At 46.8% G+C, this 143,753-nt stretch overlaps 2 protein-coding genes across 5 annotated transcripts; one reads left to right on the forward strand and one right to left on the reverse strand.

Moving 5' to 3' along the window:
* The first annotated feature begins 5,679 nt into the window (after nucleotides 1–5,679).
* Nucleotides 5,680–63,314, forward strand: RGS19 (regulator of G protein signaling 19). Of its 4 annotated transcripts, none has more exons than XM_053394518.1 (6): nucleotides 5,680–5,983; nucleotides 46,815–46,961; nucleotides 48,510–48,649; nucleotides 54,648–54,722; nucleotides 59,325–59,559; nucleotides 60,427–63,314. In XM_053394518.1, the coding sequence occupies exons 2-6, from the start codon at nucleotides 46,932–46,934 to the stop codon at nucleotides 60,646–60,648; spliced, it is 702 nt and encodes a 233-aa protein (XP_053250493.1). In that variant the 5' UTR covers nucleotides 5,680–5,983; nucleotides 46,815–46,931; the 3' UTR covers nucleotides 60,649–63,314. The 4 variants fall into 4 exon arrangements, with proteins under 4 accessions (XP_053250493.1, XP_053250497.1, XP_053250494.1 ...); XM_053394522.1 differs by having other exon boundaries at nucleotides 5,703–5,983; nucleotides 60,460–63,314; XM_053394519.1 differs by lacking the exon at nucleotides 5,680–5,983 and adding an exon at nucleotides 29,739–30,076.
* An 8,544-nt stretch (nucleotides 63,315–71,858) lies between these two features.
* TCEA2 (transcription elongation factor A2) lies at nucleotides 71,859–93,067 on the reverse strand. Its single transcript, XM_053394517.1, has 10 exons — nucleotides 92,859–93,067; nucleotides 88,063–88,125; nucleotides 86,842–86,947; nucleotides 86,049–86,139; nucleotides 78,035–78,168; nucleotides 77,630–77,686; nucleotides 76,118–76,272; nucleotides 73,896–74,042; nucleotides 73,320–73,391; nucleotides 71,859–72,193 (listed from the first exon to the last, which is right to left on the reverse strand). The coding sequence occupies exons 1-10, from the start codon at nucleotides 92,925–92,927 to the stop codon at nucleotides 72,185–72,187; spliced, it is 903 nt and encodes a 300-aa protein (XP_053250492.1). The 5' UTR covers nucleotides 92,928–93,067; the 3' UTR covers nucleotides 71,859–72,184.
* Between the last annotated feature and the right edge of the window lie 50,686 nt (nucleotides 93,068–143,753).

Here is a 143,753-nt window from a genome sequence, read left to right on the forward strand (position 1 = left end):
GAAGACTGGAAGAAATTTAAACTTTACCTCAAGAACTGTTGTAAAATTACTGAGTGCTAAAATGTCATGTGTAAGGTAAAGCAGATTTGCAGCAATAAATGATTGGGTAAGAGAAAAAGGATTAAAGAAAGTGAATTACAAGTAATTGAGATTAGGGGTTGCTGAAAAAGTTTAAAACAGGGATGCAGAAAAGGGAGGCATGGGGAAGTCGTCGAAATTGGGTTTAAGAAAAAAAGGTTATGAAATTATACATGTTTATATGTTTGTTTGTCTTTGTATTGTAAGTTGTAATGTGTTATATTTTATGTTGGAAAATCAATAAAAAAATTTAAAAAAAAAAATAAAAAAAATAAACTTCCATCGGCTAAAATCATCAAACCCCCCCTTGGAAGCAGGAGGAGAGGGGGGAATTTTTAGATCGTGCAAGCCTGCAGGAGAGAGTGAAGAAAGGCAAATTACCACCGCTCTGAACCTGGAAACGGGCTGCTAGTAGGACTGAAGTTTTGGATATGTTCATTGACTGTGAATAGATCGTTTGTTGACAGTAAGTTAAAGAAGAGAAATACATTGTTTCCATTGTCTCCTTCTGCGTTTAAAAAGGAGTAAATGTAATTGAAAATTGAAACTAACTTTATTGTTTGAACTGTGCTTAAAAGGATTGATACAAATAGAAATTGTTTCCCCCTAGGAAGCCTTTGAGATTGTTACATGAGCTGAGTGGGGAATTTCCAGCTGCAAGACAAGATCGTGAGAATCTGGGATTGACCTTGGACTGTTAATAATGTTGACAGAAGAAGCCTTAGTGGCTGCATTATGTAAGATTAATGACTCACTGGAACAGCTCCATAGGAAAACGGATGTGATGATTATAAAAATTGATAACTTGGAACAAAAAGTGACTAATTTTGGACAAAAAGTGAATATTAATACGGAAACTATTCAGGAATCGATACAGGGATCTACCTTGACATGGCAAATTGAGGAGAAGGCGGGGGAGAAAGTTGTTAGAGCCCCAGCCTCACAGATGCAACTTGATGACTATAAGTGGATGCCTTTTATGACGGAATCTAGAGAAAGCCAGACTTTGAGGATTGGAGCCCCGCTTGGACTGGAGAAGGAAAGTTGGATAGATCCCTTCATGCAGGGATTCGCTGACTTTTGGGACTTGGCCCAGGAGGAGACTGGAGTTGTGGGGACTGCCAGACTTGGAGGAACTTTGAAATACGACTGGAAATACCCTGTGAATTTTAGTCTCAACTATGGAGATCTGGCTGATTTGTCGAGAAGGAATAAAAGCATTGCTAGATGGGAATTTCCTCGAGATCTACTTTTCAACATCAGAGGAAGGGAAATAAGAACAAGACCAGGAGAAGACAAAGTAAAGTGCATGTATAAACATGAAGAAGATTCACAGAAGTGACTTGGAAAAGAGTTAAGAGCCTCGGACAGAAGATCACCAGGTTGATGGACTATATGGAATGGACGGAAATGACTGGCAGAATCCGAGACCAGGGAGAAGAGACGGTGGAAGAATATTGGAAAAAATTTAAAATCTATATATGGAAATAATGTAAAGTTAATGAATGTTAAAAAAATGTTGGAAGGAAATTATATGGCTTTAGTAGAAATGCCTTAAGGAATTAAGCATAAATAAGTATTATAATTTTAATGGAAAATAAGGTTAAAATATGTTAAGATAATCATATGACAAAAATTAGAGAAAGATGGAAAGGATTTGCTGAAACAATTAATAGATATGGAATACAAAACGGGAGGTGAGAGGAGGTTGATGAAACAAGGCAATGAAAGAGAGGATATTGAGATGGTATGATGTGTGTTTTTTGAACTGTTTTTGCTTTTGCTTTGTTTAATGTGTTAATGTGTTGTGTTTTGTTTATATATTGTATTGTATGTTTTTTTCTTCTTTTTTCTTCTTATTTTTTTGTAAGGTTTAAAAATAATAAATATTATTTTTTTAAAAAAAAAATATTTTGCGGGTTTCCTTCCTAAGTGAGGATGCGATGTGCTCCCTCTTTTTATCCTTTCTCCCAGTTTACTGAGACAAGCTTTCGGGATTTAAGGTGCAGGTGATGCATAGGGCTCCTTTGTGGTACCTAAAACCAAGAAAACTAGCGCTAATACGCCCAGGAACCTCACCAAAATGCTGGAGAGGGTGCACCTCCACAGGCACATACCTCCACATGTGGTGGGAGTGCCCCAAAATCCAACTATTCTGGACAAAGCCATATGAGAAATATGTAAAATAACTCAGCAAGTACTGTACTAGACATCACCCCAGAATTGACCTTACTAAACATCTTCCAAGACAACAATGCCCATTTATAACACAAAGCACTCATAACCCACCTACTTTCAGGAGCCAGAAACACCATAACCAGACACTGGAGAGACCTGCCAGGAGTAAGCATGGACCAATGGTACCAAATAGCATGGGAAACAGCCTGACTAGAAAAATTAACCAATAAACTGGAACTGACACGGGGTCAAATAGAAGACGCCGTCTCCCCTTTATCACATACACAGCCCAACAAGACAATGACAAAAATCCACCAACAGCATACAAATCAATATGGCTAACCTGATCCAAAACACACACACACCCCACTCACACACGAAAACAAAGACCACCACAGCCAACCACAAATGAACAGCCACACCCTAGGCCAACCCCAACCTCTCTCACGACCAAAGGAACACAACTGAATAGCAGAGAACCTGACACAAAACCCCACATATATTAAGTAAAATAGAAACATAGCCACTCGACCCCACCCCCACTCACCTTTCCCCCCCTCCGCCTCTTTCCCCCTTTTCTTCCTAATATCTCAACAAATGAAACTGATCTGTAAAAAATGTTACTTGGGGGAGAGAAAAAAGAGAGAGACATTGCACATACTTTTGTAAACCAAGAAAATCTTTAATAATAATAAAAAAGCATAGGGCTCCTTTCAGGGCAAACTGGATTTTCACGTTGGCACTGGAAAAAGCATGCGAGAGATTTTCACATTTTCAACCCCGAAGGCAAGGAAACGGGAAGGTTTTGGGGGAAACGAAAGCATTTGCCGAGATCGTGCAATTTCTACACCAGTTTTTTCTCTCGATGGATTCCTGCTTTTACTTGAAAGGAGCGTTAAAGAAATTCATGGAGGAGAAAGTCAAGGGCTACTAGTTATGATGGGCTATATGTTGTCTCCAGGATCAGAGCTCTGTAGTATTCCTCTGGATATCAGTCGCTTGGGAACAAAGCTATTGCACCCAAATTCTGCTTGTGGGATGGGAAGCGGGTGGCGCTGTGGGATAAACCACAGAGCCTAGGACTTGCCGACCAGAAGGTTGGTGGTTCGAATCCCTGTGACAGGTTTAGCTCCCGTTGCTCGGTCCTGCTCATGCCAACCTACCAGTTCAAAAGCACGTCAAAGTGCAAGTAGATAAATAGGTACCGCTCCGGCGGGGAAGGTAAACGGCATTTCCATGTACTGCTCTGGTTTGCCAGAAGCGGCTTAGTCATGCTGGCCACATGACCTGGAAGCTGTACGCCGGCTCCTTCAGCCAATAAAGCGAGATAAGCACTGCAACCCCAGAGTTGTCCGTGACTGGACCTAATGGTCGGGGTCCCTTTACCTTTACCTGCTTGTGGAATTCCCTTTGAGAAAGCTGACTGGCCACAGTGAGACTAGATAGGCCTTTGTTCCAATCCAGCTGAAAGGACACTTCCAATGTTATTATGTGAATAAATTTCCCCTCTTATTCATAACGAACTCCCACTAATGCTATCCAAGTGGAGGGCAGGCATATGAACGAACTCTAGTGATTTAAAGTTCCTAGCAATCTTTTCGCAAGCAGCCCTCGTTTTCCAGGCCTTTTACTCAGGGGTCGGCAAAGTTTTGTGGCTCGGGCCGGTTCACGGTCCCGCAGACACAGCAGTGGGCCTGAGTGCGCACGCATGCATGTGCAAACGCTATTTCCGGCGCGGAGGAGGCGTTCACAGCTTCGCATTGATTGCAGGAGCTTCCTGCAGCCAATGGAAAGCCGGCCAGCATTGGGGAAGGCGGTCCCCACTCTGGTCTGCGCCAGTTTAGTGGTGCAGTGGGGGTCCATGGGCCGGTTAAACGACCCCCATGGGCCGCTTTAGGCCCAAGGGCCTTAGGTTGCCAACCCCTGCTTTTACTGCAGGATCATGTGACTTCTCTAGAGCAAGTGGCTCCAGTGATGTAAACGGTTTTAAGTCTTCAAACCCTGTTACAGTCCAGGTCTCTTTTAACAAGAGCTGACGTTTTGGAAACTGCAGCTGGCTCAGAACCGGACAGCTTTTTTGTACCTATATTTGAGATCCTATTTTGATTTATGTGGAAAATCTTCAAATTGGCTGTGTATTTTTTTTTTATGTGTTATTCGTTGTATATGACTACTTTTGTTATGTTGCAGCTATGTATTTTTTTTCATGTCCTAAGCCAGGGGCCGGCAACGTGGGGCCCACAGGCAGGATGCGGCCCATGAAGACTGTTTCACCAGCCCACGAGCCGCCCCCAAACTGAGCGGCTTGCTCGGCGAGTCCCCTGCACGCTGTGCTAAACCGGCACAGTGCAGTGACATGCCAAACGGTGCCAAAAACTGCGTTTGCACACGTGCAGATACCGGAAATCGCTTACTATTATTATGACACAAAAGCAATGATTATGAATTCAGAGCAGCAGCAATTATAATCTTGAGTGTGCTTTTAATAGAGAAGTTATGGTAGCCTGTTATTTTATGATTTTGCAGAAATAGCCCTTCGGCCAGTCACTGTTTCTCAGCCTTGCCTACCTTACAGGGCTGTTGTGCGATTAATGTGTTAAAAATCCTGCAAGTCACATTTGCTCCTTGGAGAAAAGGGTGAGCTATCAATGCAATAACGGCGCTCTCCAGCATTTCCTGGAAGAAAGGGAGCAGATGCGCAGTGACTCCCGCATCCGCTCACCTGGGCGGCAGGTGAGAGGCCTGGGAAGCCACCTATTCGAGTTCCCCCTTCGGACCTGACCCACCGGGAGCGTCAGGCTGGCTACCACCCGGCTTTCGCGCTATCCAAACGGCGAAGGAAGGGCGCTCTGCACATGCTCAGAGGCACTCCTGCCACTCCACACCTCCCCATTCCTTTCCGCTGCGCTCTGCCCTGAATCCGAATCCTAGCCCAGATTAAACTCCAGCAAAAATAACGCTAACAATAATCAAAGCGGTTCAAAGAAAAGCGCGTGGCGAAGCCTTCGATCCGGCGAAGGAGCGCGCAAAACGGAGCGCAGCCTGAACTTTTTCACGTGCGAAGCCCTTAAAAACACCCCCACCCACCCCCCAAAATACTACTCCGCTCTGCAACTTGCGCCGTCGGCGGATGCAATGCAGATGGCGAGCAGGTTCGATTTTCTGTCTCCCATTTGCAAGCCTCTCTCTCTCTCTCTCTGCTGCTTGAGCGGTTCCTTTGCACGGTGCAGCAGCAGGCGCTGGGTTTTGCAACGCATGCATGCACCCGGGAAAAGGTGTGCATGTGCGCATGCATGCGTGTGCATGAGCTGGGGGTGGGCTGGCAATCCCTACTGCCCGGTCCCGGGAAGAGGGAGGTGGAGAGCGAGCGAGAGAGAGAACGAGAGAGAGAGGAGCGGGAAGGGGGCTGGTTGGTTCGCTCTTGACGCGAGGAAGTGCAAAACAGCAGTTGCTTTAGGAAGTCAATCGCTGGGGCTGGGGGACGCGTGCGCAGTGGAGACCCTGCCAGCCAGTATTTTTTTTCTTCTTCAAAGCTTGCTTTCCAATTCTCTCTTCGCCTCCTTCCCTCCCCCTCCCTTTCCTCAAAGGGTGTCGATTCCGGAGCTTTAAAATAAGAGGCGAGGAAGAAGCGGCCCGGGGGGGGGGGTTGGAAGGCAAGCAAGGCAGGAAGGCACGGATGTGCTCCAGCCGGCTGGGGGAGGCTGCAGGGGCCTCGGATGCACAGAACGTGAGTAACCCCCACTCTCCTTTTTTTTTGCAAAAAATATATATTCTCTTATCTACGGAAAGACAGACCAGCATCCACTCTCCCTGGTCCTCGGCGCGGGTGCAAAAGGGAAGCGATCGGGCCGGGGGTGGGGGGGCAGAGGAGGGGGGTGTTTCCTTGGAGGAGGGGAGGGAAAGAGCGGGATCGGACCAGACCTTGCAAAAGAGAGAGAGAGAGAGAGAGGAAAAGCCCCTCCGCCCCTCCCCGGTCCTCTTCCTGTCTTTGCATCGCGTTGCAAAAAAAAAGAGAGACGAAAAACGGCTTTCCTGAAACTGCCGCGCGGGGAAACGAGAGAGCCTCTTTCTCCCTCCCGTCTTCATAAATGCATCAAGTGTGCCACGGGGGGGGGGGGCAGAGAGATCCAGTTGCAATGGACTGGGAGGAGATGGGCAGCCAGGGTGGGGGCGGAGGGGAAGAAATAAGCCAACACGCACACAGACACCCCAGCTGCTTCGTGCCTGCAAATTGCTGGACTTGGGAGGGAGGCAGGCAAAGCTTGTGGATTTGGAGTGTGTGTGTGGGGGGGGGGGGGGTGGCCGCGTCCCGTTTTGCCAATTGAGCGAGGGTCTCTCTCTCTCTCTCCTCACACCCCGTCCGCTGGGGTGGGGGGGCACATTACATTTAAAAAAAAATAACACCCGCCTTATGGCCCTTTGCTTTTAAAATGAAAGCCATGTGCGGTGGTTTGAGAGAGCGCGCGAGGGAGCCTTCTCTATGCGTGGCTTTTGCTCGGAAGGGGATCCGGAATAGGAGTTTGCCTCGCTTGCAACGCATTCGGTTGCCAGCTCCGGGTGGGGTGGGGGCTTCCCTTTTGGAAGGAGCAGCCAGGGCAGGAGGCTGGCGCGCGCCCTCCGGCTTCCTCCTCCGTGACCCGGGGATTTGCCGGGCGTGTCGCGTGGCGAGTGATGCCCGTCAGCCCTTGCACGAGTTGCTCGGAGCAATATAAATTAATGCATGCATATATATGTGTGTGTGTGTGCGCGCGCGCGCGCATATATATATATATGCATTTATATATATTTTATTTATATATATATGTGCATTAAAAAAAATCAGGGTTGCGTTGGAAAGCTCCTTCAAGAGGGCGCTCCCAGCAACCCGGCTGGGCTGCAGTCCCTTCCTAGCTTGCATGCATGCCTGTCTGCATTGCAAGAGTGTTCCCCCACCCCGCCCGCTCTGCTGCATCCTCGGGGCCCCCCCGCCGCCCGACGGTGGAGGGAAGGGAGACGCAGGGGTTTTCCCTTTCCAGAGTCTGCGGTGGGGGTTTCCCCTCCTCCACCTCTTCCTCCCTGCAAATATCCTCTCTTTCCCTCTCTCCAATTCCTCTCCCCCCCCTCCCCATTTTTCAGCCCCACCCTGTAGAGCTGGCATCCTCTGCCGGAGCAAGGGGAACCCCTGCTTTTGCACCGAGAGAGACAGCCCGCAGCAGAGATCTCCCCCTTTTCTGGAGCAAGGAAATAGGACGTGGGGGGGGGTATTCGGGTGTGGGATTTCCCTGTCTTTTAATTCCGGGGCTTCCCAGCGGAGAGGAAACCCGGCCTCGCCTAAGGAAGGGAAGTGCGTTTTGCATGGCACCCCCACCGCATTACCTTCGAAAGCCCAGTCTAGTGGTGGCTCTTCTCCGGCATCCATGCTCTCTCTCGCATGCAGAAATCCCAGCTGAACCCGTGGCGGAGGCATCCCGAGAAATGGGGGCAGGAGATCTGTACCTTGGTGAAGGACAGCTGCCAGTTAGAATAGACGGGCCACTGGACAGGAGGAGCCAGAGGGATCTGCTTCAGTTACAAGGGACGTGTTTTGTTTGTTTTTTAACGGCTGCCTGGCTGAAAGTACCGTGGCGATATGCGTAATTTTGGCCGTGCTCGGATTCGATCTCATGACAGCCCTGTGATGGAGGTCATCCCTAGCTCCCGCGTTGCAGATTTTGGAAAGGGGAAAAAAGGAGAAGCAAAGGGTGCGAAAGAGCTCAAAGGCTAGGGAGGGATCTGAAGCCTGGCTTGGATTTTTATATTCATTTTATTGCTTTTTTATCTGACATGGTTCTCCCTTTCCTCATCCAATCCTGTGGGGTAGTTAAGGATCAGAGGCAGTGGCTGACCCATTGAGCTTTGTGAATGGGTCAGGATTTGAACCCAGGTCTTGGTTTGGTTATGCTGTCCTCCTGGTAGAACGCTGAGTTTCCTGCAGAATGTTCAATCTTTGTCGATACTGCCTCCTCTCTGACTTTGAGAGGCAGTGTGGTCTAGTGGTCAGAGTGTCGGACTAGGTCCTTGGGAGGCCAGGGTTTGAATCCCCACTTGGTCTCGAAACTCACTGGGTGACCTTGGGAGCTGGTCACTCCTCGTTAGAAACTCAGATATATAAGCTTAGGCGCCAAATGGCTCCTTAAACCAGGGTTATAGTCGCCCAAACAGAACGCCTTGTTGCCATTTTGGTGCCGGGCAGCTCAAAAGTCGTATGTTTCAACGCAAGTTTTTGGTTCCTGGAATTCGTTCTGATTGTGCAGATAAAATATGATGGGTGGGATTCCATAGGGTGTGTTGTTAGTGTGTGAGAACAGTCACGTTTGGTTCGAGGATGCCCGGGCACGTACCTCCAGATGGTGGAGATTTCAGTCACCGTTCTTAGCACCCAGGCATCTTCACTTGGTCACAGGTGGCCGTAAAGGTAAAGGGACCCCTGACCATTAGGTCCAGTTGTGACCGACTCTGGGGTTGCGGCGCTCATCTCGCTTTATTGGTCAAGGGAGCCGGCGTTTGTCCACAGACAGCTTCTGGGTCATGTGGCCAGCATGACTAAGCCACTTCTGGCGAACCAGAGCAGTGCACGGAAATGCCATTTACCTTCCCGCTATAAAGCGGTACTTATCTACTTGCACTTTGACGTGCTTTCGCACTGCTAGGTTGGCAGGAGCAGGGACCGAACAACGGGAGCTCACCCCGTCGCGGGGATTCGAACCGCCGACCTTCTGATCGGCAAGTCCTAGGCTTTGTGGTTTGATCCACAGCGCCACCCACGTCCCGGGTGCAAAATGCCCCTGGCAAATTTTGAAATGCTGAAGTCGCTGCCTCTCAGTCTAACCGACCTCGCAGGCCTGTTGTAGGGATTAAATGAGTAGGGATAGTAGCATGTTTGCCACCATGAACTGCTTGGCAGGAAAACGTGAGATGCAAATGCAATTAACAACAAATATCTCCAGTTAAAGATGAGGAAACGTCTTTCTGCCAGTCAGAGAGGTCGGGCAGACCAGTGGTCTCTGCCTAAGGCATCTTTCTGTTTTTCTGTAACTTTTTTGTTGTTGAATTCAGGAGGAATTGGTGGAAATGGGTGCAGCATGCACTTCCAAGTGCCTGTGTGAATTGCGATTTGTCTCATCCAGCGCACTTTGGGGATATCTTAAGCCCAGTGGCTGTACCTCTCGATCTGGATGGGGGGGCCGTTCAGATTGCAAAAACAACAACGGCGGTGGCTCCCTCCTTTTGTTTTGCTTTCCTGGCACGGGCGACGCGCAGCTGCGGTTTTGCAAAACGAAGAAACGTCAAAATGGGAAAGATGCGAGAGTCAATTAAAAGATCATTTATAAAACCACAAATTTAGAAAAAGGACTCCCACACTCGCTGCTTGGAGCCTAAGCTGCTCTCAGCTAGTGCCGACGAAGGAGAAGGCGGTGGCACAATTTGCCAGGCAGGTGGTGTCTGCCCCCCAGCAGGGGACCTGTGCGACATGCAGGTGTCTCTGTGCATGCCCAGCACCCAAATGTGGAAGGGAACCCCAGAGGTCATGGCAAGACCCCTTGAGAAACTAATACCCATCCAGCCCACCCTCTCAGATTGGCTCCTGCAGGCCTCTAATTCTCCAGACTATCTTCCTCAACATGGCAGCACCCAGATATTTTGTACTACAGCTCCCAGTAGCATCAGCCAGTTGCACTCCAAAACACCTGGGAGAGGGTGCGGCAAGTTGGCGAAGGCAGCTGCAAACCCTTTTTGCATTTGTATGAATTAAGGCTTTTGGTGTGGCAGAACTTTGGAACTCCCTGCCTGTTGATATAAAGGCAGGTGCATTCACCGTACTTTTCTCGGCAGCTGCTACAAATAATAAGGATGATAATTTATTATTTGTACCCTGCCCATGTGGCTGGGTTTCCCCAGGCACTCTGGGTGGCTTCCACAAAGACCAAAAATACACTAAGATGTCACACATTAAAAACTTCCCTGAACAGGGCTGCCTTAAGATGTCTTCTGAATGTCAGGTAATTGTTTATCTCTTTGACATCTGATGAGAGGGCGTTCCAAAGGAGGGCGCCACTACCGAGAAGGCCCTCTGCCTGGTTCCCTGTAGCTTTGCTTCTTGCAATGAGGGAACCGCCAGAAGGCCCTCGGCACTGGACCTTGGTGCCTGGGCAGAATGATGGGGGTGGAGACGCTCCTTCAGGTATACTGGGCCGAGGCCGTTTAGGGCTTTAAAGGTCAACACAAACGTTTTTGTGTGCGCATTCTTCTTATTGGTGATTTTATTCGTTTTAATCGTTTTTTGCAAACTGCTTTGAGGTTTTGTTTTGTTTTTTGCAATCAAGTAGTCAGTCAATGTTACGAAATAAATTAAAATAAATCGATTATTGGGAGCTGCTTGATGCTGACCCATTTAGCTAACTATGGTCCACACTCCACTGGCTGGCAGTGGCTCTGCAGGATTGCAGCAGGAGTTTTCCCCAGCTAACAAAATGAATTTAAACAGGGACAAATGTCAGGTTCTGCACTTAGGCAGGAAGAACCAGCTGCACAAATATAAGATGGGGGACACCTGGCTTGCTGGTAGTACATGTGAAAAGGATCTAGGGGTCTTGGTGGACCACAAGCTGAACATGAGTCAACAGTATGATGCATTATTTTGGTAAAGGTAAAGGACCCCTGACAGTTAAGTCCAGTCATGAACAACTCTGGGGTTGCGGCGCTCATCTCACTTTACAGGCCGAGGGAGCCGGCGTACAGCTTCCGGGTCATGTGGCCAGCATGACTAAGCTGCTTCTGGCAAACCAGAGCAGCGCACGGAAACACCATTTACCTTCCCGCCGGAGCGGTACCTATTTATCTACTTGCACTTTTGGCGTGCTCTCAAACTGCTAGGTTGGCAGGAGCAGGGACCGAACAACGGGAGCTCACCCCGTCGCAGGGATTCGAACCGCCGACCTTCTGATTGGCAAGCCCAAGAGGCTCAGTGGTTTAGACCACAGCGCCACCCGCGTCCCGCATTATTTTGAGCGATGAGTTAATTTTGTTTTTGAGAGAGAGAGATTATTCCCTTCTTTTCTTTTGATAGAAAAGTTGTTTCTGTGCAAGATTGTTTAAAAGGCAGGTCCCTGCCCCAGAGAGCCTACAATTGAAGACCTGGCTTTGGGGAGCCTAAAGGGAAGGGGATGGAAGAGAGAAGGGTGAATGGGAAAGATATGTATCCTGTTCATTTACACTTACTTAGGCTTCGTTTCTGTAATGCCCTGTACTCATAGCATGCAGCACTGTTTCCATTCTGCTGCGGTTCACCTTCTTCCATAAACATCACTTTTTGTCTCATTTTATCTGCCTTGGCAAAACTGTGTAATTCGGATAAGTTACGTTATCCCACCCCATTCATTTGCAAAAGCAGGTGGGAGGCGAACGTGACTGTTTGCCAACTGAAAGCAACTGGGACAACAGCAAATCCTGATCATATTGTCCAGGTGGATTTCTACTCTGGACATGGGACGGGTATGCCGGCTATGGCAGATTGCACCCCTGTTTCCATTCCTGTTTGAATTCTCCAGCATGCTGTCCCTAGTGAGGACTAAGGGGCTGTGCCAAAAGCTTTATAGGAAGAGTGGCTCTTGGGATGTAAGGATGGAGAGAGAAATGGAGGACGAGGCCTAGGACCCACGTACCTATGGGACCGCGTCTCCTGGTATGCCCCGCGGAGGACCTTAAGGTCCACAAATGACAACATTTTGGAGGTTGCAAGGTGGTTAGATTGGTCTCAACTAGGGCCAGGGCCTTTTCAGCACTGGCCCCGACTTGGTGGAACGCTCTGTCACAAGAGACTAGGGCCCTGCGGGACTTGACATCTTTCCACAGGGCCTGCAAGACAGAGCAAGACCACTTGGCCTTTGGTTTGGACTCAGTCTGGCCCTTATGTTACCCTCCCCTTATGGTTTTGATCTATGGGCTACTTTTAAAATGAGGCTCATTTTAAATTGCATTTTAACCTGTATTCCCCCCCCCCCCATTATGTTTTTACTGTAATTTTAACAGTGTTAGCTGCCCTGAGCCCGGCTCTGGCTGGGGAGGACGGGGTATAAATAAAATTTATTATTATTATTAGAATTAAGGCTAAGGGGACATGAAGCCAGTGTAGGGGTTCAGTGAGATGTAGGGGTGCAGCTTTTCTGTGACTGAGCTACACAAAGGGCTGCAGCACAGTGGTTAATGCAGCTGGTGTTTAGTAGCATTGTCGCTTCCATCGTCATCATCAATATCATCATCATCATCATTCCCTGGGCAGTTCACAACATAAAAGTACAAAAGGAAAATCCAGGATAGCTCAGTCGGTAGAGCAAGAGATCCTTAATCTCAAGGACATGGGTTCGATCCCCGCCCTGGGCAAAACATTCCTGCATTGCAGGGGGTTGGACTAGATGAACTTTTGCGGGGGGGGGGTCCTTTCCAAATCTGCAAGTGTATCTATAAAGCACAAAAGACATTGGCGGTTGAATCTTCATACCACACTTCAGTAAAGTCTTGCCTTAAAAAGCATTTCATTCATTCAGAGAACGTAAACGTAGCTGTTCAGCCCCTGCCAGTGCTCACCCAAATTTCCCTATTTTTTTTTTCTTAGTTGGGAAAATTGAAGGAGAAAGGGGGACCTGCTTTCCCCCTCCCTCCAGTTTCCTGGGCTCACAGACTTCTAGGTGGAAGAGGTGAATTGGCTCCTGCTAGATAAGGACTACCTGAAACCTTGCAGAAATACTGGAAAGCACTTTTCGGTGCATACGGCGATGGGAAGAAGCACATTCCCCGGAACGTGCCACAGTGGCTCCTGTCACGGTCGCTGCAGCCTGTAGATGTTGTATGATTGGGGGTGAAGGTGAGTCTCCTCTAGGGAACCGTGAACCTGTCTGGGAAGGAAACAGTTTTCCTTAAGCAGCTCTGCAGAGCCTTCCAAGAGACCTTGGCAGACATCAGGTTGTTTAAAGAGGCCGCTGGCAGATTCTGATGTTTGGCTACTCTTCATTTCCCCTCCAGACTCAGTACCGTATCCGCACACACCAAAACAGACCAGATCTCCTTGTTTCCCGGACACCTAGGGTTCCTTGAACTCCGCTGGCCAGATGGCGTAGATCTGGAGTTCCCCTTGTGCTTGAAAAATTGTTGCATTTATTTTACAGTGGTACCTTGGTTCTCAAACTTAGTCCGTTCCGAAACCAGAGCGTTCCAAAACCAATACATGCTTTGAAAAAGTAATGCAAAACGGATTAATCTGTTATAGACTTTTAAAAACAACCCCTAAAACGGCAATTTAACATGAATTTTACTATCTAATGATACCATCGATCCATAAAATGAAAGCAGTAATCAATGTACTGTACTATAAAATAAATAAAACAGTATTGTAGAGGATAATTTTTTAAAGAAATCTTACCTGCACTGATGATAGTCATTGTTTGGATGGGGGGGGCTTTTATCCATTTCTGCAGTCAATCAATCAGTCAGTATCTGAACTGGGATCCACACAGTAACAAAAACAGATTAACTGAAAAAGCCTCAAAACAAAAAAACGCAAAATAAATAGCAAAAACAAAAGCACCAAATATAAGCTCCAAATATCACCTCAGAACACTGCAATCGGAAAAGGAAGGCTTGAATTGCAATGGGGCTGGGGGATGGACGCAGATTAGCAGCGCAACAGGAAACACAGGGGGACTCAAAACGGAGCATTTTCGGCTTCCCAAAAAAAGTTCGAAAACCGGAACACCTACTTCCGGTTTTGCAGCGTTCAGGTTCAAAGTTGTTCATGAACTAAGCTGTTCGAAAACCAAGGTACCACTGTATTTGGTTTTTCGGCATCTGTCTATCTCGGGAGAGACAGTGGAAGAGCGTGCCATCGGGGGGGGGGGGAGTCTAGCCGTTGGGGAGTTGCAGCGCCTGCTGTGGCTATAGAGACTGATAGGGGAGAGACATGTTTTGTTGCAGCTGGGGCAGAGGAAGGTGTCTTGCTGGGCTGCTGCAGATGCACCACGGTGTTTCTTTTATATTTATTGCATTTATATTCTACTTTTCCCCCCTCCAAGGAGCATACACGGTTCTCCCTCTCCTCATTTAATTCCCACAAAGATCCTGTGAGGTAGGTTAGGCTGAGAGGCAGCAACTAAACCGAAGTCACATGTTGAGCTTCGTGGCCAAGTGGGGATCTGAACCCAGGTTCCAGTCTGTCACTCTAACCGCTATGCCGCACCGTCTCACTGCCATGATGTTTGTAACAAGGTCCATCCTCTTCCATATACTCCTGTCTGATCACCTGAAGAAGCCTTCCTGGTTGTTCCACAGTTAATTCACTTTCGTATCATTTCTTTGTGACGTGAGGCTTTTAGCACAGTTATTTGAAATCCAGCTCCGAGGGCCTTCTGGCGGTTCCCTCATTGCGAGAAGTGAAATTACAGGGAACCAGGCCTTCTCGGTAGTGGCACCCTTCAGATGTCAAGGAAATAACTATCTGACTTTTAGAAGACATCTGAAGGCAGCCTGTCTAGGGGAGTTTTTAATGTTTGATGTTTTATCATGTTTTTAATATTCTGTTGGGAGCCGCCCAGAGTGGCTGGGGAAACCCAACCAGATGGGTGGGGTATAAATATATTATTATTATTATTATTATTATTATTATTATTATTATTAAGTAGTGTTCCTATTAAAATCAGACAGGCACCTACAATTCTGGTTGTTTGTCGTCTGCTGAAAAATTATTTGTTTTGCCAAGCGTTTTTGGAGAATTAATTTGATAGTTTGTCATTTGTTCTGTATTTTATGATCTTAAAATTTTTCTCAGGTGTGTGTGTATATATATATATATATATATATATATATATATATATATATATATACACATACATACATACATACATACATACGTATATACATACATACACAGTGGTACCTCAGGTTAAGTACTTAATTAGTTCCGGAGGTCCATTCTTAACCTGAAACTGTTGTTAACCTGAAGCACCACTTTAGCTAATGGGGCCTCCTGCTGCTGCTGCGCTGCAGTCGTGCGATTTCTGTTCTCATCCGGAAGCAAAGTTCTTAACCTGAGGCACTATTTCTGGGTTAGCAGAGTCTGTAACCTGAAGCGTATGTAACCTGAAGCGTAGCCCGAGGTACCACTGCGCATATATATATATAATATAGATATAGATATATAGACACACGCACGCACGCACACACATCTATCTTAGAGTGCTTGCAAAGGATATAAGGAAATATTTGTCTCTCTCGGATGGTTTTGTCTGCCTGTGAAAGTGATCCGCCAAATATTAGGAGAGAGCATCCTCTTGTCTGGTCAACTTTTCGGCCTCTGGGCAGTCTCAAAAAATATAATAAAAATAAAAAAGAGGTTGTAACCAGAGACTTGAAAGGGATTTGCTGTCCCACTCTCAACTCTTTCTGCTGCTTTTCCTTACTTGTGTTCTCAAGGCATTTTCAGGTGCATAACTAGGAGATGTCCGAAGGCATGCGTTCGCAAAATGGGAACGGTCAAGACTGCAGTCTTGAAATCTTGTCTCCTCCTTGATAGCCAAAGTGGAAATTCCATGCACAGGGGTTGTGTCTCGCTGAATGGCACAAAATTTGGGGGCAAGGCAGGTTGTGTGCTTTCTCGCCTCCCTTTTTTTCCTCTGGGGCGTTTCGCTGGCAGCTGTTGGGAGCAGAGAGCCCTGGTCAAAACAGAAACGGTCAGCGAGGCAATTTCCACGATTGTGCATGTGGAAAACGTGGGGAGCCAAAGTGCGGCACTGTGTACACAAAGCACCGCAGTTGTGAGAGCGAAAGAGGAAATGTGTGCTGTGCTATTGAATCAGCACCTTAGGAAGGTGTGGAGCGATGGAGAAAGATGAGAAGTTAGGCCGTGTTGAATTTTCCAATTTCCAAGAACGAGGTGTGCTAAAAAGTTGTGATATGACCTTGGAATTCAAAAGATACTTTGGTTAAGTTAACATAATTTAGTTTTGCTTGGTAAGTAACGCATTCACTCAAATGTAACGTGCACCTTTTTTTGGCCAAATTACGTCACAAAAATCCAGGTGCGCCATTAGATTTGATTGTGCATTTACATTCACCAGCAAATGAAAAATTTTGTTTTGAAAGTTGAGGTGCGCCTTAGATTTGCTGGAGCATCAGATTCGCGTAAATACGGTAAAATGTGTGCAAAGTGGCATAGAAATCATTAGAAATGTTTGCCAAGTACTTGCAGTTAAATTATATATTGCTTTTGTTTTTATTTTCTTCGGTTATTAAGCATTGCCTGACATTTTCGGAAGGTAAAATTAAAATTCTTTGTTTTTCCGAAAGCAGTTTCTGTGCTTACAGAAACCTAGAATTGGAAAGGGACCATGAGAGTCATCTAGTCCAACCCATTGCAATGCAGGAATCTTTTGCCCAGCATGGGACTCGAACCCCCAACCAACCCTGAGGTTAAGAGTCTCATGCTCTGCCAACTGATGATTATATTAAAATTATTAGATGCCAAACTTTCGGAGCTGGCATCAAATTCTTCCAGCCTTTCCAAGTCCATTGCTGGTGTAGAATTGGGAACAACTTTAAAGAAAATAAAATCTCCAAGCATGTCGAAGGAGCATTATTTTTAGTGCTTTGCATAATTTATATTGCATGCTGAATTTAGACTTCTTTCTGGCACGTTAGGGCACCTTGGCAGAAAGCGCATGAGCAACCTTCTCCTTGCAACAGATAAATGCCCTTTGGCTCTCACATCCTTTCCTGTCTCTCAGCAAAGCCTTTCCACTGCACTGCTCAGGAATGCTTTTCAAAAGGGGGGTTAGGAAACACATTCCATTTTGTCTAAGGGAAATGCTGATTAAATAGCTATTGACTCTTCTTAAGCTGTCTTTGATGGAGCTTTAAGTAGTGATTAATAGGTGCTTATCTGCCCCTACGTTGTCCGTACCTCTATAAATATGCTTTTTGTGCAACAGTACTTGGCCGATGTAAATCTTAAGGCCCGGAAGGATTATAGAGATATAACACTCAAGGGAGCCCTTGTATTCTTTCGTGGAAAAAACTGGTTTTGGGTGTTGTGGGAAGGGGACGTATTTATGTGCACGCAGCGTAGGAGGTTAGAAACCTCTGTAAGTACAAGAAGAAACCGAAACTGAAAAAAAGCAGTTGTGAATAATACAAACAGAAATAAGACCAAAACCCGGCACAGAGGTTAAAAAAAGCTGAAAACCATTTTTAGCAGAGGAATGGAGACATTTTCTCCCTGTCTTATAATAGTCGAGGGCGTCCAATGAAGCTGAATGCTGGGAGATCCAGGACAGATAAAAGAAAGGGCTTTGGCCATGCCTTGTTAGACTGTGGAACTCCCTGCCACAGTGATGGCGTTAAAGGCAGATTGGACAAATTCATGGAAGGGAAGGCTACTTTCTGCCGCCACTGTTGGAGTCATTATGCCTTTGAATACCAACGGCTGAGAATCACCACTCGGAAGAGTTCTGTGACGTTCAGATCCAGGGTGGATTTGATTTAAATCAAATCTATTTAAATCAGGATTTAAATCACTAGTCAGTAAGACTTGATTTAAATCATTTTTATTTTTTTATTTTTTTTTTGCAGAAAGAATCATTCTTGCTGGTATAATCTTAATATTCACAACCAGCGGAAGGTTTCATTTTTGGAATAATAAATTTTCAGCGTAGTTTTTACAGTTATATCAAAAATCACCGATTTGGTTACGCAATCAGAAATACATAGACCGATAATTATGAAATTATTGTGAGGTTTAATAAGTTAACTGTCTATATTTGGACAACTTTTCTGCTGTACTTTACTGGAAGGAGAAAAAAATAATCATTTCCTTAATCACAATTTATTTAACTAAAGCGATAACATTGTAGCATATGTATCCATGTTTGTTAACTGATGTGGTTAAACTTTTTTAAAAAACAACAACAAAAACATGAAAAACTTAAAACAAATCCTTATTTCCTGATGGATAGCCTTTGGACTATAATGTAACCTAAATAGAAATTATCATTATTCTTCCAACACAGGTATACACACAGACATTTCTCACCCTTGGATTTATGATAAATGTCTCCAAACACCCTCCATTTTTTTGTGTATGTGTGTTTCCCACCCCAGCAGTGTTTTTGCAAGTCTGGGTGCTCTTGCTTTGCTTAAATAGAAAACTATCTTTAGAAAGATTTTTCCTCCAAAAGCATTTTATTTTAAAAATCCGAGTTAAATTTTAAAAAAATTGATTTTTTTTAAAATTTAAAAATCATTGATTTTTATCCACCCAGCTCAGATCACTCCTGTATCTGTTTGGTGTCTTCTGGGATGCAGAGAAGGGAAATTCTGATCCTAAACACCCACTCCCTTGCGGGATATCTTCAGGAGAAGAAAAAACTAAGGAGTAAATCCTGCACAAATCTGGAATGGAGTCCCTAAGATGGTTGGATGGCGTCTTGTCCACCTCCTTCCAGCGACTCCTGCAGCCAAGCTGGTGCCAAACGTCTTGCTCTGCTTTCCTTTGGACCCTGTCAGTGAGGCTGAGAGAGGGGGTCTTTTTGTCTGGGGTCTGGGCAGCCCAAGACCTCCCTGCCCAGGGTTGCACCACAGGGAGGTCTCTTGGGTGCTACTAATGCAGCAGTTGGACTTCACCCCTGGAGGCACACTCCGTTGTCTCTCAAGACAGGCAGATGCCGTGAGAACGGGTCAGCAACCATTTTCAGCCATGGGCCAGTCCACTGTCCCTCAGACCTTGTGGGGGGCCGGACTATACAGTGGTACCTCTGGTTGCGAACAGGATCCATTCCGGAGGCCCGTTCGCAACATGAAAAGAGCGCAACCCGCAGCGGCTCGTCAGCGCATGCGCGGGTTGCGATTCGCTGCTTCTGCGCATGCGTGTGACGTCATTTTGCGCTTATGCGCGAGCGGCGAAACCCAGAAGTAACCCTTTCCGGTACTTCCAGGTCGCCGCGGGACGTAACCTGAAAGAACGTTACATAAAGCGGACATAACATGAGGTATGACTGTACAGTGGTACCTCTGGTTGCGAACTGGATCCGTTCCGGAGGCCCGTTCGCAACATGAAAGCCCGCAACCTGGAGCACCGTAACCTGAAGGTGCGATTTGGTGCGCGTGCATGAGCGGCGAAACCCCGGAAGTAACGCTTTCCGGTATTTCCGGCCTTAGGTTGCCTACCCCTGTGTGAGAACAACGCGAGCGACTTGATGGCTCGATCCAGCAGTACTTTTCTGATGTTCTGAATTTGGACCTAGACATCCTTCCTGGAGACCCTTCTCCCAAGTTTCCCTGTCAGTGATGTGAGGAGCAGTTAATTGCTACGGAGAAGACCTCTTCAGCAGTGGTGGCCTGTTTGTGGAATGCCATCTCCAGGCTGGCGTTTTAGGTACCAGACAAGGGTGTTTTTTTAAAAAAAAGAATTATCCCAGGCATTTTAATGGGTACAGTGGTACCTCGGGTTAAGAACTTAATTCGTTCTGGAGGTCCATTCTTAACCTGAAACTGTTCTTTAGCTAATGGGGCCTCCTGCTGCTGCTGTGCCGCCGCCGCACGATTTCTGTTCTCATCCTGAAGCAAAGTTCTTAACCCGAGGTACTATTTCTGGGTTAGCTGAGTCTGTAACCTGAAGCGTCTGTAACCCGAGGTACCACTGTATAGTTATCTGGTGCTTTTTAGATTCTTTCACCAGATTAACAGTACAGTGGTACCTCGGGATACGAACGGGATCTGTTCCGGACCCCAGTCGCATCCTGAACGCAACGTAAGCCGTGACGGCATGTCTGCGCGTGCACGGGTCGCGTTTTGCCGCTTCCGCACATGCGTGTGACGTCATTTTGAGCATGTGTGCGAGCGGCGAAACCTGGAAGTAACGCGCTCTGTTACTTCCGGGTTGCCGCGGAGCGCAACTCAAACGTGCTCAACTTGAAGCACATGTAACCTGAGGTATGACTGTACAGTCATACCTCAGTAATGCCTCTTGTTATGTCCGCTTCATGTTACGTTTTTTCAGGTTGCGTCCCGCGGCGACCCAGAAGGGGTTACTTCTGGGTTTCACCACTTGCGCATGCAGAGACGCACAAAATGACGTCATGCGCAGAAGCGGCGAATCGCAACTCGCGCGTGCACAAACGTGCCGCTGTGGGTTGCGTTCCTTTCATGTTGTGAACGGGCCTCTGGAACGGATCCCATTCACAACCAGAGATACCACTGTATACAAAGAGCTAGATTGGATTTGCCAAAGGCTTATCAGGTGCAGCATTCTGTTCTCAAAGCAGCCAGCCAGATATTCATAGGGAGCCTTCAAGGAGGACCTGGGGGCAACGGCCTAATTTCCCCGTCTGGGACCCCCAGAAACGGGCATTTATAATAGGCATGGTGCCTCCAACAGCAGCATAGCTATTGGTAGCCACGGGGAAGGATACAAATGCCACAGATAAATGGAGAAACAGCTCTGGCAAAGCACATGTAGAGACTGTGAGGAATGGCGTGGCGTTTTCCGATTCCAAAGAGAATTCGGCTGTCTTGCAGGGTACTTCCTGAGACGCAGAACAAGACTCGTCCGAGACAGATGGACCTGCACTTCAGAGTGGCTGAAGTGGGAGGAAAAGGAATGTGAATTCAATCCCAAGGCTTAACCTTATCTCCCCAGAAATTTAGAAACCCCTTTCCATAATCCTGCAAGCAGAAAGAGAAGGCCATCTTTATGTACATTATTCCATTTCTATCCGCTATTCCTCCAAGATGGCTTACGTGTTTCTCCTCGCCGTCTTATTTCCACAGCAACCCTGCCAGGTAGGCTCGGCTGAGAGTTGATTGTTATAAGAAAAAACTGCTCATTTTCCCTCATGGGGTACCCAAGAGCCCGTATACTAGAGTCCTTATGTAGGTTCTCTGTGGGCAGGAGAAAATAACTGGGGCCGACCAGAGAATATTGAGAAGCAAAGCAGCTAGTAAGCCTGATCTTTATTAAACTGTTGCAACAGGGTGCTCACACACAAACACACACACACCCCGCAGGGAGGGAGGAGAGGAACCCAGAACATTGGTGTGCAAGCTCTTATATAGACTTTTGAAATTGCCTCCCCTGTAGCTCAAGGTAAAGGTAAAGGGACCCCTGACCATAAGGTCCAGTCGTGGCCGACTCTGGGGTTGCGGTGCTCATCTCACTTTATTGGCCGAGGGAGCCGGCGTACAGCTTCCGGGTCATGTGGCCAGCATGACTAAGCCGCTTCTGGTGTACCAGAGCAGCGCACGGAAACGCCGTTTACCTTCCTGCCAGAGCTGTACCTATTTATCTACTTGCACTTTGACGTTCTTTCGAACTGCTAGGTTGGCAGGAGCAGGGACCGAGCAACGCGAGCTCACCCCGTCGCAGGGATTCGAACTGCCGACCTTCTGATTGGCAAGTTCTAGGCTCTGTGGTTTAACCCACAGCGCCACCACCCTCCAAAACATCATACATACATCTCAGAAAGAGGTGGTCCCCAGCAGAAATTTGAGTGTGTTGTTTCTCTCCTGTCTGCCAGGATACCTGATAATGCCTTATCCGATTGCCTTTTCTGGGTAGCCTGGCCATTCCTTGGAGATGGTAAATACTTAGTTCCTGAATCTCTTGCGCATATTGATAGTGTGCTCAGCTTAACAGATACTTGCCAGACGGTATTTACAGGGAGGTGTAAGCCCCTACAGTCCAAAGACAATTTGAAAGCTTTCCCCATTTCCTTCCTCCTTGCAGAGAAAGATTTGAGGTCAATTTGGGAGAGCCAAAATGGCTTCAGGATTGTTCTCCTGTACTATTTCAGACACATGGTTTATATACTTATGTATGTGTTTGCCTTGTACATTATGAACATTAGGTAGGTAGGTAGGTAGGTAGGTAGGTAGGTAGGTAGAGATAGATAGATAGATAGATGATAGATAGATAGATAGATAGATAGATAGATAGATAGATAGATGATAGATATGGATGGATGAGAGAGCTTCATGGCCAAGTTTGCATTTGACCGCCCCGGTTCCCAGAGCCTATCCCAACTTTCTAGCTACTACATCACTCTGTTACGGTGGCTTCTGTTTCTCACATGTCTGCTGGACGGGATATTGTTGTTTGGAAGGAGATAGGAGCCATAAGTAGTCTTTAAAAAGATAAATATTTCTGCTTAAATGCAGTGCATTTCCTCTGTAAATTTTGCATGGCCCACCTTGCTTGTCAATCAGAGGTTTGCCCAGGCTTGTAAACAGCTGCTGGCCCAATGGCAATGTCCTCTAAGCATTCATTAATAAAAAAATATATTAAAAACGTTACAAAAGCGTCGTTCTCTCCCTGCAGCTTTGAAAGTCACAAATGACTATTTGTGGGCAGGCAGCCAGTAGCACATTTTTTTATTTTTATTTTTTGTGGGCTCATCCATACCTTGCAGACTCATTTGCAAAGCTGAGTTTGCTAAACAGGAAGAACTACCGCTTACAAGGAAACACACAGATGGCGTCTTTGTAAATGCAAACGAATCTCGCTGCTAAAAAAAAATTGAGCCACTCCCATTACGATTCAGTAGAAAAATAATCAGCTTCCGTTAGTGAAAAGGTGTCATCTTGATTGGTGACAAAACCAGTGGTGTCACCTAGAGCCAGTGTGGTTTAGTGGTTGGAGCAGGCAGCCCCAACCTTTGGCCCTCCAGATGTTTTGGACTACAATTCCCATCATCCCTGACCTGGTCCTGTTAGCTAGGGATTATGGGAGTTGTAGGCCAAAACATCTGGAGGGCCGCAGGTTGGGGATGCCTGGTAGAGTGTCAGGCTAGGATCTGGGAGACCAGGGTACAAATCCCAACTCAGCCATGACACTCATTGGGTGACTCTACTCCAGGTCCTGCCTCTCAGCCTAATCTACAACACAGGGTTGTCATGTGGATTCCTTGAGGAGGAAGAGAAGAACCATGAATACCATCTTGTATGCCTTGGAGAAATGCAATAAACAATGCAGATTTTAATAAGAATAAGAATAAGAATAAGAATAAGAATAATAAATATTTATATCTCACCCATCTGGCTGGGCTTCCCCAGCCACTCTGGGCAGCTTCCAACAAAATATTAAAATACAGTAATGCATAAGACATTAAAAGCTTCCCTAAACAGGGCTGCCTTCAGATGTCTTCTAAAAGTCTAAACAAAAAATTTTTTTCCTTCCAGTAGCACCTTAAAGACCAACTAAGTTAGTTCTTGGTAGGAGCTTTCGTGTGCATGCACACTTCTTCAGATACACAGTGTGCATGCACACGAAAGCTCATACCAAGAACTAACTTAGTTGGTCTTTAAGGTGCTACTGGAAGGAAAAAAAAAATTTGTTTTGACTATGGCAGACCAACACGGCTACCTTTCTGTTCTAAAAGTCTGTTAGTTGTTCTTTTTGACATCTGGTGGGAGGGCGTTCCACAGGGCAGGTGCCACTACTGGGAAGGCCCTCTGCCTGGTTCCCTGTAACTTAGCTTCTCGGAATGAGGGAACCGCCAGAAGGCCCTCGGCGCTGGACCTCAGTTTTAGGGCAGAACGATGGGGGTGGAGACGCTCCTTCAGGTATACTGGACCGAGGCCGTTTAGGGCTTTAAAGGTCAGCAGCAACACTTTGAATTGTGCTCGGAAACATACTGGGAGCCAATGTAGGTCTTTCAATGTGGTCTTGGCGGCTGCTCCCAGTCACCAGTCTAGCTGCCGCATTCTGGATTAGTTGTAGTTTCCGGGTCACCTTCAAAGGTAGCCCCATGCAGAGCGCATTGCAGTAGTCCAAGCAGGAGATAACCAGAGCATGCACCACTCTGGCAAGACAGTCTGCGGGCAGGGAGGGTCTCAGCCTGCGTACCTGATGGAGCTGGTAGACAGCTACCCTGGACACAGTGGGGTTTAACCTAACTAAGCCCTAATCAGAGAAGTCCCATTGAAATTATTGGAACTGTTATTTTTACTAGTTGCTTTCATTACAGAAATGATGCCAAGCAACTTGCAAGTCCTGTCCATTAATTTCAGTCGGTCTACTCTGAGTATCCCTTGAGGAATGGCCAGTGAATCACTTGCACCCCCTATATATTTTCCTGCGTTATATCTCTTTTTCCTTCTCTTGAGGAACATTCAGGGGAGCCGGCGGGGCAGGGGCAGAAAGGGTCAGGGTTGGGGGGAATCCCCATTTACACGTGTCCTGCAATGGAACGCTGGTCTGAGTGGCTCCCATGAGGAAGCCACAGAAAGATTGTGGTTAAGTCAGGGGTGCTGTGGACTCAAAAAGGTTGAAAACCACTGGCAGAGCCGCCGCACCCCATCCCAGATGCAGGGAATGTGGAGCTATGATCTGGCTCAGGGATGTAGGAAGGATTTTGCCTGATGCCATCTCTGTGACCCGCACCGGTTAACCTGCATTCTGCACCCACTGAACCCAGCACTCTGGAAAGGCAGCCTTGCTTTGGGCTGCATTTTTATTTCCATAATTGCGTCCTTAAAGACAGTTCCAAACTGGGGAAAGAGCGCGGCTTAAAAGGCTTGTTGAAAAAGGAATTTCCTCCTCATGCGCTAAGAAGGCAACCGAGCCGGCCCTTGTCTTAATATTCCAGGGGAGGGTAATGTCCACATTATCTGCGCAAATGTCACTGCTTCTTCCTGTAGTAAACATTCGTCGTAACAGATTTCTGCATGCATTTCGTCTTCGCCCGGCTGGCCTACCCACTGCTTTGAAAGGAAACTGGACCACGATTCTACTGCCTTGTTTCTTTTCCTGAACCTTCCTAACCTAGAGCAGTGGTTCCCAAATTGTTTATGCGCCTTTGGTTTCTTAAACTCCTTCTCAGCGCCCCCTACTCTATAAATAGGTAAAGGATAAAGGGAGCCCTGACCATTAGGTCCAGTCGTGGCTGGCTCTGGGGTTGTGGCGCTCATCTCGCTTTACTGGCCGAGGGAGCCGGCGTACAGCTTCCAGGTCATGTGGCCAGCATGACTAAGCCGCGTCTGGCGAACCAGAGCAGCGCAAAGAAACGCCATTTACCTTCCCACCGGAGCGGTACCTATTTATCTACTTACACTTTGAGGTGCTTTCGAACTGCTAGGTTGGCAGGAGCAGGGACCGAGCAACGGGAGCTCACCCTGTCACAGGGATTTGAACCACCGACCTTCTGATTGGCAAGTTCTAGGCTCTGGTTTAACCCACAGCGCCACCCACGTCCCTTACCCTATAAATAGCTTTATTCAAAATAGTGGTTTGCACTGCCCACTCAGGAATGGCACAGTGAAATTCAAAGCAGGAACAATGAATTGCACATTTATTTCAAATCCAATTAAAGCTATTTAGTTTAATGAATTTGGCAAAACGGATGCTCTTGATGCTGTGATACCAGCTTTTCGAAGGGGCGAAGTGATCTGGAGCTTCTGGGAATTTGTTCAGAAGCTGAATGCTCTTGGGCACTCCTAACAGACAACAATAAGATCCACCTTGGCAGCCACAGGGGTGCTTTCAAAGAGATCTTCAAAATTCTTTTCTCCACAATTGACCCATTTCTGACACCCGCCTTTTTTCCCTGTGGGGCTGGGCTTCTCTCATGTGGCAGTGACTCTCGGATCAGGACGCATGTGAATAAGTGAGCTCTGCTTCAAGGTCTCAACAGTGCGACGGCCAGTGAGTTGGCCACTGGCTCTTCTGCCTCTGTAGAGCAGCTTGATGCATCAACATAACTGGATCGCCTTTCTGTGAACACCTGGGAGAAGACATGAGCTCAATACTGTCTTGTTGGAAGCACATTCCATAGGGCAGGTGCTACCACACCAAAGGCCCAGAGCAGGCATAGACAAACTCCGGCCCTCCAGATGTTTGGGACTACAATTCCCATCATCCACTGGTCCTGTCAGCTACGGATGATGGAAATTGTAGTCCCAAACATCTGGAGGGCCAGAGTTTGCCTATGCCTGCTCCAGTGCATACAGCTCTACTAAGAGCAACTCTCCGGTGGGAATGAAGTGACCAGGCAGGGGTATACATGGTTAGGAATCCCTGGAGATAACCTAGGACACAGGTAAAGATAAAGGACCCCTGACAATTAAGTCCAGTCGCGAACAAATCTAGGGTTGCGGTGCTCATTTCGCTTTTCTGGCCGAGGGAGCCGACGTTTGTCCGCAGACAGTTTTTCCAGGTCATGTGGCCAGCATGACTAAGCCGCTTCTGGCGAAACCAGAGCAGCGCACGGAAACACCGTTTACCTTCCCGCCGGAGCGGTACCTATTTATCTATTTGCACTTTGACATGCTTTCGAACTGCTAGATTGGCAGGAGCTGGGACCGAACAACTGGAGCTCACCCCATTGCGGGGATTCGAACCACGACCTTCCGATCGGCAAGCCCAAGGCTCAGTGGTTTACACCACAGCACCACCCGCGTCCCTAAGGACGCAGCTACACAGCTGCAAAAAAAAGGTTTAAATGTGTTGTAAAGTGCAATATACAAATGTGACACTAGACAGCAACAGTGAGCTATGCAAAATTCAATGTATTTTTCAAAACTTTTTTTTTAAAAAAATGCATTTTCGCAGCGTTTTTAATATGTGTGTAGATTCCACCCTAGTCCCACATTGTCCAGGGTTGTCGTAGCTCCTGCCCAGAGAAATATCATGCATGGAGCTGTCTGCAGAACCCAAGTTGGGATATATACCCCTGCTGATGGCAGTATGCAGTGCATGGAAATGGTATGGATTTAAACTGGATTTCAAAGGGGCTTTGGAGACAGCAAAGAAGCCACATAGAAGTTCTGATTTGGAAAGCAGAGAGAAGCCGGTTCTGAAGCAACTTGCATTTTGAAACCCGACCAAAAAAAAGGGTTTTTTTTTTTTTTATTTAATCATGGCAGTCGTTTGACTCCATTCATTAGTCAAGAGTATATTGGAAGGACATAGCTTATTTGGCAACGAGAGCTGCAGTGGAAATGTATAATTAGTTAGTGGGTTTCACCTGATTTTCATATTTAATCACAGCCAAGACTCTTTATAAATCAATTCTCTCAACCTCTTTGCTCCTTCTCCAGCTCAAGGGATGTCACCCATTCATAATGGCCCAAACCTGTAAGAGCTCGAATCTTTAGCTAGTGGAAAACATATTCTGCACAGCATCGGCCCATATTCTCTGTGTTTTGTTGGAATGTTGTGGGGGCTGTGTAGCCTTGATCCTATGCAGAAGTGAGTGGGCCCGGTGGGGCTTACTTGAAAGAAACTGTTCACAGAATTGACCTGAAACTGTGTGGGATTGAGGTTAAAATCGGCAACACATTTATAGAAAACTATTTGGTGCTACTTGCTTTTGTTTAAGTACCCTTGCTGTGTCACTTGGCTACGTTGAAATTATTCTTAATTTCATTTATGAATCCCTTCCTTTGAAGCATCTCAATTGATGCAATACAATCCAATCCAAACCACATACCGTATTTTTTGCTCTATAAGACTCACTTTTTCCCTCCTAAAAAGTAAGGGGAAATGTGTGTGCGTCTTATGGAGCGAATGCAGGCTGCGCAGCTATCCCAGAAGCCAGAACAGCAAGAGGGATTGCTGCTTTCACTGCGCAATGATCCCTCTTGTTGTTCTGGCTTCTGAGATTCAGAATATTTTTTTTTCTTGTTTTCCTCCTCCAAAAACTAGGTGCATCTTATGGTCTGGTGCGTCTTATAGAGCGAAAAATACGGTACATTGCATATATAGTTTGAGAAATTAACATATATGAAAAGAGTTCATAAAGCAGTTTCAGATACATTCAGATAACAGCTGGGACATACATAGTACTTAGTTCATAGCGTTGGCGATTGTCATTCCCATTCTGAAAAATGAAATCTTGTGCAAGATGGTGAGTAGTATAATACAGGCTTGCATTTAGCTACTAGCCTGGTACCCACAGGTAGGCATGCCATGCAGGTGAATGAAAACCTTCTGGGGGAAAGATAACTAGACACCTGGAAGGAGACTACTCAAACCTTCATTAGAAGAGAGTTCCAGAGTTTGGGGGCTGCCCAGGAGAAGACCCCTTTCCCCACGGAGGCTAAGCCAGACTTTGTTGAATGGAGTCTGTAGGTCAGACATGTCCAAAGTCCGTTTCGGGGGCCTAATCCGGCCTGCTGGTCGGTTTAATCCGGCCCCTGTGGCAGTTTATTTCCTGGGGTAAAATAAAAAAAAACCTCAACAACTTCAATCCTAAAAAGAAGCTCAACAACTCCACTCTAAAAAAAGTTCAACAACTTTATTCCTAAAAAATGCTCAACAACTTCAATCCTAAGAAAAGGTCAGAGGTCAACAACTTTGGTTGACCCTTTTTTCGGCCCCCACGGCCCTTCACTTCATCAAATCTGGCCCTCTTTGAAAAAGGTTTGGACACCGCTGCTGTAGGTGAACCTCCCCAAGAAGGTTTCAAGAGCTGGAAGGGAGGGCATGTTCATAATGGGACTACAAATAATTAGGACCCAAGTAGTTTTAGGATTTAGAGATCAGACATAGCGCAGGGATGCCCAACCTGTAGATCACGATCTACTGGTAGATCACCGGGGTGCTCCAGGTAGATCGCGGGACGATAGGAAGTGATCACTGAGAAACAGCTTTGCCCCCCCAAAAGCTAAACAACCTTTGGCAAATCTCCCCCTCCCCCCATTTAGTTGCCACCTTTGGTAGATCACTGTCAGTTTTCTCATATTGGGAGTAGATCACAGTCTCTTGGGAGTTGGACGGGTCTGGACATAGGCAAGGGATGTTTTGCATGCAGAAGGTGTCTGGATCATTTCCAGGTAGGACTGGAAATGTCCCCTCGTTGAAAAACTGGAGAGATGCTACTAGCCTGTGTCAGCAATGCTGAGCCATCTGGGCCAGTGGTCCGACTCTATAAGCAGATCCCTGTTTTCCTGTGTTCACATCACGTAGCAAGCCGTTTGTCTCATTCTGCACCAGCTACAAGTTCCAGACATTTCGCCCCAAAGGCAGGCTCCTCATAGAATGCCTCTCAGTTGGCCGATCTGGAAGTTGCATGGTCTGAATGAGAACAGCCTGGTCTCTGTCTTCCTGTGGCACTCAAAGCAGGCATGGCAGCCAACGCTGATAAAATGCCATAAGCTGCCACCTGGGATTCCAAGAGCTCAGCCACATTGCTTAGGCCAGCAGATCCAGATCTTTTGCAACATATTTTTTTAACCAGCTTTGCTGATTAGGTTAAAGCACCTCCATAATTGCAAAAAAAATTGCTTATTTTTGCAATATTTTAAAACCAGTTGGCGATTAGATGAATGCACCTCCATATTTGCAAAAAAATAAAATGCTTATTTTTTGCAATATTTTTGCTGAAGAGTTTTGCAGCGTAGCAAGAGAACGTAACACGGAACGCTCTCTTTCTCGTTCCAAACCCCGCCGTTCTGTGCCCCCTCCACACTCTCTCTCGTTTTCTCAACCGCTTCCTCTCTTCATTCTCTGCGCGGCCACCAGCTTTTCCTGTCTCTAGGAAGCCTTCGCAAGAGATGGCCGGGGCTTTCCCAAAAAAGGGCTTTAGCGTTGCATTTAGATTATGCCATTTCCTTTGCCACTCCCTTTCCTGTGAAGTAAGAAGACATTCACTTCCCCTCTCCTCCTTTTTTTTCCTTTTTGTTCTATCACCCCTCGAGTCTATCTGGCTTTTTTTTCCCCCTTCCTTTTTTGCAAAATGTGTTGTGCCGTGCCCTGCAAGTAGACATCAGTCTGCTTGGAGAGACCTCAGGATGGCTAGATGGAATCCTGCCAGCCACAGAACAGGTAAGGGAACCTGTACTAACCTGGAACCTTTTCCCATGCTCTCACGGTTGTCTTCTTCTGACTTTGGGCAAAATAGCCTTTCGCAATGGGGTGGTGTCTCTGCAACTGCCCAGCCAAGGCAGCTTTTGCAAACAGAATCCACTTGTCCAGTGTTTGGGCTTTTTTTGCTTTTAACCATCTGTCCACAACTTCATGTGTCAGTTGTCGGAGGGGGGGAAAGAACCAGTCCCCCCCCCCCCGTTTGCAAAAGCTTCCTTGCAGGGAGGCAGTTCTTACAAACTGTGGGCAAACAAATGTCTACCTGTCTGCCTCATTTAAGGGCCTGCCTGTCAAAGCCATATTCTAAAAACTTCAGTGCTATGCTGTAGTTCAATCCAGAATAATTTCCCTTAATACACATTTGTATTGTCTTCATAACTAGGGGAATTTCTGCTTACTCAGAAGCTTGGCGTTTCGGGAATATTTGTGCTCAGAACTGGAAAAAATATTTCATATCCTATTTCACGCTGGTGTGACCCGTCCTTGTCTCAATGCTTTCTGCTTGTTCTCTTCCATTTTCCTCTTCATATCCTCCCCACCTCTTTTTCCTTCCATGCCTGTGTTCTGCTCACTTTACCAGACTTCTTTTTAGCTGCTTCTGCCACCTCCGTTTCTCTTCTCCCTGCCGGCTGCCAACCTCCTCTTTTGGGGATCATAAATGCATAGATGTTTAAGTGGATTATCATATTGATGCTTCGGTTCAAGCTTATGCGCCGCATCTCGGTCGGCGCATAGAAATAAGCCCTCTTTGAAGCGCCGCGCTCGTGCCGCCGTCGCTCCTCAGAAGACAGAATCGTGTGGGTGCCTCTTCTGCGTGGGAAGCTGTTTGCACGAAGCGGTTCCTGTGCGTGGTGTTGCTGCAAACCTTGCTCTTTTTGCAGGGGGGCTGTGGCCAAAGATGGCGCTCGAGGCATTTGGGTGTCATTTCACCACAACGCATTCCTTGGGTGCAATGGCAACCACCCAGTTTGCCATCTCCTTCCTCTATGTTGGCACGGAGGTCACCCACAGCCGTCTCCCAGCAGCCGTTGTGGGTGAACTGGGAGACACCCAGTTATGGCACGTTCTCCCCAGGAGCTACTGTATTTTTTGCTCTGTAAGACTCAATTTTTCCCTCCTAAACAGTAAGGGGAAATGTGTGTGCGTCTTATGGAGCAAATGCAGGCTGCGCAGCTATCCCAGAAGTCAGAACAGCAAGAGGGATTGCTGCTTTCACTGTACAGCGATCCCTCTTGCTGTTCTGGCTTCTGAGATTCAGAATATTTTTTTTCTTGTTTTCCTCCTCCAAAAACTAGGTGCGTCTTGTGGTCTGGTGCGTCTTATAGAGCGAGAGCGAGTATTTTCTGAACCCCCCACATTGCCCTCTTTCCAGTAACTGGCAACTCTCCCCCCTTCCCATTTCTGTTTTCTAAGCCCATAAACTTCTCCCGGAACATATTAATCCGCTGCTGCTTTTATCTGTTTTATTTAAATATTCATACGACGTTTCACATTTTAGGATTTCTGCTCCAGATTATTTTCATTTCTCTGTTCACGTTAACTCTCTTTCAATATGGGGTAGTGGCAGAACACATCATACTGTCAGGTTACAATTGTATTTTATTTTATTTTATTTTCTGACCAGGATTCGGCTACATAACTTCAGCGTCCGAGTAGTCTGTTTGTTTTATTATTATTACTCTGTATTTTGTGTTTCTGTATTATGATTTTATGTTGTAACTGCCCTGAGACTCGCAGGTATAGGGCGGTATACAAATTAAAAAATAATAATAGTTCGTGAGTTTCCTGAAGCTATTTTATTCTAATTGTCCCTCTAGCTTAATAGTATATTAAAGGCAGTAAGCGAGTTTCCTTTCCACTTGGATTAGTCATCGTTTTGTGTTGTGATGTAGGGGCTTCCTTTTCGTTGCCTGCTTTTATTTTATTTTTATTTTAAAGAACTGAGGTGGTTACAGGATCTGACAGGAGTCGCCTAGCAGAATGATTCCTACTCACATATCAAAATGTTCCCTAAAATCCCACCATGTGCCGCCGCCCCCCGCTCCCAAATCTACTCCAAGTGGGAAGTTTTAAATGGTTGATGTTTTATTGTGTGTTTTAATATTTTTTTGGGAGCCACCCAGAGCGGCTGGGGCAACCCAGTCAGATGGGGGTGGCATATTAAATAATAAAATTATTATTGCTCCCCAAAAAATTGTTTTGGGAGGATCCCCACAGCAGATGGGTGTGTGAGGAGAGCGAGGGCAGTTTCCACAGCACGGCCAGAAGTCATTCGCAACTTTGTGCCATATACTATAAACCAGTGATGGCCAAACTTGGCCCTCCAGCTGTTTTGGGACTACAACTCCCATCATTCCTAGCTAGCAGGACCAGTGGTCAGGGATAATGGGAGTTGTAGTCCCAGAACAGCTGGAGGGCCAAGTTTGGCCATCACTGCTTTAAACACTCCCCCCTCCTCCAAAATCCTGGGAAATATAGTTTGTTCAGGGAAACCCCCTATTCCCCTTCACAGGACTACAGTTCCCAGAGTCGTTTTATAGTCCTCTTCAGAAGGGAATGCAGAAAATGGCGGCCTTCCTGGCCACTCTCAGCACCCTGAACAGACGACATTTCCCAGGATTCTCTGGGGGAAGCCATGATGGTTTAATGTGGCATCATCGTGCTTTGAATATATGGTGTGAATGTGGCCTTTGGGCTGGATTCAAACCCTGTGGTTTTCAGTGTGAGAATTAAGCCTCTGGTTTCCAGGCGGTGAAAATATCCCAAGTACATAGTGGGCAAAGATGCCCAGGAAATTAGATGAGAACTAGGCCTGGTCCTAAGTTAGGCCGGAAGAAGCGGCCTACCTCAGCTGGAAGTTTCTTGTGGGGCCAGGAAAGAATGGCAAAAATTGGCAATTAGTTAACCAACATGTCTTTTTACCACAGGTTTGTGGTAGGAGAGGTGAATGCCGTTAGGATATGCCGTTGCCAAATTCCTTGAGTCGTCTCTGGATGTGAGGCAACTTTCCTGGGAATCTTTTTGCCCATTGTGGGGCTCAAACCCACGACCCTGTGATTAAGAATCTCATGCTCTACTGACTGAGCAATGTGGGCGTTTTTGTATACATATTTTTTTCTTTGCAAATTCATATACTGCTTTAATAGTAAAATGCCGAAGCAGCAAACAATGTCAAATTCTCTTTTTAAAAATAATAATAATTAAAAGACACAATAACCTATCACTAGGTCACACGCCAGGGAAAGCTTGTGGAAATAAATTGTCAACTTTTTTTTTGGCGTGGCTTTTGGCCTTTCCAGTGGAATATACTATAGTCTCCGTTCCCCTTGGAATTCCAGTTTTTGTAAACTTAAGTTGTGTGGCGTAGGACTGGCTCCTGGTGACCCCTTTGAACGTCACACTGCCGAATCACCAAGCCACAATTTGGAAACCGGGCGGCAATGACTCTTGAACTGCGCTGTTAAATCTGTTGCGTACGAGTCCAGGTTCCCCAGAACAAAAAGGGGGAGCCGCCCCCTTTTCAAAGCAAAGAGACGGGTCCTTATTTTGTTGTCTTGGGAAATTTCCGCATTTTCAGATTGTTCCTCTTCGCAATTAACACACTCTCTCTCCTTCCTCTTTTTAAAGGGCGTTTTAGCTACCCAAAATGAACTTCCTCCTTTGCTCTGCTGCTGGGCAGATCCTCTGCAGATTTTCATGTGCCCTGGCTAGGCCAGGTCTGCAGAGCTTGCAATCTGCAAAGCCACATTCAGCCCACTGAAAGTGGATGGTGGCCTTCAGAAGCCTCGTAGGGAACAGAATTCGGGACCGACCATTTTTTTTAATCGTAATTGTAGAATTGGAAGGGACCTTGAGGGTCACTTTGTCCAAACCCCTGCAATGCAGAAATCTCAGCAAGGGCCCTTCTCCTCCCAACTATTGCTGTCTCACACTTTCTCCACTCTAAAATCTGGAGATTCTCTGTGCTCCGAAAACCCAAAAAGAATAGCCATGGTGTGTGACCTTTTTCAGATTGCGGCCAATGGGTTTGAACTAAAGGGACCCATCTGATAACGGAAATAACTTGCTAGCTGGGTATTTCCCCCCATTTGTTTGCTTAAGTTAATCCTGAAGAGACAAGCCGTTACTGCTGAGCTTCAAAAGCAGCTTGTCTTTTCGGCATTAGAAGTTGCTTAAAACCAGTGCCTTGAATTGCAGCCCCAAATACTGGTTGAGCAATGCTGTAAGTTTCAGAGATGGTGTGATTAATCACATCGAAGGGTCTCCCTCGTACTTTTGTTTGTTTGTGGCCACTAATAAATCACTTCTGGGATTACCACTTGGTCAGCAGGACTGGGCGAAACTTTCCCCCGCGATATTCGTAGGCTGCTGTCAGTCAGAATAAACCATCCTTCCTCAACCTCTGGTGTTTTGCACTTGCAGATCCAAACTAGCCAGGTGTTTTAGACTACAAGCACCAGATGTGCTGGCTGGGAGCTGTAATCCAAAATATCTGGAGGGCACAAGGTTGGGGAAGGCTGGAATAAACCATATTGGGGGGCAAGATGGGCTAATTGACCTGGGATAAAGCACCAGCTTCGTCTATTTCCATGTTCATGCAGAGCCTCCTTCCTTTGGGATTTCCACTGAAAGCATCTGTCAGTGCATGTTTATTAGGCGTAAGATATCCCAGCAGCTGGGAAGGAAGATTAGCCACCAAAAGAGATCAGCGGGGAGAAGCCCTCCCCAACAGACAGCTCCCTCCTCCAGCAAAGAGCTGCTGTGCTTGCTGAGTACAAGTCCGGCGCAGCTTCCTCCTCCTGTGAGCACTGGGGAAGTCAAGGGGCAAGGCAGCCCTGAAGCCTTTCCAGCCTTCCTTCTATGCTGGTAGAGGCAGCATGTGGCCAGGAGTCCTGTGTGTTCAACACAAGCGGATCCAAATTCCTTGCACGCTCAAGCACCGTATCTTGCAGCCTTGCAGCCTGGCTCTCGGAGTTTAGCGTGAGTTACGATATTCTTGGTGTATGTGTATGAATGTAGATATTGGGGTTGTATCGAACAAAGCCTTCCCCTTTGCTCCAGGACTTAACATTTGTGCAAGGCAACGTCCCCTCTCCTTCCCATGTTGCCCCCGGATCCTGGGGGTGGGGGCAGAGCAGGAGGGGAAGTTCTTCTGCACAAGCAGAAGTCCTTTTTGCAAACAGGATGACTTTGTTCAATCCATTATTTGTTTCTTATTTGTACAGTGGTACCTCGGGTTAAGAACTTAATTCATTCGGGATGTCCGTTCTTAACCTGAAACTGTTCTTAACCTGAGGTACCACTTTAGCTAATGGGGCCACCACCACCGCGCAATTTCTGTTCTCATCCTGAAGCAAAGTTCTTAACCCGAGATACTATTTCTGGGTTAGCAGCGTCTGTAACCTGAAGCGTCTGTAACCTGAAGCATCTGTAACCCGAGGAACCACTGTACTGAATATTTAGAGTTGAGATTAAATAAATTCCTATGTGTATTTTTTTAAAAAAAACACCCAATTGAAAGCATTGCAGTGAACCTGGCTACCTTCTTTCACCTCTGTTTGCATTCTGGGAAAGGTGATTGTGCAAATGCTCGTGCGAGCCTCATCTCTGACCAACGAAGCCCAGAGTTGCATAGAGAGGCTGCTGAATGACAGGAAGGAGTTGCCCAAATGGTGAAACCAGATGCTCATCAACAAATGTAGAGTTCCCAATCCTGCGTTTGCCTCTAAAGGTGAAGGAAGTGGAATCGTTTTGTGTTGTGTGTGCTTAACCCTTCCCCAGCAGCAACTTTCCCCATTTCCCTGGGAAACATGGTCTTGGAGCTCAGCTAGAGTGAGGACCAGTTTCAGAAGACCAGTAATGACCGAGGAAATAGTTACCGTAATTCCCTGGCCTTCCTGCACACACATATTGATTCTTCCCTGCAAATGACCCTTTTCCCTCTCTTCAAAGGCAAACACAGGATTAGTAACCCTGCTCCCATGTTTTATGATAAATCACTAGTTCTGGCCTCAAGTTAGGGATGGGTGTTTTTTATGCACACTTTAGTATATGCATTTTTTTGTACACATTGCTTGTGTGGAGAACTGCATTGCCATATTCAGAGAAGTGCACATTTCAAAGGGATGCCTGTGTTTTGGTTCACACATTGGACAGTGCAGAATAGGTAGATTCGCCTTTCAGTGCAAACTGAATCAGATTCTCTACTTCAAATGCACTTTAGAAATTTTGAGTGGGCAGGGCCAGTCTTGTTTTGCAGCAGGACACATGCTGCTTTTCCAACCAAAGCAGCAGCAGCAGCATGCATCACTTCTCAGGCAATAACATGGAGGCTCCCTCCTTCCTAGTTTCTACCTTTCCACAGCGCTCTGTATACTCCATCTTCCCCAGTGCCTTCTGCTTCCAGAATGGGTTGGGTAAAGACTTGTGGGGAAGATGGGCGGATGAAGGCTCATGATGGATAGCTCACTCAGTAGAGCACGAGACTCTTATTAATCTCTGAGCCGTGGGTTCAAGCCTCACGTTGGGCAAAAGATTCCTGCATTGCAGGAAGGTAGACTATAAATGACCCTCGTGGTCCCTTCCAACTCTACAATTCTAAGAATTACGGAAGGTTGCATATGTCTGCACTCCTTAACTCTGTAAAGCTTTCTAGGGCCTCCTAGAAAGACGTCCGTCTTTCCAGACATTTATTTTGGGGAAGAGGCTGTCACTCAAGCCACGGTGCGCATGCTTTGCATCCAGAAGGTCCTCTGTTCCATTTCCCCCCTTCCCACCCTGCAATCTTCACTAAATAGAGTCAGAAGTGGCAGATCAGAAAAGAGCACTGAGTGAGCCCCTAGAACACTTGCGGAGGAGGAGATCAGAAAGCGTATTTTATTTCTGCCTCGACTGCTAGCCCAGGCAGCAAGGCAGTGATGGAGAGGCAGACAGGCAGGCAGTATTAGGTCTCCCTCCCTGTCATGGTCCCAGGACGTCCATCTCCTCTCCAAGCCTGCAATAAATTCTCCCCGCCTGTGCCACTGGGTTGCCCATCGATTGGAAAAAGCCAGGGCTGGAGAATGAATGACTCTTAAGGGCCATTCTTGCATTTTACGCTTTAGTTCAGGGGTCAGCAAACTTTTTCAGTAGGGGGGTGGTCCACTGTCCCTCATATTTTGTGGAGGGCCGGACTATATTTTTTTTTTGGGGGGGTGAACGAATTCCTATGCCCCATAAGTAACCCAGAGATGCATTTTAAATAAAAGGACACATTCTACTCATGTAAAAACATGCTGATTCCTGGACCATCCACAGGCCAGATTTAGAAGGCGATTGGGCTGGATCCAGCCCCCAGGCCTTAGTTTTCCTACCCATACTTTAGTTCACCCGGGTTGCACCACTACACTAAAGCATTTTTTGCTGCCATTTTTTTGTTCACTGTGTACTTTTTGTTCCCGTTTTCTCTTTACCCCCTTTATTTTTCTGTGTTCTCTCTTTCTGCCAGCCCATCTGAGTTTCATCCCCCCACCACACTTTTGGGGGGTTGGTGTTTAAATGCTTGGCAGAAAATGGAACTTAAATCCCTGCTGGAGGGACACACTTTGCAATCGCATAGACTCTTGAGTTTAGGACAGTGGTGTTCAAACTTTTTTCAATGAGGGCCGGATTTGATGAAGTGAAGGGCCGTGTCGGCCAACCAAAGTTGTTGAGCTTTTTTCAAGATTTTTACCCCAGGAAATAGACTGCCACAGGGGCCAGATTAGACCCCCAAAACAGACTTTGGACATGAGAATGTGAAAGCCATGTTTATTACAGGAAATGCATGTTGGTTGGGAAAGTTCCCTAAGATGGAGTCGCGTTGAGCTATGCATCTCTTCAGGAGAGACACACAAAGATGTCTCCTCTCCCAAGGTGAGGATGAAAAAGGAGGAGGTAGGAAATGAAGTTAGCAACCCAGGAGTATATCGGTCAGTCTTGCACCTGCGGGAAGGTCAACACAGGTTAGGCCAGGAAGGACAAGGAGGTTCCTCTCCCCCATGCAGACGCATCAGCCTCCAATGCAGTTTCAGCACTTCCTCCATGCAGCAGGTTTCTGCGATGCCATTGCGTAATCCTCCCCATCTCCCCCTTTTTTTCTCCCTCCAGCCTCCTCTCCCTGTCTTTCTCTCTCAACTCCATTTCCTCCCTCTTGTGTCTTATCCTTGCATCTTCCTGCCTCTGACAGCCAAAGGCACAAAGGGCTTTCACTCCCTCAGCAAACTCTCACACAGGAGAGAATCTCAGGTGGCCTCTTTCTGGCTGCAACAGGCTGGGAAAGCTGTTGGCAAGTCGGAAGGTGCAGAGACATCGTTCAGGGCTTTCTCTTCCCCTCTTTGATTTCTCGCAGGGCAACACAAGCGCAGGAAATGAGGTTTCACGTAGAAGCCACAAGCTGCGTCGGCAGAGCCCATACGCAGCATGACACTAGCTACAAGCTAGGAATGGCTGTTCCAGAGCATTGTTCCATTTTCCAGGGCGGGAAAAATCCCAGAAAACCCTGTTGCGTCCTGGCAAGGGTTTCCTTGCAGTTGTAACTGGAACGGGCATCGTCGGAATAGAAATGGCAAGATATTCTCCGTAAAGGCTCCTATCGCTGTCTTGGGTGCATTGAGGTTCTTTATTCCACAGCTGTTCCAGGGAGATGATCCCAGACTTTTACAGCTCTGCTAGTTTCTATTTTATTTTTTTTCAAATCCCAATCCGATTTCTAATTGCCATCATCTGTTTCTTCGGGTGTGGTCTGGCTAATCTCCCCCCCCCCCATTTTCTCCCAGCTCACATCCTTGTGCTTGCTGGATTGGCCTGGTTTCCGGCTTCTCGCTGTGTGGTGTTAATACATTCTGTGAGGCAAACACCTGGGATTCATGGGAGCATGTGTCTGGTTTTGATATTAACGTAGCCGCAGAGGGAATCCACAGTGTTTGTCGTCAGCTTGGCAGATGTTAACAGAATTGCATAACAGGATTCCAAGCTAAGCCTTTTTATCCTAACATTTGGTGGCACGGGTCTTTCTTTCTTTTTTCATTTCTTCTGTGCATTGCAGTTTTCTCATCCAGCTGAGAGTCGTCCCCTGAAACAGCCCTGTTCTCAGAAGCCGATGCCATGAATAGATAAGGTTTACCATAAGGTGCTTGAGTTAGGTGATCTTGACATCCTGTTTGTTTGGGGTCCAAGCGGAAGCGTGTCTTGTTTTTGCCAACAGCCGTTTTGCATTCGTCATTGTAGTTTTATCAAGTACCTTTCAGTGCTTTGGCAATGTTATTATCTCATGCGACAGCCCTGTGAGGCGGGGCCAGTATCATTGACCCATAGTGCAAATTTGGTGAAAGAGACATTTGTCTGATGCCCTGAGCTGCAGGGCCGGGGTGCCTAGAGGAGATGTTTGGTGAGGATACAACAATTTTTTCATGGGGTGGTGGTGGAATTCATAGGTATAAACTGAACACCTTAGCCACCAATGGAGCAATGGAAAAGTTCTTGATGCCACTTTGGTAACAGTTTATGGAATAAGGAGGGCATTAACACAAAAGCATGTGCTGTCTTTTTTTAAAAGAAAACTTCAGTCATTTATATCACTTTTAAGCAATACTTTATATACAATGGAAAAAGACATGCATATTCCTAATACAATGTTGAAAACAGCATTTTTCATAACAATCCAAACACTAAGTTAATACCATGTACATGAATTCAAGAAGGACCACCCTTTTTGTCTGTTGAAGTTTATTTAGCAATATGCTATAGAAGTAAGAAATGAGTTTTGTCCCCCCCCCCATTCTATACAGTGATTGAATCTTCTTGCATTTTTCATATTTATAGTAATTCTAGAACTTGCATCATTTACGCTATAATTGCTTTTCCTCATTTCAAGCTTCACATCGATGAATTAAAGAAAAGAATATGCTTCTTCTGTATTAAAATTAGCATGGCCTAAGAAGTGATCATCCCTATTTTATTTATTTCTTTGTAAATCTAAAACCAGTTTTATCAGCATGTGCTGTCTTTGATGCAGTTTCAGCCCTTGATGCCGCCCTGGGCAGGAAGTTATAACTTTAATAAATCAATAACTTTCAAAAGACAAGGGGAACATCCTGCAGGTGGTGCAAAATGACAAGAGTGGCTCGATTTTAATAAATGTCAACAGGGGGATTTGGAATTTCTTGGCAAAGGTTTGGTGGGGAGGGAGATGGAATCATAGAATTGTAGAGTTGGAAGGGACCCCGGGGTGACCCAATCCAACCCTCTGCAGTGCAGGAACTGCAGCTCAGGAACCCCTGGCAGATGGCCACCAAACCTATACTTGAAAACCTCCAAGGAAGGAGAGTCCGCCACCTTCCGAGGTGCTGGCAAGGCCTGGACAGAACCTTCAAATATGGAGGTGGCGATTGACTTCTGTGCTCTCCCCTCCATGCTGAGGTTGCTGGCAGGATGTTGAGGAAGGAGCAGAACACCAGGCAGGTCCCGTGTTTGACGCCCCCAGCCTGTGCTGCATTGTGTAAGTAAGAGAGTCTAGACTCAGCTTTGGAGTTTCTGTGTCGCGGTGGCTCTGGCTGCTTTAAGATGGTTTGCATGAAAGGGATAGGCAGTGACAAGAAGGCTAGCATTGAAACTGGAGGAAAGCAGTTTGTTTCTCTCTCCCGGTCCCATGTGCAAATGCAGTAGAGCTGGGAAATGCTCCACAGTCAGCTGTTCATACCAGGGCCATAGCTCAGTGGCAGGACAGGTCCCTGTCTCTTAAAATCTCAAATAGAGTGCCTAGTCACATACCTCCACATGTGGTGGGAGTGTCCCAAAATCCAACTATTCTGGACAACAGTCATATGAGAAATATTTAAAATAGCCAAGCAAGTATTAGAAATCACCCCAGAAATTGCCCTGCTAAACATCTTCCAAGACAACAATGCCCACTTACACCACAAAGAACTCATAACCCACCTACTTTCAGCAGCCAGAAACATCATAACCAGACACTGGAGAGACCTGTCAGGAGTAAGCATGGACCAATGCTACCAAATAGTATGGGAAAGAGCCCTACTAGAAAAATTAACCAATAAACTGAAACTGACACGGGGACAAACAGAAGAAGATGCCTTCACCCCAGTATGGCTCCCCTTTATCACATACAAAGCCCAACAACACAATGACAAAAATCCACCGACAGCATACAAATCAATATGGCTAACCTGATCCAAAACACCCACCCACCCCACTCACACACGGAAACAAAGACCACCACAGTCAACCACAAATGAACAGCCACACCCTAGGCCAACCCCAACCTCTCTCACCACCAAAGGAACACAAGTGAACAGCAGAGAACTCGCATAAGCAACACTGACACAAAACCCCACATATATTAAGTAAAATAGAAACATCACCCCCCAACCACACTCATCTTTCCCCCTATTCTTCCTAATGTCTCAACAAATGAAATCAATTTGTAGAAAGAAAGAAAAAAGGTGTTACGTGGGGGGGGGGGATACGAGAGAGACATTGCACATACCTTTGTAAATTAAAAAAATCTTTAATAAAAATACATTGGGGGGGGAATAGAGTGCCTAGTGTATCCAGCTCATAAGGTATTGGCTAGCAGGTGCCCCAAGTGAAATGTGGGGGAGATTTTGGTCAGGGTATCAAAGAATCATAGAGTTGGAAGGGAACCCGAGGGTTATCTAGTCCAGCCCCCTGCAATGCCGGAACCACAGCTGAGGAATCCCTGGCAGATGGCCATCCCACCTCTGCTTAAAAACTTCTGGTGAAGGCGAGTCCACTGCCTTCAGAGGTAGGTCAGACTGAGCTAGAGGGACCAAGACAATGAAAGGTCTAGAAACCAAGCCTTATGAGGAACAGTTGAGGGAGCTGAGAGGAGATAGGATTGTCGTCTTCAGATATCTCAAGGCCTATCCCATGGAGGATGATGGAGCAAGCTGGTTTTCTCCTGCTCCAGAGGCTAGGACTCAAACCAATGGCTTCAAGTTACAAGAAAGGAGATTCCAATTAAACGACAGGAAGAGCTTTCTGACAGTGGAACAATCTCCCTCGGGACGTGGTGGACCTTGGAGGTTTTTTAAACAGAGGTTGGTGGCCGTGTGCCATGGATGCTTTAGCTGAGATTCATGTGTTGCAGGGGGTTGGACTAGATGACCCTCGGGGTCCCTTCCAACTCTTCAATTCTATGATTTTATGACCATTTAGGGCTAGGGCGAGGAATCTGTGACCTTCCAGAGGTTGCTGGATTCCATCTCCTGTCATCCCTACCCATAATGGCCATTCTGGCTGCAGCTGATTAGAGACGGAGTCCAGCCACGTCTTGAGTGCTGCACGGTCCCCATTCCCAGCGCTACATTCAGGTTGGAGAACCTCTGGCCCTTCAGGTTCTGCTGGACTCTAGCTCCCACCATCCCCAGCCAGCATGGCCAATAGTCAGAGTTTATGGGAGTTGTAGCCCAGGTACATCTGGAGGACCACAGATCCCCACCCCCGATTCAGGGCTTTTCTGTACGTAGCTTGACTTGCCAGGGCGTACACACTTCATAGGAAGCTTCATTGCAGGGGTTGGACTAGATGATCTTTGGAGGTCCTTTCCAACTCCACAATTATAGTGGTACCTCAGGTTAAGTACTTAATTGGTTTCGGAGGTCCGTTCTTAACCTGAAACTGTTCTTAACCTGAAGCACCACTTTAGCTAATGGGGCCTCCTGCTGCCACTGCACCGCCGGAGCACGATTTCTGTTTTCATCCTGAAGCAAAGTTCTTAACCTGAAGCACTATTTCTGGGTTAGTGGAGTCTTTAACCTGAAGCGTATGTAACCTGAAGTGTATGTAACCCAAGGTACCACTGTATATGATTCTGCTAAATCGGACAAGTGGTTCACAAACCCATGTTTCCAGACAAACCTGTTTCTTTCCCACATTGCATTTTTGGACCCGTGTTCAAAAACGTTAGGCATATTTATAAAATATATCATGCTTGAAATGCTCAGCAACCGTGGAGCCTCCATCTGTCAGTATCGCAAGAGACAGGGAGGGAGCTAAAGGGACCACCATTGACCCCAGCCTCTTTGGTGGCCAACTGATTCGTCTTGTCTTGTGTGGTGTGCAGCTGCAGCAAGCCACTTGGAATTTTTCGTTCTTTGTCTTTTTTTTAATTGGCCGTCGCGGGGGCTGGCTTGCCCCGCTGCTGACACGGTTCCTAGTCCCACGCAGATTCTGCTCTGGCCTGCACAATCCAGCGATTGCGCCACTCTCTGTGGCGCAAGGTCATGCGGCGAAGTTGCAGCAGAGGGCGTCGGATGTGCAAACGGCCCATGGAGCTGCTCGGGTTGCGCGATCGGTGCTTAGGCCCACAGATTTGTGCTCCTGGGAAGGAGGCAGCTGAAATGGCTAGCGAAACATCCCATCCCAAGTAGTTTTTTGCAATGAATAAAGGTAAAGGTACCCCTGCCTGTACGGGCCAGTCGTGTCCGACTCTAGGGTTGTGCGCCCATCTCACTTAAGAGGCCGGGGGCCAGCGCTGTCCGCAGACACTTCCGGGTCACGTGTCCAGCGTGACAAAGCTGCATCTGGCGAGCCAGCGCAGCACACGGAAACGCCGTTTACCTTCCCGCCAGTAAGCGGTCCCTGTTTATCTACTTGCACCCGGGGGTGCTTTTGAACTGCTAGGTTGGCAGGCGCTGGGACCAAGCAACGGGAGCGCACCCCGCCGCGGGGATTCGAACCGCCGACCTTTCGATCGGCAAGTCGTAGGCACTGAGGCTTTTACCCACAGCGCCACCCTCGTCCTTTGCAATGAATAGTGAGAGCTAAATACTCTCTCTCTCTCTCTCTCTCTCTCTCTCTCTCTCTCTCTCTTCCCTTACCCTTTAATGAGAGGATCTGTATGGAAGACCATCATTGCAAGTGCCCCATTTATGTGTGCATTGCCCCATTAAGACAGGAGTGGGAAACTCTCAGGTTTGTAGGAACCTGATTCTGTTACGTAGGCTTTGTGACTTCTCCAAATACCTTCTTGATTATTATTCCAGTTCTGTGTTGGTCTGAATCAGCAAAGAACATGACAGCACTGCTGCTCTTGCTGGGTGCTTAACACCTCTAGAACTTCATACACCCATTTCTTCATTTTTTAACAAACATATTTACACCACCCTAACCTGCCTTCCATTGTTGGTGTGGCATACCGTAAACTCTATTGGAGTGGCTTCTGTTAAAATGCTTCATATCTGAGGCTTTAAGAAACATCTTTCTGTGATGACTTCCACACCTGTAGGTCATTGATGATGAAGAATGTTTGCAGGGGAAAGAGTCCCCTTCCATTGCTGTAAGGCTGTCACACTTTTCAGGTTGTACCAGTGTTGCGCATGAAGGGCCTGTGAGCATTTACCTATTTCTATTAGTGTATGGAAGTGAGAGCTGGACCATAAAGAAGGCTGATCACCAAAGAATTGATGCTTTTGAATTATGGTGTTAGAGGAGACTCTTGAGAGTCCCATGGCCTGCAAGAAGACTAAACCTCTCCATTCTGAAGGAAATCAGCCCTGAGTGCTCACTGGAAGGACAGATCCTGAAGCTGAGGCTCCAATACTTTGGCCACCTCATGAGAAGAGAAGACTCCCTGGAAAAGACCCTGATGCTGGGAAAGATGGAGGGCACAAGGAGAAGGGGACAACAGAGGACGAGATGGTTGGACAGTGTTCTTGAAGCTACCAGCATAAGTTTGACCAAATTGCAGGAGGCAGTGGAAGACAGGAGTGCCTGGCGTGCTCTGGTCCAGGGGTCACGAAGTGTTGGACACGACTAAACAACTAAACAACAACATTAGTGCAATGTGCTTTATCATGGGTCTGCCATCAGGTTTTGATCTTCCCCACTTATGGAGCAGAGGACTGGGATGTGGCTTTATTTCTTTTTGCGCATAGGCAGGCGTGGGAAACTTGTGTACTGAGTTGGCCAACAGCCTTGGCCAACCGCAGTTGCCTTGCCGGGTTCCTGCCTCCTCCTTTCCGCTGCCACTTGGCCAAGGCTGGGCAGAGGCAAGTCGCAGGTTTGATCTCTCCAGGCAAAGCTAGCAAGGACCCTTGTCTGATACCCTGGAGAGCCTCTTCCACTTGGTTTACATCATGCAGAGCTAGGTGGGCCAATGGTCTGTCTCCGTGTAAGGTAACTTGCTACATTCCTAAGTTCATCTGCAGAGAATCAGCCACTGAAATGTCCCGCCTCCCTTTCTTCCAGGAAAGACATGGAGTGTGCCAAGCCAGTCATGGCGCCCTCCTTCCAACCTAAAATGTGGGGTGGGGGACCACCACACTCACATGTCCACACTTCTGTAGGACTAAGACTTGGAGGCAAGCTCATCAAGTTCGCCAGAGGATAGAAGAACACTGTCCATGGTGAATATGGTCAGCCAGGGATCATGAAGGCACCTGTGGCCTTCCAGATGTGGTTAGATTAGAACTCCTGTCCGCCGCAACCAGCTTGGCCAAAAGTCAGTTTGGTGTTGGAGTCCAACAACATCTGGAGGTGCCACAGGTTCCATGCCTCTGTGACGAAATACAGGTGCCTTCTCTGGTAAAAAGGTAAAGGGACCCCTGACCATTAGGGTCCAGTCGTGACCGACTCTGGGGTTGCGGCGCTCATCTCGCTTTATTGGCCGAGGGAGCCGGTGTACAGCTTCTCGGTCATGTGGCCAGCATGACTAAGCTGCTTCTGGCGAACCAGAGCAGCGCACGGAAATGCTGTTTACCTTCCCGCCAGAGCGGTACCTATTTATCTACTTGCACTTTTGTGCTGTTTACCTTCCCGCCAGAGCGGTACCTATTTATCTACTTGCACTTTTGTGCTTTCAAACTGCTACGTTGGCAGGAGCAGGGACCGAGCAACGGGAGCTCACCCCGTCGCGGGGATTCGAACCGCCGACCTTCTGATTGGCAAGTCCTAGGCTCTGTGGTTTAACCCACAGCGCCACCCACATCCCTATGCCTTCTTTGGTACATCGTACCAATCATAGGTTTAAATTTAAAAGAGAGCTTCTGTGGACAAGTCTGTAGACACCTGAAAGATTAAGCCATGTGTTCCCAGGAGCAGAGGCTGTTTGTTGGGGTGGGGTGTTGAGTGTGGATATAGTCCAATTGATGGACCTTTAGGGAACCAATATTTGTGATACGACACATAAGCAGAATGTAATAATAATACTGTGTTGTGTACATTCTTTCCCACCAGTTCAGCTAAGGAGACCTACATTCATGAGCAGATATAGTAGGCGTGTGTCATTTACGGATTAGGAAGTAGATTGGGAATTGGAAGCATATCCAAGTGAGGATGTAGTTTAGCAGTGTGACTTTGAATAGCATGTTCATTCCAGTGAGCATCCGAATCCATGTTATTGCACACTAGACAACATGTTAGCACCTTTTCTTTTTCTCTCTTCTCTTCTCTTCTTTACATGTGATGAGCAGGATCATCAGTCTCTTTGCTTCAGTGGTTCATTGTGTGTGTGTGTGTGTGTGTGTGTGTGTGTGTGTGTGTTGTGGTTTTAAAATTAAAAAACCCCAGGCATTAGAGATAAGTTGAGATACTAAAAAACGATAATATGCTACTTCCTTTTCTGGTATGCAAGGTTCAACTCAGCAAAGAAACTGCATTGTGATGACACTGATGGGGTGTTGCCTTTCTCTTCCGACAGGTGCCATCCCATAAACCGCAGGGGCCCTAGGAAGGGCAAGTGTCAGCGGGACGTGTGGCCAGCCCTTGGCCAGAAAAAACAGCCACGGTGGGCCAGAACGGCAGAGCAGAACTGCCCATGCCGGCGGTTTATGAAGTGGGGAAGCAGGTGAGTTGCTGGTTTTGTCTTACAGGAAGGTCAGGCTTGGGGTTAATCTGACAACCTTGGAAAGGGCTGCCCTTCTAGAGGTTTGTTTCACCCCATCGAAAGGGGGTGAAAACTAGTCAAGAGTGAGACATCGCTTCCTGAATTGGTCACACGGTCTTGGGTGACATCAGAACACAGGCAAATCTGATTGGCTACGTAGCACCTTGACGTCATAACTTTATTTGAGTGGGAGCGTTCATGCCACTGACTCGGTTTTGGGGGAAATGTTTAGCATGTTGCCACGTGACGTCATTATTCAGCTAGTACTCCAGAATAGTATAACCAGGGGGAGCTTTTTCTTCTGCCATTAAAAAAAATCTGACTTTTGTGAAAGAACAGGAATGGATGCTCAGTATTTTTTATGGCATGTGTACAAGTATTGTCCCACTTCCTGTGTAGAGTGGGGGTTGGGGTTGGTGGATGTGGTTTGGAAGGCATGTGTTTCCTACCACTTTCCCTCTGAGCTGCGAGTTTGTGGCTCAATTCAGAGGAGAGATGCTGTAGATCAAGCTTCGGGTCCTGAGTCAGAGTGCTGCCCGTGACAGCAAACATTAGCAGCAGGCAACATTTCATCACAATAGCCAGGTTCGTCGTAGCTCAGGCAAACACATAGTTCCTCTTCTAATCTCCTGTGCTCCCACAAGATTAGAATTCCGGAATACTCGGCACTGAATAAAATTTTGAAAAGCCGCAGAAGGGCTGTCGCCACGTGCATGTTAAAAACTCTTGGCTTCTGCTGACTGAAGGAACACAAAGGTACCTAAGGGATGTGATGTGACTACAGCCACAGATGTATTTATTTTCTCCAATTTGGGCACAACCCGTCATTACCGTAGAAAGGAAAACCCTTTGCCCTCTAATAGCAGTAACATGTGCTCAAATGTGCAGGCAGTCAGCTACAAATTCACCCTCAAAAACATTGGATCAAACAGCGGTTGTGCCACCACGAATGCTAAGTTTAGAAAGCCCCAGAGGTGGAATATAAGTGCTATCATACGTACCCTTCTGTTCAGCTCTGGTGAAGTTTCGCCAGGAATTTGTTACCACCTAGATTTACAGGAGTCAGACCAATGATTCATCTAGACTCATACTGCCTATGACAATCAGGCCCTAAGAATACATTTAAAGCAGTATTTAAACTTTAAGCCACTTTAAACAGTTGTGGCTTCCCACAAAGCACTTTAAACATTTGGTGTGAATATCACCTAAGTGCAGGACAATTTCTGCTTGCGCAGTTGCACTTCCCCTCCTTATCCTACCCCCATGTTTACCCCACAAATCCCCCCTCCCCAAAACAAAATCAGTTCTGGGGGCTCCCACAACCCTTCCCAGTAGATTAGGGAGTCCGTTCCACCTTTGAATGGCTCTTACTGCCAGAAGGTTCTTCTCGATGTTGAGTCGGAATCTTGTAACTTGAATCTGTCGGTTCAAGCCCTACTCTCAGGAGCAGGAGAAAACAGGCTTGTTCCATGTGACGTCTCACGCTCCTCCTTCTGCTTCCTTCCCTAGTACCCAGAGCCAGAGTACGCGGGGAGACCCCTTCCAATGTCCCAGCATGAGACCTCTCCGACAGTACTGCGACGCGCCAGCAACCACCGACGCAACAACCCCTGCTGCTTCTGCTGGTGCTGCTGCTGCAGCTGCTCGTGGTACGTGGAACGAACTGCGGCGGGTTGGGGGGTTGGACGCTGCCTACCTGTACCTGTGTCATAGGGCCTGGGCTGGTGGAGGCTGGTGCCCACTGCGGTTAAAGGTAAAGGGACCCCTGACCATTAGGTCCAGACGTGGGCGACTCTGGGGTTGCGGCACTCATCTCGCTTTATTGGCCGAGGGAGCCGGCGCACAGCTTCCGGGTCATGTGGCCAGCATGACTAAGCCGCTTCTGGCGAACCAGAGCAGCGCACGGAAACACCGTTTACCTTCCCGCCGGAGAGGTACCTATTTATCTACTTGCACTTTGATGTGTTTTCGAACTGCTAGGTTGGCAGGAGCAGGGACCGAGCAATGGGAGCTCACCCTGTCACAGGGATTCGAACCACCAACCTTCTGATCGGCAAGTCCTAGGCTCTGTTGTTTAACCCACAGCGCCACCCGCGTCCCACCCACTGCAGTTAGCAGGAGTCTAATCATAGGTAGTGACCGAACCAATGATGGGCAGGGTCAGCTAATTTTGGTTTGAAACTATGGAAGAGGAAGCCGATAGGTTATTATGCCATTACGCCTTTTTTCATTAAGGGAAAAGGCGGGTAAGATCGATAACAGTTTATGAAATAATTCATGGCACAGAGAAGGTGGGTAGAGAAGTCCTTTTCTCCCTCATAACACTATTCATTTATTTGACTTATTAGTCACTTGCCACCCAACAGATCTTACACTGAAGAACTTACACATAAATACATTCTAAAACACAACAGGGGAAAAAATAAACATTTAACATCCCATACAGCATATTTTTAAAAGCTTCTTCAAAGACGGCTTTTAACTGAACCCATCCTATTTTGTCAAGTCATGCAGTGACTTTCTGTTCCAGCAATGACGCCCCACTGCTTTTAACAACCAAAACACGCAGCAAAAAAGCAAATAATATTTTTTGCAGCCTTCAGAATGCATTCTTATATTGTTGGAAATTATATTTTTCAAACGTCTTGCCTAGCAAACCTGCTTAGATACTTAGAACCGTGTCAATGCAGTCTAATGCAGAGTACTCTCGAAAAGCAAAATACGAAAGGTTAACTCCTCTAGAATGCTAGAACTCGGGGAGATCCAGTGAAGGTGAACGTTGAAAGGTTCAGGAGAGAGGAAAGAAAGTTCTTCATCACAGTTACACTGTGGAACTCCCTGCCACTGCAGAAGGTGGTGATGGCCACCAAGCTGGATGGCTTTAGAAGAGGATTAGACAAATTCGTAGAGGGGAGGGATATTGATCACTGTGGTGGTGGCTCTGTTCTGCCTCCATGGTCTGACGCAGGAATGCTTTTGATAAGCAGCTGCTAGAAACCACAGGAGGGGTTCAAATCTCGTGTTCAAATCCTACTTAGGGGTTCCTCACAGGCATCTGACTGGCCACTGTGGGAACAGGTTGCTGGTCTAAATGGGCCACTGGTCTCTTCTTACAGGCAAGTTTTGGAGGTTCCCTCTCCTTCTGCTGCCTGATGTTCAGCTGCCGCGTTTCGGAGGAGCCATGTGCTTAAGCTTTGTTTATAGCTGGTGGCTAATTGGAGGAGTATTTAACAAAGCAAGTGTAAACACCATCTTGAGCAGATGGTCTGGTATTTGTGCCTCACAGAGTGCGGAGGCCCTCGGAAGCTTCGGGTGTTCAGTTTTGTTTGGGTTCGGATACGTGTTTGTGTTTCGGATTTAGGATATACTGCACAGCTGAATTTTCCCACAATCTGTTCTAGGAAATGCTGCTATTTCCCTAGTCTGCCACTGAGCCCTGTCTCCCGTTTGCGTTGCGCTTGTCGTTCTTGGATTCACATGCGATACAAGGGCCTCATTCCCTTCCGTGCAGTCTTCTGGGGGCCACACACCAATAATGGGCAGGGCCAGAAGCAAAAGGGGGGGGGGTGAGCAAAGCGACGAATGTGAAATTTACCTTTCTGTAGCTGGCTACTTCCTACAGACATTTGCACACTTCTGTCCCCTGTTCCAGGCGAGCAAGAGGTGTTGTCAGAGTTCAGGGGCACATTCCAGCCAGGTGAAAACACCCGAGGAAGGGGGCAAAGCAGGGCTGGTGAAGTGTGTGCCCTGGGGAGAGGAGTGTGGCTTGCAGAAAAGCCCAAGGGCCCAGTAGAAAAGCCTGGAGCATAGGCGTAGCCGGGGGGCTGCGGCCCTCCGTAGATCAAGTAAATTAATAAAAATACCAATCAAGTCACAGATGGCTCAGTTCTGTGTGTTCCCCCCCCCCAAGGTCCTGCACCCACTCAGCAAAAATCCTGGCTATACCCTTGGCCTGGAAGACTGTATTTGGCCCCCATGCAGTGTAATGCAGCAGGAGGGTGGGCTATAAATAAAAAATTATTATTATTATTATTATTATTATTATTATTATTATTATTATTATTCTAGGCTGCATCAACAGAAGTTTATTTTTTTAAATAATATTTTATTCAGTTTAACAATAGAAAAATAAGACAATAAGAACACAAAAAATATAAAACACAACAATACAAACTTTCACAATACATAAAATACAAACGTTTAACAAGAGAAAAAAAAAGAACAATCAACACACAAACAGTAAAATAAGAAAAACACAAATCACTCTTTTCTAATTATTCATCTTCAATTAACTTATTTTCCTGACTTCCTCACGCCTCCCTTTTTTATATCCCTTTTTAATAATTAGTTCAGCAAATTCGTATCCTACTACTTTATCCTTATATATTTTACCTCCCAAATTTCAAATTTTTATCTCTTATTACTAGAACCCCTTCATTTTATTTCAATGTCATCAGCATTCATACATTTTCATACATTTTACAATACTTCTGTAAATAAATTTTAAATTTCCTCCAATCTTCTTCCACCAACTCTTCTCCCTGGTCTCGGATTCTGCCAGTCATCTCAGCCATTTCCATATAGTCGATTACTTGCATCTGCCATTCTTCCAAAGTGGGTAATTCTTGTGTCTTCCAATACTTTGCAATGAGTACAGACGTTTAGTGTCCAGATCAAGGGAAGTAATTGTTGTTGTTGTTCTTTAGTCGTTTAGTCGTGTCCGACTCTTCGTGACCCCCTGGGCCAGAGCACGCCAGGCACTCCTGTCTTCCACTGCCTCCCGCAGTTTGGTCAAACTCATGCTGGTAGCTTCGAGAACACTGTCCAACCATCTCGTCCTCTGTTGTCCCCTTCTCCTTGTGCCCTCCATCTTTCCCAACATCAGGGTCTTTTGAGGACGAGGTGGCTGGACAGTGTTCTCAGAGCTACCAGCATGAGTTTGACCAAACTGTGGGAGGCCGTGGAAGACAGGAGGGCCTGGCGTGCTCTGGTCCAGGGGGTCACGAAGAGTCGGACACGACTAAACAACAACAACAACACAGAGAAGACCCTGTCTCCAGCCACCACTCACCACACTCCCATTTTGAGTGGGATGCAGAGAAAGACCTGTTCACCACATCTTAGGCTAGGAACAGAGAACACTTCCTTACACAGAGTTAGACTGTTGGTCCACATAACTCAGAGTTTCCTGCACAGATTGGCAGCCACTCTCCACGGTTTCAGACTGGGAACATTCCAAGCCCTAACTGGAAATACTGGAAATGGAACTTGGGACCTTCTCAGCCATTGCTGCAACAAAGCCCTTCGCCTCCAGGCTAAATTATTATTATTTTGATTGATAGATTGAGTTTATATACTGCCCTATACCCGGAGGTCTCAGGGCAGTTCACATAAAAAATAACAACATACGGTATATAATCAGAATAAAAACAACTCAATAGACGCACACACCCCAGAAAAGAGCCACATTTTAAAAGGGTATAGGATGTAAAACAGATCAACCAAAGGCCTGGTTAAAAAGGAACTTTTTTTGCCTGGTGCCTAAAGGTGTATAATGAAGGTGCCCAGCAAATTTCCCTGGGGAGAGTATTCCACAGATGGGGAGCCACTGCAGAGAAGGCCCTGTTCACGTGTTGCCACTTTCCTGACCTATCGAGGAGGGGGCACACGAAGGAGGGCCTCAGAAGATGATCTCAGGGTCCTGAGGATCTGCCACTCTGTCTGCCTTTCCCCCAAGTCCCAGCAAGATAAGCCTGCGGTCGCATTTGGACTCAGGGTGGCTTCCTTTGACAGTGGCATATCTTTGTGTTAATTCTTTTCCTGTATAGTTGATGCTCTCAGACCCCGGGCAGAAGGGGGGGGTGAGAAAAAGATGAAATTTGCACACCGGAACTGCTGTTCCTGTGGGGCTTCGAGTGAAAGTTCTTTTTCTTTAAAAAAAGGAAGTTGAAGCAACTACAGTTGCTTGCCTCGGGCACAGAGGAGGCTGCCAACATTGATCTTTTATGTTTGAATCAAGGGTGCAAACTTTAATAGGCAAATGTCTAGAGTGTGATTTTTTTATATATAAAAAAAGACTGACTAGAAAGATGCTCAGATTAATCAAGCAGCAGATGTTTTTGTGTGTGCTATGGGGAATGTAAGTTGAGCTGCTAATGTGCATTAAAGGTAAAGGGACCCCTGACCGTTAGGTCCAGTCGTGACCTACTCTGGGGTTGCGGCGCTCATCTCGCTTTACTGGCCGAAGGAGCCGGCGTACAGCTTCCGGGTCACGTGACCAGCATGACTAAGCCGCTTCTGGCGAACCAGAGCAGCGCACGGAAACGCCGTTTACCTTCCTGCCGGAGCGGTACCTATTTATCTACTTGCACTTTGACGTGCTTACGAACTGCTAGGTTGGCAGGAGCAGGGACCAAACAACGGGTGCTCACTCCATCACTGGGATTGGAACCACCGACCTTCTGATTGGCAAGTCCTAGACTGTTGGTCCACCCATCTCAGTATTGTCCACACAGACTGGCAGCTGCACTTCAAGATTTCAGACACTTGTCTCATCCAACTAACAGAGTTACAGTTTGAAATAAACTCAGTACATAACACAGTTCATGCTTGTCTTCCTTTGGCTCTGGGCATCACCTCCAAGCCAACCTAGCGGTAAAAAGTTTCACTTCCTGGAGTAGCGTTTAAACTTATTATATTTGCTGGTGAAACCGTCGCCTGCTTTAACTTTGAGAGAACACTGACCTCTACTTGTCAGCTTTGGTAAAGACGGCTGCACATTTCCTTCCCTAAGTTTCCTATATATAAGCTCTTGAGTCTCAGTCTGCCTCTGATGTGGAGTTTATCCATTCTTTTCTCTCTTCTCTGCTTCATTTTCAAAACACAGCAGCCCTGGCATGAGCTGCATCTGTGCAGAAGGGTGCAGGGTGCTGAACCCTTCCCTCCCTCATCATTTTTCAGCTCAAAATGGACCTCTCCTGGGTGCTTTTACACTTGTTGGGGGGGGAAAGATAGGGGTGCTCTTGAGCAGGAAAGCTGTAGGAGTGGAAAGGGGTTAAGCAGCTCTTCCCAGTTGGGTTTGGGGGAGGAGGCAATCCACAGAATCAACTCTGATTAACATGTAGTTTGAACTTTACTCATAAGGTAGGGTGTGCCTTGTTACGGTGCCGTTTCTTTGGGGATATACGCTCGGTATTTATTACCCCTGCTATGCAAAAATCTCGAAATGAATCCAGACTTCAGTGTCTAAAATCCCTGGTAGAGGACGAGGATCCTGAGATCACGTTAAGCATAGCCAAATTCTGTGTGATTGCCATAAAACTTAGGGAACAAGCCGTTCTATCATAATGATTACAGTTTTAAACGATAATGTTAGTGACTAAGTTTTAATTTATATATTTTTAACTGTTGCTATATCTGTATTGTCCCTCTTATACCTAATTACAAATTCAAATGTATCCCTATTGTGTTTTATGACTTCCTTGGTATTGTATGTGGGCTGGAACTGGTCCGTGACCGAAATAATAAAATTAATTCATAAGATAGTCTGGTGGGGAGCATGAGCATATGCTTGAAGCTTCTCCATAACTTCATTCTTGATGCTGTACACACCCTGCCCTATTTGCAATCTTTTCATTTTGATACTAGGAATGAAGATCGTGAGCGGGCGTGGAGGGCATCGCGAGACACCAAACTGGAGCCCATTCCAAACTGTGAAGCCTGGTGAGTTCACTCTTTGCCGTGGTGGCAGCTCTCGTGCACTCAGAATTTTCACCATCAACCTGTCCATAGCGAGCCATGCTGAGGAATTGCCAGGACAATGGGCAGGGCCTTTTTGGTGGTGGCACCCTCAACGAAACAATTTACTCCCCAGATAGGCAAGTTCAACAGGTCTGTCTTTCGGCTTGTTTGTTTTTCTGGAGATACGAAAGAACCATCGTTCCCTGGCAAACGTTTGGGGAGTTAACTTTAGTTTTCTGAGATTCCACCGAGGTCCTGTTGCTCTTTTCTGGTTTTATAGGGTTTTTAATGGCTGTGGCGCTGTTTGCTGGTTTTTACGGATGCATTTTAGTGGCTGTTTTTAGTGACTGGTTTTTATCCGTTGTTAGGTTTCCTCCGGGCTCCTTTGGAGCTATGGGGAGCAGAGGTAAATCTCTACACGAACGGTGCATGGCCCAGCTAAAGTGATGAAGTGCCTTCCAAGTTTGATCACTTTCAGTGGGAGAGTTAAGTACACTGACATCATAGAACCGTAGAGTTGGAAGGGATCAAGAGGGTCATCTAGTCCAACCCCCTGTGATGCAGGAATCTCCCTGCCCAACATGCGGCTTGGAACTCACGACCCTGAGTTTAAGAGTCGCATGCTCTTAATGACTGAGCTATCGTGCATGGGCTGAAAGTGGGTTTTTGTTTCGTTTTTATTATTTTTAAAAATAGATTACAAACATAAAGTCCAAAACAAAGCAGAACAAGACAGAGCAAAACAAAAAAGAAAGATAAAAAAGAAAAGAAAAAGAAAAATCACACATACAAAGAAAACCATAGGTAAAGGTACAGGGACCCCTGACCATTAGGTCCAGTCGTGGCCGACACTGGGGTTGCAGCGCTCATCTCGCTTTATTGGCCGAGGGAGCCAGTGTACAGCTTCCGGGTCATGTGGCCAGCATGACTAAGCCGCTTCTGGTGAACCAGAGCAGCGCACGGAAACACCGTTTACCTTCCCGCCGGAGCGGTAGCTATTTATCTACTTGCACTTGGATGTGCTTTCGAACTGCTAGGTTGGCAAGAGCAGGGACCGAGCAATGGGAGCTCACCCCGTCACGGGGATTCGAACCGCCGACCTTTTGATCGGCAAGTCCCAGGCTCTGTGGTTTAACCCACAGCGCCACCCGTGTCCCTCTAAGAAAACCATATCATCATACTAATCGTCACATACGTATACACATACTGACTTCCTTCCTTTGTTCTGAGACCTCATAGTTTTTAATCTTTCTGTATTGTTGTGTCTAGTGTAGATTACCTCTATCTTTATACCTCTTGCACCATTTTTCAATTTCTTTAACCCTGCAAAGCTTCATTCATTACATACCAATATACTTACTCCAGAACAATGTTTTTTCATATATCCCATTCTTTTAGTAATTTTTGGGCCGATTGTCCCCTTAAGAATACTGTGAATCTTGCCAAATATATATATAGATTCACAAAATCTGATTTGCCATTCTTTTATTGATTGGATTTCCCCCCGAAAGTGGGTTTTTAAAGTGCTTGACTTGGCCCCCTGGAAGCAAAGGAACGTAGGAAGGTGCCTGACTCAGACCACCAATTTATCCATCTAGCTTAATATTGTCTACACATATTGGAAGCAACTATCCCTGCCTGGAGACCCCTGCATTCAAAGCTGATCCTGTACTGCTGAGCTACAGCCTTTCCCCAAATAAATTGGTATTAGCTTAGAACACAGGCTTCCCCAGTGTGGTGCTGGTTCCCCAGTGGTGACAGCTGGGGCTGGTGTGAGCTGTACTTTCAAACATCTGGAGGGCTCTATGTTAGGGAAGACAAACTTCTTTTTTATTACAGACTTTATTGAATCTTTTTAGGACAATTGCCAAGCATCAAGCTAAAGCACAACTGCATGTATAGATGTTAAGTCTTGTATGCAGACTTAATTTTTTAATAATAATAATAATCAAGAGTTCTACATTCTATGTTTTGTTTTGTTTTTTAAAAAGCATGTTTCTAGTCCTTAATAAGCTCAAAGGTGGGTGTGTGATGAAATCTCAGAAACCAAAAAGCAATGTTTGGAGTCGGAGGGTGGGATAGGGCCAGAGTTCAGCTGGTCAGAGAGGGTGAGGTTTCTAGATCCTTTGTTCTTTCCATTTTAATTTTCAAGACTTTGTCTTGCAGTTAAAATAGCAATCCAGTAAGAAGTATGAAATTCATAAGGAGAGAGAGGAAAGAAGCACATGAGACATGGGTGGTGTGTGTGTGGAATATCATCATCATCAACAACCTTTATTATGGTCCAGAGGCCCAATAAATTGTTACAAAGCCATACACAATTCATATAGCCTACCTCCAGGTTAAACAAGCATTTTGTTCAGAATATAGGGATCATTGGTTCTTGCAACCACCGATAAAAACTTCGCCACTGCTAATGTTCTAGCGTTTGTCCGGTTTTCCAATAGGAACCTGACATAGTGAGTCTCTGATTTCCCCGAGAAAGGTACCAGCAAGGGTAATATCAGTTCAGCCCTGGCTTGCTCATATTTTGCACAGTGCAACAAAATATGTTTTATGGAATCGATGTCTTGAGCACACGAGCAAAGTCTGTCCTGGTAGGGAACTCCTCTCAACCTGCCATCCAACACTGCAGAAGGAAAGACGTTTAGTCTGGCTTTGGTGAAAAGCCTTCAATAATTTGGTACTGTCAGGTTTTTAATGTAAGATGTTAACTTAAAGACATGCCTATATTGTACTCCTACTGCCAGCGGACTACAGACTGCTTGTGATCGAGATCACAAGTCACTGTGTGCATTATCCCATAATCTTTGCTTTAACATCTTTAGGGCACCTTCATAACCCAGGTAATACAGTTGGGGGGAGGTGACAGACCAATAGAGGTGGCTTTTTTAGCCATGGTTTTTTTCCATTTGCTGACAAATTGTGTGGAATATCTTCCCCTTTTGCACATTAAAAAGCCATAAATGGATCTTCAGAAAGTCCATGACCATGTGTGAGCTTGCCGTAACTCAGGGCCCAGTGTAGTCCTGCAAGCTCGTTTTTCAGAACGAGCCTAGTTAAAGCCTAGGAAGCTACCTTAACACTGAGTTAGACCCCTGGTCCATTTTGCCAAGGGTTTCCGATACTTGGGTCTCCAGCTGCAGTTGGACTACAACTCCCATCATCCCTAGCTAGCAGGGCCAGTGGTCAGGGATGATGGGAGTTGTAGTCTAAAAACACCTGGAGACCCAAGTTTGGGAAACCCTGATATGGCTCAGTGCTGTCTGTACTGACTGGCAGTGGCTCTCTGGGATGGGCAGGGCTCCTACCAGCGGTACCTGGGGATGCCGAGGATTGAATATGAGGCCTTCTGCGTGCAAAGCAGAAACTTCACCTCTATAGCCCACCTTTTTTTCCAAGGAGCTCAAGGTGACGTACATAGTTCTTGTTGGCATGCAGCCAAGGAAGTGGGGGCAATTGGCAGGCCCCCAGCTGGCTCCAGCCCACCAGCCGGTGTGGCAATCAAACTCCAGTCCTTGATACAGCGTGAATCTGCGACCTGAGCCTCAGAAGCTGGGGCACGCTACTCAGCAGAGTAAACACTGCTCAAGAAGAAGTGGCAGGAGAGGCTGTGTGAGCCTATTTACAAGCAGTTTATTCAGCGTACATCAGGACAAAAGGAAACATGTCTGATCTCCTTTGTGTCCAAAGCAAGACAGCTAAAGCAAAAGCTATACACAAACTTGAGTTCCCAGCAAGCTGTGCTGGAGTGTAAACAGACATGTGACACACAACAATCATGCCTGTTCCTTAAGGTGGAACAGAATATCCCAACAGTTCTCTCCCCAACCCATTATATCCCCTCAACAACCCTGCGAGGTAGGCTAGGCTGGGAGTTAGTGACTGGCCCAAGAACACCCAGCAAGCTTCATGGCCAAGTGGGGAGTTGAACCCTGGCCTCCCAGACCCTAGTCGGACGCTTTAACCACTGCTCCACACTGCCTGTCAGCAGTCTCAGTAAGGTAAAGGGTAAAGGGACCTCTGACCAGTCGTGGCCGACTCTGGGGTTGCGCCGCTCATCTCACTTTACTGGCCGAGGGAGCCGGCGTACAGCTTCTGGGTCATGTGGCCAGCATGAACCAGAGCAGCGCACGGAAACGCCGTTTACCTTCCCGGCAGAGCGGTACCTATTTATCTACTTGCACTTTGACGTGCTTATGAACTGCTAGGTTGGCAGGAGCAGGGACCGAGCAACGGGAGCTCACCCCGTCGCCGGGATTCGAACCGCCGACCTTCTGATCGGCAAGCCCTAGGTTCTGTGGTTTAACCCACAGCGCCACCCACGGTCTCAGTACCTAGCTCCATATTGTAGGCCAGGGTTCCAGGCTGGGGACCTTTCCTGCCTACCTGGAAATGATAGGGATTCAGGCTGGGACCTGCTGCATGCAAAACAGAATCTCTCCCCCAGAGCAAGCACACTGGGGGAGACTCTTGAGAGCAGGCTGAAGGGACTGAAATAACTCCTTTTCTCCCCCATCTTATTCCCTGCGGCTCCTCCTGCGCTGCCTTTGCCTCTGCCTGGTGGGAGGGCTGCCCCTTCAGCGCCAAGCCGACGACTGAGGAAGTCAAGGGCTGGTCCCAGTCTTTTGACAAGTTGATGAAGAACCCAGCCGGCAGGAACGTGTTCCGGGAATTCTTACGGACTGAGTACAGCGAGGAGAACATGCTCTTCTGGCTGGCTTGCGAGGAACTCAAAAGCGAGTGCAACAAGCACGCCATCGGCGAGAAGGCTCGGATGATCTACGAAGATTACATCTCCATCCTTTCGCCCAAGGAGGTACCTGTCCGTTTGCAGCTAGAATTATTGACTTGGAAGGGGTCCCGTCCCAAGGGTCAGCTAGTCCCACTCCCTACAGTGCAGGAATCTCAACTAGATCATAGCTACCCAACCTATGCTTAAAAACTGTTATTTGATAATGTACTTTATTATCCCAGCTCCTTCCCTCCCTCCCCCTCGCTGATGTTTCCATTTCCCCTGTAGTCCCCAGTAGGGCTGGGCAATGTATCGATACGTCATCCAAAATCGGTTTGAAGTCCACATCATGATAACGGTTTCATAATATTTGACATGGCAATATTTTGCGAATCATATGTGTGTGCTGTGTAAAAAAACGCTATGTGGGGAGAAACGGCCATCCCTTTTCTCGTGATTCCTGCCGCCCCTGTTGCTCTGCAATACAAAATAACAGTCGTAACAATTGGTTAAAGATAAGTAAAAATGTGTTGCTTTTAGACCCCTAAGTAGGAGCAGTTTCCAGGACATTACCCCATTTGCTTCTACGTAGTTGACATCCTTATTGCAGACAAAATCAGTACAGTCATACCTCGGGTTAAAGTCGCTTCAGGTTGAGCGTTTTCAGGTTGCGCTCCGCGACAACCCGGACATAACGGAATGGGTTACTTCCGGGTTTCACCGCTCACGTATGCGCAGATGCTCAAAATGACGTCACGCGCATGTGGAGAAGCGCCGAATCGTGACCCGCAGATGCGGGTTGTGTTCTACTCAGGATGCAAACAGGGCTCCGGAACAGATCCCGTTCACATCCAGAGGTAGCACTGTATATCGCGATGTTTAGCTGGTGAAAACCAGACATCGCTCAGCCCTTCTCCCCAGCAGATTCGCTTTCCATCTTTCCCCTAAAAGGTGTGTTGCTTCTCTCGCCCACCTGTCCCTCAGGTCAGCCTGGACTCCCGCGTCCGCGAAGGCATCAACCGCAAGATGCAGGAGCCATCCTCGCACACCTTCGACGATGCACAGCTACAGATCTACACGCTCATGCATAGAGACTCCTATCCCCGTTTTCTGAACTCGGCCGTATACAAAGCACTGCTCCAGAGCGTCTCTCGGTCATCCTCGGAGTCCTAAGCCCCTTCCACCACCACCATCACTGGGGAGGATGGGGAGAGAAGCAAAATACGAAGTGACGGTTCTCCTTTCATACGGCAGGTGTTAACTTTGGGGTTTTTAAATATATATATATATATATATATATGGACCTCCCACTTGGTCTTACAGAACCAAGGGACCTGAAATGGCATTCTGGGCCAAATCCTGTAAAACCACCTCAGTTCTGAACAACAAGCTGCTGGTCCAACTTACTAGGAAGTTCACTCCGTGCAAACCTGCCCCGTCTTCTTCTGCCAGAAAGGTGACACCTGCCATCACATGAACCTCAAAACTCAGGCCTCTGCTTTTACTACTGAATCCGTGTTGGCAAGCTAGCTGACCACGCAGAAGAACTAAAGTACGGAAGGAATCGGCCAACTGGTGCAGGGAGGGGTGGGGGTTGGGAGGGGGCAAGAGAATCCTGGGCAACATGGCGAAAGAAAAGAAAAAGGCCAAAATCCACATTCTGAATATTGTTCTTCCTGTCTTTTTTCTGTTTTGTTTGGTTTTCCCTGTTTTTTTAAAAAAAGAGCTGTTTCCGTGGCAGATCTCAAATGGTTCTGGTGGAAGCTTCAGTCAGACCGATATGGGTGTAGCATCAGAATATTCTGAATTGCACAGGTGTAGGTGGTGGTTTTTGGCCAGAGAAGAGTCCCGTGCAACTCAAAGGCTTTCTCTATTCCCCCAAGTTGCATTTATTCCAGCTGGGGCCAGACCTCGGGAAGGCTTCTGTCATCTCTGATGTGGGAAAACTGAGGAGGGCTTGACCTCAGAGCTCTTGGAGGGGGGGATAGGTAGGGTTGTTGAGGAGTTCCACTGAAAGCAGACCTCCCTGGTGCAAATCATGATTTTGCCCTTCCCAGAAGCAACCCGGAAGTAAACTCCCAAATTTCCTCAGATCCCAGAAGTGTACAGAAGGCTTCCATGTGTTAGCAGCACTGGGGAATTCTTAGTACGATTACGTGTTCGTCCTACAAAGATTCAGGAGGCCTTTGGCGGTGCAGATGCTTGTTGGAGCCCATCATATTCTGAGAGGTGTGAGGCTCTGGAACTGAGACCTGGTTTTCGAAAGGTGAAGGAAATGATTGGCAGGTGGAAAATGGGGGTTCCACCTTGGATGGAGCAGACTTGGTTGGAGAAGGAAACCTTTCTGTCGGGCCACAGCACTCTGTGGCATAGCAGTCATGCCAAGATCAGGCCTTGAGCCTCTGAAGGCTGTTGCTTTCGTGTGAGCTTCCTAGAAGCATCTGGTTAAGCATGGAGGAAGCAGAAAGCTAGAACAGATGGACCATTGGTTTCATCCAGCTGGTCTGTCCTCACTGTACATGCTAGAGCAGAATGGAGTAGCTCAGTCGTGTCTTTTGGAGGAAGACAGAGCATCTCTCTCCAGCAATTCAACAGCAGAAGTAGGCTGAGTGAGTGAGATAGGACTATGGGATATGGGATGGGGTGGCCTGTCTCAGAGGCTGGGTTGCTTAGCAACAACCTGTAAGGAAGCCTAAGGGTCAAGGGTGTCACACACACCTCTCAGATAGGGCTGTGGTTCCTTTTAATCAGAATTGCAGAGTTGGGAGGGACCTTGAGGACCATCTAGTCCAACCCCCTGCAATGCAAGAACCTCAACTAAAGCAGCTAGGGCAGGTGGCCATCCAGCCACTGCTTAAAGACTCCCAGAAGGAGTCCATTCCACCGTTGAACAGCTGTTGCCACCAGAAAGTTCTTCCTCCTGTTTAGTCAAAATCTCCTTGTAACATGAAGCCGTTGTTTCGGGTCCTATCCTCATAGGAGCAGGAGAAACCCAGCTTGCTCCATCTTCCATGCGGCAGCTCATTAGATATTTGAAGATGGCCATCATATCTCCTCGCGGTCTCCTCTTGAGGAGACAGGCGTCCCACTAGATTTGGTTTCTCCCATCATACCGTTGCAGTAACAGGAGAAGCTGTATCCACAAAAAGGGAGAGACGCTTCCGAGGTAGAAACTCCTTGCATGGAGTGAGACGGCTGCCCTTCTTGTTCTGTTCATTCAGTGTTTCTCCAAGCGAAACCCTCACCTGAACTATGCCAGGTCCCAGTGGGCATCTCCCTGGGGCAATGCCACTTTGTGGACTCTTCCTCACACTAGATGTGCAGCTGGTTTTGTGTCTTCTTCCATCAAAGATGGGACATCCTCCTTTTCTTCTTCTTTCCCCCCCCCCTCCATGATCTCAAAAGCTTATATTGTTTGATGCTGGGTGCCAAAATTGGAGCTTGTGTCACGACCACAGCCTGTTTGCCATGGCCTCTTCCGAAAGATGGGCGTGGATGTCTGTCGAAATCATGTTTTCATCAAGCCACAATATGCAATGATGTTGCGGCCTCTGTGTCGCCGCCACCCCACACCAATGTTGGAGAGCCAGTAAGACTTGAGCTCCTTCTCAACTGTCTTTTATTTGCAGTTCTCTCGTTTCTGCCTGGTAACACCTGCACTTTGTGAAACTGGCCTTGGAGAGTCTTAAAAGGAGCGATTGGGTTTCCCTTTTCCCTCTTTCCACACAACACTCAGAGGGCACACGTTCACATCATGGCAGGCTTCACACACACAACAAACCCTTTTTTGACCTGTGGAACTCTCTTCCACCAGAAGTAATAAAGGCCAATTGTGTCAATTGAGGATTATTATTTTTTTACAGGTGCGAGAAATGTGAGAATTGCAGCAAGTGACCTCAAGTAATTACAACAGTGTGAATAGGCTGAGTGTCTTTAATTCTGGAAAGGAAATGGCACTTTGCGAGAGAGTACTGTAGCTCTGTTAGGATACATCTTTCCTGATTCAGACTGGACAGATCAGTTCTGACTCTTGCATTGATATAGATGTAGTGACAACAAAATCTTTCTCTTGAGTGCCAGTTCCTACATTCTGGTGTGTTCGTGGAATGCAGAGGTTTGCAGAAATGCAAAAAAAGAATTCTTTTTTTTTTTAGGAAAAGAAATGAGGGACAACTCCAAAACAGCTCAAGGAGGGCTGAGTATGCTCGATTGGACTGGAATGCTGTCTGTTGTAGCATGGGGAACTGAAAACAGTGAATGCAATTGAATATCCAGGAAGGAAGCATGGCTGGGTAGCTGGAACACTAGACAGAAGGATTCCATACTGCAACATTTAATATATATATATATATATTTGGCAGATTCCTCTTACGCAGCATAATTACGTGGTGCTTTGTCTTCTACTCACAACAATCCTGTGATGTAGATCGTTCTTATTCCCATGTCATAAATTGAAAACTCAAAACAACGCGGCAAGTGCCTCATCAGCACCCACAACTCTCTTAATGGGCGGTGACAGTCGTGCTTCTGTGAGTCTTGTCCCTTTGGGTTAAGGAATATGACTAGGGTTTGTGCTGTGCATTGAGTGGGAAAGCCAAGAGGTGAAGTTGTGTCACAGTAACTATAGGGGAAAATAAAATTCCCCTGTAGGTGATGTTGGCTCAATATCTAGAGAATTTACTTTGGCAGGCATCTGCCAGATCCATGCAAAAAAAAATTACGGCCCACCTGGCACACTGATTTTGGGGAACAGGCAATAAAATGTGGGGTTATGTTCCATGTTCTGGGGTGGCTGTACGTTATGCTGCTTTGAACATGGAGGTGGTGATTATCTGAGTGCTCCACCAAGGAACGAAGACACAACCACACGTGTTGCTTCTTAATGCTGTACAGTGGTGCCCCGCAAGATGAATGCCTCGCAAAACGAAAAACGCGCAAGACGAAAGGGTTTTTCCGTTTTTGCGTCGCTTCGCTAGACGATTTTCCCTATGGGCTTGCTTCGCAAGACGAAAACGTCTTGCGAGTTTGTTCACTTTTTTCCTAAAGCCGCTTGAAGAGGCGCAGTTGCGACGGACCGTGCTTCGCAAGACAAAAAACATCGCAAGACGAAGAGACTCGCGGAACGAATTAATTTCGTCTTGCGAGGCACCACTGTATTGTGGTTGCCTAAAAGCAGCAGAAATGCATCTGAGTTCCAGCACTTTTCTGACCAAAGCTTTTCCTGCAAACGTGGATCAGGTACGAGGTCTGTGGATATAAAAGGTCTGGTTCAGGTATGAGAGAGAGAAATGTTTGGGGGAATGGTCAAGAGATTACCCTGCTAATTGTTCTTACTGGACAGATGTTGGGATGGGCAGATCAAAAGCTGGAAGAGAAAGGGTTACGTGACCTCTCCCCACCCAACCTTCCAATTGGGCCATTTTCAATTTAAAAAGAAGCATAGCACTCTAATGTAGTGCTAGACTATCCAGTGCTCAGGATGGAGAGCAGGTTTGCCACAGGAAGTCTCCCTATGTGGTTTCTCCAATATGGGTGTTATTCACTGGGGTGAATGGGCACTTTTCATAAAACAATCAGTCAATGGTATTCAGGCAGGACATGGTCTACAATCTGCAATGTTTTACAACAAGTTCCAACTCCCCTTTCTTCTTGGACTCCCAAAATGTAAAGTTACTACAGTGGTACCTTGGGTTGAGTGCTTAATTCGTTCCGGAGGTCTGTACTTAACCTGAAACTGTTCTTAACCTGAAGCACCACTTTAGCTAATGAGGCCTGCTGCTGCCGCACCGCCAGAGCACGATTTCTGCTCTCAACCTGAAGCAAAGTTCTTAACCTGAAGCACTATTTCTGGGTTAGCGGAGTCTGTAACCTGAAGTGTATGTAACCTGAGGTACCACTGTATATGAAACCCAATGAAATCTTCAGTTCTTAGTGAGGGTGGACACTTTCCCATTAGGATGTTGTTTAACAACTTTTCATAAGCCTACTCTGACTTTTAAAGGTAAAGGGACCCCTGACCATTAGGTCCAGTCGTGACCGACTTGGGTTGTGGCGCTCATCTCACTTTATTGGCCGAGGGAGCTGGCGTACAGCTTCCGGGTCATGTGGCCAGTATGATGAAGCTGCTTCTGGCGAACCAGAGCAGCGCACGGAAACACCGTTTACCTTCCCACCAGAGCGGTACTTATTTATCTACTTGCACTTTGACGCACTTTCGAACTGCTAGGTTGGCAGGAGCAGGGACCGATCAACGGGAGCTCACCCCGTTACGGGGATTCGAACCGCCGACCTTCTGATCGGCAAGTCCTAGGCTCTGTGGTTTAACCCACAGCGCCACCCGCGTCCCACCCTGACTTTTAGAGGAAAACAAAACAGAATTCTTAATTTGAAGATTCGCAATATCAGAAATGTTGCTCATCTGACAGCCATCCTTCCTCCACCCTATAGTATTTGACACCAGAAGTCTGGATTGCCTGGCGCTGAGAGTACGAATCTGATTTATGACAGCAAGTATCAAAAGACCCTATGCCACACTCAAAGGAGTGGTAAATGCAATGCAAATGACAGTGTGAAAGAACAGACAGAGGAAGTCTGAGTACTGTTTTAAATGTACCTTCTCAGACACAAGCATTTTGGGAACTTCAGTGTTCACTCAAGTATCGGGTGAATGGGTAAACGAGTCCTGCCTGGGGCATGGACAAAATATTGTCCCCAACCTTTTAGAATCAAATGTGATTCCTACACAGCTCCATAGGAGCGCGGCGCAAAAGGCAGATGAAAACTTGAGATGCATCACAACATTTGGAGCAAATGGCTTCATAAAGGAACAAGCCTGCATTGCGTGATAGCTATTTTCAAGTTAGCTGAGTGGGATAAGTGCATTTTCTCAAGGTGAGAGAGACGGGCTAAATTTGAAGAGCTTTGGGAGCCTCTGCCTGAGCTGAGTCTGTAAGAATTTTGAGGGAAGCTGCAATAATTTTTATTTTTTTAACCTTAAGCAAAGCTTCCACATGCACTTTTGCACATCTCTGGGAAAGGACACATACAAATTATTCCAGCTGTGCTCTGGGCAAAGTTAGGTAATCTATGGAGATTCATGTAATTGAGCCCTGTCAGTTCTGACTGGGCACTTAACAACAACGTCTCTCCTGGGATATTGATTTGGGTTTAAGAGACATTTATAGACTGCCCTTCATCCCAAAGGATCCCCAGGTGGTGAACATACAAGATGAAACAGTCTACAGTGGCGCCTTGGTTCTCAAACTTAATCCGTTCCGGAAGCCCATTCCAAAACCAAAGTGCACTTTCCCATAGAAAGTAATGCAAAACAGATTAATCCGTTCCAGGCTTTTAAAAACAACCCCTAAAACACCAATTTAACATGAATGTTACTATCTAACGAGACCATTGATCCATAAAATGAAAGCAATAATGTACAGTACTGTAAAACAAATAAGACAGTATTATAGATGATAAAAATTATCTTCCACACAGTCACGAGAACAACAGAAAAAAGCCTCAAAAATGCCAAATAGCAAAAACAAAAGGGCCAAACTTAATCCATTCCGGAAGTCCATTTGACTTCCAAAATGTTTAAAAACCAAGGCGCAGCTTCTGATTAGTGCAGGCACCCTGGAAACGATAGCTGACAGCCACATTGGTCGTTTGGCTTCCGAAAAACATTTAAAAACCCACACTTCCAGGTTTTTGGCATTTGGGAACCAAGGTGTTTGAAAACCAAGGTACCACTGTACTTAAAACATCACATTAAGCAGGTAAAGTGGTTCAAGCACTGAAATATTCATGCCTGTTCACAGACCTTCAAATGCACATGTGGAAATCTCTCCAAGTTGTCAGTGAGCTGGAGGCAGCCTCCTTTTGTGGAGATTCACCAATCGGAGGGTCTGCTGCAGAGAAAGCCCTATTGTATGACACAGACCTGGCCGCAACATCAGGTGCAGCCACCAATGGAAGCAAAGTAACAAGGCCCAGCCTGGCAAGTAATGGAGAGTAGCTCCCAGTGAGTTCTTTGGTCCCGACTCCCAAGTTGTTAAAAGGCAGCACCTTGAAGCAAATGTCAGTGACATCTGGCAGATAGCTACAACTGAGAGAGCCGTTTTCTCACAGGAAACTGGGCTTCCAGTTTAATTTTTCTTTAGTCGTGTCCACGGGACATGGGTGGCACTGTGGGTTAAACCACAGAGCCTAGGACTTGCCGATCAGAAGGTTGGCAGTTTGAATCCCCACGACGGGGTGAGCTCCCATTGCTCGGTCCCAGCTCCTGCCAACCTAGCAGTTCGAAAGCACATCAAAGTGCAAGTAGATAAATAGGTACTGCTCTGGCGGGAAGGTAAACGGCGTTTCCGTGCACTGCTCTGGTTCGCCAGAAGCGGCTTAGTCATGCTGGCCACATGACCTGGAAGCTGTATGCCGGCTCCCTTGGCCAATAAAGAGAGATGAGCGCCACAACCCCATAGTTGGTCACGACTGGACCTAATGGTCAGGGGTCCCTTTACCTTTACCTAGTTGTGTCCAACTCTTTGTGACCCCATGGACCAGAGCACGCCAGGCACTCCTGTCTTCCACTGCCTCCCGCAGTTTGGTTTGGTCAAACTCATGTTGGTAGCTTCGAGAACACTCTCCAACTTAATACCCTCCAACATTTCTCCAATGTGGCACAAAGGGTGGGAGAATATGATTAAAAGGTACATGTAATCTTTGGGACATGCGGGAAGTTTATCAAATGCATGGTAGACAAAGCAGATTGACAATTCTGTCCAGAGCACTAGAGCTCTGGGTATCCCAATGGATTTTACTGGGAGTGGATTCGAGACAGACCAACGTACTGCTCACAAAGCAGTATGGAATTTATGTTGATTTATCACCAGGGTTCATCTAGTCCAACCCCCTGAAATACTGGGATCTTTAATCCAATGTGGGGCTCAAACCCACAACTCTGAGATTAAAAGTCTTGTGCTCTACCAACTCAGCTATCCTAGCAGTAGATCACTGCCGCTGTCTTAGATAGATCTGTTTCATTTTAAAAAAGAAAATGCATGGAGGACAGCTTAGCTACTTAGCCATGCTGATAAAGTGGAATCTCCACATTTCAGGCAGCGTCAACCCCAACACCAGTTTGTGGGTCATGTTGGTTTGCGAATTTCCTAGAAGCACCTTGGCTGGCAACTCTTGGAAACTTGTTGCTTGGCTATGCATGGAGCCTTGGTTTCTAGTCTCCTGTTCTCTTGTGCAACTTTCAATTGCTGTAATGTATCTGCAAGGGGATTTTCTGTACAGTGTGTCCATGATTCAATGCATAGAGAATCCTGTTTGGGGGGCGGGGAGTAGGACTATGACCTTCAGATTCCCCTATCTCTTTCTACGCTTCAGCTTGTCATGAAGATGAGAGCAGGAGAGCTGCGGCCCATCAAAATGATTCCTTTATATCTGCATTTTAAAATTGCAGCAGTTTCCCTAAAATTAATGATCAGGAAATGCTATTTTGCAGTGGATCTTATATTGCACTCATTTTTGATTATTTTTTTTGGTCCCCCCCGAAGAAAATCCTTACTCTATGGATGCCATGGAAACAGCAGCGAGTACCAAACTGAATGCACAACTGTTGTTTCTCCATATCAAGCAACTCCAGCAGGAATAGAAATACGTTGGGGGAAGGAGAGGAAAATATGTTTATTTTTGCAAAACAGAAAAGGTGGAGCTTGGAAGCGGATTGGCAGACAGGCTGCAATATTTGCCATATTTAGTCTGTTCTCCAACTGGCAAATGTACAAAACAGCTATGGAATCCCAGCACACAGAGGCTTGACGTGGCAGGCTGCCTTTTCAGATCATGTCAAATCCTTTCTGACCCATCCCTCTACCAAAAAAAACCTTCATTTTTTTATTTTTTTAAAGTCTCTCCCACCCGAACCAATTGCGGCAGTGAGTTCCTGGTGTCTTTAAGTGAAGGTGTTTTAGAAGGAAAGGACAACAATGAACATGCTATTTTATTTTATTTTATTTAAACGGCCTTTGCGGTTCCACTGCTTGGAAAGGGAGAATGAATGTTCACATCCATGGATATTCCAAGATCCTCCTGTGCCGGCAGGCTAGAGAGATGCTACGAAACCAATTCAAGGAAGCAAAAGCGCCTGGCTGTTGTACGTGGCTTTCCCTTTCGCCTGCTGGACGGCTATTTTATTTTTTTAAAACAAAAACAAAGGCAACCAATGGGGTTTTGCTCTCACCTCTGCCCTCTTTAGAAGGAAATCCTGCTGGACCTAAATCTGCAAATTATGCATAGTCATTTCGCCCTGTGGCACTGATTTCTAAAGAGGGACTTTGATGTTATAATAATAATAATTTATTATTTATACCCTGCCAAACTGGCTGGGTTTCCCCAGCCACTCTGGGTGGCTTCCAACAGAATATTAAAATACAATAGTCTATTAAACATTAAAAGCTTCCCTAAACAGGGCTGCCTTCAGATGTCTTCTAAAAGTCAGATACTTGTTTATTTCCTTGATATCTGGTGGGAGGGCGTTCCACAGGGCGGGCGCCACCACCGTGAAGGCCCTCTGCCTGGTTCCCTGTAACCTCACTTCTCGCAGGGAGGGAAGTGCCAGAAGGCCCTCGGCGCTGGACCTCAGTGTCTGGGCAGAATGATGGGGGTGGAGATGCTACTTCAGCTATATTGGGCCGAGGCCATTTGGGGTTTAAAGGTCAGCACCAAGACTTTGAATTGTGCTTGGAAACGTCCTGGGAGCCAGTGTAGGTCTTTCAAGACTGGTGTTATGTGGTCTCGGCGGCTGCTCCCAGTCACCAGTCTAGCTGCTGCATTCTGGATTAGCTGTAGTTTTCCGGGTTTTAGAATTGTTACCTGGGTGCAGTGCATGAAGAGCCTCATCTTTCTGTTAGGAATTTTTATTACAGTGGTACCTCTGGATGCGAACGGGATCCATTCCGGAGCCCCGTTTGCATCCTGAAGCGAACGCAACCTGCGTCATTTTGAACGTCAGCGCATGCGCGGGCAGCGAAACCTGGAAGTAACGCGTTCCGTTACTTCCGGGTCGCCGCGGAGCGTAACCTGAAAATGCTCAACCTGAAGCATATTTAACCCGAGGTATGACTGTACTTTGTTCCTTTGCAACTGTACATGGAACATACAAAAAAAGCGGGTGGGGAGAGCAGGCACAGATGCAGCGAAGGGCGGGAGATGCAAGCCAATCTGCCTTTGCCAAAAGCTGTGTGGTCTCCCTGCACTTCTCTGCATTTTCTTGCTCACAGGCGCTGCCCTACCCTTAGCTACATCGGCTGCCTGGGAGTGATGGTGCAAAGTCCCGATTCAAAAGCCTCTCCTGGGATTGAACTGGGTGCTAAAAGCCCAAGCCAGCCATGGCCTTCCCCCCTCCTTCCACCTGCTTGAAATGCCTTGAGCGCTAAACCTTCCCCTTGCCAGAGACCCACTGGGCCTTTCCCCCAGTGGCCGTTGCGTGCCCAACCTCACGTACGCCAGCAGATTCTTCCTTTCTTAACCCTTCTGCGTTTGCATCTGCTGGCCAGGTCATCCGCTGCATTCTGTAGCGAGCTTGCTCTCCTTTCTGTCGTGCACCCAGTGGGCCGGCACACCCCCTGCAGACACCCCCACAAGAGCCCAATTGGGAGATGGGCCCCACCTCTCCCCAGCTCTTCCTGTGTGGGTGGCCAGCAGAGGGCAGGAGGGTCTCTGCTGCTCAGAGGCCAGCAACGTTGCTACCCGCAAAGGAAGGTGAGGGAATCTCTAGGCAGAGTTCTCAGCACCCCTGACAAATGTCAATTTCCAGATTTCTTTGCAAGGAGGAGCCATGATTATTAGAAATGTGTAGTGGAGATAAACCCTAAAAGATCTGGTGCACGGCATCAAACAGACAACCAAGAAGTTGGAGGGTGAAGCATGAGAACGAAGCCCGACTTTACCCCCTCTCCAGTGCCAAGTGCTTCCTAATGGAGGTAGTCCTCATGAGGTTCTTATTCGGTGTGCTTTGTTGCTCTCAATCCACCCCCCTCACACACTTTCCCTTTGCAACACCTTTTCTGAGGCTGTACAGCCTGGTTCTGGGAGAAGATCTGCTTTGAAACTGGTTTCATGGTCACCCCCACCCCAAAAGGAACTCCTTATGGGTTGCGGTCTGGCAAGGGTGCGGAGGTGTCTTGACTAAGAATTGCCCATAGAATTTTATTCCATAGACATAAGCTTCGGTTGCAGTGGCTGCTAATTTGGCTTCCCTTCTCCTGCCTCTGTGCTAACAGAGTGAGGCAGATGTTCGTTTCAGCTTTCGAGAAAGGGGACAAGAAAGGAAAGTCGGAAGAAGCTATCGTACGCTCGAGATGAGACACCTGGCCAAATTTCTTTTTAAAAAAACCAAAACCAAAAAAAAAAAAGTTTAATACTGTTCCAGACCCTCACAAAATACTGATTCAGGATGAGAAACTCCAAAGGTGGTCAAGTCCACACAAATTCTCCATCCGGCCCCCTCCCAGCCTCCAACCCCGGCTGCTGCTCTTTCCAGAGGTGTGCAGGCAGCCGGGACCTTCTCTCCCCGGATGATGTACAGAGCACAAAGCAAACTCGGCGACAAAAACAGTACAAAAGTTGCTGACGGTGTTGGGGGAATGTATGGCAGAGATCCGGCCCAGCGTTGGCTGCAGCTGATGCCCTGGTCCGGGATGTCTCAGCAGAACTGCAAGAAATTGGTAGGATTGGAAAGAGTCAGCCAAGATGCCTGTGATTTTACCCCAAAACACAGAAGCAGCGAAGAGGGCTCTCTGCAGAATGACCGGATTTGATTTTCTTGCTGCTGCGCAGTATTGGCAAGGAAGGGAAGGAACTTGGGAAGACAGAGAGGGCTGAAAGGGCAGGGAGAATGTCCTGAGAGTTGTGGTTTTTTAAATTGAAAAAAGTCACACTCTGCCTACTGGAATCCCATTGCAGCCATTATATGTCATGGACTATAAACCTTTTAGGCTGCATGCCGAGGTCAGACTGAACACAGTACTTCTGTCTGCCAATGTGATGCCTTCAATATGTTGGACTACAACTCCCATCATCCCTGAGCACTGGCCATGCTGACTGGGGCTGATGGGAGCTAACAGTCCATCAATGCCTGCAGGGCAATGCATTGGCTAGCCCTGCTATAGACAGAGAGAGAGGCAGAGAGTCCTCAGTTAAAGATTAACAAAGAGACCGAGCCATAGGAGCTCCATTAAAAGTGGTCTCAATATGAACATTATTGAAAATACAAGCTGGGGTCACTGCGTAGCAGCAAACACGGGCCAATCTGTAAACAACAATCCAATTCAGATGATAATAGTGCATGTGAACTATAAAACAATTATCCAAACAGCACGGGACAAGATCTACCGTATTTTTTGCTCTATAAGACTCACTTTTTCCCTCCTAAAAAGTAAGGGGAAATGTGTGTGCGTCTTATGAAGCGAACGCAGGCTGCGCAGCTATCCCAGAAGTCAGAACAGCAAGAGGGATTGCTGCTTTTGCTGCACAGCGATCCCTCTTGCAGTTCTGGCTTCTGAGATTCAGAATATTTTTTTTCTTGTTTTCCTCCTCCAAAAACTAGGTGCGTCTTGTGGTCTGGTGCGTCTTATAGAGCAAAAAAGACGCTATATGATCTATGCATATTCTCCAAGTGTCTGAAGGAGTACAAAGCAACACTGGAGAGCTCATCGGGGAATTGTTTTATTCTTCACACGTGCAATTTCATCCGGAGAAGAGGTTGGTGGAAGACGCCGTGATGGAACTGCAGGTTTTGTCCTTAGGTCAAATAAATAAAGGGAGTTAGGCATGCTTACCTTCCAGCGGTTTCCACACTCATTGCACACAACAAAAGTGGTCATTGGCTCGTCTGAACTGCGGGTTTGCACCTGTGTTGAAGGAAGGAAACGCCTGAGGGTGAGTGAGGTCTGTACTGCTGGTCTCCAAGGCCTGCCCTGTAGCAGTCTTTCCACATCACCTCCCATCATCTGCACTTGCTTGTTTGCCCGCCACTCGTTTTGGAATTGAAAACTGGTGCTCTAGCCAGCAGCAGCTCCACAAAAACTTATTCTGAGGATTTTGGGGAGGGGTGAGAAGGCTTCCCCGCTGTTGGCCGTAGCAAAGCTACCAATTACAACCCATCCTGATGTTGCCAGGGATGGAAGAAAACCCAAACAATCCTCTTTCACTTCCATCAGTAGAAGCGGACAGCTGTATTGTCCTTTCCCTCAACTGGCCTGGTACAAATCTGGACCCAATCCTGACGGAACTGATCCTTCCACGGAGAAGCTGAAGACCTCTCAGTGGATTTCATGAAATGAGAGGGTGTTCAGGACCTCGAGAGGCAAACCAGCAGGTCTTTCAGGGTGCCCTGTGCACACCTGGAGTCTCACCTGGGTGTAGGTGCAGTTCTTTTTCTTGCACTTCCCGCAGGTGAAGAGGTCGGTCTGGGTCCCTCCCGTCTTGGCCATCTGATGCTCCCGGATGGCCTCCTTCGTCATGGCTTTCCGGATTTCTTTCAGCTCGTTGCTGGCCATTTCCTTTCAGGGAAATAAGATAAGAGCACCCGCTCAGTTTGGCTTTCTCTCTCTCTTTTTTTTTATAAAAAAGAATACTGCTTTATTTAGAATTCAACAATAACAAAGGGAAAAACCACAGTAATTGCTACATCAATTCATTACAAATAACCAATTTTAACAATATATAAATAGTAATAGCAAAATTACACAACATCACTTTTAACTTACTGAAGTTTTCATATTACACTTTTATCTCTTTATCTCTCTCTTAACAAATCAAAAAGAGAAAGACCAAGAAAGGAGGCACACAAAAAAAGAAGAGGAAGAGGAAGGGGGGGGAGAGGAAAAAAAGGGGGGAGGAAAAAACAAAACAAAACAAACACATTTGACTTCCGATTAGACTCATTGTGTTATTATTTCTACTATTTTTTCACACACAGTTCCAAATTATTGTATTGCTTTGTTTTCATCAGATATCAAAAAACATTATATTTGATGTTTTACAAGGATCATTCTATTTCTGCCAGGAGATATTTGTTATTGTAATGTTTTTTCCAGATCTCTTTAAAGATTTTCCATTCTTTCTGAACTTTCTGTTTTGGATAACCTCTAATTCTCCCTGTGCTCAGTTTGGCTTTCTCAATTTGCACACTAGTGAGCTGCATATCCGCTAAACGTGTTCAAAGACACTCTATAATGAACTTTTGTTCCACACGGTCATCAGAAACCGTGGAGCAAATGAGCTCCCCCCTGAAAGAGCTATGATCTTAACCTTTTTGGTTCCGCGGTACAGCAGGAAGACTGAGAGGGGGAAAGCGGCAGATTTAAACAACAACAGAAGCTTGAATAAAACAGAGTTCGGAAGACGCTGGTGGGGATGGGAAGAGGCAGGTTAAAACAAGGTTTGAGTACGGCACAAGGGGGATTGGGAAAGGCTCTGCTGTGTTCGATTCTGCGTTGTTACCATCACTGCAATTTCTCCTTGTTAAAATTGTTTAAGATGCACACGCACAACCAATCAGTGTCTCTCCTTCCCTGCTTAAGCTTCTGCTGCTCTTTAAAAGCACTTTTCCTCTCAGTGGGGCAATGGTCACACACAGAGACCCCTCTTCCTTGCCACCAAGGCCTTCCCTTAAACCCCCTCCCCACACTTACGGCAGACATGAGTTTCCTCCTTCCTCTCCCTTCCTCTGTCCCATGCCTACCTTTAGAAATGGACAATGAAAACAGAATGACGCTGGACCCGGGCAATTATAGTACAGAGACAACCCAAGGAGAATAAAATACAGAGCGAGAAATTCAGTGTGCTGCTACAAACGTCCCATCAGTACAGCATCTCTGCTTGCCTCATGGAGACATCTCCTCTGGTCCCTCTGCATGTGGGGGGGCAATGGGGAGGGAGGAAGGCGGAAAGTCCGGCTGAGCTAGCAGAAGTTCTTGCAAGGGCTTCCACTAATAATAATAATAAATTTTATTTATAACCCGCCCTCCCCAGCCAAGACTGGGTTCAGGGCAGCTAACGCCTGGTATAAAAACAAATTGATTGAAATGCAACTTAAAAACAAGATTAAAATACAACATTAAAAGAATAAAATATTAAAATACAGCCTCATTTCAATGGAAACTCAAATCAAAAACTTTTGGGGGGATAAAAACGTCAAGTCTTCACCAAGGCTAACTTTTCTGACTGGTCCTACATGGGCCAGGAAAAAGCCAGGGAAGTCCCCAAATAGGAGTTCCATCATAGGAGGGGAAAGGAAAAAAGAAGAGGGGGGAGGGAATCAAATTGATTCCAAGCCGAAGGCCAGGCCCGAGCCTCTAATTGTGAGTCCCACACCTTAAAATACAATACTTTATCCTTTTAAGGTTTTCTGAGGATGCATGTCAGAGCTGGCCCAAAGCATTTGACCCCTCTGCAAAGGCCTTTCCCCTCTGTTTATAGACAGTAATTTTAACCCTACACTGGATATTCTTCCTTATCAACGGCAGCCGTTTAGAATTTTGGTACCAGAACAGCATCTTTGTAAGATCAGGCCATTTAGTAGACTGGAGCAAGTCTCACTGGGTTTTTCAGGCTATGCAAGCGTCCATCTCACCTCTGAGGTCATCACTGCAATTTGCTCTGCAGTGATCACTCCACACAAGACATTCTTCCGGAGGTCAGGATTCTTGGAGTCCTTGAGGTTGGAGATGCGGCTCCTGACCCGGTTCTTGTACTTCAAGTCTGTGTTCTTGACATCTTGGTATATAAGTTCAAAAGCCATTAAGGAGCACCACCGTCAGGTTGCCTTTGCCCCAGCCCCAGCTCCAAACCTGTTAGCCTGACAGTCTAAACCAAGGTTTGGGTATCATGGAGAGCTCTGCATCAGCAGAGGAGTCCTAGGACCCTGAGGATGGAAGCCCCTCTGCCAGGCACCTTCAAAGATTAAGAGGAGGAAGACTGCCAAGTGACCAGGAAGCCTTCATTCCCAGCTCCTGAGGTTTCCTAGCCCACATTCTCCTCTCTGGGAGCTCTCTCAGCACCTTTACTACAACACCCTTCACAGGAAAATAGAGAACCCATAGCCCAGGGGCTGGGAACAGGATCCAGCCTAACCCCCACAGGCCAAATTTGACTACCCATCTGTCAATCGGCTGATATTACAATGATGGCAGGCGATGCAGCGCTCTGAAGGCCCGACAATCAGCTGGTTGTTACTTGAAAGAGTCGTGCACACCTCTTTGTAAGCCCCTTACTAAGAGCCCCGCACTGCCTCGTGAAGTCCCAACAATCAGCTGACAGTCTGTGCTTCGGAAGGAAGGTGTGTGATGCTTCTGCAGCGCCACCAACCGGCTGATCATCAAGACTTCGGAAGCACTGAACATGGGATCAGCTGGTCTGGGATCTGAACTTGGGGTCTGCAGCACTTCCAGAGCCCCAACCCAGGCAGCTTTTGATCTGCCCACATGACACCAAGTGATTGGCAGGTGGGTGTGGCTTGATCAAAATGGCTTGGTGGGCCAAATTTTTACAGTCATACCTCGGGTTACAGATGCTTCAGGTTGCGTTTTTCGGGCTGTGGATTGCCAAAACCCGGAAGTACCGGGACGGGTTACTTCTGGGTTTCGGCAGTCGCGCATGTGCAGAAGCGCTAAATCGTGCTATGCGCAGAAGCACTAAATCGCGCTTTGCACATGCGCCAAAGTGCCGAATCACAACCCCCGCATGCGCAGACGCGGGTTGCGAACGCTGCGGGTTGCGAATGTGCATCCCGCATGGATCACGTTCGCAACCCAAGTGTTCACTGTATTATTATTACATTGTAGATGACTAGCCTCTCAAGTTAAGCTCTCCTGCTGAACTTACTCTTATCTCTGGCTCCCAGGGCGTCCGGCTTGTGGTGCTCCACTGCCATTCTGCCATTTTCCTAAATGTGAGGGATTCTTGGTAACCTCAAAAACTACATTTCCCAGGATTCTTTGGGAGGAGGCCCTACTAAACTGCTTTTAAGTGTATCATGGCATAGAGAGAGTTTAAAGTGTGAGGATTGGGAGTTTGCCTTTGAAACAGCGGCTGCCCAGAAATCCCCTATGCCCCCTTTCCGATGCTACAAACAAAGCAAGGATATATTCTTCAATCTGGCCTGCAAGCTGCTCGCAGTCAGCACCGATGGTCACATAGTCATCTGTGAAGAAACAAGAAAACCGAAAGGTAGCCTAGACTACATTCCCTAAGCAAGCCGTTGCCTTCACACTTTGGCACCAGGTTCCCGCTGCACTGAACCAGAGACTCACATTTCATGCAGTGTGCCCATCGGCGCCATTTGTCTACATGCAAAGTTATGGGGTTGGACTAGATGACCCCTGTGGGTCCCTTCCAATTCCACGATTCTGTGAAAGCTCAGAATTTACTAGTGCTCGCTATGAACACCAGCAAACACGGGCTGTTTTGAAAAGGGCACAGATTCAGGAATGCAAGGAAGACGATGGAAAGGAGAAGAGGTGAGGGAAGGACTCGCTCCTTTGCTCCTTACTGTCCGTCTGGAGAGCGGAGGTCAGCATTTCTCTGCATTTGTTGCGCACCGTATCGCACGTGACAGGCACTGGTGGGAAGGTGGTGATCTTGGGTGTGGTGGGGGTCTTCGGCGGGTCCTGCCTTTTGGCGGAGCTGGAAGAGAAATGAAGCTGGTCAAAATTTCTCTGCTCATTTTGCAGAAGTCAAATTGTGAAAGTCTAGGAGGAAGGTGGGCTTGCAGCAATAATAATAATAATAATAATAATAATAATAATAATAATATTTATACCCCACCCATCTGGCTGGGTTTCCCCAGCCACTCTGGGTGGCTTCCAACAGGATATTAAACATTAAAAGCTTCCCTAAAGAGGGCTGCCTTCAGATGTCTTCTAAAAGTCTGGTAGTTGTTTTTCTCTTTGACATCTGGTGGGAGGGTGTTCCACAAGGCAGGCGCCACCACCGAGAAGGCCCTCTGCCTGGTTCCCTGTAACTGGGCTTGGTGCAGCGAGGGAACCGCCAGAAGGCCCTCAGCGGTGGACCTCAGTGTCCAGGCTGAACCATGGGGGTGGAGACGCTCCTTCAGGTATACTGGACTGAGGCAAACTCCCATCATCCCTGACCACTGGTCCTGTTAGCCAGGGACAATGGGAGTTGTAGTCCCAAAACCGCTAGAGGGCCGAGTTTGCCTATGCCTGCTCTTGTCAGTTGCCTTTCCTTTCAAAGGAGGGCAGGGTAAAGGTAAAAGGTAAAGGATCCCTGGACGGTTAAGCCCAGTCAAAGGCGACTATGGGATTGCACCGCTCATCTCACTTACAGGTCACGGGACCTGGCGTTTGTCCAGAGACAGCTTCTTCCGGTTCATGTGGCCAGCAAGACTAAACCACTTCTGGCGCAACACAACACCCTGATGGAAACTAGAGTACACGGAAATGTCGTTTACCTTCCCGCTGCAGTGGTACCTATTTATCTACTTGCACTGGAGTGCTAGGTTGGCAGGAGCTGGGACAGAGCAACAGGGATTCGAACCGCCAACCTTCTGATCAGCAAGCCCAAGAGGCTCAGTGGTTTAGACCACAGCACCACCCGCGGCCCAGTTGGAGAGGGGGGGAGGCTTTGAGTGAGAATTCAAACCAGCCTTTGACGTCCTTGAACCATCCAACTGATTTGGATTGCATCTCCCTGACTGGGGCTGATGGGAGTTATAGCACTGGCTTGGCAAAGGCTGATTTTGAGTTCCATAAATCAGTTCACACAAGCTTCGAACGATCCAAAACCTTGAGAAACCAGTGCAAATAGATGTAGAGTTTCTTAGCTGTTAAGCTTTTGCCCGCATCCACTGGTCAAACAACTGCCGAGTTCCTTTATAGTTGTGATGTCCATTCTAGCCTCTTAATTTGTGCTGCACTAACTGTACTTCCAGGCACAGCACAAAGGTAGCCTAATTATAGAACAATATTACAAGGTAGCCAACATCCCGCATTTCTGGAACTGGAACCAGTTCAGAACGTGCACAGCCTCTCCTGATTCAGACATTGCAGAAAAATATTGCTGATGGCATCTCATCCCAAATCTCCTAATAATCGCTTTCAATGATTTCATCTAGATCAAGGGTGAGGAATCTTTCCCCCTAAAGCTTACACGCAATTGAGCATTTTCAATCATGAACAGGTGTTCTGGAAACAGTGTGAAGCATATTTCTAAAAATAATTTTATTATTTATAGAACGTCCATCTTGACTGGGTTGCCCCAGCCACTCTTGGCAGCTCCCAACAGTAATTATTACACACACACACACAGTTTTTTAAGAAGAGCATGGGTGGCCATGTGGGGAAGGGGGTACCCCAAGGCTAGGGATGGGATTGCTGAGTTTCTGCACCCTCTTCAAACTATTCCCAGGAATTATTGGGGGGTGGCCAGGTTCATGGCATGCTGCTAAAATGACCAGGGGCTTAGAGGTCCCTTCCAGCCAACTGTATGGCTTGCACTGAAGCTTTCCGTGCACAAACAGAACAGCTTTCCGGCTGCGCAACAGCACATCACCTTCCCCATGCAGTTCCTCCTGTGCCCTTAAATTTGATATGGAGAATCCAGAGACTCCCATGGAGCAATTTTGGGGGTACACGGGGTGGGGACTATAGGAGGGAAAGAGGAAAGCGAGTTCCTGTTGCACGAACAGAAGTCTGCTTGTGCAATGCTGGATTCTGCCCTATGGGTATTTCTGCACTACAGATTTTTAAGTGACTTAATGAGCATTACTTTTTCCCAGGGAGTCCTGGGAAGTGGAGCACTGAGCAGGTCTACGGAGGGGATTGCAGAGTCCTCTGCATGCTCAGCAAACCAACTCCCAGGATGAAATCAAAGCAGTCTCCTTGGCAGGTATGCTCTGCAATTTCTGCTCTAGCCATTTTTGCTTTGTTTCATTCCCACAGAAAGCAGGAACATGAACAAAGCTCCGTATGTGTTTATCTCTCTTGCAAACCATGTCAAGAGCTCCCAATCTGGGGACCCCCCTCCCACACTTTCACGGCACCCAGGATGAGATTTAGAACACCCCTGATATGCTTGTTTCCTTGTGGCATCAACATTAGCTCCCATCCTAGAATCATGAGAGCTGGAAGAGACCCTGAGGGTCATCCAGTCCAACCCACTGCAATGCAGGAAAATGCAAGTTATCCCTTACAGGGATCGAAACTGCAACCTTGACATTACCAGCACCATGTTCTAACCAACTGGGCTACCCAGTTGCATTAATCTTCCAGTTCATCTGGTGTCGTATAGTTCCACCTTTGGCAGTGAAATGAGAGCAACAGGTTCTGTCTCTGAAATCTCTAGATAGGTTTCGGTCTCTCATCTGAAACTGCAGAGAGCTGTTGTCAGTTAGTGTAGTGTATATCTGGTGCTGGAGGAGAGTCTTGAGAGTCCCATGGACTGCAAGAAGATCAAACCAATCCATTCTGAAGGAAATCAGCCCTGAGTGCTCACTGGAAGGACAGATCCTGAAGCTGAGGCTCCAATACTTTGGCCACCTCATGAGAAGAGAAGACTCCCTGGAAAATACCCTGATGTTGGGAAAGATGGAGGGCACAAGGAGAAGGGGACGACAGAGGACGAGATGGTTGGACAGTGTTCTCGAGCTACCAGCATGAGTTTGCCCAAACTGCGGGAGGCAGTGGAAGACAGGAGTGCCTGGAGTGCTCTGGTCCAGGGGGTCACGAAGAGTCGGACATGACTAAACGACTAAACAACAACAACAACAACATCTGGCTTGCATCTTTACGTGTACCATACCTGCCGTCACGTGTCAGGTGTGGGCCAGGTGGATGTGGTTTGGGCAATAACAGCTTTACAAATTTAACCCTGCCAGACCCAATTTGGCCTGTGGGCAAGGCTTCCCACTGCTGCTGTAGAGGGTAATGTCTCTAGACAAAGGCCTCTAGTAACTTTACAAATTTAACCCTGCCAGACCCAATTTGGCCTGTGGGCAAGGCTTCCCACTGCTGCTGTAGAGGGTAATGTCTCTACACAAAGGCCTCTAGTAACTTCAGTCATGAGGGCAACCAGCTGCCATAGGCGACACCACTGAAATATGATGCATCGGGACCGGGCAAACTAAGCTCTTTGACGGCACTTTCTTCCCAGTGAATGGGTAATTTAGAGGAACAACCAACATACTGTGACTAGTGGACTGCCATCTCTAGAAACCAGGACTTTTCAGTCACAGCATCAACCCTCTGTAATAATCTCTCAATAGATACTTTAGAAAATCCATCTGTTGGATATCTCGCACAAACCTAAAAAAACACAATTTGTTACAGAGACCGGTTTGGATACTTGAGAGAGTTATCCTTCTCTGTTTGTTGACTAGCAGTTTTAAAAGATGGCACTTTTACAATATATCGATGGTATTCTGACCTATATTTGCAGTGTTTCCCATTTTATTCATGGTATCTTCTGATTTCCATAAACTGCTTAGGAATGTTTGCCAGAAATGTTAAGAAATATGTCACTTTCTAAGTAAAATGTGCAGGGGACATCACTACGACCTCCCTGTATACAAAAAAAGCCTCCACTTTCTCCTATGTCCCACTGTAATCTCTCTGTAATCCATGGCCCCATGCTGAGATAACAAAGTTATACAGAGATTGTTTCGATGGCTGAACCACAATCCATGTGCTTTGAAAGCAATTGCCGGGCAGCTGTAAGGAAAAGCTGCAACAGATCTCCCAATGGGAATGTCAGGTCCCAGATTATGGCCACCCAAAAGCAATAATTTCCACATCACTTTCCCTGGAGCCATTCCAATAGCTTGGCTGGAACCTATAAATGCTTATTACAACATCTTGCCACCTTCTGCTAACTCAAGTCAGCACTGCTGTTTGAATGTCCATAAAATGATATGCTCAAGGAAGCTACACATGAATGGATTTGGGTGTTAGGCAAGTGTAGGACTGGTACTCCAGCTCCGAGCGTGAAAACCTTTGTTGCTTCCCAAGGACAGCCGGACTACTCATAAAGCCAGTGTTCCAACCTGGTCAGAAGAACGCTGCTGCATTGAAAGCCAGTGTAGTTTGGTTGGACCATCCATAATGATCTGGGCAGGATGCAGAATTGATCTGCCTACATTGCAAACAGTTAAAAATGTCTCACTACACTTTTCTTTATGCCAAGACACAGTGAATAGGTGTGGCTCTTCAACCAGTTTATTTGCTAGTCGGTCAGGGCTTGATCAGACCAGCGAATGACCCTGGGTTTTTCCACCCACCTTTTATTTTGGCCTTCCTCTAGCATTGCTCAATTGAGCTGCTCTATAGGACACCTGCTTCTTGGGAGAAAAGCAATGACAAACCTAGACAGCATCTTAAAAAGCAGAGACATCACCTTGCCAACAAAGCTCCGTATAGTTAAAGCTATGGTTTTCCCAGTAGTGATGTATGGAAGTGAGAGCTGGACCATCAAGAAGGCTGGTCCCCAAAGAATTGATGCTTTTGAATTCTGGTGCTGGAGGAGACTCTTGAGAGTCCCGTGGACTGCAAGAAGATCAAACCTATCCATTCTGAAGGAAATCAGCCCTGAGCGCTCCCTGGAAGGACAGATCCTGAAGCTGAGGCTCCAATACTTTGGTCACCTCATGAGAAGAGAAGACTCCCTGGAAAAGACCCTGATGTTGTGATGTTGGGATAGATGGAGGGCACAAGGAGAAGGGGATGACAGAGGACGAGATGGTTGGACAGTGTTCTCGAAGCTACCAGCATGAGTTTGACCAAACTGCGGGAGGCAGTGGAAGACAGGAGTGCCTGGCGTGCTCTGGTCCATGGGCTCACAAAGAGTCGGACACGACTAAACGACTAAACAACAACAACAAATAGGTCTCTAATTTGCACTTCCTCTCCACCAGGGCTGGGCGTTTCGGCTTTTCAACATCATGATCATCATCAGCCAAGCATCACGATAGAGTGACACATCGCGATGTTGAAAAGCAAAGCGAGGAACAAGCTGCGTCAACCCCAGAGCCTGTGAGGCGCCAGGGTGAAACCACCTCAACTCCCTCGGCAGGAGTGGCGGCAGTTTCACCTCCAGGCGCTGACAGCGGAGGGACTTGGGAGCGACGGTGGTTTCACCAGCGCCATTGCACTCTGGCCCTCAAACTAGTCCAATACATCACCCAGGCCTACTCTCCATTTATGGCACCCTGATCCTCATTTGATTGGAGGGTGGCAGCTATACAGAGTAGCAGATGGAGCTTTCAGCCCCATAGTTCGACCACAGCCAACAGAAACAATGTCTTTTCCCCTTGATTTTACAGCGTGCAAGTTTTAAACAAACATTTCCTAGCACTTCAAGGCACATGGGAATCGGTGTTCACTGGCGTTCAGAGGAGCTGTTGTTTTCAATTAAAATAATTGGGACAGAGGAAAACGCAAAACACACAGCTGCATTTTGTCTCAAGAAAGCCCAGTGACACTATTCTCCTGAAGAAGGCAAGTAAGTAAAGGCTTAAGCCTGAATGATAGGTGCAAGTACTGAGAGTGCTGCTACCCTACGGACCAACATAGGAACATAGTTCAATGAGGCTAATTCAGTGAAGTGGCTGCCCCTATGGTTCTGACCATTTCAAACTCACCAACACAATTCGGAAAAGGGTGGGTTACTTACACTGAGATAGTTGGGTATGCTCAAACCTCATGAGAGTCATGTCCTTCTACAGCTGATGTCTACCAGTATGAACCTAGCCTAGACATCCTCTGCATATTTCCCAACCCGACAAACTAGGAAATGGAGCAAAATAATGGAAAATCTCAACTTCTTTCCTTCCCGGTTAAACAAAATTAAGGTTCTGCCCCCTGTCACTGTGGAGAACAGTCTTAAGCTATAAAATCAGTGTCAGGTAAAGGGTCAAAATCCAGAGAGGTTTACAGAGGGCACCCAATGAGGAAGCAACCGCCAGTAGCTCTGAAGGCCGCACGTCTTGTGTCCAGGAAGAAACACATCACCCCTTACTGCAAAAGAGAATTGGCCTCACTTGGAGGGCTGGTCATTTCTGACCCCTGGCTATTAGGGCTGTGTGCTGGATTCGAACGAGGCCAGAGTCAAATCAGGCATAGGTGTCCGTCCTTAGGCGCTGGAAAAGTCATGTAAAGACAGCCACAATTTCCACAGGTCAGGTTGGATTGGCCCAGAGTGATCTGTGGTTGGCAGGGGAGAAGACCTCAGGCAGGAGGAACAGGCAGGTTGGGAACAAGGCCACATGAAAGAGGCCAGGACCTACACTGGTTAAGGTGGGCCCAGCACCACAGCTCTTCTTCCTACCTGACATGATCCCATCCCCACCTATGCAATGTCAATGCCTCAGTTCAACAGTTGTTGGATGGAGGCATAGATCCTGTGGGGTTCAGGTGCTGCTTAGCAAGAGGCTTTCCTGTGAGAAAGCAGCTTATGAACCAGCAGCACCACACAGAATCGGATACTCCCGCTTAACAGCTGTTAAGGGTAGGGTCTGATCCTCCCAGATCAAATCCTGTACAGAGCCATGCGCCACCAACCTTTTAAAAGGTTTCTTATGAGATTAAAAACCCAGAGTCCCGCCCCCATCCCTGAATTGCTTGGGGAGGATTCTAGGGTGGGGGGGGGCTCCTGGGGCGGGGCAAATCACCCTGATCCAGGGGCCACAGGGCAGATTGCTATTAACAGTCTGGAGAAGAATGGTATCAACATAACCTGGAGCTGAGAAGTTGCGGGATTGTTGCATGACATACACTTTCTATTTAAATAGAATTTTGTCCCGTTGCTCTGCTGCAGCTGAGGAAAAAAGGACAACTTCTCTTTTGGTGTCAAAACTAAGTGGAAAGTGAAAACGGGAAAGAGTCTTGTGGCACCTTAAGGACTTAACAAATATTCATGCATATTTTTATTTTATAATATATATATTACACGCACACATCTGCTGAAGTGAATTGTGGTCCATGAAAGCTCATGCCATAATAAAATTTGTTAGACTTTACAGTGCCAAAAAGCACTCTGTTGCTTAACAGCCTAACACAGCCACCCCCCTGGGTAAGTGCACTTGGGGGAGGGAGGAGAGTACAGGTTAATACGTGGGGGAGGGGGGCAGAACCCAAACACAAAATAAATCAACAAAAACGGAAGTGATGTTTTTATTAATAAAGGATGAGCATGAGAGAGAATAAAGGAGGAATGAAGGTGAATCAAATAATAAACAATGGTAATCAAAATAAACTCACAAAAGCCACTGTGTTTTGTAGACATTTATTTTTTTTCCATTTACAACTATAGCATTAAAAAAGAAACACATGATACCACACTGATAGTTCTATCTGCAACCACTATTTTCTATTCCTCACCATCATGAATTAAGGGCAGTCTTAATTTGACTATACCAAGATCAAAAAGTTTCCCATTCCAACAGGCAAAGTAAAGAAATCAAAATTAATACCAAAAATGGAAGAACGTTAGGGGCGGGAAGAGGAATATGATGTGCAAAAGTGCCACCTCTGGATAACGGGAAACATTATTACCTTTGGTCTCTCGAGTCGCCACTCTCCTTTGAGGAGGAAGTTGGCAAGGAGGAATTCTTTTTCTTCTCGTCACTCTTATCCTCTGAGGCATCTGAATGCGGGGGAAAGGAGCAATGGCAAAGGAAGCAAGAAGTAGAAAAAGTTAAATCAAGAGGAACTGCAATCTTCTCTGCAGGGCATATGCCCAAGGCTGCTGGCATTTGATGACCCTTAAGTGAGCTTCTTTAGTGGCCCGGTCCTATAAAGTTCTAAAGCAACTGTTCCTAGGACAGTGTGACTACTTGATACTGCCACGAATCAGATCGCCCTTCCCGTTCTGCTCCAGGACCAGTCCTCTGTCACATGACCCTGCTACACAAAGCAGCTGCTAAGACTTCAGACCTCTGCTCCCATGTTTCCTCACGAGATGGCACACTCAGAAAACAGCTTTAAACTTTAGGAGCAGGGCAACTGCTGTGACTCAGCTTACACACTCAACTAGCACAATTATGTTCTATCAGCTTTCCCACTGCTTTTGCTGCGGGCACAAAGGTAGTTTTGTCACTAAAGCAGGCAGAGGAAGCCCCAATCCCCACCTACATGCTCATTTCAGCAACCTATGAGCCTTTGAGAATCAACTATGGGTACAAGCAAAAAAAAGGAGAGAGAGGAGTGGGCTGTTGCTTTTTTCCCGCCCCCTTGACAGCTGACCACTAATGGCCACAGATAACTGGGGTAGACAAATCCTTGCTCCAGTCTAGGAGGGCTTATCTTACGTTCTTGAGAATCTATCCAAACATGCTTAGTCCCTCACCAAGGAGTTTCTTCCAGGCCTTGATAAGCGATTTGGCAAGTGCGATCACATCTTCGTCTGTGCTTTGCTTCCGGAGTGCATTCACAGACATCCCAATGCGAGTGGACTGCAGATCGTGAAGGAAGAAATCACCAGGTCATCATATGACCAGCTAGACAGAAATCTTCACAACAAGGAAACCAGTGCCCAAACAAGTCAAAGCAGCAATAATTAAAGGCTAAGACCAAATCTCAGAAAGGGTCGCACTAGCTTTACTCCATGAGACAGTAATTGTAATGCTGTGTGCTTTATAACCCTTTTAGCATTCATCACAGCAAGAATTCTCCCCTCCCCTCCTTACCGCATAGGACCTTGATTTTTTTCTCCACGGCTCTGGGACATCAAGGACTTCTTACAACTAGAGACAGGACACTGTACGGCATAGTCCAAACACTAGAGCCCAGAGCGTCATGCAAAGGAACTGATAAGCAGCAGGGTCGGGACAAAAGAAAATAAGCACTTCTTCGTGCAATTTCTAGTTCAGTTAAGGAATTCATGGCCACAGGATGAAAACTAGAAGATGGAACTTTTTTTCTCTACGGCTCAGGAAAAAAGAGAAGTCTAGTATTGGCTTCTAGGCATAGCAGACACAAGGACAGTCTCCATGATCAGAAGTAGGATTCTGAGAGACTGCTGCTGTTGGGGGTGGCAGCCACTCTCATGCCGCGTGGGTGGATTAGATGGGCCTGGTCTGATCCACAAAGGCAGGTTGTATGATCAGTTCGGCTACCAAACACAGAGATTGCCACCCTTTTTTTTGCCCAAGGGATGCAGTCGCCAGTAGCCAACTATCCAGGGTATCATGTCAGAGCCTCCCGCTCCTCCTCAGCTGACCTTTGTTGAGCAACGGGGGGGGGGGGGGTCACGATCTCCTCCTAACTCATTAAATCCAATGTCTAGGTAGGGAGCAGCTGAGCACCTTGCCAACTAGATTTTTTTTCTTTTTGTTGAATCTACCAAAATTGGGAGAGGATCTTGGGGGGGGGACCATATTAGGCCCCTGGGTCACACACCTGGAGATGGGAGCACTTAAACTTGGGATCTTCTGCCTGCTCTACCACTGAGCTATGGTATTCCAATATGTGACCGTGCAGCCTACATAAAACAGACTAGCAGGTGTAGAGGGAGAATTCACGCTGGCAGCAAGGTAAAAGACAAATGGCATCCATCAGCGTGAATTACCTGCAGCAAATCCAGAGTTATTGGCATACTTTTCAGCTCCTTCAGCAAATCCATTGCCCCTTCCTGGAAGGAAAAGGAATTCAACAAATTAACAGAAACTGACAAGCGAATTAAGTCCAAATTGCTTCTATGTGATCATCAGATAACAGGCACAGCAAATTAAGAACGGAATTCCTCAAACAGGTCAGTTGCGTCTAAAATCCTTTCTCGAAAAGAAAGATCCCCAGCCGAACCAGCAATTTTTGTTGCAGATGACTGCAGCTGTAAACCGTGTAACATTTCACAAATCAAGATAGATTCCAACTTTTTCCACTGTGAGGGGATTTTCACTCTGGCATGGATCAGTATGTGGCTGAAAATGCAGCCATTGCAGTGTAGGAGAAAAGCATGTTTGAGATATTCATTACATGTATATAATTTAGAAAATATTTCTGCACCAGTAAAACAAGCTGGAGTTTCCAAACCCAAAGACTTTTGCATCTGTCTGGATGAGGAGAGAATCACCAATGCCAGCCAAATGGAAGGCTGGATCCACAAAAAGGGCAGGGCGGGGGTTCACAAATACCAAACAAAACAGACTTCATGAGCTGGCGGGGCTGCAGGGAATTAAAAAAAAAATCCCTCAAATGATTTATAGAAATTTAGAAAATGAAGTTAAATAAAACCAGAGATTTTAAATGATCTTTAATAAAGCAGTGGCACCTGGTACCCTTGAATCTGTTCCTCCGCCTCTCAATTGATGAAGGAATCTGCACAGGCTGATTTTTTTGCAGTGCTAACCAGACACACATCAGCCTGGAATCTATCAAGACTGGTCAGCAGCTCCTCTGCCTGTTCCATCAGACAAGGACTGACTTGCTCAGTTCAAAGAGTAAATATTCTGGACTCCTAGAAAAAGGAAGCTCTCTAGTGACCAACTGCAAAGGCACGGAAAGAGGCCTAACCCGACAGACTCACTGCCTTTTGATCTCTTACTCTCCATAAAGAGGGTCTGTTTCATCTCTGAAAGGGATGCAATCGCCAGAACAATCTGACAAGGAAAGAGGCCATGGAGAGCTCAATCTGAGCAAAGCTGCAAGGCCCAGGAACTACAGCAATATCCAGAATAAACAATCTGCTCTTTAACAAAGCTCGGTCCCTTTTCAGCTTTCTGAAAATCCATTCGAGCCAGGCCTCCCAGAAAAAAACACAGGGAGGGCCAATTTCTGCTTTCACTGAAGGGTTTTTAATCGCTTCTTTGAATAGCAGTATGGCCAAGATAACAGTAATATCCAAGAATTGGCTTTATCCCTTAACCATGGGCCATTCTGACCCCACATAAGGCAATCCAAAAGACAAAGGCTTTTTTTGGCCACAGAAATTAGGCCAGTGAAAGATATATTGGAGCTCATATGCTATTTTGAGCATCTTTGCAAAATACAACATATATTGCAAGAGAATGAAAACTTATTGTGACTGTTTGTATTTAATAGTTTAAAACGTTTATTTTGTACACTGCCCTTGAATCAAGCCTGATGAAGAGTGGTATATGAAAATCATTTAAATAAACCAAGCCAAACAAAAACAACTCAGTCTGATTGCTACCAAGCCAGCAGGAGGACTCTCTGCTGCTCTCAAGGAGGCGGGAAAGACTGGGAACAATTAGTGCTGGAACAGTACGCATTCCTTGTATAAAGCAGTTGTCTGGGAAGGGAAAAAAATCTGCATTCTGCTCTCTGCATGGAAAGGAAATTCTAAAAAGTGGGGCAGCCAGAGGAATAGGACAAGAGAAAATGGGGTGTCCTGTCCACTTTTATTTCTGGGTCCTGGCTTCAGTCCTTTCCTGCCCAGCCAGCCACTTGTTACCTTGAGGGTCTAGGGCCCTCAACAGAAAAAAGGCTCCGCAACCCTAGTCTGGCTGCTTTAAGAAAAAGCTAGCACACATTTGAAGCACCCACACTCACCGCCAAATCTATACTGCTACTCACGTTTCTTCTCTCATTCACAAATGACTGCCAACTGTACAAATCAACCAACTTTGGAATGAGCAGTGCTGTCCAAACAATCCCACAGCCTGGAGTCTAGACACCCAGATGTAGCCCCTGACATCTAGAAACAGCTCTTTGCCAAACCTGCTAAAAAGTATGCCTTATTACTTGAAGAATGGGTTCAAGTGGAAAACAACTGCTGAGAACAAAGAAATGTTGGTGTCCAGAGATGGGCATGTATGGATTAAGGTAACTTACCTCAGGCAGCTCCATCTGCCGTTACTCATCTATGAAGACGTACAGGTCTTATTTCAGAAAGCGCATCATATGCACGGATCTTTTTCAGTCTGTACCTGAAAGTCAGTCTCTGCTTCAAGGCATGAATTAAAGGGCTGAAAGAGATCTGTGTATTCTTTCTCTCTTTACAAGCAGGATTGTGCACTACAAGGTGAAGAAGCGGGATTGCAGAGGTGGTGAGAGCAGCAGCCCTCACCCTGTATGCACTGCTTTAAATCAAGAGGAGGAGTCATAGCTGTCAACGTTTCCCTTTTTTAAAGGGAAATTCCCTTATTCCGAATAGGATTCCTCACCAGAAAAGGGAAAAGTTGACAGCTATGGAAGGAGCCTGTGGACCCTTGACATGTCGTGAGACTACAGTTCGCATCTGCCCAACCAGCACGGTCAGTGGCCAGGGATGATGGGAGTTGTAGTCCAAATAGTGCATAGGGGCCTCAGGCACTCTCCCAACATCAGGAACCTTGAAAAGAGAAAGGGGGTGGGATTTTCTAGGCGGAGCTTACAGCTGAGCAGAACTGTACCACTTCAGCTGTGGGGGGGGGGGAGCTCACCTATAAAAACGCCCTCCACTTAAAACTCACACATAAGCAAATCCCAGCATTGGCTATACAAATTAATTTATGTTTGTACCGGTAGAGTGTTCCATCACAGGAGCCACCCCCCCATGCCTGAAGTGGTACAGCCCACACTGCCTGAGCTCTCTCTCTTAGCCTGACCTACCTCGCAGGGTTCTAGTTACAGGTAAGAAGCCGTGTTGGTCTGCCGTAGTTGAAACAAAATAAAAAAAAATTAAATCATTTAAAAAAAATCCTTCCAGTAGCACCTTAGAGACCAACTAAGTTAGTTATTAGGGACGCGGATGGTGCTGTGGGTTAAACCACAGAGCCTAGGACGTGCCGATCAGAAGGTCGGCAGTTCGAATCCCCGTAACGTAGTGAGCTCCTGTTGCTCGGTCCCTGCTCCTGCCCACCTAACAGTTCAAAAGCACGATGTGCAAATAGATAAATAGGTATCGCTCCGGCAGGAAGGTAAACGGCATTTCCGTGCGCTGCTCTGGTTCGCCAGAAGCGGCTTAGTCATGCTGGCCACGTGACCCGGAAGCTGTACTCCCTCCCAATAAAGCGAGATGAGCGCCGCAACCCCAGAGTCGGTCACGACTGGTCCTAACGGTCAGGGGTCCCTTGACCTTTTTTAAGTTATTGTTATGAGCTTTAGTGTGACAAAGTGTGCATGCACATGAAAGATCATACCAATAACTAACTTAGTTGGTCTCTATGGTGCTACTCGAAGGAATTTTTTATTTATTTATTTATTTATTTTATTTCGACTACCTCGCAGGGTTATCGCAAGGAGGAAAAGTTGCACAACAGCCAAGGCTGGGCAGGATACAAAGGCAATAGGCCTGCATAAAATGAAATGAGCATATGCAAACGAGCACTGCACAGGCCCTTATTGAAGTAGTGATGTATGGAAGTGAAAGCTGGACCATAAAGAAGGCTGATCGCTGAAGAATTGATGCTTTTGAATTATGGTGCTGGAGGAGACTCTTGAGAGTCCCATGGACTGCAAGAAGATCAAACCTATCCATTCTGAAGGAAATCAGCCCTGAGCGCTCACTGGAAGGACAGATCCTGAAGCTGAGGCTCCAAGACTTTGGCCACCTCATGAGAAGAGAAGACTCCCTGGAAAAGACCCTGATGTTGGGAAAGATTGGGGGCACAAGGAGAAGGGGACGACAGAGGATGAGATGGTTGGACAGTGTTCTTGAAGCTACTAGCATGAGTTTGACCAAGCTGCGGGAGGCAATGGAAGACAGGAGTGCCTGGCGTGCTCTGGTCCATGGGGTCACGAAGAGTCGGACACGACTAAACAACTAAACAACAACAACAACACTGCACAGGCCCTTATTGAAGAAGAGGGGAAGGGCAACCCTTTCCAACCAAGGGAGGGGGCGTGGCGAAAAGCAGCATGCAGAGCAGTAGGCGGGCGCGAGGACCAAGTGGGCGGAGCCAACTGCCAAGGAGCGCGAGGAGCGGTGGGCGGAGCCTTCAATACCTGAAGAGGGGCAAATGGAGTTGCGGGGTTCAGTCGGCGGGGCGGAGCTAAAGGCTGACAAGAAGAAAGAGAGGGAGCGTCGGGGAGGCGACACGGAGGGGGCCACGTCTCCGCGGGGTGGGCGGGGCTAATTCTCTCAGGGCGGCGAGGGGAACGTTGTGGGCGGGGTTAAAAAGCTGAGGGATGGGAATGCAGAGCGCGGAGGGACTGGTGGGCGGGGCCAATGCTTCAGAGACGCGGGCGGACGGTCGCCATGGAGACCAAGGCGCGGGGGGGAGGCAGGGCGCCCGCTCCCTGGACAAAACGAAAAAACGGAAGGGGGGAAGAGAGCCGTTACCTGAGGAAGCTGAGGCGAAAGGCGGGGCTTTTTTGAAAAAGGCAACGGGAGCGCGCGCGCGCGACCCACCGAGGGGCGGGGCCACGGTGCGGTGTGTGTGTTTGGGGGGAATCTTTCAGCGCCAAAAGAGGCTCACTCACCGCGCTTTTCTTGGCGACCATCTTGTCCAGCCGCTTGGCGATGCGCACGACCTCCTCCTCCCCGCCCATGGCCGCCGGCTGCTCGGCTCGCCTAGGGCGCGTCGCGATGCGGCTGAGGGAGCCGTGCCGCAGTCCGGCGGGCCGCGGTGAGGAGCCGACGAGCTCGCACGCCGCCGCCTGATTCCGCCGTGCGCGCCGGCCCGAGGCACGACGGGAGACGTAGTCCCGTCGCGCACCTCGGGCCGCTTCAAGAGCATACATCGGCGCGGGCCGGCTGCACTACCGCTCCCAGAAGCCAGCGCGCGCGGCACTGTTTTGGTCCGCGAAGCATTGTGGGAGGTGTAGTTGGGCTCTGGGCGGTCCCCGTGGTCGGCGGCTGAGAGGAGGACTACAAGCCCCATCAAGCGCCTCGGCACAGCGGCAGCTCCGAGCGGGTTGTGCGAGTCTGAGGGAAATACTAGATAGAAATATTTCGGGCGAAGACGACGACGGCGCTTCTGTTTTTAATTTATGTTGTGTGGCTTTTTACGATATGTTATAGCGCAACCAATAAAATTATTATTTATTTAACAAAAAGGGGGAAAGAAGAAGCACGGGGTGGGGAGGGGTATGGGAACGAAGCGTCCGTGAGGAGATAAAAACGTGAAACTCAGCCCACAAAAGAAAACACGAAAAGGCATGAAAGAAAAGCATGGATATAAAAGAATAGCGCTCAGGAAAAGGCGGTCGAGGGCCGCTCAACCTGACGGGTTTTTTTTATTTCGCTTCGTAAAATGTAGATACCGCTTGTATATTGTCATAAAATAAAATGATTAGTAAAAACCCATTAAGACATTCAGAAAATTTAAATCGGCAGTAAGCCAAGAAGGCATATATCCTCCATTCTCAGGCATGCCAGTTATGGGGGGATCAGTTATGGGTGGCCTGATCCAGGAAACCTTGATGAAAAGCATTTTGAGCACTCAGGAAATTCAGCGCATTATGAAGAAGCAACAACAGTGAGGAGTTTCAGGGTGGCATGCTGCCAGCCAGAGCCGGGTCCTACTCCCAGTGAAGCTGGGTGGGAAGAGAAGCCCTATTGAGGCACCAGAGGAGCCTGGCTACAGGATCAGGCCACCATCCTGTCTTCTCAGTGGCCAACCAGATGCCTGTGAGCAGCCCACAGCGCCATTCCATGCTCGCGGATCCCAGCAAGTGGTGTTCATGTGGTGTTAAGTTGTGGGTGAACATATCAGACGACACAGCGATTCTACAGATAGCTCTTGGTTATTCACAGGCCTGAACCGAACTGAACTGAAGGGTTCAGCCAGCCTGCTTATATAGAGCTCCAGCACAACGCAACAGTAGCAACTTTCTGTAACTATCCAATCACTGAACATCACTTTCAATCCCTTATTTGCATATGTGGACCTAAGTGAAAACTATCTACAGTATCCCCCTGCTGGCCCAGGGTGAAAACTTCAGTATATAACAGGTGGAATACCAGGGCCGGCCCACCCATGAGGCAAAGTGAGGCAACTGCCTCAGGCGGCAGGATCACCAGGACAGCGGATTGCCGTGTCAATCTTTCTTCCCCTCTCATTCCTGATGTAGGTCTTCCCTCACCCCTTCTTCCCAAGTGGGGGGAGGGATGCCATTTTGGGGTCCGCCTCAAGTGCCCAAATGCATTGAGCCAACCCTGAGGTAAAATGTACCCATTGCGGGTGGTAGCCATAATAATAATAAATTTTATTTATTCCCCGGCCAGAGCCAGGCTCAGGGTGGCTAACACCAATAATATCACAGTAAAAACATAATGCGGGGGGGGAGCAATTTAAAATACAGCCTCATTTTAAAAGTAGCCCATAGATCAAGACCATAAGGGGAGGGAAACATAAGGGTCAGACTGAGTCCAAACCAAAGGCTAGGTGGAACAGCAATCACCCCATCCATGAATTTGTCTAATCCTCTTTAAAGCCATTCAAGCTAGTGGCTATCACCCATCCTGAATCTTCCAACATTCGGCTCCTTGTATTAGGCAAGAAGGGAAAAAGACCTTTGTCAAGTTCCCTACATCACCTTTTTCTTGAATAACCTAATGGGACGTTTATTCCCCTACCAAATATTTCAGAAACTGACATGGGCAGTTTGGGGGACATTTTGCTACCACAGGCCAAATCCCAATATGTCTTGGAATAACAAAATGTCCTAAAACCATGCGCGTTGTATCAGAAGATGGGCACTTCTCTGCTTCCTTGGGGCATTTTTGTTGTTGTTTGCAAAACCAGATGACTCGTGGGAGAAGAAGGAGGATAATAATCATTTATGGGATATTTTTGCCTCCCACACTTTTTGTTTACAGTAAGAAAACCACATGGTAAGGGGCTAATATTTGGGGACATTGTCCACCACTGTGATGGTTTCAGTTTGTTAGAGGGAAGCAGACAATATTACCCTTTTGATATCCTGTTGACGTGACCTGTGGTGGTGGTGGGGCAGTGGGGCGGGCTAAAGAGTCAGCAAACTAAAGAAAGGGTCATGGGTGATTTTTGTTCAAATCCAGAGCTGCCTCTATGGGAGAAGCAAGACCCTCTTTGAGTGTTAATGCTGTGAACCTCTCTATCGTAAGCTCAGGTTGTATATGTGTGTGAATAAACCATATATCATAAAGACACCCCAATCTCCTGGTTAAGCATGCCTGGAACCCCTGGAATATTGCACCGCTCAGAGATTATGTTGCCTGACAGCCTTGCCTTTTGGACAGCCCTGTACCCTCAAACAAGTCTCTCGTCTTTTTTCACAGTGCACACTTTGTATTTGGAAATGGTGGCAGGAAAAATCAGCCCTATTTATGTATCTCCCCAGTGATTCCCAGTGTATATCACCCTGCCATCTACAATAGGGATAAGGAAGAAAAGTTTAGGCCATGGAAGAAGATGGTGCTATATTGAATTTCTTTCGTGGAACTAGACCCATCACTAACGACCAACTTAAACTAACTTGAGCAGAAATCAGAACAAATTGGTTACGGCACAATCAGATGCTTAACTTAATAAACCAGGAATTTGTTGAAAGTACTTCATACCATAACCAATTTTGAAATCCTGGTTTACAACACAGGGAAAGGTGCCAAGGGATTGTTGTTTAATCATTTAGTCGTGTCTGACTCTTCGTGACCCCCTGGACCAGAGCACGCCAGGCACTCCTTTCTTCCACTGCCTCCTGCAGTTTGGTCAAACTCATGCTGGTACCTTCGAGAACACTGTCCAACCATCTCGTCCTCTGTCGTCCCCTTCTCCTTGTGCCCTCCATCTTTCCCAACATCAGGGTCTTTTCCAGGGAGTCTTCTCTTCTCATGAGGTGGCCAATGTATTGGAGCCTCAGCTTCAGGATCTGTCCTTCCAGTGAGCACTCAGGGCTGATTTCCTTAAAAATGGAGAGGTTTGATCTTCTTGCAGTCCATGGGACTCTCAAGAGTCTCCTCCAAGGGATTAGTGTCTAAAATTTATGCGGCATTGCCAGATGTACCCCACCTACTCTTAAAATAACCTGGGAGGCAGATATCAGGATAGAGAGATTGGTTAAGAGCTGGAATACACAGTGTCAGTATATGTTAAAGAAAATTTCTTGAAAGCCACCCACAGTTATCCCACATGTTCCAGAGTGTTAGTCCTGTTAGCTGCAGGGGTTGTAGGTCTACGGCAGGAAGCAGGAGGCTCCAGGAAGCAGGAGCCACCAGATGTTGCTGTACTACAAATCCCATCATCCCTGACTATAGACCATGCTGGCTGGGACTGATGGAAGTTAAAGTCTCTGAAGGGCCACAGGTTCCCCATAGACTTATGGGAGACATAGATACAACTTTTACAGGAATGTGAATTTGTTGCTTGGTTTTGGGAAATCATTAATTATGAAATTTTAAACATATTACAAGAAAATGTGTCACTGGTACCACAGTTGATGTTCTTAAACATACTTGATGAGGGCAATGCAAGTATTCAAATGAAATAACTGACCTTTATCTATGGTTTTAGCTGCCTGTCTCACCAAAGCTCATCACTGGAAAACGGGATTCACTCTCCATGGAAGATAGCAGTGCCTGAGAAAATAACTGAAGATCAGGATAAACCAGACTCATTTTATACAGTTTGGTATCCTTTGAAACTATACATCTCAAAGAAGCTTTTACAAAAGATCCTTTTACCTGCTGCAGTCAAATCTGACATAGCTTTTGTTATTTGTCCCACCTGATGGAAATATTTTGGTGGACTCCCTAGGATTTTGTCCTTATTCACTAATGATTTTGTAGATATACAGAAGTGTGGCACTTGTGCTTTGGACCCTGTGGAAGTGGGGAAAGCAGAAAAATGATGAGCAGTGCCTATCCTTGCCTGGGCCTCACATATATTGTGTTTACTTGAGTTCTATATGTTTCCTATTTTGTTTATTACATCAAATCAATGTTATTGAAACAAACAGGGATGCTTGTTTGTGTTAGCAGCCATAAATTAGTGCATATACATTATTAGGCATTTGCAGACATCTCAAGTTCTTGCACTTCTCAATCCCATAAGCAATCTCCTGCCAATAAGGATAGGGATGGAAAAATGTGCCGATTTTGGTTCCAGTTTCTCATTTTTCCAATCTTAAATTCAGTTCACCCCATTTCAGCATCAGTTTCTAATTTTAAAAAACCACATGAAAATCAGCATGCATTTTCATAGCTATTTTCCTTAATACAATGCATTTTTGTACATTCCTTTTCCCATTATACTTTTTTCTTCTTCGTAGCTTTCCCTAATGTATGCACTGTTGTGCAAATTTATTGGTTGGTGAACTCCAAAACAAAATTCAGAGAGGTGTGAATTTTGAAGATTTGCTGCATTTTGGATTTATATACAGTGGTACCTCGGGTTAAGTACTTAATTGGTTCTGGAGGTCCGTTCTTAACCTGAAACTGTTCTTAACCTAAAGCACCACTTTAGCTAATGGGGCCTCCTGCTGCGACTGCACCGCCCGAGCACGATTTCGGTTCTCATCCTGAAGCAAAGTTCTTAACCCGAGGTACTATTTCTGGGTTAGCGGAGTCTGTAACCTGAAGCATATGTAACCCGAGGTACCACTGTATTGAGCTGGACAGAGTGAATTGGGTGGGTTAATATTGAAATGCAAACTGAAATGAATTTCTCACCCATTCCTAAATTTATACCACACACTCATCAGTTTACACCCCCACCAGTCAAGCAAAGCTAAAGGAGTTCTAGTGTATCTACAATATGCTAATTGAACCGTAGCATCTCTAAGATAGTTGAACACCAAGGTTGCAATCCTAAATAAACCTGTTTTCTAAGGAATAAGTCCCACAGAACTTAGCAGAACTGGCTTCTCAATAAACATACTTAGGCTTGCCATGTTAAATCCTTAGATGAAAGAAATAAAGCTGTCAGTTTTCCTGATTCGCTCCAAGAGCAACAGTACTTAAGAAGTCTCTGCAGGTGGCAATGTCGAGCTTTGTGACGAGCATTTGGGTACAGTCAACTGGTGTGGTCACTTTTGATCTTGCAGGAGAAGCTTTTCTCCTACTCCACTTTTCAATTTCAGTCTTGCAATATATTGGCCTTGCAGAACAAACAGTTGTGACGGTTGGGGATTAGCTATGCTCCTGTTTGCCCCTGTCCTTAATCAGGAAAATAAAAAAAAAAATCTGGTTATATGCCTCTTCTAAGCGGTGCCTCTTTGCTATAGATAAATAAATAAAAATCATGAGATGCTGGTACTCATTTAAAAGTGGCATCCAGGTGTTGTGGGTGCCAGCACAAAATGGCTGCCATAGGCAGCCCCAAAAGGAAAGTGCTGTTGCTCCATACTGGTGAACACTGTCTTTCTCTCTCACACAAAGTCCTGCTTCTAGTACAGAAAAGGCGGTGTTTAGTTTTCATAGGAAATTGATTACTTGCCATGCCCCCTGCTTGCTTCCCCTATGGGCCTCCCCAGGCAGAAACTGAAGGCAGAAACTGAAGCATTAAGGGTACTGGGAATTGGAATCCTCTAGCATGTTTCCCCTTCTCAGTGCATCTGCGATGAAAGTGAGTGTGGCCCTCGTGGATGGAATAATGGGATGCAGAAGCAGAGCAAATGAGGCCCGTATGCAAGGCAGCAATCCTTGAAGAGAGCAGAACAGGAATCAGGCAAGAACAGCACAGTCCCTGGGATCAGGTACTGAGTCGCTGAATAAGGCACATCCCCAGCAACCGGCAAAACAGGTCACTAGCAGAACATTCAGCCGGTGTGGGCTGTTCAGAGGCAGGAAGTTTATGTAGGGCTCCTGGCCAATCTGGAAGCTAGGCTTGGAAGCCAATCAGGGTTTCGAAAAATGCACAAAAGGCAAAAAGACAAAAGAGATGAGACTCTGCTCCTTGTCCAACTGGCTAAGGATTCTGGGCTCTTTCTGCAGGACTGGTGGCCAGATCAGGACAGCTTCTATGAGCAAATCTGTCCCCCCCCCAACACTTCTTCTAGACAGAGAACAGAAAATGATGGCTGTGTGGCCACATCAATATATGTTCACCCGGCATCAGCCAGAATCGTGGTATGGGGTGATGAGAGTTTCCTCCCCAGTTTTGACCACGTAATATGTGGATTTCAAGATACATCAGTTTTTTAAAGAATAGAATTAAAGGTCAGCCTTGAAACCTTAGCTGCATACATTCTCATTAGAGGATGTGTGTGCGCACACGGGCATGAGATTCTTCCAGGGATCCCAGAACAATGAGCTTCAGTGTAGTACGGATTAGGCAATGGTCCAGACCAGAATCTGGAAACAGTACAGTACTTGGCAACGTTCCACCCCATGGCAAAATCCAGGCTCTATAGAAAGCCACACTTTAGAGAACGGGGAGCCAAAGGGCTCTAAGCAAGAGAGCAGATTGAGAATAGGTGTGAGCTGATTGGGTTCAAGACACTTCACGGCCACCCCACAGAAGCCCTTGTCTACACAAAGGATGTTCTGCTGCCGCAGGGGCTGTAAAATGTGCTTTGTATCATCTGAGCTCCAACATGGCTTTTAACCACAGACCCTGCCTGGGATGTTTCCCACATTCCAGGGTACTCATTCACTCCACACTCCATCTTTTAGAAATGTGGACTTTAATCTGAGTAGATAAGTGCAGCCCCCTCAATCAAGCTCACTGCTTTTAGGGTTTGGGCCCCCCCCATGTGCCATGTCTAGTGTGGGGTCAAGAGTATATGGTAAAGGGTCCCTCATTTAAAACTTGTTCACTAAGACTAGACTACACTCCTGTATATACGTACCAGGGATAACTAGTGGTGTGCCAAAAGCTGTCCCCTAGTTTCCCAAAAGTCTTCTTCCCCTGTGTAATAGGCTTCTGTTTTTCTGATGTGCAGTGTCTCTCTTAAATCACAAGGCTACTCCTGCCCAGAGTTAGAAAATGTAGGGAAATAACAAAAAATCCCCAAGCCAAACCAAACTCATTGAGGTCCCATTCACTGCATTGGGAGCGACTGCTCAATTGAAACCAAATACTTTTATTTATTGTAAAATTGGTATACTGTAATGCTTTCCCCTTTTCTAAATAACTATCAAAGCAGTTCACACAAAAAGCCAACAGGCTCCACATTTCCATGCTGGCCTGTAAATTCATTGTGAATTTCTCCTAATATATCCATCTTTGTATGCAATTTTGCCTAAGTTTCTGTTATATAATACTTCTTAATGCACACTTTACCCTAGTATATGCATTTCAGGACATGCTATTTGGCTGGAGAACTGCACTGCAAAATTCTGAGAAATGCAGATTTCGAAGGATGGTTGTGTTTTGATACACTATTGTTTCAAAAAAATTACCAGTGTGTAAGGTTTGCCTATAAATGCCAACTCAATCAAACATCTCCCCCATCGCATCCCTAGCCTGATCCTGTCAAGATTCTAGTTGAAGGCAGGATATAAATCCACTAAATAAATAAACAAAGGCTGCTCAACTGGCAAGCACTTCTTTTAGCACTGCTGTTATATGTGTGTTATATGAAGCCTTGCAAAGTCAGCCAGACCACCTCATTCTGCACTCCCTGCAGCTTCCAAGCTTGTAGGAAGGGCAGCTCCTGATAAAGAATGTTGCAGTAATCCAGTCTGGAGGAGAAAGCCACCAATATCTCTGCCTCCATGGTTGGAGGTAGTAATGCCAGTGGCGTAGCATGGGTTGTCAGCACCCGGGGCAAGGCAAGTAATTTGCGCCTCCTAACCCGGGGCAAGGCAAGTAATTTGCGCCCCCTAACCCGGGGCAAGGCAAGTAATTTGCGCCCCCTAACCCGGGGCAAGGCAAGTAATTTGCGCCCCCTAACCCGGGGCAAGGCAAGTAATTTGCGCCCCCTAACCTGGGGCAAGGCAAGTAATTTGCGCCTCCTAACCCGGGGCAAGGCAAGTAATTTGCGCCCCCTAACCCGGGGCAAGGCAAGTAATTTGCGCCTCCTAACCCGGGGCAAGGCAAGTAATTTGCGCCCCCTAACCCGGGGCAAGGCAAGTAATTTGCGCCTCCTAACCCGGGGCAAGGCAAGTAATTTGCGCCCCCTAACCCGGGGCAAGGCAAGTAATTTGCGCCTCCTAACCCGGGGCAAGGCAAGTAATTTGTGCCCCCTAACCCGGGGCAAGGCAAGTAATTTGCGCCTCCTAACCCGGGGCAAGGCAAGTAATTTGCGCCCCCTAACCCAGGGCAAGTCAAGTAATTTGCGCCCCCTAACCCAGGGCAAGGCAAGTAATTTGCGCCCCCTAACCCGGGGCAAGGCAAGTAATTTGCGCCCCCTAACCCCTAACCTGCCACCGCTGCCAGCTTCTTCTTGCTGCTGCCTGGTCTGGTCTGGTGTGGTTCTCTCCCGCGCTCAGCGCTGCGCTGGGGCAGCCGCTGCACTGTCCCTCCCCGAGATAGTCCCTCGCTCTCTCTCCGCACCGCACGCCTGGCACCCACCCCCTCCACAGTGGGCGGCGACCCGGCGGCTCGGATTGGATTCGCACAGCCAGCACTGCAGTGAGAGAGAGTGAGTGAGCCAGGTAGGGGCAGAGAGCTGCGAGTGCGAGCGCCCCCACCAGATGTTGCGGCCGGTGCGGCCGGCCCCCCCTGCACCCCCCACGCTACGCCACTGAGTAATGCTTCTTAATACCAGTTGCTGGAAACCACTGGAGGGGAGAGTGCTCTTGTGCTTGGATCCTGCTTGTTTCCCACAGGTATCTAGTTGACCACTGTGAGAACAGGATTCTGGACTAGATGGGCAACTGGCCTGATCCAGCAGGCTCTTCCTATGTTCATACATTCCAAAGAAGCTTGCACCAAACTGCAGCCATAAATATTGCTTCACTTTTGCTAAGTTGTGCCCATAAGATTTAAAGCAGTTGTTTAAGACTTAGACCGCTGTAACCAATCCTGGTCTTCTCTTGGATATTTTGAGATTTATGTATGCTGCTGTGGCTTGCCGATGGTTACTTGCTATGCACTATTTTAATGGCTTAATTTTTGTGTGTTGAGCATTCTTAGGAAATGTTTTGTGCTTTTAATTTTGAGTGTAGCCTGGGGCATCTTACATAAAAATGTAAAAAACAAAAACAAAAAAAACCATATAAGCAAAACATTAAAATGTTAATGCACAGTAAATAATTTATCTGCTCTTGGGGATGATAAAAAGACATCGGAATGTTGAATGCAACACTTATGCATGTGTCTTGATGCCATCAACTTTGAGGATCAAGAGTCTAGGCAACTAGAAACCAGGAGCTGCCTGCAGTTACTCAATGAGGGATAGGAACTTGGTGCATCTTCCAAGGTGTAGTTCCCGCCACATCCAAAAAATCTTTAAAGAGCACCTAGTTAAGCTATGAAATTCGCTCCTACGGGCAGTAGCTATGACCTCCAACTTAGATGGCTTTAAATGGGGGTTAGAAAGATTCATGGAAGATAAGGCTATGAGTGACTGCTAACCATGGTGGCTGTGTTCTCCCTCCTCTGTCAAAGAAACCATGGTTCTGAATACCAACTGCTGGGAATCACAAATGGGAAGAGTCCTGTTGCACACATAACCTGGTTGTGGGCTTCCCAGAGGCATCTAGTAGATTCCTGTGAGAACAGGATGTTGGACTAAATGGGATTTGGGGCTTTTCTTAGGTTCTTATGACGTATTTAGTTCTGATACTTTGAACAAACTTGTAGTCTAAGCCCTAGCTAAGCTGTGACTCAAAATTAATATTACATCGCTCTGGTCCATGGGGTCACGAAGAGTCGTACACGACTAAACGACTAAACAACAACAACATGTAAGGTATTGCAAGTGTTCAAAGGTTTTTTCATAATGATCTCAGCCATCTTTACAACAGCCCTGTGCAGTATGGCCATATTCTTTCCCACATATTGCAGATGGAAGGCTGAGAGACAATGGCTGGACTTCATAGCTGGGGAGGGGGAGCTATGGGCTAGAGATCTCCCAGCTCCCAGCTCATAGTCTTGCCCCACTCCATGCTGCCAGGTTCCCCCCAAACGGTCCTTCTTCCGACCTTCAGCACAGAATGACTTCCCAGGCTAGGGAGAGTCAGCTTCACCCAGGACTGTCTGGAAGGCTCAGCAACATTTGGATGCCCTCAACCATGAATCAGCTGCCGTGGCGTCGTCCGGCTCTGCCCCCTGAATACATAAGGTCCCTGCCAGCAAATCTGGGTGGACGCAGAGGGAGAGGAAACCCCACCTCCACAAAAGCTGACCTGTTGCAGGAGGAGCAGCTATTTCCAGGAAGATGAGAGAGAGGTTCCCGCTCATTTGGCAGGAAGGACCTTTTGGCATCTATCAAACCTGGCAGCTTATGTGTGCATGGGAAAGAGCTAGAACATGTTACTTTATTCATTTGTTTATAGCCCACCTCTTCCTCCATGGAGCTTAAAGTGGTGTGCATGGTTTCCCACTCCTCATTTTATCCTCACACCAATTCTGCAAGGTAGGTTGGGCTGAGAGACAGTAACTGGCCTAGGCTCACCCAGTGAGCTTCATGGTCTAGTGGCAATTTGAATCCTGGTCTCCCAGGTCATAGTCAAACACCACTCCACCACATTAGCTCTTTAGGACTGATGTATAGCCCAGACCGAGAGACACAGGTGGCACTGTGAGTTAAACTGATCAGAAGGTCGGCGGTTCGAATCCCCACGACGGGTGAGCTCCCATTGCTCGGTCCCTGCTCCTGCCAACCTAGCAGTTCAAAAGCACGTCAAAGTGCAAGTAGATAAATAGGTTCCGCTCCGGCGGGAAGGTAAACGGCGTTTCCGTGCGCTGCTCTGGTTTGCCAGAAGCGGCTTAGTCACGCTGGCCACATGACCCGGAAGCTGTACGCTGGCTCCCTTGGCTAATAAAGCGAGATGAGCACTGCAACCCCAGAGTCAGCCACGACTGGACCTTTATAGCCCAGACCACGTTAGGGTCCCTCCCCAGTGTCAGTATTTTCTGGGAGATATTCAAGGACAATGGTTACTAGCCATGATAGTAACTCTGCCTCCAGGGTCAGAGGCAGTAATGATTCAGAATACCAGTTGCTGGAAACCACAGGAGGAAAGATTGGTCTTGTGGTCTGGCCCAGCTTGCATTTCCCAAAAGCAACTGGTTGGCCACTGTGACGACAGGATGCTGGATTCAATGGACCATCGACCTGATCCAGCAGGAATTTCTTATGTTGTTATGTTGCTGGAAGTTAAGGTGTTGCACAATTGGGTTAATGCAACAAATTAACTTTTTTTAAAAAAGACGTTTTGCTGTTTGTAAAGTAACAGGGAAATGCACAAGGAATTATTAACAGGAAGATGTGTAAAAACCCCACCAATAAATCAGAATGTTTCATTGTCATATAACTGCCCCATAATCAAATCAGAACAAATGCTCAGTGAAGACTGGGCATAGTCTAACTACTGTGTAAGCTTTGTGCAAGTAAACCAGGATGAATGATGAATAAACATCATCTGGAAGAGCCCTTAGATCACGGGAAGATGTCTAGTTCAGTTTTGTCTAAACAGGCCTTCCTCAGCTTGGTATCCCTCAGATGTTTTGAATTAAAGCTGTGTTTACAGTCCTGTTTACTGTGCACACACTGCATTTTCAGTGCTCAGTTTTCAATCTGTGTTCACATAGCGTTGTCCGAAATGGGTATGTGTCCTGTACTTTGCTATAAAATACTACCCTTCGATGCATTGTTTCTCAAAGCAACTTCACACAGATTGGAGTCCTTAAGCCTTTCTTAATTCAGCTTTAGCTAAGGTGTGAACACTTCTGTATAGGGTAAAGACGTTCCTGTGGCAAAGCATGGGGGGGGGCGCACAGGGTTGGTTGCCCTGAGCACAAAATTGTTACCAGAGCAAAATTTCAACACCCGGTGCTGCCTCAATACAGCTGCATGCTTCCATTGCTGGGCTCCCTTGAAAATGACTTCTCCATGTGAAGCAGGAAGTGATCTCTCCAGACAACGGAACAACTCTTCTCTTCTTACCTCTGCAGCTGTGATCTCCTGGGTGACGTGAATGCCATTAGGATGTTGAATGTGCAGGCATACTCCATTTGTTTCCCTCTCTCCCATCCCTGGGTGCTGGCAACCCATGTTATGCCACTGAAGACATTCTAGCACTAGGGGGGAAAGCTCACTGTCCTCTAAGGGGGTGATGTAAAAAAAAACACCTCTACATCTCCCATTAGCCCCAGTCAGCACACAGCTCTGGGGTGCTTCCACACTTGGCCAGAACTACCAAACTTAGGAGGGCCCATAGCTTAGTGGTAGAGCACATGCATTGCATGCAGATGGACCCAGGTTCAATTTCCAGATAAGGCTGCGAAAACCTGCTGTCTGAGACCCTAGAGAGCTGCTGCTGGTTAATGTAGACCAGAGTGCTGGTGGCAAGTGGCGGGGAGGGATGGTATATAAAAGGAGAAATCCCTGGCTGCCAATATCCAGGTTTGGGGCAAGTACTTTTTGCTTAGAGAAACCATGGGGCTGTCTGCGGTTGCTCAATAAGGGAAATCAGTTTGCAACGCCATTAACCAAGAAATTCACAGGGGTTTGGTGTTTCAATTTTCCTGTGGTTTTCCCACACCACCTCCAGTCATGTTGGAAATGTAAGGAAACAGAAGGTACATTCTTTCACCTTTGGTGGACGTGCCCTAAGATTAAGGCTTTCTGGGAAATGATATATAATGAATTGAAAAAGGTATTTAAATATACCTTCTTGAAGAAACCAGAGGCCTTTCTTTTGGGCATGGTCGGCCAGTTGGTGTCAAAAAAGGATAGAACTTTTTTTATGTATGCTACAACAGCAGCAAGAGTACTTATTGCAAAGTATTGGAAGACGCAATATTTACCCACTCTGGAAGAATGGCAGATGAAGATGATTGACTGTATGGGATTGGCAGAAATGACTGGCAGAATCCGTGACCAGGGAGAAGAGTCGGCGGAAGAAGATTGGAAGAAATTTAAGGACTATTTACAGAAATATTGTAAAATTAAAGAATGTTGAATGATGTTGGATTGAAATTAAGGGGTTTCCAGCTGTAATGATTCGAGATAAGGATTTGCTGAGTAAATAATTTGAATTGGAATACAAGAAGGGGAGGTATAAGGAGGTCAGGGAAATATGTCATTTAAAATTAAGTAATGAGAACTTTATGTGTATTTTTCTTTTTCTTTTTTCTTTTTTCTTTTTGTTGGTATAAAATTGGAAACTTAATAAATATCTTTATAAAAAAAAAGAAATAGGAACAGAAGCATCATCATCATCATCATCATCATCATCATCATAATTTATTTATACCCCGCCCATCTGGCTGGGTTTCCCCACTAGCATTATAAGTAGTAAAGCTAACACATTAAGCCTGAATGCACCCTCAGTTTCTCATTTTTCCAGACTGAAGTCCTGTTCTCCACATTTCTAGATCGGTTTGCAATTTTTGAAAAATATCATGAAAATTCATGAGCATTTTACAGTAGTGCTAATTTCTCCTAACGTGCATATTTTACTGTGGAATTTTACCTGATATTCACAGTTTTGCAAAGCAATTGTGGTTTTTTGTATGTTAATATCACTAATATATGCACTCATATGCACACTTAATACCCCAGTAATATGCATATTTGTAGACGTTACTTGGTAGAAGTACTGCACTGCAAAATTCAGAGCAGTGCGAATTTTCAAGGGTTGCTGTGTTTTGGAAGGTATGAATTAGGTAAATTTGCCTTGAAGTGCAAACGGAATCAAATTTATCTGCCAGCGCCTACTCTTTTGGTGAAGTGGGTGGGTTGCAAACTTGTGGCCCATAGCAGAGGGCTGTACATGTGCAAAACATCTCCCCAGCTACTATTTTGTGCAGAGCTGACGTCTTCCTTTTGCCTAGCTGCACCCATAGAAAGTGCGGGTCGTGCCATTGCTATTTGTGTTCCTCATCGCTTGTGCCCCTCCCTTCCCCTCCCCGCAGCCTTTCTCTTCTCTCTCCGTTTGGCGTCCTTGACCCAGAGAAGCCCGGCGTTCATATACTTCCCTTTGGGCCTCTGCCGAAACCCTCCTTGCATCGGCGCCACTGCAAAGCTGGCTGTGGGAAGGTGGGGGCTCCTGAACTCTCACAAAGGGCTTTCCCATTTAATGCTTCCTATACCACACACACACACACACACACACACACACACACACACACACACACACTTCCCAGAGACATCAGCAAAGCAGGAACAGAGAAGTGGGAAGCGGGTAGTCAGTGTGGTCTCAGATTCATCTAAGCCCTTGGCTTTCAGGTTTTCGAGACAGTGAACATGGGAGACTTTCTTATTTACCTGTGTACATATATCGGGACGCGGGTGGTGCTGTGGGTTAAACCACAAAGCCTAGGGCTTGCCGATCAGAAGGTCGGCGGTTCGAATCCCCCGCGATGGGGTGAGCTCCTGTTGCTCGGTCCTTGCTCCTGCCAACCTAGCAGTTCGAAAGCACGTCAAAGTGCAAGTAGATAAATAGGTACCACTCCAGTGGGAAGGTAAATGGCATTTCCGTGTGCTGCTCTGGTTTCGCCAGAAGCGGCTTAGTCATGCTGGCCACATGACCCAGAAGCTGTCTGCAGACAAATGCCAGTTCCCTTGGCCAATAAAGCGAGATGAGCGCCACAACCCCAGAGTTGTTCATGACTGGACCTAATGGTCAGGGGTCCCTTTACCTTTACTTTACATATATCTACTTCACATTTTGGAAGATGGGTTAGCTGTCTCTCCATCCTTTTGTCTGTATTTGGACACTTAAGATATCTTCGCCAAGCCCAACACAAAGGTTCCTGTGGTGGAGCATAGAATCATAGAATCATAGAGTTGGAAGAGACCACAAGGGCCATCGAGTCCAACCCCCTGCCAAGCAGGAAACACCATCAGAGCACTCCTGACATATGGTTGTCAAGCCTCTGCTTAAAGACCTCCAAAGAAGGAGACTCCACCACACTCCTTGGCAGCAAATTCCACTGCCGAACAGCTCTTACTGTCAGGAAGTTCTTCCTAATGTTTAGGTGGAATCTTCTTTCTTGTAGTTTGGATCCATTGCTCCGTGTCCACTTCTCTGGAGCAGCAGAAAATAACCTTTCTCCCTCCTCTATGTGACATCCTTTTATATATTTGAACATGGCTATCATATCACCCCTTAACCTCCTCTTCTCCAGGCTAAACATGCCCAGCTCCCTTAGCCGTTCCTCATAAGGCATTGTTTCCAGGCCTTTGACCATTTTGGTTGCCCTCCTCTGGACACGTTCCAGTTTGTCAGTGTCCTTCTTGAACTGTGGTGCCCAGAACTGGACACAGTACTCCAGGTGAGGTCTGACCAGAGCAGAATACAGTGGCACTATTACTTCCCTTGATCTAGATGCTATACTCCTATTGATGCAGCCCAGAATTGCATTGGCTTTTTTAGCTGCCGCGTCACACTGTTGGCTCATGTCAAGTTTGTGGTCAACCAAGACTCCTAGATCCTTTTCACATGTAGTGCTCTCAAGCCAGGTGTCACCCATCTTGTATTTGTACCTCTCATTTTTTTTTGCCCAAGTGCAATATTTTACATTTCTCCCTGTTAAAATTCATCTTGTTTGTTTTGGCCCAGTTCTCTAATCTGTCAAGGTCGCTTTGAAGTGTGATCCTGTCCTCTGGGGTGTTAGCCACCCCTCCCAGATGGTGTCATCTGCAAATTTGATCAGGATGCCCTTGAGTCCATCATCCAAGTCGTTGATAAAGATGTTGAATAAGACCGGGCCCAAGACAGAACCCTGTGGCACCCCACTAGTCACTCTTCTCCAGGATGAAGAGGAACCATTATGAGCACCCTTTGGGTTCGGTCAGTCAGCCAGTTACAAATCCACTGAGTGGTAGCATAGTCAAGATCGCATTTTACCAGCTTCTTTACAAGAATATCATGGGGCACCTTGTCAAATGCCTTGCTGAAATCAAGGTAGGCTACATCCACTGCGTTCCCTTCATCTACCAGGGTTGTAATTCTGTCAAAAAACGAGATCAGGTTAGTCTGACATGACTTATTTTTCAGAAATCCATGCTGACTATTGGTGATCACAGCATTCCTTTCTAGGTGCTCACAGACTGTTTGCTTAATGATCTGCTCCAGAATCTTCCCTGGTATTGATGTCAGACTGACTGGGCAGTAATTATTTGGGTCCTCTCTTTTCCCCTTTTTGAAAATAGGGACAACATTTGCCCTCCTCCAGTCTGCCGGGACTTCGCCTGTTTTCCAGGAATTCTCAAAGATGACTGCCAGTGGTTCTGAAATCACATCTGCCAGTTCTTTTAATACTCTTGGATGCAGTTCATCTGGCCCTGGAGACTTGAATACATCTAGACTAGCCAAGTATTCTTGTACTATCTCCTTAGTTATTCTGGGCTGTGTTTCCTCTGCTGAATCATTTGCTCCAAATTCTTCAGGTCGGGCATTGTTTTCTTTATCGGAGAAGACTGAGGCAAAGAAGGCATTGAGGAGTTCAGCCCTTTCTGTGTCCCCTGTTTACATTTCACCATCCTCTCCTCTGAGTGACCCCACTGCTTCTTTGTTCTTCCTTTTGCTACGAACATACCCATAAAAGCCATTTTTGTTGCTTTTAACCTCTAGCAAGCCTGAGTTCATTCTGTGCTTTAGCTTTTCTGACTTTGTGTCTACACGTGCTGGCTATTTGTTTGAATTCCTCTTTGGTGGTTTCCCCCCTTTTTCATTTTTTGTACACATCCTTTTTTAATCTTAACTCAGTTAAAAGTTCTTTAGATAGCCATCCTGGCTTCTTTAGGCACCTTCCATGTTTCTGTCTCAATGGTATTGCCTGAAGTTGTGCTTTTACTATCTCCCTCTTAACAAACTCCCAGCCATCATGAACTCCCTTTCCTTTTAGTATTACTGTCCATGGGATCTCACTCAGCACTTCCCTAAGTTTTATGAAGTCGGCTTTCTTAAAGTCGAGAAATTGAGTCTTAGTATGCTTGGCTGCTCCTTTCCGCTGTATAGTAAACTTCAGAAGAGCATGATCACTCGCGCCTAATGATCCTTCCACTTCTACCCCACTAACCAGGTCATCAACATTGGTTAGGACCAGATCTAAAATGGCTGTTCCTCTTGTTGCTTCTCCCACTTTCTGGACAATGAAGTTGTCTGCAAGGCCAGTGAGGAATCTGTTTGACCTTATGCTCTTGGCTGAGTTTGACATCCAACAAATATCTGGGTAATTGAAGTCCACCATTACTACTATCTCCCTTCCTTTTGCATGCTTGGTCATCTGTTCCAGGAAGGCATCATCTATGTCCTCCGTTTGGCTTGGGGATCTATAGTAAACTCCCACAATGAGGTCACTGTTATTCTTCTCTCCCTTAATTTTGACCCAAATGCTCTCACTTTGGCTTTGAGGTTCTAAATCTTGGATCTCTTCACAGATATACACATCCCTGACATATAACGCCACTCCTCCTCCTTTCTTGTCTGGTCTGTTTCTCTGAAATAGATTGTATCCCTCCATTATTACATTCCAATCGTGGGACTTATCCCACCAGGTTTCAGTGATTCCTATTATGTCATATTTAGTTTGCTGTACCAAGAGCTCAAGCTCATCTTGTTTATTTCCCATGCTTTGCGCATTAGTGTACAGACATTGAAGTCCATTAATCATTCCCCCGTGTCTCTTATTTAAGGATTTTTTCCTCTCACCACTAGGTCTGCGTGCTGTTTGCTCCATTCGGTCTATGACATTTGGATGATCATCTTCATCAATTGATAGACTCCTACCTTCAGGAGCACTGTCTCCCTCCCCCGCAAGCGGTCTTCATCAATTTTTAGATGCCAGGCATCACCTGACTAGCAAAAGCCTTCTTCTGCAATGGTAATGGGGCTTTCCTCCCCTCTTCTGCCCCTGACCACCCCCACCTCCCATCAAATTGGCTCTGAGACATCTTTGGGAACTAATGCTATTCTAGGCTGCATCCACAGAAATGTAGTGTCCAGATCAAGGGAAATAATAGTATCACTCTATTCTGCCTTGGTCAGACCATACCTAGAATATTGTGTCCAGATCAAGGGAAGTAATAGTATCACTCTATTCTGCCTTGGTCAGACCATACCTGGAATATTGTGTCCAGTTCTGGACACCACAATTTAGGAAGGATGTTGACAAGCTGGAATGTGTACAGAGGTGGGTAGCTAAGATGATCAATGATCTAGAAGCCAAGCCTTATGAGGAATGGTTGAAGGAGCTAGGTATGTTTAGCCTGGAAAAAAGGAGACAGAAAGGAGATATGATAGCCATCTTCAAATATCTCAAGGGCTGTCATATGGAAGAGGGAACAAGTTTTTTCCCTTATGCTCTGGAGGGTAGGACTCAAGTCAATGGTTTCGAGTTGCAAGAAAAGAGATTCTTACTACAAATCAGGAAAAACTTTCTGACAGTAAGCGCTGTTTGACAGTGGAACTGTCTCCCTCAGGAGGTTGTGGACTCTCTTTCCTTGGAGGTTTTTAAGCAGAGTTTGGAAGGCCATCTGTCATAGATGCTTTAGTTGAGATTCCTACATTGCAGGGGGTTGGACAAGAGGACCCTTGTGGTTCCCTTCCAGCTCTTCAATTCTATGCTTCTATGATTACACCCCTTGCACTTATCAATGTTAGACAGTGACTTTCCATAAAGGCATTTTGGAGTTCAATATACTTGAAACCTTTTTTTTTTCTTGATCAATCTAAATTTTAAGTCTAAGAAAATGTTCCTTATAGATTCTATAGTGATTTTCCATTGTTTAGGTTGCATAACACATTCTGATTCTCTATTCTACTCCTCTCTAAGCTCCTGAACTTCTACTTTAAACCTCATAGGTATGAGTTGCATGAACTCTTAATTCCCAGAATCCATTGTCAGAGTCATGTTAGGGAAGTTGTGATGGGCATACAGGAGTTTGATGTGAAAATTTTGACAAGGCATCGTTTAGACTAAAAAGAAATCAGCTCAGAAAGAAACCTTCACTAGAATCTATGGTTTTAGATGTGGGAGAATTCAGCTCTAAGCGGATGCAGATACTGAAATTCCCTTTGTGTGTGTGTCCTCTGTGTTTAGGAATGAAATTCCTTGAAGTGAATGCAATCTGCATTCATTCACAGTAAGTTGTTTTAAGTCTGCAAAATATATGTATTTAATTATATATTTTTTTGATGCATCCCTTTGTTTGACATTTCCTAATGTTGTTATCATGAAGTGCAAAGAGGTTTAGAACCCTCTGGGGAAATGGCTAATTGATGGGCCATTAGCTGCTTCATATACTATGAAAGCTAACACACAGGGAAGTTTAAAAATAAGGTATTTGCTTTTGGCTAACAGGTGCCTCTTTTTCTTTTCTTATTTCTGAAGTGCTGCTTGTTGCCAGAGGCAGCATATATGCACTAAAGCTGCAATCCCAGCTTTGTCTACTCAGAAGTAAATCACATTGAATTCAGTGAAGCTTATTCACAGACAAGTGGGTTTAGAATTTCAGCCTTAATCTACTTCCTCTTCTGAAGTATATATATATAAAAAGAAATAATTACTAGTTATTGTTCTTTTCACATAGAAATAAATAATCTCTCTTGTTACCTATGGATTTTGTCTGTGCTCCTCCATTAAAGTCCCAACCTCTGTGTGAAAGTGGGAAGAACCACCTGGATTTGACTGCCCATTTTGACCTCTCTACATATATGTGTTTTACAGGTAACATTGAATTTAAAATTCCTCCCCCCCCCCAGCTTTATTGGCATAACTAAATTGCCCTCTCTGGTGCTCAAGTGAGGGAAATGAGATAAGATGACAATTTCATACTGAATTGGGAAATCGAGCTAGTGAGAGTGGCTGTAATCCTAATGTCGTTTACCTGGGAGTAAGTCTCAATGAAGTCATAAATGAGTAGGCTTGGTTAGATTTGCAACACGGACCTTTATTTAGGACTGACTCACCCACGAGGCAAGGTCAGGTGACTGGCTAAGACAGCAAAAGATTCCAATGTAGATCTATCTTTCCCCCTTGTTCCTGATGTAGATCTTCCCTGGTGGGGTTGTTGTTGTTGTTTAGTCGTTTAGTCGTGTCTGACTCTTCGTGACCCCATGGACCAGAGCACGCCAGGCACCTCTGTCCTCCACTACCTCCCGCAGTTTGGTCAAACTCATGCTGGTAACCTCGAAAACACTATCCAACCATCTTGTCCTCTGTCGCCCCCTTCTCCTTGTGCCCTCCATCTTTCCCAGCATCAGTGTCTTCTCCAGGGAGTCTTCTCTTCTCATGAGGTGGCCAAAGTACTGGAGCCTCAGCTTCACGATCTGTCCTTCCAGTGAGCACTCAGGGCTGATTTCATTAAGAATGGATGCATTTGATCTTCTTGCAGTCCATGGGACTCTCAAGAGTCTTCTCCAGCACCATAATTCAAAAGCATCAATTCTTCGGCGATCAGCCTTCTTTATGGTCCAGCTCACACTTCCATACATCACTACTGGGAAAACCATAGCTTTTACTATACGGACCTTTGTTGGCAAGGTGATGTCTCCTATGCAATATTTTTCTTTACAGCATTGGACTTTCCTTTCGCTTCCATGCATATCCGCAACTGAGCGTCCTTTCGGCTTTGGCCCAGCCGCTTCATCAGCTCTGGATCTACTTGTACTTGTCCTCCGCTCTTCCCCAGTAGCATGTTGGACACCTTCTGACCTGAGGGGCTCATCTTCCAGCGTCATAACTTTTATATGCCTGTTGTCTTTGTCCATGGAGTTTTCTTGGCAGGGATACTGGAGTGGCTTGCCGGTTCCTCCTCCAGGTGGATCACGTTTGGTCAAAACTCTCCACTATGACCTGTTCATCTTGGGTGCCCTGCTCGGCATAGTTCATAGCTTCTCTGAGTTATTCAAGCCCCTTCGCCACTTCCCTGGGGGGAGGGGGGCACAATTTTGGGGTCTGCCTCAGGTGCCAAAACATTGGATTGGCCAAGCACCTGAACACCTGAGGGAGAGACTATGAGTGGGAGGAAAATTAGGCTAGTGAAGAGCCCTTCTGCTCCCTGAGGCCGTTGAGCACTGGCGGGGGGCTAACCTTTTTCATCCCAAGGGGGAGAACAGCATTCACACATGCTGTTTAACACATTAGAAGCAAAAAATCTGAAACTGAACCAGCACTGAAGACCCAGTTGTGACCACTGTTATTATAACGGTCAGAAGTTTCCCCTCTGGCTGCCCAGACACCTCCATCTCTGCTCCTAGCCAAGGTGGGGTCTCAAGAAGCCTGAGGCACACTTGTAGCTTGAACAATGACGGCCTCCTTCCCCGACCCGCACAATTCCCAGAAATGCACAGCCTCCTGCTAACATCTCCCTTGGGAGGCGCATGCCAGCCAGCTGGCCTTGCCGGCACCATTGCAAAAGAAAACTCCCTTCCACCTAATGGCAAAGGAAGCCTGCAGTGGTCCTGAACAAGGGAGGCCTTTGGGGTTTCTCACAGCAGCCGCAGAACGAGGAGTCTGGAGGGATGGCGGGCGGGGAGGGCGTTTGGTAAGAATGATGGGAAGAGCGACTGTTGGCATTCTAGCTGGGAAGTTGATAAGTATATGATCTGGTGTGTGATTTCGCCCACACCCATTGTGCTCTCCCAACTTGCGACTCCGCTAACCATTGGTACTCAGAAGCAGTACCACCTCCAACAGAACATAAAAAGGTAAAGGGACCCCTGACCATTAGGTCCAGTCATGACCGACTCTGGGGTTGCAGTGCTCATCTCGCTTTATTGGCCGAGGGAGCTGGCATTTGTCCGCAGACAAATTGTCATGTGGCCAGCATGACTAAGCCGCTTCTGGCGAACCAAGGCAGCGCATGGAAACGCTGTTTACCTTCCCGCAGGAGCGGTACCTATTTATCTACTTGCACTTTGACGTGCTTTCGAACTGCTAGGTTGGCAGGAGCCAACAGAACATAGCCATCATGATTATTAGCCATTGATAGACCCAACCTTCATGACCCAACTGCCGCATTAAGCAGTTGGTCCCTTACCTTTCCTGCTCCGATCTGGCCACAGTGATCCATGCGACGGTCACCTCCAGGCTTGACTACTGTAATTCACTCTACGCGGGGCTGCCCTTGAAACTGTCCCACAAACTCCAGCGGGTGCAGAATGCTTCAGCGAGGCTCCTCACTGGGTCCCTGCCATAGGAGCATATTCACCCAGTGCTTTACCAGTTGCACTGGCTGCCGGCGGAGTACAGGGTCAGGTTCAAGCTGCTGGTCTTGAGTTTTAAAGCCCTTTGTGGCTTAGGGCCCTCGTATCTACGGGACCGCCTTTCATGGTATGCCCCGCAGAGGACCTTAAGGTCCATGAATAACCATAGTTTAGAGGTCCCGGGTGCTAAGGAAGTCAGGCTATCTTCCACCAGGGCCAGGGCCTTCTCGGTGATGGCTCCGACCTGGTGGAATGCTCTGTCCCATGAGACTAGGGCCCGTCAGGATTTAACCTCCTTCCGTTGGGCCTGTAAGACAGAGCTATTCCACCTGGCCTTTAATTTGAATTCAGCCTGATCTTTTATTTCCCTTCTCTTCCCTCCCCCTCCCCTTTTATGAAGATCACTCGCTCTGAGACCCCACAGCTAATTCTCCCCTGGCCTCCTCGCTGGCCCAAGTATGACCAATTCAGCCAGCTAGCCCTGGGGATTATCTAATTGATTTTTGAATTTATTGTTATTCATGCTTTTATACTGCTTTTATAATTAAGTGTTTTAAAGTGTTTTAAATTTGTTATTAGCTGCCCTGAGCCCAGTTTTTGAACCAGGAAGGGTGGGGTAAAAATAAAAATTTATTGTGATGATGATGATGATGAATCTCTCTTATTTTTCATCCACGTTGGCGGTCATTACTGCCTCCATTGGGAGCGAAGAAATGATCAACAGGAAAACTTATAAACACCATGCAAACAAATGAGGACAAATGCTCTCTTTTGCTAGCCATTCCGAAAGCATCCATGAGCCATTTCGCCTGCAGCTGGGCCTGGCCGTCAAACCTGAACCTTCTGGGCTCTGTTAAACCTCTCCTGTCCAACAATATAATCCCCCAACTATCTGAAGTGCAGTTCTACCACAGCCATACAATATGATTATTCTGAATCAGCCCCTCTCTACTGTAGGGAATGTATCTATATATTTGTTCATCTTGACATTTATTAGAATTTGGAGTTGGTTTTTATTGTCTGTGGTAGATTTCATCCTTTGAAGTCTACGTGTGTTTGAGAAAGCTTGAGCGTCTGTCCCCAAATGCTGGTTTGGAATCAAATTACATTTTCAAAGTACCAGAAATTTTGGAGATTGGATGGATTCCTAACATAGGAATTCCAATTCAGTTGCAATTATTTACCCTTTCAAGAAACCCTTCTTTTCCCTCTTTAACACCCACATGCACAAAGCCAATTTGGATGAGAACTAGCACCTTGGCAAGTCCAGCTACTTGCCAAAGCTGGCTGGCAACAGAGGTTTATTTTTAGCGCACAAATGACAGCAACTATAAACTCTTTTTAATGTAGACATACTCCTGATGCTTTTGTACTATTGGCTCTGAACCATTCCCAAAGTACGACTTTTTCCTTTGGGAACAAAACAAAAAAAGAGAAAAAAAGCCACGCTCCAGAAATCTGCTATCCCCTGTTTTTGATTTTGACAGCATCTTCCTGGCTTGGAATCGCCTGCAGTGTGCCTCGCAGACCGCCCACAGCTCACGGGCTCCTTCTCCCATCATTGTTGACTCCACAATGAAGACTGTTTGTATTGTTCCTTCCCAGAAGCCTTGCCAATTGCACATGTGTCTCCAGCTGATAGCAAGAAGCTTTGGCAAGGCTCACGCTCCATCAGATAAGCTCTCAGGACTTTATTCCTTCACCTCTAGCATATCCCAGGTCCAGAGGGCAGGGAGTCGGACTTTACATTTATTTATTTTTCTCCTTTTTTAAAAAAAAACACCACAAAACCCAGCTTCAACCACAGATCTTCAACCGCAGATGATGGGCACATTTCTCCACTTCCATTGTGAATCCCATAGACTTTGCATCAGGTCATGAAAATCCAGGAACACAGCCTCGCACCCAAGTCCACCTAGTGCAGTTCTGTCTACACCAAACATCTCTCTTTTTTTTTGTATATACTTTTTATTAATTTTCAACCAAAATTATACATTTTTAACCAAATTTTAACAAATTATACTTTTGAGACTTCCTTCGATTTTTCTGGTAATCATCCATATTTACCCCTAAAGAAAACGCATTTCCTTTGTTGCATTGCCTTTTGACTTTCTCTCCTTTCAATATATATTTTCCCAAACAATACATCTTAACCTTTCACAGTGCTTCTTGAAACCCCACTAGCGTTGTTTGTAAATCACATATATTTTTCAGATAATCTACAAACTTTCCCCAATTTTCGATGAACTTTTGGTTTTTGGTATATCTTATTTTCCCAGTCAATTTATCCAGTTCCACATAGTCTGTTAGTTTCATTCTCCAATCTTGGATTGTCGGTGTTTCTTCCTGTTTCCACTTCTGGGCTAGTAGAATTCTTGCTGCCGCAACTGCATACTGGAATAACTTACAGTCTTTTCTTCTTATTTCTTTCCCTGTGATTCCTAAAAGAAAAACTTCTGGTTTCTTAGCAAAAGTATATTTTAACATTTTTTTAAATTCATTATATATCCCTTCCCAGAAGTTCTTAACTTTCTTACATTCCCACCACATATGATAAAATGTTCCCTCCTTTTCTTTACATTTCCAACACTTATTGTCTATTTTATACATTTTAGCCAGTTTTACCGGTGTAATGTACCATCTACACCAAACATCTCAGTTGGTTAGAGTGCGGTGCTGATAATGCCAAGGTTGCAGGTTCGAGCCCTGCATGGGACAGCTGCATATTTCTGCATTGCAGGGGGTTGGACTAGATGATCCTCAGGGTCCCTTCAAACTCTATGATCCCCAACCTGGTGCCCTCTAGATGTTGTTGGACTACAGCTCCCATCATCTGCATTCTCCCCCTAAAATGTTTCGATTTTGCAGCTGGGGAGAGCTCATTGATCCAGCTCTCTTTCTGTTTACCTGTGCATCTTTCACCTGCTAAGGTTGGTGTATTTCCTCAATGGAGATAACCTGGCCCAGGTTATCAGTGCTCTAGTCATTTTGAGATTAGGCGGCTGCAATGCATTGTTTGTGCTGCTGCCTTTGCAGACTGCTCATAAATGGCTGCTTGTCCCATATGTAGCTGCAAGATGACCAGCTGGGATTAACAGATAGGGGGATTGCCAGGGCTGCATACCAAGCCTAGCATGCCATCCTCATCCCCTGTGAAGTGTAGGTGGGTTCCCACGAGGCAAGACACAGTGATAACATCAAGAACCTTCATTGAACTACATAACTGGGAAACAGGGGCAAAGCAACTGCTTATATACATTCCTGAAAGCCTGGGCCGCTCCCACTCCCAACGTGATTGGCTATCTAAACTTCCAAGCTGCGAATCACAGCTCACAGTTCAAGGGCCAATGGCAGAGGCCCAAATCCTGAAGTGTCCTGTGATTGGACATCATGTATCGAATCAGAACACAGGAGCTCAGGTTCCTTAGTCCAGACTTAAGCTCAGGCAAACACAGACCACTGAATACATAACAGGGATATCTTGCCAGGACTCAAAGAACCTCACTGGCTGCTGGTCTGTTTCCAAGCAGAATACAATGTACCTTAAAGACTTAAAACAGTTTAGAGACTGGGTACCCAAAGGGCAATATCTCTTCTATGTCTCCTGCCACCTGAGGTCAGGTGAGTGGTGACCAATAAAATGGCCTTCTCAGTGGTGGCCCCACAGCTCTAGTATTCCTGCCCTGGGGGGCTGGCCTGGCACTGACCTTGGCATCTTTCTAGTGCCAGGCAAAAGTCCCAGGATGACACAGCTATTGTGTAACCAAAGCTGGTTTTAACCCAACAATTTTGTGAGTTTCACTGTTTCAACTATCTTTTTTTGTTTGTTTGTTTTAATTGTTCCGCTTCCAGATAACTTGTTTACTGAGCAGTCATCCTCATTTGTTTATTTTTGTTGTTGTTGTTTAGTCATTTGTTTATTATTATCTATTAAATTTGTTTGCACGGAGACCAGAAGCCATTGGCTATTAAGTGAGCGTTGACTCTGATTCGTTTTGCAGGGAGGTTAGATGACATTGCCTCAAAGTCTTATTTCACACTTTCCATGCCATTTCTCCCTCACTTTCCTTATTGTAAATAGTCTGTTCTTTTGTTGAGCAAGACCACCCAATGAACCTGAATTTGCCAGTCTGTGATTGAATCGCACCTGAAAGTAGCAACAGTCTGAAAGTGCCTGTTGGTTTTATTTTCTAATTGCTCTGTTTTTATCTGTTTTGTGCCCTGGGAATTTTGCAAAGTTATATCCCACTTTTGTGGGATATAAAAGCCATAGATAGACACACAGATACTACATAGATGGATGATTGATTGATATTGATTGATGATAGATATAGATAGATAGATGATAGATAGATAGATGAGTGTGATGGCCTGGGATTCGGACTTGGAGGCTGAACCTGAGGAATCCCAGCCTGCACAGGAGTCCCCGCCTCCAGAACCAGCTGAGCCAGGGCTGGCGCATGAGACTGAAGGGTCCTCACCTGTGCTGGATCCTCAGGTGCAGGCATCAGCTGAGTCTGCTCTGGCTCCTGAGGTGATGGAGGACCCATTGCCTGCAGGTGCTCCACTCTCAGCCCCGTCAGAGGAAGCTGAGGTTGCCTCTGGGTCCGGTAACCCTCTAGCCTCTCCTGAGCTGCAGAGGCTCAGGGCAGAGAGGCGGAGGGAACTAAGTTCCTGCAGGAGGAGTGCTCGCCTCCAGGCCAGGAGAGGCGAGTCACCTGTGGACCGGGGCCACCCTATGCCTCGGGGCAGATAAAAAACAGCCAGCCCCAGGTTGCGGGAGCAACATTGTTGGTAGCCTGTTCCTGCCTGCTCCCTGCTCTGCTCTCCTGCCTGAGTTCCTGACCTCACCTGACTCCCTGCCTTGGATCCCGCTTCAGCTTTGACGGACAGCCTCCATACCGCACCCTCGACCTCGGACTGGACTCGGACCACGCCGCACGGTTAACCCTTGGGACCAGCACAATGAGAGAGAGAGAGAGAGAGGGGGGGGGAGATATTTGCCTAACCTACAGTGGTGTAGTAAAGATTGCTGAGACAACGTTTGTGAACACTCAAAGAGCATAGCATACATGCTGTTTGTGGTGGATTAGGCAGCATCACGGGACGCGGGTGGCGCTGTGGGTAAAAGCCTCAGCGCCTAGGGCTTGCCGATCAAAAGGTCGGCGGTTCAAATCCCCGTGGCGGGGTGCGCTCCCGCTGCTCGGTCCCAGCGTCTGCCAACCTAGCAGTTCGAAAGCACCCCCCCCGGGTGCAAGTAGATAAATAGGGACCGCTTACTAGCGGGAAGGTAAACGGCGTTCCGTGTGCTGCGCTGGCTCGCCAGATGCAGCGATGTCACGCTGGCCACGTGACCCGGAAGTGTCTCCGGACAGCGCTGGCCCCCAGCCTCTTGAGTGAGATGGGCGCACAACCCTAGAGTCTGTCAAGACTGGCCCGTACGGGCAGGGGTACCTTTACCTTTTAGGCAGCATCACACCAACATCATGGAGCCCAATTTTGCATATGGCCCTGCCTACTACTTGCATGTGGCCCCTGAAAAGTTGCCCAGAAAGGAGTGTAATCCTCAGGCTGGAAAAGATTCCCCAGTTCTGCAATAGGACATTCAGGGGGATGGGGGTATTGAGAACTCTTCTTGGGCCTGCATTTTTTAATGTCCTCCATCCTCATCAGCCAGCAAGTCCACAGGCTCCCAGTTTCTCTCAGCCTCAGTCTTCATTCCGCTCCAGTCTGTATTATGGGCATAAGGCTACTGGCCTGTCGTACAAGGCTGTTTTGAAAGAAGGGATGTGAGAAGGGCTTTGAACCCTTAAGAAAAATGCAACATGCATGTAACTGCAAGCATATTACATACAAACTATTGTCAGTCAATCAGTTTCCTTTATTTGCATGCAGAGAATACAAAAATACATGGGTCAAAGCATAAAACTGGCACTTGTTCATAAAAGGAGATAAAACTATACAGATACAATAACGTTAAAAGGCACCTCTCAGGTCTTTTAATGACGTAGCTTCATGGCAGCACTCGGAAATTTTGCTACGTTCTCCATAATAACACGGTATTAGTTGTGAGAGTGAGCCCATTCACACATGCCCACCTGTAACTTTGTGAAGAGATGCCCTGCATGTCTGAACGGCCCTGGAGAGACCTGACACCAAAGACAGAACTTTTGCTTTGCCTCCAACACGATTCTTTCCTTCAACCGACTCTGTCCACATTTAGGGCACAAGCCCTAAAGCCCTGAGCAAACCGAGTGCATGTACAAACTGTCCCCAAACACACAAACGCCCTGTGGGAATTCTGGGCTTTTGAAATAAAGGGACCTACGTTATCTCATCTGCGTATGTGTTGCTGTGCCAGCGCCCACACCCAGACCACAGCGCCTGTGGAAAGGAAAAGTGTTTTCTCTGCAAGAACCTTTCTCTGAAGGCTTCTGCCAAGGTCCAAAAATAAAAGGAAAGAGAGGGCTTTGGTTTCAAAGCAATCTCACCAGGAAAAAAAGAGAGCCTTGTTTCTCTTTAAGCCGGAAAGACACACTCTATCAAAATGGCCCTGACACACATCCTGCCCCTTGGACGAGTGTTATTTATAAAGAGGCGACAGACCTGGAGTGATGGCCTCCCGGTTGCTCTGTCCATCTTCCAGCTACATTCTCAGACCAGAAACTCCTCAACAGAGTTCCCCAACCTGGTGCCCTCATAAGAAGAGCTTGCTGTTGATGTGGTGTTAACCCTCTTCCCAAGCATGCTGGATTAATCGGACAGGACAGAAAAATGGAGCCAGTGGTGCTCCATCATCTGATATATATCACACCCTGTTGCTTAATTTTAACTAAATAAATTGCAACCATTTATTATTTTGTGATATATATTTGTTCAATACAGTACTGTTTTTGTGTTTCAGGTCTTTATGTTGCTTATGCACCTTGGAGACTGCCATGTTTGTTGCAACTTGTGTTTTTATTGCATTGCAGCCCACCAAGCAGGACCTGTTGAATTGATTTTGTTTGCTGTTGTATCCCCCCCCCACAATATGCCTTACCTTTTGGGCCCAGAATGGGATCCCTCCAAGGCAACTGTCAATCCATAAAAATGGCTAATCATAAAATAATAGCAGACTGAATTTTGAAAAGCCACAATGTAACATAAGGGAGGCGGGTGGCGCTGCGGGTTAAACCACAGAGCCTAGGACTTGCTGATCAGAAGGTCAACAGTTTGAATCCCCGCGACGGGGTGAGCTCCCGTTGCTCGGTTCCTGCTCCTGCCAACCTAGCAGTTCAAAAGCATGTCAAAGTGCAAGTAGATAAATAGGTACCGCTCCAGCAGGAAGGTAAACGGCATTTCCGTGCGCTGCTCTGGTTCGCCAGAAGCTGCTTAGTCATGCTGGCCACATGACCCGGAAGCTGTACGCCGGCTCCCTCGGCCAATAAAGCGAGATGAGCGCTGCAACCCCAGAGTTGGTCACGAGTGGACCTAATGGTCAGGGGTCCCTTTACCTTTACAATGTAACATCAGCAGAAAGTGGGGGGGCAGGGGGTCAGTTTGAACGCAGTGCACAAATGCACAGTGAAATTACAAGGTTTTCAGTTGTTACCAAAGGCCACAGGGAGCTGAGATGTGGAAAAATTCAATTTTGTTGGCATTTTAACAAGAAACTCCCGGATCATAGAATCATAAAGATGACCACTAGGATCATCTAGTCCAACTTCCTGCAATGCAGGAATCTTTTGCCCAACATGGGACTTGAACCCACAACCATGAGTCTCATCAACCACTGTGCCAACCAAACTACAGCTGTCCTTCAAAGTTCACACTGCTGTTCTTCAATGAGCAAGCCTGTATTAGAGGAAATCATGCATTAGAATGCACCTGTTTGTGAAAATAACATGCATTACGTTCAGGGCAGGCATAGGCAAACTCGACCCTCCAGATGTTTCGGGACTACAACTCCTTGCCAACAATGGTCCGTATAGTTAAGGCTCTGGTTTTCCCAGTAGTGATGTATGGAAGTGAGAGCTGGACCATAAGGAAGGCTGATCACCAAAGAATTGATGCTTTTGAATTCTGGTGCTGGAGGAGACTCTTGAGAGTCCCATGGACTGCAAGAAGACCAAACCTCTCCATTCTGAAGGAAATCAGCCCTGAGTGCTCACTGGAAGGACAGATCCTGAAGCTGAGGCTCCAAGACTTTGGCCACCTCATGAGAAGAGAAGACTCCCTGGAAAAGACCCTGATGTTGGGAAAGATGGAGGGCACAAGGAGAAGGGGACGACAGAGGACGAGATGGCTGGATAGTGTTCTCGAAGCTGCCAGCATGAGTTTGCCCAAACTGCGGGAGGCAGTGGAAGACAGGAGTGCCTGGCATGCTCTGGTCCAGGGGGTCACAAAGAGTCGGACATGACTAAACAACTAAACAACAACAACACAGTAATACTTTTGATTCAATCTTAGTCATCCTTAGAGTAGACCTATTGAAATGAATGGGACTTCCTGTTCAGTCGAGTGTCTTTTATCTTGGACCCCAGTGGTCTGAAGCAATGGGTCAGTACATTTGGCTGCTAACCAGAAGGTTGGTGGTTCGAGCACACCCAGGACAGAAGTGGGCAGGATTCCTGCATTGCAGGGGGCTGGACTAGATGACCCTCAAGGTCCCTTCCAACTCTACAATCCTATGTTTCTCTCACTCTCAGTATGACAAAATGTGGATGATGATTCACTATGGCGAAGCAGGTTTCCTTTGGCGAAAACACTGCATTCGTGCAGCTGGTGGACTATGGATTGAAGGGTATCAGAATAAAATATGCTTTCATTAGAGCCCTCATTGTGGCAAATCCCTTGCATTGCAGAGGTTGGACTGGATGACCTTTGGGTTCCCTTCCAACTCTACAGTTCTATGATTCCATAACCTCTGATCTATCCTTTATCATGAGCATCAACTCCCTCAATGTTACAGAGAGCATTATTCATCTGCAGAGGGGTTTGACTAAACTTAAACCTACAGAACATGGTGCTTTTTTGTTTGGTGGGAAGATTCCCCCCACCCCGCTCCCATATGAAGGAGTTTTTTTGCATTTCAATGGATTTTCCTCCCTAAAGCGAACATCGAAAGAACAAACTGACAAAATATAAACCCGTCCTTCCAGCTTAATATTTCTAATTAATGACTTTGCAATACGATCCGGATATACGAAACGTCAGAAAGATCCTTGGTTCTATCACATCCTTATGAGTCAGACAAAACTTGGGAGAAGACAGGGTTGCGGGGAGGCAAAATTAAAGAATTAAGCCCCCTCCACCCAGAAAATGAGTTTGATGAAAGGGATGTAAGAGCCAGCCATCGCAGAATAAAGGTTTTCAGACTGCAGCCATCTGCAGTGAACCAGTGAGGTAATCGTCTGTTATAAGTTATAACACATCAAGGACCTCAAGCACTGGGGAGGAACAGAAAACCTTTCCCAGATGGAGGCATCCCAGATTATTTAGATCACACACATCTGAACAGAGGGGAGAGCTCTCTCATTCTTTCCCCCTGCAATCCTGGCTCCATTCAAACAGTGCTCCAGGCAGATGGATGACCTCCCTTTTGGCATTATTATTTTTTTGGTCAGGCCGTTGTATTCCCAAGAAAACCAATGACATCGGCACTTCTTCTTTTTTTAATGCATGCATGCATTTTGTGTATTTCATCCAAGTTGCATGACTCTTTGTTCCATACCAAGTGGGTTGCTTGCTTTTAGCAAAATTTAGAAGGGTTTATACCTTGGTGGGTTCTGCAGAGAGTGGTTGCAGGAAGAGTGAGGATAACTTTGAGAATAGCAGAAGCAGCTTGGAAGGGAGGAGTTTGGGGGAATTTTTTAAAAATATATTTTATAAGTTGTGTCTCCTTGTTTCTCAGTTTGATGCTTTTACATGGTTTTGCATGCTTTGTGGCATTTTATGCATTGTGCCTTGCTGTTATTTTTATTGATAATTAATATTTTATTGTAATTGATGTGTTAACTGCTTAATTATTATTTGCTGATATTTAATCTTACTGTTTAGGGACACGGGTGGCGCTGTGGGTTAAACCACGGAGCCTAGGGCTTGCCGATCAGAAGGTTGGTGGTTCGAATCCCTGTGACGGGGTGAGCTCCCGTTGCTTGGTCCCAGCTCCTGCCAACCTAGCAGTTCGAAAGCACGTCAAAGTGCAAGTAGATAAATAGGTATCACTCTGGCGGGAAGGTAAACGGCGTTTCCATGCGCTGCTCTGGTTCGCCAGAAGCGGCTTAGTCATGCTGGCCACATGACCCGGAAGCTGTACGCCGGCTCCCTCGGCCAATAAAGCGAGATGAGCGCCACAACCCCAGAGTCGGTCATGACTGGACCTGATGGTCAGGGGTCCCTTTACCTTTACCTTACTCTTACTGTTTACTTTTATATTGTGATGGATTATTGAATACTGCTTTATGTGATATGAGTTATTTACTTTAAAATTATTGTGACTTTCTTGTATTGGATCAGATTGCTATTACGTGTATGATCTTATGATCTTTGCTGTCTATTTTGTTGTTTCTTCAGCTTGTATACGACCTGTGCAGTAGTCTATCTGTGCAAGATAGAAAGGCGAATTAAAAGCGAAATGAAATGAAGGTTTACACAAAGCGTGTTGGCAGGAACAGTGGTGTATTGTGGGGGGCTGTGGTTTTTTTGAGAGGGCTCAATCAGGCGCCCCAACAACAGACTCCCTCTTTGAGGTCAGATCCATGGGGAGGGAAGCCACGCCTTCGGGGCCTAGCTCTGGCGCCCGAGGGAACTGTGGAGGCAGCTTACTCATGCAACAGACCAACGCTGCCAGCCAGCCCCAGCTCCACTCTCACACCTCTCCTCTGCTGGGCTCTGGCCCACGAGGGTCTAAGTGTGCCCTTGAAGCAGTGGCCAAAAAATTACATTTTGTACATTATTTTCACTGGTACACGCATTCCCATACTGTATGTGATTTAAGCATCGTTGTACACATTTCTTGGCTGGAGAACTGTGATGCAAACTGCAGAGGAGTGTGAATGTGAAAGGAAGTCTGTGTTTCAAATCACAGATTGTTTCAGAAAGTGCAGATTGCGTAGATTCACCTTTCAATGTGAACCGAATCAAATTGCTTCCACACCCCTTTGTCCCACCAATAAGAAAAGGACAAAGAACGGGGGTGGGAAGAGTGGGTGTGAGGGAGCCCTGTTGCAGGATTACAAGAGCAGAATCATAGAACTGTAGAGCTGAAAGAGGAACGCGGGTGGCGCTCCAGTCTAAACCACTGAGCCTCTTGGGCTTGCCGATCGAAAGGTTGGCAGTTCGAATCTGCATGACGGGGTGAGCTCCTGTTGCATTGTCTCAGCCTCTGCAGTTCGAAATCACACCAGCTCAAGTAGATAAATAGGTGCTGCTGCGGGAAGGTAAATAATAATAATAATAATATTAAAAAAGAATAATAAAAAAATTGTTTATATCCTGCCCTCCCCAGCCGAAGCCGGGCTCAGAGCAGCTAACAACAATAAAAGTAACACAGTTTACATAAAATCACAATCAATTAAGTGAAATGCATTCTGAAATCAATTCAAAATCAAATTAATGGCAACCATTGGGCTAGAGTTCTGTGAGGATTACCGAAGGAGGGGGTCAGACTGTGTCTTGGCCAAAGGCCTGGTGGAACAGCTCTGTCTTGCAGGCCCTGTGGGACTTGACATCTTTCCGCAGGGCCTGCAAGACAGAGCTGTTCCACCAGATCAGGGCCACGGCTGAAAAAGCCCTGGCTCTGGTTGAGGTCAGCCTAACCTCCCTGCGGCCCAGGATCTCCAAGATGTTTTTGTTTGAAGACCGTAAGGTCCTCCATGGGACATACCAGGAGAGGCAGTCCTTTAGGTATGAGGGTCCTAGGTCTAGGTCCTAGGTCCCATGGTGTTTCCGTGTGCTCTGGCATTCGTCACGGTGTTCTGTTGCGCAAGAAGCGGTTTAGTCATGCTGGCCACATGACCCAGAAAGCTGTCTGTGGATAAATGGCGGCTCCCTCGGCCTGAAAAGCGAGACGAGCGCTGCACCCCATAGTTGCCTTTGACTGGACTTAACCGTCCAACCTTTAGAGTTGGAAGGCACCCAAGGGTCATCCAACCCAGCCCCCTGCAATGCAGGAATCTCAACACGTGGTCCCACATCCAATTTGCAGCCATTCCAGACCCTGCTATACAAGCAGAAGTGCTTGTGTGGACTTCCACTGACGGAACTCAATCCTTGATTCCTGCCCATCTTCTGGAAGCGACCAGATTCCTAATAAGATGGTGAAAATCAACCCCATTTCTACCAATATAGTCCAGGGGTGCTCCTAAATCCGTCTCTGTCACTAAAGGCCCAGTGACCTCAGTGGCTAGCTGTGCATTACGTCAGCTTTGACCAGCAGTAAAAACCACTTTTGTGCACAAAATGCATACCTTCCAACACAACATGGCCCAAATCCAAGACTCCATCTTCTGGGTCTGAAATCCTGCCTGAGTTGCGTGACCCGCGTGAGATTGTGGACCCGGGAAAGGCATGGTACCCAAAAACACACATTTTGGGACACCGCACGAGATCACAGACTGAGATCTCAGCAGGAAATTGCACAAGAGCGAGGTGTTCAAAATTGCCACCATATTCTTGTGTGGAAAAACAAGATGTGTCAGTTTTTTCTGGGGCACTTGATGGGTATGAAAATGCAGCCGCTTGATTGCTCCCTGGAGCAGACTAACCACCGTGCTACAACTGTTTGAAAGAATTGCAAGCTAAGTTCAAGGAGCTGGCATCAAGGTACAAAACCCTGATTCAGCCTGGGAGCAGAATACCTGAAAGATCATCTTACCCCTTGTATACTCAGTGGATCACTGTGCTCCTCAAAAGAAACCACATGGCATGGGAATAGGGTCTTCAGGGTGGGTGCACCTAGTTTTTTTAATTCCTCCCATTGCCTAGGAGACTGGTGCCATCTCCACTGCCTTTTTGGTACCTTTCTCAGAACTTGCTTTTTCGACAAGCCTTTCCAGTGGAAATCCTTTTCCCATTCCGCATCTGTATTGGATTTGAAGTTGCTTTTTTACATGCAAAATTGCTTTCAACTGTTTTTGTGCATAGAGTTGCTTTTATTGTTGATGTTTTCACGGCGGAATCGCTTCAAGATATTTTATGGGAAGTGATTCATAAACAGAACGGAATCAAGTGCCACTGTTATGCTAGCCCCTCCATGGCCCTGACTGCGCTGCCCAATTTTGAATTTCTGCAGTTTCCAGCAAATGGTCTTCAGATGCATTACTGTCTCCAACCATGGAGGCAGAGCATGGCTATTGATTATGGCCAGTCATTATGGCCTTTTCCTCCAAGAATTTGCCCAGTCCTCTTTGAAAGCCATCCAAGTTGCTGGCCATGTGAGAGTGAGTTCCACAGTTTAACAATGTCCTGAATGAGTGTCGACAAGTTCTATTGCTACGATAGAGTGAGAAAAGCATTGCTCTACCCACTTTTATTTTTATTTTTTTATTAAAGATTTTCTTGATTTACAAAAGTGTTTGCAATGTCTCTCTCTCGTATTTTTCCCCCCATGTAACATTTTTATAAATCAGTTTCATTTGTTGAGACATTAGGAAGAAAAGGGGTGGAGGGGGGAGGAAGATGGGGGGGTCAGGTGGCGATGTTTCTATTTTACTTACTATATGTGGGGTTTTGTGTCAGTGTTGCTTGTGCCGGTTCTCTGTTGTTCACTTGTGTTCCTTTGGTGGTGAGAGATGTTGGGGTTGGCCTAGGGTGTGGTTGTTCATTTGTGGCTGGCTGTGGTGGTCTTTGTTTTCATGTGTGAGTGGGGTGGGTGGGTGTTTTGGATCAAGTTAGCCATACTGATGTGTATGCTATTGGTGGATTTTTGTCATTGTCTTGTTGGGCTGTGTATGTGATAAAGGGGAGCCATACCAGTGTGAAGGTGTCTTCTTCTATTTGTCCCCGTGTCAGTTTCAGTTTATTGGTTAATTTTTCTAGTAGGGCTCTTTCCCATACTATTTGGTAGCATTGGTCCATGCTTACTCCTGACAGGTCTCTCCAGTGTCTGGCTATGATGCCTCTGGCTGCTGAAAGTAGGGGGGTTATGAGTTCTTTGTGGTGTAAGTGGGCATTATTGTCTTGGAAGATGTTTAGTAAGGTCAATTCTGGGGTGATTTCTAATACTTGCTTGGTTATTTTACTTATTTCTTGTATGGTTGTTGTGCAGAGTAGTTAGATTTTGGGGCACTCCCACCACATGTGGAGGTATGTGCCTGTGGAGGTGCACCCTCTCCAGCATTTTGGTGAGGTTCCTGGGCATATTAGCGCTAGTTTTCTTGGTGTTAGGTACCACCTGTAGGTGAGTTTTAGAGTGAGTTATTTTCTTTTCATTGATATGGATTTAAAGGGGGGTTTAGACCACATTTTGGTCCATTGCGTGGGGTTAATCTCATAGCCTATGTCATCCTCCCATTGTTTTTTGATTGCGTCTAGGGACTCTACCCACTTTTATAACCTTCTGTCGGGTCTCCTCCTCCTCGCCTATTCTCAAGGAAGAACTGGTGGTTCTTTGCCAGGTTTTGATAAACCTTCTGAGTTCCAGTATTCTAGAAGGCCAAGGACAAGGAGTTGAATATTGCCTGCATGCTTTCAACAAGGGATGCAAAGAGGTACATTGGGGGCTGCCCACGTTTTGAGCACACAGAAGCTGTGATGGCCTGGGAATCTGATTCAGAGGCTGAACCGGAGGAATCCCAGCCTGCACAGGAGTCCCTGCCTCCAGGGCCAGCTGAGCCGGGGCAGGGGCTTGAATCTGAAGGGCCTGCACCTGTGCCGGGTCCTCAGGAGCAGACACCAGATGTATCCACTCTGGCTCCGGAGGTGATTGAGGACCCATTGTCTGCAGGTGCGCCTCTCCCAACCCTGTCAGGGAAAGGTGAAGCTGCCCCTGGGTCCAGTAACCCTCCAGCCTCTCCTGAGCTGCAGAGGCTCAGGGCAGAGAGGCGGAGGGAACTAAGTTCTCGCAGGAGGAGTGCTCGCCTTAAGGCCAGGAGAGGCGGGTCACCTGTGGGCCGGGACCGCCCCTGGCCTCAGAGGAGATAAAGGCCAGTCAGCCCAGTCCCAGGTTGCGGGAGCAACGACGTTGGAAACCTGTTTCTGCCAGCACCCAGACCTGTTCTTCCGGAGTTCCTGACCACGTCCGGCTTCTTGCTTTGGGCCCTGCTTTGCCCTTGGTGGACAGTCTCCAGACCCTCGACCCAGGACCGGACTCTGACCACGCCTCTCGGTAACCCCCCCTCCGGGTCCAACACAGAAGCAGCCAGAGCCTTTGTGGATCGATTCATGCAGAGTGAAGCTCTCCCAGACCCCCTGGCAACATCTCTGCCTCAGGTTTCCATCTCAAAGGACTCGGTTTCCGCTGGAGGAAGCTTGAAGAGTCATAAAGCGGTGAGGTCAGTGTTAAAATGTCCTGACATTGTGTACGTTTCCTGAATGACCCTCTGACAATGCCGGCCGTGAGAGACCCCTCTGCTGCTGCTGCCAGGAAGAGAGCAGAGCGCTTCATGGGACAGACTCGGCGGAGGACAAAGGTTACGCTGATGCCACCAAAAATTGCCTACAGAGAGGCTTTGCATCTGGCAAAGAGGTCTAGTTCATCTGGCCCTTTAGCAGAAGTAAGGAAAGCATCCATTGGAAACCAGGGGGCATTAAAACATGGCACTGAAATGATCACCATGTCAGCAGCAGTGGGGCATCCCTGCACAGAACATCCTAATCTAGGGTGCCGCTACGGGGAAGTCCCTGCGTCCAGTGGCTTGAGAAGTTATTTCTGCAAATAGTAAAGGTAAAGGGACCCCTGACCATTAGGTCCAGTCGTGACTGACTCTGGGGTTGCGGCGCTCATCTCGCTTTATTGGCCAAGGGAGCCAGCGTACAGCTTCCGGGTCATGTGGCCAGTATGACTAAGCCGCTTCTGGTGAACCAGAGCAGCGCACGGAAACGCCATTTACCTTCCCGCAGGAGTGGTACCTATTTATCTACTTGCACTTTGACGTGCTTTCGAACGGCTAGGTTGGCAGGAGCAGGGACCGAGCAACGGGAGCTCACCCCGTCGCGGGGATTCGAACCGCCGACCTTCGGATCAGCAAGTCCTAGGCTCTGTGGTTTAGCCCACAGCGCCACGGATAAAAGGTTTTGGGGTGGGGTGCAAATGGGCATCTCCTCTCTGCTGTGTTTCCAGACAGCCACCCTCCCCTCTCCTCCTGAGCTCCAGGAGACATTCACTTAGCAAGGAAATGCTATTGAACGTCGAGCTATAATCAAGACAATAAATTGCGTACTGAAGCCAGCTGCTTTCCTCAGCATGGCCGGTTGAGGAGTCCTGTTCATGCCTTTGGCACGCAGGCCGCATTGCGTTGAGGTAATTCCTTAATGCTGAAACCAACAACAACAACCAAAAAAGAAAACATGCTTCTGGGCATCTGGAAATGGTTGCTGGGAGTGTAACACTCTCCTCTGGAAACAATGTGTTGTCACTGCCGTAAATCCTCTCGAGCCTTGCAATAAACAGCAAGAAAACAGGCTGGTTGAAAAGCAGGCTGATGCACACATTCAGGGCTGCCTAATACCTCCCACAGTCACGTAGAAGCGACTCCGTCCAAACCACACACACATACACACACCAAACACCCTGGGTCTATTTTTCAAAGAGGTGGTAAATCTGTGTCTGGACTGTACCATTCCAGAGTGTGCGGGGGTGGGGTGAAATATACTCAGAGTTGAGAGTGGATTTCATGCTCTTTATTCAGCTCATAGTGGTGAGGAGAAATGGAAGTTCCCCCAGGATGTCTGCTTTATATACATTATTTGCACAATGGGCCCCATGTGATTGGCTAATTCCGGGATTCACCTGTAGGCCAATCAGGTTGCAGATTCACTTCCACCTGGAGCTGGATTGGGTGGCTCCTGTGAACCAATCAGACTGCTGCATTCTGGATCCTAGTGTTCTAGGGCCAATCAGACTGCTGCATTCTGAATCCTATTGTTCTAGGGCCAATCAGACTGCTGCATTCTGAATCCTATTGTTCTAGGGCCAATCAGACTGCTGCATTTTGGATCCTATTCAACTCAGTACATAACACCAGGAGAGAGGAACAACATGGCCGACAGGTCCTCCATGCGAGAAGATCCCTTCACATGGAAAGCTAGCTTGGGAGAAGGGCTTGAGCCTAGCCTTTGCCTGAGATGACAGGCATTTCCAGACGGTTGCTATTTTTTAGTTGGATTCAGCTGCAAAACTGGCAAATCCAGGATGTGCAGCTAAAGTTTATTTTGGGGTCTTGTGCAACGAATCAACTCCCACCCCTCCCAGACTTTTTTGCAATAAGGAAAGTGATGGGGAAAGGCACTAGAAAGTGTGAGATAACATTTGCTTGGTGCAATGTCACCGAATCTTCCCACGAACAAATCAGGATGAGCATTCAATAGAGAACCGGTACTGTCTAATATCCCCACAAACTTTTTGCAGACAGATCAGGATGAACGCTCAAGAAACATTTTCCATTCTGCCCTCTCATATGCAGTATTGTTTCCTTCCACTTCGGTCCGTTTTCTTCTATTGCACAGGATCTATATACATCATAATCATCGATAACCCCTGAACAGTTTCCTCCCTCCCTAACTTTCACTTGTGTACCTCCAAGCTTCTTCCCATGTCCCATCTTCCCTTAGTTTAATGTTCTGATTGTTGAAAAAGGGATGAAAGACTTTCTGTCTCCATCTCCCAATCACATCCCATGTACGACACTGCAGTAGCTGCATGCCAGGTACAAAGGAGACCCGGAAAACGAAATCTTCCTAGTTCTACTGACATTTGTCGGTAGCACTGGGGAAATTATATTTCCCAGGGCTCCTTGAACCTGCCGTGCAACTGTAGGGGAGTTGGGAAATAGAGCTTACTTTCTGATAAACTCATTTGAACACCCCAGAGCTCAGCCCAGTGAGAAGTTCTCCTGAGCATGCGCTCTCAAAGGAAATGCATGGACGCCACAAACTCCCACTTAAACTACAAGCAATCCTTCATACGAAACCATCTGGTCCTATTTATCATTTTATTTTCAACGACACATAAAGCTTTCCTCTAAAACATGACCTCAAATAGCTCACAATCATTATTTTTGAAACTCATTTATAAAACAACCACCCAGAAAAAAAATGGAAGCAAAGTTGCTTATTGGGGGCTCCGTTGCCCTTGTTCTTAAAATATCTTGAACCTTGAGGCCAGAGCAACCATCTGGCTGGGATGAAGGCTGCCTGGCAGAGGCTGTGTTGTTCTTTATTTCCTTGCTTGCTTGCTTCTTTTCCTTCCTTTCATTTTGTCCAAGAGCCACAGCCCATGGCTTGTGCGCCCTTTTCATAAGCTACACAGAAAGCTGCACAGCACACGACCCCAGCAAATGCAAACATGAATGTGGTGTCTGGGGCATTTTCAGGGACAGTCGGCCTGTTGGTGAGAGAAGGAAGGGATACGTTTATGTCTTTACCCACCCAGAAATCCCCCTCCATGACACTACTCTGCAAGCCGTTCCTCATCCCAGGCTTACTTCAGGCCTTAGAGCCCGGATCAGCCACACAGAGAGCCTGTGTGGTGTCGTGGTTAAAGTGCCGGACTAGGACCTTTGGTAGGCTTGCCAAATGTCCGGATTATCCTGGATGTACCCGGAATACTGCAGTCAGAAGCAGTATCCGGGCAGAAATCAGGGGAAATATCCAGGTAAATCCGGGTGTATGGCAGCCCATGTTGGCAATGCCATTTTTGCCGTTTCCCACTGTTTGAAATATGGCAACCCTACCTTAGGAGACCAGGGTTCAAATCCCCCATTTGGTCATGATGATGATGAAGAAGAAGAGTTTGGATTTGATATCTCGCTTTCTCACTACCCGAAGGAGTCTCAGAGCGGCTAACATTCTCCTTTCCCTTCCTCCCCCACAACAAACACTCTGTGAGGTGAGTGGGGCTGAGAGACTTCAAAGAAGTGTGACTAGCCCAAGGTCACCCAGCAGCTGCAAGTGGAGGAGTGGGGAAGTGAACCCAGTTCACCAGATTACAAGTCTACTGCTCTTAAACACTACACCACACTGGCTATCTCATAGGGCATGGATAAAACAGAGAGGAGGGGGACTATGCATGTCACTTTGAGCTCTTTGCAGGAAAGGTGAGACATCTTAAAATCACTAAATTGTAGAGTTCAAAGGGGCCTCAAGGCTCACCCAGTCCAACCCCCTGCAATGCAGGAATCTCAGCTAAAGCATCCATGACAGATGGCCAGCCAACTTCTGCATGGAAGGAGAGTCCATCACCTCCCGATAGAGACTGTTCCACTGTCAAACAGCTCTTACTGTCAGAAAGTTTTTCGGTATGTTTTAGTCGGAATCTCTTGTATCTATTAATCAGTGTGATTAATAAAATTAATATTATTTAGACTCTTTTTTTTTTTAAGGGCCATTCTATATAGTTCACTGCAGGCAGTTTACTGTGCTTCTCTTTCCAACTTCTTTCTAATCCAAAGTGGCCACAACTGAGTGGAATGACTAACTGGGATTTGAAAAAAAATCATTTATTAGATATTATTATTTTGCCGTTTCTCGTGCCCTGACTCAGCCGCCTTGAGAAACAATCTGGAGCTCAGGAGAGATGGAGGAGAAGGGGGCAAGTGTGTGTGTTTTTGTGTGTGAGAGAGAGCGCACACCGCACCATAAAGCATTTTGTGTTTCAAAGAGCGCTAAGCCGTCGAGTCTACCTCCTGGGCAGCCACACTTCCTCTAGCCAAGGCGTGGCCCTGGCTCTTGGAGACACAAGAGTCTATAAAGAGAAACGCGGTGTGCGCTCATGGAGTGTTTGTTGGAGGGGGGGCGAGAAAGAAAGGCGAAGCGGGATCGCCGACTCCAATAAAAAACCTGTGTATATTATGCAGATTGAGAGGGGGAGAGCAAGCAGGCCCCTGGGCGGCCGTCCAGCTTGCCAGACGCCAGCTCTGCTGAGGAGGGTGATGGGAGAGGTCACCCAGATGGCTTTTACAGCGATCTTATCTCTGCCCAGGGATATCCAACATTTCCTCCCTCTGTGCAACACTGCAAATACAAAGGGTGAGAAGCTCGAAGGTCGGAGGCAGCCGTCCCTCTTCCCTGCCCCCAACGCTTCCCTGTGTCGTCCTCCTCTGCCGCCTCCAGATTTCGCCGCCTGTCTGCCTTTCCTCGCTCTCGCCCACCTGCCCGTCAGGCCTGTCTTTGTTCGCTGGCTTCCCTTTGTCCAAAGCAGACTCCCAGTGTGTGTGGACAGGATCGAACGCGGCTTGTGTATCTAGACAGTGGGGGCTGGAGTGGAGCGCAGCGCAGCTCAGTCCCCAGTGAAAGTTAAGAGGTCGGTCCGCTGAGCTAATTGTTAAGACACGGGGCTGTGTGTTTATGTCACGCCCCGAGCTCACTGTCCGAGAAACTTGGACCGCTTTCCCTCTCTCTCGGGGCGGAAGGCCGCGTTGGACGAGGGCGGAGGCCGGTTCAGCTGCCATTCACGTAGCCAGCCCCATTGGGCTAAACAATCACTGACCTTTTGACCTGCGGCTATTTTGGCTCGTTTGGGTGGGCCTGAGATAGTCGCTTCGGGCAGTCAGAGGCCTGAAAATGCTCGGGTTTGCATAAATGTGAGTTTATGTGGCGCAAGCACATCACAATTTCATTGAGATCCAGCGCTTTCGGGCCGAGGGTGTCTGCGTTTGTCCGCAGACAGCTTTTCTGGGTCGTGTGACCAGCATGGCTAAGCCGCTTCTGGTGCATGGGCAACCCAGCCAGATCGGCGGCATACAAATAATAATAATATTATTATTATTCAAAGTGTTGGTGCTGACCTTTAAAGCCCTAAATGGCCTCGGTCCAGTATACCTAAAGGAGCGTCTCCACCCCCATCGTTCTGCCCGGACACTGAGGTCCAACTCCGAGGGCCTTCTCGGTAGTGGCACCCACCCTGTGGAACGCCCTCCCACCAGATGTCAAAGAGAAGACCGGACTTTTAGAAGACATCTGAAGGCACCCCTGTTTAGGGAAGCTTTTAATGTTTAATAGACTATTGTATTTTAATATTCTGTTGGAAGCCGCCCAGAGTGGCTGGGAAAACCCAGCCAGATGGGTGGGGTATAAATAATATTATATTATTATTATTATTATTATTATTATTATTATTATTATTATTATCACCCAAGGGTATGCACCAGGAAAGGGAAATGACTTCCAAAGTGCTGTTGCACCAGGACCCGATGGAAGACAAAGATTCATAGAATTGTAAAGTTGGAAGGAATTCAAGGGTCCTCTAGTCCAACCCCCTGCAATGCAGGAATTTTAGCTAAAGCATCCATGGCAGATGGCTATCCAACTTCAGCTCAAAAATCTCCAAGGAAGGAGAGCCCAGAATCTCCCAAGGGAGACCGTTCCACTGGTGAACAGCTCTTACTGTCAGAAAGTTCTTCCTGACGTTTATTCGGAATCTCCTTTCTTGTAAACCAAGCCATTGGTTTGAGTCCTACCCTCCAGAGCAGGAGAAAACAAGCTTGTTCCTTCTTCCATATGACAGCCCTTCAGATATTTGAAGATGGCTATCATATCTTCCCCCTGCCCCACTTCCTGTTGCGTACCCTCCAACACTTGGGTCAAATGGAATGGAACTGATGCGTTTTCACACCATATAAGCTGAGAAGCTATCATTAACAGCCTTCAGTTTCTGGAACAGACCCCACCAAAATGGCCAGATTCAAGATCTGACCCTCGAAACTGGTTCACTTTAACCAGAACCTGGGAAACCACCCCAAACCCCCAGTGAACCAGAATCCAGCAGCAGCCTCAGCAATTATAGATCTGCGCAGTTATAGAAATCTACATATTGGAGATTTGGGCACCCAATGGAAATAAAGGGAAGTAAACGGAGGACCAATGTGGTACAATGTGGTTGGCACAAAGATGGGAAACTTGCAACCCTCAAAACTTTGTCAGACTCCAGCTCCCATCATCCCCAGCCAGCATAGGCAATTGTGAGGGGTGTGGGGGTTGTGGTCTAGCAAAGTCTGGCAAATCACAGGCGAGGCCCAAACATAAAATCCCAACTCAGCCACAAAGCTGATATAGTGGCTTTGGGTCAGTCTTTATGTCTTAGCCGATATGGTGCCCTCTCAAGTTTACTGGACTCCAACTCCCATCATCCCTCAGCATTGGCCATGTTGGCTGGGGATGATGGGAGTTGTAGTCTGACAGCATCTGGAGAACACCATATGGACTACTCCTATCTTAGTCCAAATTACCTCACAGGGTTGTTGTGCTAGGGTAAAATTGGGGGTGGAGGGAGAACATGGTGTGCTGCTTTGAACTCTTTGGTGGAAATGCAGGATGTATATGCAATTAACAAAAACTAAAGTAGGGCAGAGATATCTTTGGATCTGAATTTATGCATCACATTCCCAGTGACTGGCAAATGTCCCATCTTCATGTGGTTTGCAACATTCCTCTCTGTGACTCAGATTACTGTTTTTTTTAAAGGGCTCTGCCAGATATCTGTGACATTCAGTGGACAGAGCATGATTCAGTCTGCTTTTTACACTCACTCGTGTTCTGGAGCTGTCTAAGTCATCTCCTTGCTGAAATAGGAGAGGCCCCATCAGTATTGGCATTCGGCCGGCTCTCAAAAAGGCTATTTAGACAAGCATTCCCCTGTTCTCTGGCCTTGAATCTCCTGTTTTAATTGCTGTTTTAATTGTTGCGCTGCATTAATGGGCTTGTTTTATTGTACATTGTGGGTATTCATTTTAACATTTCGATTAAATGGTTTTATTGGGTATTTTAATTATATGCATTTCTGGTAACTGCTTTTATTTTCTTTTGTTATTGTTTAGTCGTTTAGTCGTGTCCAACTCTTCGTGACCCCATGGACCAGAGCACTCCAGGCACTCCTGTCTTCCACTTCCTCCCGCAGTTTGGTCAAACTCATGCTGGTAGCTTTGAGAACACTGTCCAACCATCTCATCCTCTGTCGTCCCCTTCTCCTTGTGCCCTCCATCTTTCCCAACATCAGGGTCTTTTCCAGGGAGTCTTCTCTTCTCATGAGGTGGCCAAAGTATTGGAGCCTCAGCTTCAGGATCTGTCCTTCCAGTGAGCACTCAGGGCTGATTTCCTTCAGAATGGATCGGTTTGATCTTCTTGCAGTCCATGGGACTCTCAAGAGTCTCCTCCAGCACCATAATTCAAAAGCATCAATTCTTCGGCGATCAGCCTTCTTTATGGTCCAGCTCTCACTTCCATACATCACTACTGGGAAAACCATGGCTTTAACTATATGGACCTTTGTCAGCAAGGTGATGTCTCTGCTTTTTAAGATGCTGCCTAGGTTTGCCATCGCCTTTCTCCCAAGGAGCAGGCTTCTTTTAATTTCGTGACTGCTGTCACCATCTGCAGTGATCATGGAGCCCAAGAAAGTAAAATCTCTCACTGCCTCCATTTCTTCCCCTTCTATTTGCCAGGAGGTGATGGGACCAGTGACCAGGATCTTCGTTTTTTTGATGTTGAGCTTCAGACCATATTTTGCGCTCTCCTCTTTCACCCTCATTAAAAGGTTCTTTAATTCCTCCTCACTTTCTCCCATCAAGGTTGTGTCATCTGCATATCTGAGGTTGTTGATATTTCTTCTGGTGATCTTAATTCAGGCTTGGGATTCATCCAGCCCAGCCTTTCGCATGAATTCTGCATATAAGTTAAATAAGCAGGGAGACAATATGCAGCCTTGCCGTACTCCTTTCCCAATTTTGAACCAATCAGTTGTTCCATATCCAGTTCTAACTGTAGCTTCTTGTCCCACATAGAGATTTCTCAGGAGATTTATTTTCTTAATTAACTATTTTTAATATACTATTAAGTAGTATATAAATTCTTTAAATCAAAGAATTTACCGTGGTTCTCTGTGGCAGCTCCAGAGTCTGTGGTCTGCAATTCCCATCCCAGACCTTAACATCAGCCTCATAGTGTTTCTCTGCAGTCACCTAATCGTTTACCTTCCATGCTCCCATCAAGGCACTGTCTTTTCAAGGGTTTGGCAAAGAGCAAAGGTATTTCAACACAGTGAAACACAGAAGCTGACCATCTCCATGAGAAAACTGCAGCATAGTAAAGTGATAAGGAAAAGTGGCTACACAGTGAGCTTTTCGCTATTAAATATGGTGTGATCTTGAGTTCCCTTCATTCCTTCTCCCCATCTTGGAAAGTAACCTGATTTACTGATCCCCTGCCCTTCACTAGCAGGCTCCAGGGAGGGTTACAACAATTTAAAATCCAGAATTAAAAACCATTAGAACAGTTGGCAGTCGCAGGAATAGGGTGGGCTCTGAAAATACACATTTCAGGGGCCAAAGGCCAGAAAAATAAGTGCATCATCAGCCTTTGCTGAAAACTGTACCGTGATGAAGCCAGATGCTCCTCTGTGGAGACGAAGTTCCACAAAGCTAGCTTTCTGGAGAGCTCAGTCCGGTAGAGCGTGAGACTCTTAATCTCAGGGCTATGGGTTCAAGACCCACCTTGGGCAAAAGATTCCTGCACTGCAGGGGCTGGGCTAAATGAAGAAGAAGAAGAAGAAGAGTTTGGATTTGATATCCCGCCTTTCACTCCCCTTCAGGAGTCTCAAAGCGGCTAACAATCTCCTTTCCCTTCCTCCCCCACAACAAACACTCTGTGAGGTGAGTGGGGCTGAGAGACTTCAAAGAAGTGTGACTGGCCCAAGGTCACCCAGCAGCTGCAGGTGGAGGAGCGGAGACACGAACCCGGTTCCCCAGATTAGGTGACTACCGCTCTTAACCACTACACCACACTGGCTCTCGTGGTCCCTTTCAGCTCTAACAGTTCTATGATTCTAAGAACTTAGGTGCTTCCAGAGAGAATATCTTCTCTGGGGCAACCACTACCTGAACTTGGTAACACAACCAAGACGGTCCCCAGAAAGGTCTGTAGGGAAGGAGTCAGTCTTTCAGGTATTTGGGATCTAAGTCATTGGCTAGACCAGGGGTAGTCAACCTTTTTATACCTGTTGTTGCTGTTGTTGTTGTTTAGTCATTTAATCATGTCCGACTCTTCGTGACCCCCTGGACCAGAGCACGCCAGGCACTCCTGTCTTCCACTGCCTCCCGCAGTTCGGTCAAACTCATGCTGGTAGCTTCCAGAACACTGTCCGACCATCTCGTCCTCTGTCGTCCCCTTCTCCTTGTGCCCTACATCTTTCCCAACATCAGGGTCTTTTCCAGGGAGTCTTCTCTTCTCATGAGGTGGCCAAAGTATTGGAGTCTCAGCTTCACGATCTGTCCTTCCAGTGAGCACTCAGGGCTGATTTCCTTCAGAATGGAGAGGTTTGATCTTCTTGCAGTCCATGGGACTTTCAAGAGTCTCCTCCAGCACCATAATTCAAAAGTGTAAATTCTTCGGCAATCAGCCTTCTTTATGGTCCAGCTCTCATTTACATACATCACTACTGGGAAAACCATAGCTTTAACTATACAGACCTTTGTTGGCAAGGTGGTGTCTCTAGTCAACCTTTTTATACCTACCGCCCACTAATGCATCTTTCTTGATGGTAAAATTTCCTCACCGCCCACCTGTGCTCAATGGAAGGAGGATTCAGCTTGTGCCATAAAACCCCCTCCTGTCCACCCAGAATCCTGAAACGCCCACTAGTGGGTGGTAGGGACCACGTTGACAACCCCTGGGCTAGACGAACCCAAGTGGGCATAGTTCTCTTCCATCATCCCTTTGGGGTAGAATTCTCCTGCCTATCCACATCAGCTACCGTTTTTTATTGCTTTCCAGATCTCACAAGGAAAAGCACAGCTACAACTTTTGCTGTAGCAGCACAACTGCATAAGCTCATGATGGTCAATGCGTGGCACTCCCACCCCTCCCAAGGTGAACCCTTTGGGGGGTCTTTTCCTGTCCCGCTTTCTAAATTTGCAAAAAGACATCCTGCTTTTATCGACACAGACCTTCAGCTGAGATTAAACGAGTGGAATGAGACAGATATAAACATTCCCATGAAATGGCCTTTGCATGCCTCATCTGCAGCCCATGCTTCATCTGCAAGGTTTCCCTCTCAAATCTACATCTTTCTATATTTATACCACCTTGTCCTTTGGTCAGCAGAAAACACTTCCATGGCGTGGAAAGGAAATAAGGAGCAGATAGGAGATTAGAGCTCTCTGCTCTTCAGGGATGAATCGCCACCTAGAGGCACAAAAATTGACTGCCAGTTCTTGGAGACCTCACTCAACGCTGACGGCCGACTTCTAGTGTTTTTCCCTACATACAGAGAATGAATGAATCAGCAAATTAATATTTATTGTGCCTACAATTTATTAAGCCCGTGCATTCTATACAGTCCTGTGGCTTACAATAAAAAATACACTGCGCAAAAGGAAACAGGGAGGAGGAGGGGAGAGGAAAACAAGTAAAACAACATTGGTGTAGGTAAACACACCCAAGCACACATCTAAATGCAATCATTTTGATTATTGTAGCGCTGTGCCAATTTTTGCTGCAAAAGATGCCCATCTGAAATGACATCTTTTGCTCTCCCGCTCTCCCTTCTTGAACCAAAACTGAGCTGCACAGAGGCTTGTTCTCTTTAAAGCAGGGCAGCTTTGACCCACCTAGCTCAGAAGTGCCTACAATGACTGGCAGCTGCTGTCTGGGGTTTCAGACGGGACATTTCCAGCTCTACCTGGAGATGCTGGGGATTGAACCTGGGACCTTCTGCATGCAAAAGGCCCCCTTTCCAGCGCTGACACTTGAAGTCATAGAACCAGGCAGAGGGCCTCCTCAGTGGTGGCACCCGCCCTGTGGAATGCCCTCCCATCAGATGTCAAGGAAATAAAACACTATCTGACTTTCAGAAGACATCTGAAGGCAACCCTGTCTGGGGAAGTTTTTAATGTTTGAAGTTTTATTCTGTTTTTAATCTGTTGGGAGCTGCCCAGAGTGGCTGGGGAAACACAGCCAGATGGGCGGTGCATAAATATATTGCAGTCATACCTCGGATTGAATATGCTTCACGTTGAGCACGTACGAGTTGCGCTCTGCGGCAACCCGGAAGTAACAGAGCACGTTACTTCTGGGTTTTGCAGCTCGCGCATGCACAGACACTCAAAATGACGTCATGCGCAGAAGAGGCGAAAAGCGACGCGTGCATGCTCAGATGTGCCATTGCTAGTTACGTTTGCTTCTGGATGCGAACGGGGCTCTGGAACGGATCCCGTTCGCATCCCGAGATACCACTGTACTACTGCTACTACTACTGTTATTGTTGAATGATAGAATTGTAAGGTTTGGAAGGGACCCGAGGGTCATCTAGTCCAACCCCCGCAATGCAGGAATTACAACTAAAGAATCCCTGACAAATGAACATCCAACCTCTGCTTTAGAAAGTCCTTTTAAGCAGCAGTGAAAGGTAAAGGGACCCCTGACCATTTGGTCCAGTCGTGGCCGACTCTGGGGTTGCGGCACTCATCTCACTTTACTGGCCGAGGGAGCTGGCGTACAGCTTCCAGGTCATGTGGCCAGCATGACTAAGCCACTTCTGGCGAACCAGAGCAGCACACAGAAACGCCGTTTACCTTCCCGTCGGAGTGGTACCTATTTATCTACTTCCACTTTGATGTGCTTTCGAACTGCTAGGTTGGCAGGAGCAGGGACCGAGCAATGGGAGCTCACCCCGTCACGGGATTCGAACCACCGACCTTCTGATCGGCAAGCCCTAGGCTCTGTGGTTTAACTAAGGACTGAACCACCAACCTCGTGTATGCAAACGTGCTCTACATCTCCCTACCGACCAGATAGGATCAGAAGCAGGAGAGGGAGAGCGCATCGTGTGCGCTCTAACATTTAGAACTCCCAAGACAGCAAAGAAATGCAGCTCAAAGCGCCCGCTGTTTTCGTCTGGAGGAAGAGTAAACCAGAGAGAGAGAGAGAGAGGGAAGGGCTATTGTTTTGTTTAGGGTTAAATGCAGATCGGATTTTCCAAAATCAGTTCCAGACATAACACACACTCGCGCTCCCCAAACCATAGCGTGCAATCTTCCACCGCCAGTTTCTTG

The sequence above is a fragment of the Podarcis raffonei genome, chromosome 6 (genome assembly GCF_027172205.1).
Source record: "Podarcis raffonei isolate rPodRaf1 chromosome 6, rPodRaf1.pri, whole genome shotgun sequence".
NCBI classification, from domain to species: Eukaryota; Metazoa; Chordata; class Lepidosauria; order Squamata; family Lacertidae; genus Podarcis; species Podarcis raffonei.

Coding starts and splice junctions, on each gene's coding strand:
- TCEA2 (XM_053394517.1), bottom strand. CDS start 92,927: ATGGGCGGGGAGGAGGAGGTCGTGCGCATCGCCAAGCGGCTGGACAAG. Junction 86,140..86,841: donor GGCCTGGAAGAAACTCCTTG/GTGAGGGACTAA, acceptor CCCCGCATTCAG/ATGCCTCAGAGGATAAGAGT. Junction 76,273..77,629: donor TGCAGGCCAGATTGAAGAAT/ATATCCTTGCTT, acceptor TGGCTTTTGAAC/TTATATACCAAGATGTCAAG.
- RGS19 (XM_053394518.1), top strand. CDS start 46,932: ATGCCGGCGGTTTATGAAGTGGGGAAGCAG. Junction 48,650..54,647: donor TGCTGCTGCAGCTGCTCGTG/GTACGTGGAACG, acceptor TTTTGATACTAG/GAATGAAGATCGTGAGCGGG. Junction 54,723..59,324: donor ATTCCAAACTGTGAAGCCTG/GTGAGTTCACTC, acceptor CTGCCCCTTCAG/CGCCAAGCCGACGACTGAGG.